The sequence below is a fragment of the Aulonocara sp. 'chitande type north' Nkhata Bay genome, linkage group LG6 (genome assembly GCF_057382095.1).
Source record: "Aulonocara sp. 'chitande type north' Nkhata Bay isolate Kocher_YH1m ecotype deep benthic linkage group LG6, A_spYH_male_GT1.1, whole genome shotgun sequence".
In the NCBI taxonomy this organism is placed as follows: domain Eukaryota; kingdom Metazoa; phylum Chordata; class Actinopteri; order Cichliformes; family Cichlidae; genus Aulonocara; species Aulonocara sp. 'chitande type north' Nkhata Bay.
Window position 1 is genome coordinate 27,019,113 of NC_141349.1, and position 141,379 is coordinate 27,160,491.

General features: G+C 39.7%; 13 protein-coding genes and 1 long non-coding RNA gene across 23 annotated transcripts in view; 7 read left to right on the forward strand and 7 right to left on the reverse strand.

Annotated features, from left to right (window-relative positions):
- The window catches only part of LOC147327941 (uncharacterized), a 2,250-nt gene extending 2,116 nt beyond the window's left edge, over positions 1–134 (reverse strand). The window contains exon 1 of the long non-coding RNA XR_015130051.1: positions 1–134. This exon is cut by the window's left edge and continues 200 nt beyond it. This is a non-coding gene — a long non-coding RNA (uncharacterized LOC147327941).
- Positions 135–630: 496 nt separating this feature from the next.
- LOC147327942 (uncharacterized) lies at positions 631–9,444 on the forward strand. Its single transcript, XM_086295968.1, has 6 exons — positions 631–790; positions 5,970–6,115; positions 6,204–6,265; positions 6,661–6,774; positions 7,566–7,664; positions 9,189–9,444. Exons 1-6 carry the CDS (start codon positions 674–676, stop codon positions 9,356–9,358), a joined length of 708 nt encoding a protein of 235 aa, XP_086152094.1. The 5' UTR covers positions 631–673; the 3' UTR covers positions 9,359–9,444.
- A 24,825-nt stretch (positions 9,445–34,269) lies between these two features.
- On the forward strand, positions 34,270–36,486 carry LOC147327943 (uncharacterized). Its single transcript, XM_086295970.1, has 6 exons — positions 34,270–34,433; positions 34,534–34,679; positions 34,765–34,826; positions 34,991–35,104; positions 35,892–35,990; positions 36,250–36,486. Exons 1-6 carry the CDS (start codon positions 34,317–34,319, stop codon positions 36,420–36,422), a joined length of 711 nt encoding a protein of 236 aa, XP_086152096.1. The 5' UTR covers positions 34,270–34,316; the 3' UTR covers positions 36,423–36,486.
- Positions 36,487–49,058: 12,572 nt separating this feature from the next.
- LOC147327944 (uncharacterized) lies at positions 49,059–53,431 on the forward strand. The gene is made up of 6 exons (XM_086295971.1): positions 49,059–49,223; positions 51,546–51,691; positions 51,780–51,835; positions 52,014–52,124; positions 52,907–53,005; positions 53,178–53,431. The coding sequence occupies exons 1-6, from the start codon at positions 49,107–49,109 to the stop codon at positions 53,345–53,347; spliced, it is 699 nt and encodes a 232-aa protein (XP_086152097.1). The 5' UTR covers positions 49,059–49,106; the 3' UTR covers positions 53,348–53,431.
- A 1,613-nt stretch (positions 53,432–55,044) lies between these two features.
- Positions 55,045–57,526, forward strand: LOC147327945 (uncharacterized). Its single transcript, XM_086295972.1, has 4 exons — positions 55,045–55,115; positions 55,215–55,370; positions 55,825–55,914; positions 56,355–57,526. Exons 2-4 carry the CDS (start codon positions 55,266–55,268, stop codon positions 56,568–56,570), a joined length of 411 nt encoding a protein of 136 aa, XP_086152098.1. The 5' UTR covers positions 55,045–55,115; positions 55,215–55,265; the 3' UTR covers positions 56,571–57,526.
- Positions 57,527–57,924: 398 nt separating this feature from the next.
- On the reverse strand, positions 57,925–65,590 carry chic2 (cysteine-rich hydrophobic domain 2). 2 transcript variants are annotated; one of them, XM_086295974.1, is made up of 6 exons: positions 65,297–65,590; positions 64,022–64,076; positions 63,655–63,810; positions 63,453–63,509; positions 63,314–63,373; positions 57,925–60,928 (listed from the first exon to the last, which is right to left on the reverse strand). In XM_086295974.1, exons 1-6 carry the CDS (start codon positions 65,380–65,382, stop codon positions 60,878–60,880), a joined length of 465 nt encoding a protein of 154 aa, XP_086152100.1. In that variant the 5' UTR covers positions 65,383–65,590; the 3' UTR covers positions 57,925–60,877. The 2 variants fall into 2 exon arrangements, with proteins under 2 accessions (XP_086152100.1, XP_086152099.1); XM_086295973.1 differs by having other exon boundaries at positions 65,249–65,585.
- A 1,101-nt stretch (positions 65,591–66,691) lies between these two features.
- On the forward strand, positions 66,692–68,223 carry rhbdd2 (rhomboid domain containing 2). Its single transcript, XM_086295975.1, has one exon. The coding sequence runs from the start codon at positions 67,011–67,013 to the stop codon at positions 68,025–68,027; it is 1,017 nt and encodes a 338-aa protein (XP_086152101.1). The 5' UTR covers positions 66,692–67,010; the 3' UTR covers positions 68,028–68,223.
- Positions 68,224–69,262: 1,039 nt separating this feature from the next.
- unm_sa25545 (un-named sa25545) lies at positions 69,263–73,685 on the reverse strand. The gene is made up of 8 exons (XM_086295976.1): positions 73,493–73,685; positions 73,183–73,267; positions 73,027–73,080; positions 71,998–72,045; positions 71,718–71,847; positions 71,461–71,627; positions 70,052–70,213; positions 69,263–69,446 (listed from the first exon to the last, which is right to left on the reverse strand). The coding sequence occupies exons 1-8, from the start codon at positions 73,544–73,546 to the stop codon at positions 69,409–69,411; spliced, it is 738 nt and encodes a 245-aa protein (XP_086152102.1). The 5' UTR covers positions 73,547–73,685; the 3' UTR covers positions 69,263–69,408.
- A 2,760-nt stretch (positions 73,686–76,445) lies between these two features.
- On the forward strand, positions 76,446–91,101 carry slc34a2a (solute carrier family 34 member 2a). Of its 2 annotated transcripts, XM_086295978.1 has the most exons (14): positions 76,446–76,784; positions 76,889–76,958; positions 77,842–77,905; positions 77,996–78,106; positions 79,224–79,352; positions 79,613–79,756; positions 79,865–79,976; positions 84,063–84,255; positions 84,630–84,725; positions 84,814–84,934; positions 85,722–85,889; positions 85,979–86,095; positions 86,431–86,555; positions 88,055–91,101. In XM_086295978.1, the coding sequence occupies exons 2-14, from the start codon at positions 76,935–76,937 to the stop codon at positions 88,616–88,618; spliced, it is 1,968 nt and encodes a 655-aa protein (XP_086152104.1). In that variant the 5' UTR covers positions 76,446–76,784; positions 76,889–76,934; the 3' UTR covers positions 88,619–91,101. The 2 variants fall into 2 exon arrangements, with proteins under 2 accessions (XP_086152104.1, XP_086152103.1); XM_086295977.1 differs by lacking the exons at positions 76,446–76,784; positions 76,889–76,958 and having other exon boundaries at positions 77,821–77,905; positions 79,613–79,976.
- A 4,503-nt stretch (positions 91,102–95,604) lies between these two features.
- On the reverse strand, positions 95,605–97,169 carry bglapl (bone gamma-carboxyglutamate (gla) protein, like). Its single transcript, XM_086297609.1, has 4 exons — positions 97,030–97,169; positions 96,587–96,916; positions 96,394–96,490; positions 95,605–96,280 (listed from the first exon to the last, which is right to left on the reverse strand). Exons 1-4 carry the CDS (start codon positions 97,088–97,090, stop codon positions 96,178–96,180), a joined length of 591 nt encoding a protein of 196 aa, XP_086153735.1. The 5' UTR covers positions 97,091–97,169; the 3' UTR covers positions 95,605–96,177.
- A 9,168-nt stretch (positions 97,170–106,337) lies between these two features.
- erp27 (endoplasmic reticulum protein 27) lies at positions 106,338–113,468 on the reverse strand. The gene is made up of 7 exons (XM_086297610.1): positions 113,317–113,468; positions 110,434–110,519; positions 109,411–109,548; positions 109,208–109,324; positions 108,852–108,977; positions 107,466–107,663; positions 106,338–106,447 (listed from the first exon to the last, which is right to left on the reverse strand). The coding sequence occupies exons 1-7, from the start codon at positions 113,372–113,374 to the stop codon at positions 106,406–106,408; spliced, it is 765 nt and encodes a 254-aa protein (XP_086153736.1). The 5' UTR covers positions 113,375–113,468; the 3' UTR covers positions 106,338–106,405.
- Positions 113,469–122,688: 9,220 nt separating this feature from the next.
- LOC147327952 (retinal cone rhodopsin-sensitive cGMP 3',5'-cyclic phosphodiesterase subunit gamma-like) lies at positions 122,689–124,358 on the reverse strand. The gene is made up of 3 exons (XM_086295979.1): positions 124,208–124,358; positions 123,414–123,529; positions 122,689–123,299 (listed from the first exon to the last, which is right to left on the reverse strand). Exons 2-3 carry the CDS (start codon positions 123,515–123,517, stop codon positions 123,182–123,184), a joined length of 222 nt encoding a protein of 73 aa, XP_086152105.1. The 5' UTR covers positions 123,518–123,529; positions 124,208–124,358; the 3' UTR covers positions 122,689–123,181.
- A 1,999-nt stretch (positions 124,359–126,357) lies between these two features.
- On the forward strand, positions 126,358–129,362 carry LOC147327953 (retinal cone rhodopsin-sensitive cGMP 3',5'-cyclic phosphodiesterase subunit gamma-like). Its single transcript, XM_086295987.1, has 3 exons — positions 126,358–126,509; positions 127,776–127,889; positions 128,666–129,362. The coding sequence occupies exons 2-3, from the start codon at positions 127,786–127,788 to the stop codon at positions 128,781–128,783; spliced, it is 222 nt and encodes a 73-aa protein (XP_086152113.1). The 5' UTR covers positions 126,358–126,509; positions 127,776–127,785; the 3' UTR covers positions 128,784–129,362.
- A 3,429-nt stretch (positions 129,363–132,791) lies between these two features.
- rbfox2 (RNA binding fox-1 homolog 2) overlaps positions 132,792–141,379 on the reverse strand; it is a 43,342-nt gene continuing 34,754 nt past the window's right edge. For 5 of the 8 annotated variants that reach the window (XM_086295982.1, XM_086295980.1, XM_086295984.1 and 2 more), the window contains 5 exons: positions 140,903–141,053; positions 140,283–140,328; positions 137,298–137,386; positions 136,025–136,097; positions 132,792–135,642 (listed from right to left, as the gene is read on the reverse strand). In XM_086295982.1, coding sequence (XP_086152108.1) covers positions 135,598–135,642; positions 136,025–136,097; positions 137,298–137,386; positions 140,283–140,328; positions 140,903–141,053 — 404 coding nt within the window. In that variant the 3' untranslated portion in view covers positions 132,792–135,597. Of the gene's footprint in view, positions 135,643–136,024; positions 136,098–137,297; positions 137,387–139,831; positions 139,869–140,282; positions 140,329–140,902; positions 141,054–141,379 lie in introns of those variants that run through there. The other 3 variants (XM_086295983.1, XR_015129902.1, XR_015129903.1) reach the window with 3 other exon arrangements.

Genomic DNA, 141,379 nt, shown 5'->3' on the forward strand with positions numbered 1-141,379 from the left:
TTTTGTTGTATTGAAATATTATGTTGTTAATTAAATTCAAAACAACATACTTGTGTTTAAAGTTAAAAATCAATTGGTGGCATTAGTTTTAACATGAAGCATTTACATAATGCTACCAACATCAGTGTGTCATTTCTTAGAGTGCCACTGAATGAGCAATGGGCTGTGAGGTCAGTTCCTTTATTTATAAAAACATAAAAACATGTCCAGATGAACAGAATCAACGTTTTGGGATTTACTTACCTGGATGATTGAGCATTCATCAAGACATTTCTTGGCACTGATTTGAGGACACTATTAGGCTGAAAGACAGTCTTTCCATTCCATTTAACTTTTTATTGTATTACTTTCAATAAAGTGTTCTTTTTAATCATTGAATCCATCTCTCTTGCCAGGATGTGTTTTCAAATCCAGGTAGCTTTTAATTTAATTTGTTACATTTTCAATCTTTTTATTTCCTAGGGGTGAAAATCCCTTAGGTGGCATTGCCGCAACACATTTAAATAACCCCCCTGACTGTACTGCCACAGAGTAAATATGTCTGTTATGTTCTTTTAAGTACGATTACAACACATAAGTAAACAATTGAGCAATACGTCACCTAAACTGGGCTGAGTCTCGTATGTCTAAAACACACTTCAAAGTCTGAACCCACACTATCAGCAGATGAGCCATGATGGAGTTTGTTCACGTTGCTGTAGCTGTGCTCGGTCTTCTGTCTCTTGGACACTCAGCTCCTGTGACAAGCTGTGAGAATCTAATCCAGCCTCGTGAAATCCATGGAAATCAGGTCAGACTCTCTCTTATCTCACCTTTCACTTATCACTTTCCGCTGAGTAAAATAAGTTTTGAACATGTCACCAAATTTACATGAAATTTACACCAGATGTGGGTAACCACCCATCCAGTCCACACATACAAAGAAGTAAAATCATCAATGTCCATAAATTAAGCTATGTGTTATAATAAGATGACACAAGGAAAACTATTGAACACATGAAGAAAGGAAGTTGCAAAAAGGCATGGAACGTCATGACACCAGCTGAAATCTATCAGCAATTAGAAAGCAATCCTGCCCCCTAGTGCAAATTAATATCAGTTGGTTCTATTCTAACTGATGGCCTATAAAAAGATGTCTCATTACCAAGGTGTCACACAAACTCCTACTGTAACTTTGATTGATTGATTGATTGATTGAATCTTTATTTTGAACATGTTGAAAAAGTATATAAAAAAAATAGAATTAAAAGAGACAAATGAACAAAGCAAACAAAAGGAAAACGAGCAACCACAACTCCAAATAACGTCCATGTTCAAAAAGGAGCAGGAAGAAGCATAAGCTTATTTAATCCCACCCCTTTTCCACTATCTAGTATCAATAGACTACAGAAATACCTCCTTGTAATTACATTATATGTTATGTGTAATTTTTTTTTTTTTTTTTTTAATATATACACATATATGTTTCTATCTATCCATACCTACGTATATACACACATACGCACATATACACATTTTCAATAACCCCATTAACACCTGAAGGATACACAACCTACAATTTTATATATATTTAATATATATATATATATATATATATATATATATATATATATATATACATATACACATACACATATATATATATATACATACATACATATACACATACATATATACCCATACCAACAAACCCGTGCATGCGCACACACATGAAAATATTAGACAAGAACACCCTATCAAATCTCTACCTTTTCCCTGTACCCTGTAAAAACCATATCCTTAAACCGCTTTTTAAACTGCGCCATGCTTGGACATTGCTTCATATCTTTACTTAGTCTGTTCCACAGCTTCACTCCACACACAGAGATGCAAAAACTTTTTAATGTTGTACGGATACGAGGATGTTTTAAATTTAATTCCCCCCTCAAATTGTATCCCTGTTCCCTTTTAGAAAACATTTTTAGAATATTGTCAGGAAGCAGGTTATTTATTGCTTTATATATAATTTGTGCTGTGAGAAAATGAACCAGATCTGTGAATTTTAGAATTTTTGATTTTAAGAATAGTGGATTTGTATGATCTCTGCAACCAGTTTTATGGATTATCCTTATGGCCCTTTTTTGTAATATAAAGATTGATGATAGCGAACATTTGTAAGTATTGCCCCAAACCTCTGCACAGTAATTCAAATACGGTGCAATCAGGGAACAATAGAGAATGTGGAGTGATTTGTGGTCCAGAATGTGTTTTACTTTACTCAAGATTGAGACACTTCTTGAAATTTTGTTATGTATATGATTTATATGAGACTTCCAGTTTAATTTATCATCTATAATCACACCAAGAAACTTATGTTCAAGTACTCTTTCAATTTCCACACCATCTACATGAATCTGCACTTGTGCATTTCTAAGGGAATTCCCAAATAAGATAATTTTAGTTTTACTTAGATTTAGCGATAGTTTGTTCCTGTTAAACCATTTTTTAATTTTGCACATTTCTGAAGTAATTGTATCCAGCAGCTCCTTTAGATTCCCCCCAGAACAAAAAATATTTGTGTCATCTGCAAATAATACTAATTTTAATATATCAGATGCCTTACAAATATCATTTATATAAATAATAAATAACTTTGCAGGTGGAGATGGAGAAAATGAAACTAGGGCTGAGGAGGGAACAGCTTAGATTGATTTATTGGGCAAACTTACAGGGTCAGCGGAAGGATCACCCTACACTAGAAGTACTTAAACCTTGCTGGGAGAAAGGCAGGAGGAAGTTAAAGAGCTTTGGATGGGTGGTGGGGGAAGAGCTAGAGAACTTAAATTAGATCAGTTAGACATATGCCAGCGAGTGCCGTGGCCTGCAATCACTCCACGGATACTTCCTGAAGCAACTGTAGATTTTGCTTTATTGCACCAGAAGAGTCAGGATAGGGCAGGCGGTCTACACTCAAATTCAGTTCACGGTTACACTGAACAGTATTGTGGGTATGTGCAAGTATATACAGATGCTTCAAAGAATCCAGCTAAGTCATGTGGGGGTAGCAGTAGTAATTAGGAAGAGGATTAATGATGGATTGTCTGTGTTTACAGGAGAAATGATAGCAATTCTATTAGCGGTTCAATGGGTGGAAGAGTTGAGGCCGTTGAAAGCAATTATTTGTTCAGATTCAAGAGCAGCCTTGGTCAGTCTACAGAAAGGTCATTCGGAAGGTAGATCAGATATTTTAATAGAGATTCAGCAAACTCTTTTCAGAATACATATCTGTCTGTCAGTAGTGTTTGTATGGGTCCCAGCTCACTATGGGGTAAGGGGGAATGAAGCAGAGGATAGGTTAGCAAAAGAAGCCACTAATCATAGGATAGTTGATCTGGCAGTGAGTTTTGGTCAGGTGGAAGTTAAGAGTATTATTAAGCTAGAAATGAGGGGTAGATGGCAGAAACAGTGGTAAGAAGAAAGGTGGGGAAGGTGGTTATATAAAATTCAAAGGGGGGTGGGAGTAAGGAGAGCCACAGGAAGGAGTAGGCGAGAGGAGGTGGTGGTGTCAAGACTGAGATTTGGACATACAGGATTGAATTCTATACTATTCTTGATAGGGAAACATAATTCAGGGAAATGTGATTGTTGTGGAGAGGAGGAAACTTTGGAGCATGTTATTTTGCAGTGTCGGAAGGTAGAGAGGACACAACTGGTTCGAAGTCTCAGTAACATTAACATGAAATTGGATCTTATTAAGTTATTACAAAAGGAGTCGGGGAATAAAAGTTATCAGGCTTTGTTTCAGTTTTTGAGAGAAGGAATATTCTTTGGAAGGATATGAAGTAGGTTGCTTTTAAAATTTTTTTTTAAAATTTTATTTATTTATTTTTAATCCTGTCCACACTCCATACCAGTGGTGGTGGAAATGCACCATGCAGTTGTTTGCCAACTGCCAATAATACTTACAAGAAAAAGAAGGTGTCACACAAAAAACATATCATGACCTTCATAATCTTATTGTTGCAAAACAAATTGATGGCATTGGTTACAGCAGAATTTCTAAATTACTGAAGGTTCCAGTGAGCACTGTTGGGGCAGGACAGAACATAATTTCACCATAAAGCATCCAGAACCAGCTGCTCCCCACCAGTTTTCAGACAGGGGAGTGAAAAGAATTATCTGAAGAGTTGTCCAAGAGCCAAGGAGCACTTGCGAAGAGCTACAAAAAGACTTGAAATCCTCTCAACTGCCATGGCCTGTATGCACGCTCACCATGCAAGACTCAATTGCTGAAGAAAAAAAACATACTAAAGCACGTTTAAGGTTTGCTGAACAACATTTAGACAAGCCTGTGAAATACTGGGAAAAATATACTCTGGTCAGTTGAGACCAAAACTGAACTGATGCCTTAATACACGCCATGTCTGGAGGTCAAAAGGCCTCACCCCAAAAACATTATACCAAAAGTGAAGTTTGGAGTTGTATGGGGCTGTTTTTCATCATGTGGCACTGGAATGTTTCATATAAATGGAGGAAGATGAATGGAAAAATGTTCTGCTGCCATCTACCAGGATGTTGAAGATGAAAAGCTGACGGACCTTTCAGCAAGACGATGATCCAAAAACAAAATTTGAAGACTGTTTGTGTAGAAGAATGAACCAAAATCACACCTGATCGATGCCTGCGGCTAGGAGGCGTCTTGAGGTTGTCATTACCAACAAAAGCTTTTACATGAAGTATCAAATACAATTTCAGTAAACGTGTTCAATACTTTTTCCTTCTTTCATTTCTCATTCTTACACATAACATCTATGGTTTGATTTCTTTGTGTAACACTGGTGGTGCAATACTAGTAGTGGGCATGTAAGACCTGTTAGTGCTACTTCTTGCCTTCTTTGCATGTAGTACGGGCAGTATAGTTACCTTTAACCTTAGTACGAGGACAGAAGGGGAATATGGGCCAGATCAGACAGGTTCTAGATTTGTAGGAGCCAAGGGTGTATGACAACAGAGGACTTGTACGCAATAGGTGTAGAAAACACAATTGCATTTATTAGCAATTATTAAAGTTCAGCAGGTTGTGCACATTTAACAAAAGTAGAGCGCGCTTCTTGAGAACAAAATAAAATAAAATAAACCCCACAAATGGTCGACCCAAGGATATATTTTCTTTTGTGTCTTTTTTTAAAAAGTCAATTTCAGTCTTTCAGTGTTCACTAGTCACTCAGTGTGTTTGTAACCAGTCGGGTTACAATCTACCAGTTCATCTGGCTCTTTGGGCTGGGCTCGCCATCCAGTACTGGAAAAGGGATCCTCGATTCTTCTCAGGTCCTCAAAACCAATCCAATCCAAATAAGCAAAGGGAAAAAACTTGACCATGTGAAGCAACAAATGCTACACGGGGCTTCACAGTGCTCACGCTGGCTCACGGCCTCTGGAATACAGTATCACTCTTATTATTCTCGCCGAAAAAGGACTTTCACTATCCAGCTAGCTTCTTTGCTGCACGAGTAAGCGGATCTTTTACCGTCTGTGTCTCTGGTGTATCTGACTGGCACACGAAGGCACACACAGGTGTCTGAGCAGCACACACAGACTGGGGGAGGGTCAGACCGGCCAATGATTGGTCGCTCAGTGGATCTAACAAACACACTCTAAAGGACTAAGTCCTGCCCCCACACCATTTATATATTACATATACATATGTACATATTAATTAAACTTATGTTTACATGCTTTTTATCAGTATTTATTATAATTAACTTTGTTTTTATCAATATTTATTCCCATTGTGAGAGTATGAATATTTATACTTTTAATCCCATTTTTAACACCGGGTTACATTTGCATGTGTGGACTGGCTGGATTGTTACTGACATCTGGATAGAATTTTACGTCAATAGCACCTTTAGAAATGTATGTACTGAGAAATCTGGTGATGTTTTCAATACTTATTTTACCCCCTGTATATTATACACCATCTGTTTCAGCTGGTGGGAAAATGGACACAAATAGCAGAGAGCACAGGCATACCTGGATCCAAAATGCTGACGAAGATGCTTGTGGAGACCGCCTGGATGAACATCACTGCTGCCAATGAGGCTAATACGTTCAATAATCTTCAAATTCAAAAAATGTAATAAAAATGATAAAACCTTGCCTGAACTGATACTGTTTTCAAATAATCCGAATTTAGAAATCTCTTTAATTTTATCTTCTAAAAGGATGGGCATGTGCTTCACATTGAAAACCAACATGACTTTGGTTAACAACACTTTCAATATGGGTGAGTATTACTGAGGGAACAAACATTTGGATGACCACCCATATGGAAAAGATATATATAAATCTTATAAAGTTTTTATCTGTCTTGTATGAAACTTGTATGAAAAGAATATAAGAGTGAAAACACATATAAGATCCCTTGAAAAATTATACAATGAAACTTGTATGTTTTGTATACTTACTAAAAAAAAATATGAAAGTAATGAGAAAGTGGCCACTTTCATGAGTAAATCATATATGTTTTTACTATTTCTTTTCCATATGGGCAGATTTAGACTTTGTGCCTAGCATTGCCACAACACTTTCATTATATCGATTGGTGTGTATTTGCACACTGCACCCTTACCAATGCTAAAAGGATATGAAGCGTGGCCATCATCTGTCATCTGTCCACAGTGCACAATTACCAATATTCTGCTTTCCTGCTGAATACTGGCTGCCCTGACTGCCTTGTTATCTACTCAAATAACACCATTGGAAGAACCACAGTTAAAGCTCTCCAGCTCCTGAGTAAGAACAATGACACACCTAAATAATGTAATGTCAAAGTACTTAAGTATTTTTTATGGTCCAGCTTCATGCATTTAATTTATTATAGCTGAAAGAAATGCTGGTGACTAATTTCCAAGTTAAAACAGTGATTAATCATTGAACAGTGGTTTCCCCTGCATTAATGAATCAAATCCAAACACTGCCCTTTGAAATACCAGTTACAAATAATAGTTGCCCACTAAAGGCATTTTTTCAGAAAACAAATTTAAAAAGAATAAAGCATCAAGAATAAAGTGCAGTGATGTGAATGTATTTGCCCTCTTCCTGGTTTCTCTCTATTTTGTGTACTAGTCACACTTACATGTTTCAGATCATCAAATAAATTTGTATATTTGACAAAGATAACCCAAGAAAATACAAAACACAGTTCTTAAAGAAATATTTCATTTACTGTGTGAAATTGTAATTGTCTCTAAATCTAACAACTGGTTAGCAAGAACTGAAATCAAGCATTTGCAGTGATTGGCAATGAGTCTTTTTTTTCAAAACTCTACTATGTAGAATCCCTTCAATTCAGCCGTACTGGATTGGATTTTCAAGCATGAACGGATTTTAAAAGCCATTTAGACGTGGCTTTGCTCATGTGCTCACGGCCACAAATTCTCCTTCAATATCATGGTTGCTTCAATTACAGCAAGTGGTCCAGGTCCTGAAGTAGCAACAGCAACAGTTGTTTCTTTGTGTTTTAATCTTTTTATTTACTTGGTGTCACTGTGTAGGCCCCGTGCTAACACTTTTCTGTCTCTCAGGTAGGAGAGTTAAAGTGTCTGCTGCTGAGTTGGAAGAGTTTACAAAGCAGGCAGAGTGTCTGAACCTAGAATCCCCTGCTATCTTGGATTCAGAAAAGGGTATGAACCTTTATATAATATGAAAGCTTAGAAACTGCAGTTGAACTGAATATTACTTCTTCAGTCTAATATTATCTTTATACAGTGGCTTGCAAAAGTATTCGGCCCCCTTGAACTTTTCCACATTTCCACAGCCACAAACATGAATCAATTTTATTGGAATTCCACGTGAAAGACCAATATAAAGTGTTGTACATGTGAGAAGTGGAAGGAAAATCATACATGATTCCAAACATTTTTTACAAATAAATAACTGCAAAGTGGGGTGTGCATAATTATTAAGCCCCCTGAGTCTATCCGGTTGTTCAGTGATGACGCGACGAATCCTACTTCTGGGTCTAAAGTAGTCTGCGTTTAATATGGCTTTTGTGTTGTTAACATGTTTAATGTTATGTATTTTCTTCTATTTGATCTCAAAAAGCTCCTAAAACAGTCAGTGATCACTGACCTCCCTCAGCTTTTATTACCGCTAATCATTTATTTAAGCTCAGTTTTTAAAACCTTAGGATGTAACTACAGCCCAGCCCATGCAGCAGTATATGAATGACTAACCTCGTATTGTGGATGGATTATCTCAGTTGTTCTCCTGGCTGAAGTTTGGTCCTTTTACAGCATCCTGCCATGCGATTACATTTGTTCCTGACCACCGAGAACACTCACGCTAACTTTTATTGAGTGGAAAAAAAGTTAGCTTGTTTATATTATGCTAACATAGCTGTGTCGCTAGCGGTCACGTAGCACATCATTATATACCAGCTAGCCCAACTTCAGTAACCCTACAAACGTCACTGCTGTTTAGTTTTCTGTCTTCATTTATGCTGGAAGTGATAACAGAGCTGTACGTTTTAATTTGTTTCCAAAACCCCGCAGTCAGGACATGCTATATTGTATTTAGATAGAAGCTAGCGAGCTAACACCCTGCTAACTTCTAACTCCGTTAAATGTCATAAATTCCGTTTTCATGGATGCCTGGATGTTAAACTCAATTGTTACACCTGGTAGAGCAGAACACTGATCATTTTATTAAAGATGAAAGACTTTAGACAGTTTTTCAACTCTCAGTAATGCCATAGTGATCGTTTGATATATGGACCTGCAGCGGAGTTTAGACCCAGACACGGCTAGTGACGTCAGACTGAACAACCGGATACTTTGTGGAACCACCTTTTGCTCCAATTACAGCTGCCAGTCTTTTAGGGTATGTCTCTACCAGCTTTGCACATTTAGAGACTGAAATCCACTTTTTAGTTATTTATTTATAAAAAATGTTTGGAATCATGTATGATTTTCGTTCCACTCCTCACATGTACACCACTTTGTCTTTCATGTGGAATTCCAGTAAAACGGATTCATGTTTGTGGCTGTAATGTGACAAAATGTGGGAAAGTTCAAGGGGGCCAAATACTTTTGGAAGCCACTGTACTCTTTATATTTTTGTAACCGCCATGTTTGATAAGTTCATAGATTAGTCAAATGTATTCTTTCTCACATGAATGAACTTTATTTACAAATGTCTTCTTGCAGGGTTTTGCCCAGATCCAGCACTCACCCCAGGAACAAAGACTATTGATCTGTCCTTGAGCAACATAATGCCTGATGATCTCAACCTATCGGAGAAGCTTTTCACTGAGAGTGGAATGAAGACCATTTTGGAAATGGTCCAAACTAGTGTGGATCTATTCAAGGAAGACTGACGTGGTCATAAATGTCACTAAGTGTTGATGAAGAAGCCATGTCTGTCAAGAGCATTACCACTAAAATTAAACATGCTAAAAACATATGAGTGGCCGTCATCTCTCTTCAAAGCAATTTAGATTTAGCTTCACTGAACTGACATAAAAATGAAAATATTCATTTGCTTTCTGAATAAATGGCACCAAAACATTTCTACTTTCTCTATTTTAAGGACATTATAGTGCATGAGTAAATGCCGATCAGGCTCCATAGTGCCAGGCAGCGAGCACGGCCTGCTAGAGGAGATTGTGCCCTCAGGCCACCCTCATGAAGTCTGTTTCTGATTGATTGGTCAGACACATTCACACCAGTGGCCTGCTGGCAGCTCTCATTTTCTTCCTCCTTGCATAAGAGAGGAGATATCGATCCTACTGATCGGTTAAGGACCTTCTACGGCCCTGTCCAGCTCACCTAGAGTAACTGTGTGTCCCCTAGTGTCTGCTCCATCCTCCTGAGTCTGTGCTAGGAGACAGAGCATACCTTCTTGCAATGGCTCGTATTGATGTGCCATCCTAGAGGAGCTATGCTAGCTGTGCAACCTCTGAAGGGTCCAGGTATTGCCTCATATAACCAGTGGAAACACTGACCTTAGCCAAATGCAAAACCAATAACAATACCAGTAATAATAATAAATTGAAATGTGAATGTTCTCGCTCTGCTAAAAATTAGACTCAGCATCAGAATCACCTGATAATCTCCTTTGTAAAAAAAGTTTAACCCGTCAGTTTTGTTAGTCTGAGCAGTTGGCAGGAACGGTGAAAAATAGGTTACAGGTTGTTCGGAATAGTCTCCAAGTTAGCTCCATCGTTCTGCTTTCTGCGGGCCAATATGCCCTTCTCCTCCCACACCTGTTTCCTTGCTTCCTGCATCCACTAAATGGATGCAGGAAGCAAGGCAGCTGCGGAGGAGTCCTTCTTTGATGTTCATTGTGGTTGAAATGTGGCCCCAGAGCGTTACCAGATGATTATTCCAAGATTTTCCATGTAATTGGCTCCATACAGTGGCACATATCGATGTGCCATCCTGGAGCAGCTGGATTATCTGTGCAAGCTCTGTAGGATCCAGGTATTGCCTCATATAACAAGTAAAAACACTGACCTTAGCTAAATGCCAAATTACTACTACTTATAATGAAAACTTAAAATGTGAAACTTCTTGGTAAAAATTGCATTGAGCATATCAATACCAGACAGAATGCAAAACTAAATAAAAATTAAAGTTATTTTCATGTATATGTTTATATTATTTTAATGTAATTGGTGGTGTAGATGTGCGATTACTTCAAGGAACAAGGTAGAACAGATATACTGTAAGTTCGCAGCATATTTGTTGAATTTTTATGGACCTTTAACAGAGACTGATGCAAAAGAGAAAAATACTCAAGAATTATTATAGGTGAGAATGATTAAAACCACAACTTGTATGAGGGGGAAATAAAGCAGCTGTATTTAAGGATGGCTTGACTCTGTTTTTCTAACAAACTGAGCTTGAGAGTTTTTTTTATTTCTCTGGTACTTTGACCTCTTGTGCTGGGCTATGAATTTCTTTGGTACTGTATGCTTCTCATTGAAGGCTGAGCTGGTGTCAACTGGGCTCACACTCAAGTGGGGCAAAGACAAACCAGCAAAACTTTTATGTACAGAAAAATATTTATAGTTTACAGAAACAATTGGGACACTGAGTAGAATATAAACAAAACCAGAATGCAATAAAAAAATTGAAATAGCATACAGACAACATACAAGTTTGTATTGTTATGTTTAAAAAAATTGCTATATGCTCAGTGTTGAAAGCCTCATTTTCAATTTAACTCAGTTTTATTTATGAGGGGCCCATGTGCTATAAACCACCACCTCAGACATACAGCACTGAAACCTTACATGGTCGACTGTCCCTGAAATTGGGTAATGTTCGACTCCTGCTCCTTCCAGCTTCTCCCTCAGCGCTGGTTTGATTGTATTGAACGCAGTGGAAAATTAGAAAAAACATGACTCTCACACTGCTTCCAGTACTCTTCAGGTGTGAAAGTGATCTGTGCAGGAGGCAGATGACTGCATCATCCACCCCAAAATCAGGATGGTAAGCAAACTGCAGGGGGCCCAGCAGCGCGCTCACCAGAGGTCGGAGGTAGGTGAGAATGATCCTCTCCCAGTCTTCATCGAGGCAGGAGTAATCAATGCATTCATGTTGTTACACCAGATTTTAACTCTACCAAGTGAATACAGCAGCAGAAGTTGTGACTCATGAGGCCAGGCAACATTTTCCAGTCTTCTATTGTCCGATTTTGGTGAGCCCATTTGAACAGTAGTCTCAGTTTCCTGTTCTTAACTGACAAGTTTGGCGCCTGGTGTGGTCTTCTGTTTCTGTAAAGATGCTGTTCTGCATACATTGATTGCAATGAGGGGTTATTTGATTTACCGTCGGCTTCCTATCAGCTTCCAGTAGTGTACCATTCTTCTCTGACCTCTGGTGTTAACAACACATTTTCTAAAACTAAAGCTCACTTGAATAAACAGAGTTGCTGTCATTTGACTGGCTGATTAGAATGAAAGAGCAGGTGGACAGGTGGACCTTACAAAGACACCTGTCAGTGCTCATCATTATCTAGCAAATAATAGCAGCGAAGGAAGCAGTTAATAAAAAATGAGAGAAGAATGTCCATACCTTTGTTTATTGGTAAGTTTATTACTGTACATACATCTGCTCATGAGCCATGTATATACATTTTCTGTCTCTCAGACGCACGCACGCACGCACGCACGCACGCACACGCACACGCACACACACACACACACAGTTCTAAGGTCCTTAGAACTGAAGAAGCTTCTTGGATGAGAGGTGAAACGTCTTCTAGCAACTTAAAGAAGTCCAGATGCTTTTCTTTGCAAGCTCCTTTGACTACGATGACCTGGATGACTGAGAACCTTCACAGACATATTGCCGTACATTTTGGGAGGAACACCCTTCAACTGGTGCTGGAGTATGAAAGGGAATCAAGGAAACTAGTGGATTATAGGAACCATCTCTGTTTCAACCTAAGATGCAGACAAAGCAGAGTTGTTCCTAAGAGCTTGCGCCTTGGATCCGCTGTCAGGGGATACAGAGCAGACTTGATTCTACAGAGAGCACAAAATCAGCTTTTAAGTGAAAGGATAAGACAGGTCCATTTCACTATAGATGCCCTCCAGATCAAGATCAGCCAGACTCTGCAGGAACTGGAAACCCTTCTACCCTCTCCAATCTTAGAAGAGGTTTACAAGTTTGTGGACAAGGCTCAGCGGGCCCAACACTCTAAGGGAAAAGAAAGACAACGCAGGAAATTTCACACCTTGCTTTCAAAAACACACACTCCTCATTCTGAACCTACATAACTCAGAGAAGAAAACACACCTGAAGACAGTCAGGAGAAATGGGTAAAGAACTTTTCAGACCAGAATCTCACTGAAAAGAGAGTATTAGCCAAAGGACTCAATTTTACCATTTCCCCGCAACAGTTGCCCATAGTGGACCTCATCACAGCCACAGAAACCGCCATACGGATTAACAAATTATCACAGACAGAAGCAGAGCAAATCAGGATGAAAGTCTCAGCCACCCTCTCCAGTGCCAAAGTCCCTCCGTCCAACCTCACAATACAAGAAAAGAAGGCTGTCGCTTCCCTGAGCAAAGACCACAACATCACTATTTTACCAGCTGATAAGGGAAGATGCACCGTGGTCCTAAACACTACAGATTACCACACAAAGATCACTACGCTCCTCAGTGACAACAATACCTACAAAGCCTTAAAGCGAGACCCCACAAGCAGCTACAAAAAGAAAGTTATAGCTTGCCTTCAAGACTTTGAAAAGGACAAAATCATTGACCATCTCACATATCACCGCCTTTATCCAGGGGATGCCATACCCTGCATCTATGGACTTCCTAAAATCCACAAGGAAGCTGTCCCACTCAGACCCATAGTCAGTAGCATAAACTCAGCCACTTATAACATTGCTAAACACCTTGCTACCATCCTTGCTCCTCTCGTGGGGAACACCCCACACCACATCAAGAACTCCACCGACTTCACCGACAAGGTCCAGAAACTTACCCTGGATCCAGATGAAACCATGGTGTCCTTTGATGTAGTCTCTCTCTTCACTTGCATACCCACCACGGAGGCCGTGGAGACAGTCAGAAAATGACTACAAGAAGACAGCTCCTTGGAAGACAGGACCAACTTCACACCCAATCAGATCTGCACACTGTTAGACCTCTGCCTTACCACAACATATTTCAAATACAACAAAGGCTTCTACAGACAAAAACATGGCTGTGCCATGGGCTCCCCCGTGTCACCTATTGTAGCCAACCTTTACATGGAGGAAGTGGAAAGGAAGGCTCTTGGCTCTTTCAAAGAAAGAGTACCCAGCCACTGGTACAGATATGTAGACGACACCTGGGTCAAAATCAAGACACAAGAAGTGGAATCTTTCACTGCGCACATTAACGCTGTGGATAAAAACATCAAGTTCACCAGGGAAGACACAAAGGATAACTGTTTGCCTTTCCTGGACTGCGCTGAGCACATTGAAGAGAATGGCAACCTCAACATTGAAGTTTACTGGAAGCCCACACACACAGACCAATACCTCCTCTTTGACTCCCATCACCCTCTGGTGATTAGCACCACCAGAGGGTGATTGGCTAACTTGGAGTGATTAGCACCCTACACCACCGGGCAGAACATGTTCCCTCTAAGCCTGAAGAAAAAAAGAAGGAACACACACATATAAAGGAAGCACTCAAAACATGCCGTTATCCTAATTGGGCATTCATAAAGTCAGCAAAGAGGCACAGAAAAGAAGATCCAACACCAGCGAGGGAGGAAAAGAAAGACAGACGCAACAACATTGTCATCCCCTATGTAGCCGGTGTATCAGAAAAACTCAGGAGAGTTTTCTCCAAGCATGACATCCCGGTGCATTTCAGACCTAGCAACACACTCAGACAAAAACTGGTTCACCCGAAAGACAAAACTCCAAAACACAGACTTAACAATGTGGTGTATGCTGTACAGTGCAGCGAGGAATGCCCAGACCTCTACATTGGAGAGACCAAACAGCCACTTCACAAGCGCATGGCACAACACAGAAGAGCCACCTCCACAGGACAAGACTCAGCGGTCCATCTGCATCTAAAGGATAAAGGACACTCTTTCGAGGATGCCAATGTTCACATTTTGGACAGAGAGGACAGATGGTTTGAAAGAGGAGTGAAAGAAGCCATCTATGTCCACTGTGAGCGACCATCTTTGAACAGAGGCGGTGGTTTACGACACCAACTGTCTGCCATCTATAATCCAGTTTTGAGTTTCCTCCCCAGACGCCTTAACGCCCACTCACATCCTGGGCCATCTGACCTCAGGAAATCGCATGACAAGGTGGGGCCAGGTTTCACAATGAGCTCACCCGAAACCCTGGCTGATTGCGACCTACACCCGTTTTCACACCTTGGCTCAGGTGATTAGAAGATCATCAGGGGGTCCTTTTGTCCCTCTTTGGGGGAATACTCCCACTGGGTTTAAATCTGGGACTCTCCGCTAGGGCTGTGCGATAGGACCAAAATCTCATATCCCGATATAAAACATGTATCGTCCGATAACGATATAAATCACGGGGGGTTGGCAAGATGGCGTCGTAGCGCGAACACCCGTCTCGCTGTGCTCCGGTGAGGTCCCCCGATTATCCGTCTAAAATACGTGTTCACCTGGTGAAACGTTACAAATGTGCGTGGGAGTAACTCTATAATGAGTCTGGACGACTATTTTTCTAAAATGCCTAACGTCAGGTCTAAGAAAAAGACAGCTCCGGTTGTGCAAGCTAGCGACATTGTGGGTCCTATGGCGGCTGAGCCTGAAGAAGCTAACGCCAGCGACACAGAAATCTCCGCTGACGCTGAGGAAACTGGGAGTGATATCGACCCGAATATCCTTGCGGCTCTGAGTAAGATAACTGACAGCATTACAACTTTATTGGATGTTAAAGTTGATACTGTGCTGGCCGCAATCCGTGAACAGACGTCTCGGATCCAGGCTCTGGCGACACGGGTGGGAGACGCCGAGATACGGATTTCAGGCGTGGAAGACACGGCAGGTGTATTGCAGGCGAAAGTGGCTCGACTCGAAAAACAAGTAACTGACATGGCAGACCACATGGACGATTTAGAGAACCGCAGCCGCAGATGTAACCTTCGCCTGGTCGGGCTTCCCGAGGGCACGGAGGGAAATGATGTTGTCGCCTTCATGGAGTCATGGCTCCCCTCCTATCTCGAGCTCACAACTAAAAATGGGAAGATCAAACTAGACCGCGCTCACCGCTCTCTAGCACCGAGGCCGGGCCCCAGCCAGCGCGCCAGACCCATCATTATGAAGCTTCACAACTTTGCTGATAAACAACGTGTGATGGCCGCAGCTCGGCGCCTGGCTACGCAGCCGAACCAACCAACAAGTCGGATCAAAGTCTCCTTCTTTAATGATTATTCAGCGGCGGTAGCCAAGAAACGCAAGGCTTTCGACGAGGTGAAAAGCTGCCTGAGGAAGAAGAATGTGGATTATGCGCTTCTCTACCCCGCCACACTGAGGCTGTTTGCCAATGGCAAGGAGAAGAGATTTAACACACCGGAGGCAGCTGCGTCCTACGCGGACTCGCTGCCCTGAATCCCCGTAACCACCGGAGTACTCCTTTTCTTCACACTATGCCTTAATTAACCGGTGTGAGTACTTGCCGAATCTAGGCGTATATGACTCTTTTTTTTCGTCCTCGCTGCTTATAAGCGACCAGGTGAAATCTTCCACCCCATCGGGCACCGGACGGACTGTGTTTTCGTCTATGGGTAGGCGTGAGTTACGCGCGTGCAATGCCCTTCGGCTTTCCCGACGGGCAGGAGGAGATTGGTTTTTCCCTACATGTTTAGTAGGGCTGTTGCCAAATCACTGTTCTTTGAATGTTCCGTCACACAGCTCTTTCATGCCTTTTTTATTTTTATTTTATTTATTTATTTTTTCAACCAGGGTGTGGTGAACCCTTTGGCTCAATATGCTTTGTGTGATACATGAATAAGTCTAATAATGAGTAGGCTGCGAATATGCACCTGGAATGTACGAGGGGTTCACAGCCCTATTAAGAGGAGGAAGATATTTACTTGTCTAAGAAAGGACGGTGTAGATGTTGCTATGTTACAAGAGACACATCTTGATAATAATGAACACTTGAAGTTGCAACAAGGATTATATGGACAAGTGTTTTTTTCATCCTTCACTACAAGAAGTAGAGGAGTGGCAGTGTTGATTAGGAAAAATGTACCTTTTGTAGTAACTGATTGCGTTAAGGATCTGAAGGGCCGCTACGTGATAGTCAAAGGGATTTTGCAAGGCCAAAATATCTTATTACTGAATGTTTATTTTCCACCTGCCCACCCAACTACCTTTCTTACCAAAATGTTTCTGGAATTAGCCCCATTTCTTCCTAACTCTACCGTTATTATTGGTGGTGATTTCAACTTAATGTTAAATCCGCTTATGGACAGATTTCCACACAGCATTGCAACTCCTTCTCCTCAGGCCAAAGCGCTTCATGCTCTATGCGACGAGTTTGGACTTGTGGATGCTTGGAGATATACTCACCCCTCCGATAAGCAATACACATTTTTTTCGGCTCCGCATAGGTCCCAAACTAGAATTGATTACTTTTTTCTCCCGAAAACTGACTTAGGTTCAGTAGTATCGTGCGACATAACAAGTATAATCATCTCAGATCACGCTAGGGTAATCATGGATCTCGATCTTAAAGCTGCGCTTCATAGGTCCCGCCACTGGAGGCTTAATACCATTATTCTTAAGGATGAGGAATTTACCTCTCACTTCTCTGCAGAATTTAAAGCGTTTTTGGATATCAACACCCCCTCAGCTACTACTGCCTCTGTTTTGTGGGAAACATGCAAAGCTTATGCGAGGGGCCTAATTATTTCGTATTCTGCGACAAAGAAGCGACAATGGATGGAGGAACAAAAATCTTTAGAGAGCGAATTGATGGATAAGGAGAAAACATATATTGCCTCCCCATCACCACCATTATGGCAAGAAATAACCGCACTCAGGTCAGCGCTGAATTGCCTTCTTACCAGAGATGCAGAGAAGAAACTTAAATACACCAGACAGAGGTTCTACGAGCATGGAGATAAGGCCGGTAAATGTCTGGCGTACTATGTTAAGAAGCGCGCAGAATCGAATACCATTGCAGCGATATCTGATGAAGGTGGCCACAAGATATATGAAAACAAATTGATAAATGACTGTGTTAAGAAGTTCTACGAAGCCTTGTACTCTTCTCAACAAGTCCCGGAGGGGGTGCAGCTGATGCATAATTTCTTCACCCAATTCGACTTACCAAATTTGTCAGAGGAACAGAAGACTGCCCTTAACAGCCCTATAACTAAGACCGAAGTGTTTAAGGCTATTAAATCACTGCGAAGTGGAAAGTCGCCAGGGCCTGATGGCTTCTGTTGTGAATTTTATAAACAGTTTCGGGATATTATTGTGGAACCGCTTCTTGATATGTTCAATCACTCCTTCATTACGGGTGAATTCCCGCAGACACTGAAGGAAGCCAACATTTCCCTAATTCTAAAGAAAGGGAAGTGTCCTGATTTGTGCGGATCCTATAGACCTATAGCCCTCTTGAATGTAGATAGGAAACTGCTTTCTAAAATTCTGGCCACCCGCTTAGAAAATTTTTTACCTGTGCTGATAAGGGAGGACCAGACAGGCTTTATAAAGGGTCGAAACTCAGCCACCAATGTTAGACGCTTACTGAACGCTATTGTAGCTTTCAAGCAAAAATCTATTGACGGCCTGGTGCTTTCTCTCGATGCGGAGAAAGCATTTGACAGAATTGAGTGGTCTTATTTGTTGTATACTCTGGGCAAATTCGGCTTAGGGGAGAATTTTATAAAATGGGTCAAAGTTATCTACAATAATCCACAGGCAGCAGTCCTGACTAATGGACTTAGGTCTGATTACTTCAACACTCATAGGGGAGTTATGCAGGGCTGCCCCTTATCGCCCCTTCTATTCGTTCTGGCCATAGAGCCTCTTGCTGAGGCCATAAGGGCGACGCCCACAATACGTAGTTTAGAGATTGGACAGCTGTGTCATAAAATAACCTTATACGCGGACGACATCTTGATTCTTTTGACTAACCCTGTAACATCCGTACCCAGTCTCATTGAGGTGATTGACAGGTTTAGCCATTTCTCTGGCTATAGAATCAATTTGGCTAAGTCAGAGGCCATGCCTCTCGGTACTCTTTTCACAATGCCGGCTACTGTTCCTTCCTTTCCTTTTAAATGGTCTCCTAATGGATTTGTGTATTTGGGGATCTTTATTACCCCATCTCTCGACCAATTGTACAAAGCCAACTTCACACCCTTATTTGGCAAACTCAAACAGGACCTAGAGCGGTGGGCGTCACTTCCTGTCTCCTGGCTAGGACGCATTGCCCTGATCAAAATGAATGTGCTGCCCAGGCTATTGTATCCTATCCAAATGATCCCCGTCTTGTTCTCTAAGAGAGTACTGAAGGACATAAATGGTTGGCTCACCTCTTTCATCTGGAACAAGCGCAGACCCAGACTCAAGATGGCAGTGTTGCATCTGCCAAGCTCCAGGGGCGGCTTGGATCTACCTAATATTAGATTGTATCAGCTTTCTGCCCATTTAAGATTTGTGAGCGACTGGGTTAGGGGTAAAACCTCAATCTGGTCGGATATTGAGACAGCTCTGTCACAATGCAAACTGAGCGATCTATTATTTTGTAATGATTTTAACGGAATTAAGGCCCTTTGTACAAATCCTGTAACAATCAACACCCTAAAAGCGTGGCGAATTGTCCGCCGTCTTGAGGGAAGATCGAGAATAACATCAACCTTTACCCCTATAATGAATAACCCTGCTTTCCCTCCGGGTTCTTTGGACCCCGGCTTTCAACGATGGTCTGATAAGAATATTAAGTCTCTTGGTGACCTTTTCTCGGGTGGTGAACTCATGTCGTTTGAACAGCTTACCAACAGTTACGGCTTGCCTAGACAGGATTTCTTTCGTTTTTTGCAAATACGACACTATATCACTCACAATACAACCCTTGCTGAGCACCCTGAAGTATCTGATGTTGAGAGGGTTTTGTTTGGGCAACAGCTGACGGTGTCTCTGAGTTCATTTTACCATGTGCTTAATGCTTTGACTACCACTGATGCGCAGGGGATTAGAGGTGTGTGGGAGAGGGAACTGTCGGTAACCATAGATGAAGATAAGTGGGATACCGTTTGGTCTCTCGCAAAAAGGATTTCAATTTGTACTCGGACAAGAGCAATCCAATTTAAGATTTTACACAGATTACACGTATCCCCTCACCGCAGACACCTCTTCAGCCGCTCTCTTTCCCCTGTGTGTCTTAAGTGCAAAACTGATGTAGGGACTTTAACTCACTGTTTTTGGTCCTGTTATAAGCTTCAAGAATACTGGGCTGACATTACAGGTGAACTGGGGAAAATCTTCCACGTTGATATAGAGATGGACCCTTTGTCCCTGATTCTAGGTCTTCCAAGTGACCGCCTAAAAGCGGCGGCCAACAAAAGATTGTATAACACTCTAACATTTGCAGCCAGGAAAAATATCCTCTTACAATGGATCAACGATAGGACTCCCACTGTCTGTGGCTGGCGCAAAATAGTTTTTGAACTGATTCCTCTGGAATACCTCACACACGTTATACACCACAGTGTGGGTCAGTTCTATGGGATGTGGCACCCCTTTTTGGACTATATTGGACCGGACCTTTCCGCTATCTTATTCAAAGGACTACTACACACGTGATCACCACCCGGGCGCTGTAAGACTGACTCACCACCTCTTGTATGTTATATTTTGTATCTTGTATTATGCCTTATTTAAGAGCTGTTGTGTACGTTTTGTGTTTGTACTGTTTTGTTGTTCTGTGTCTACTGTCGAGACACTGTTGTGTTAAAGGAAAATCTGCAATAAAAACAATGATGAAAAAAAAACAAAAAAAAAAAAAACGATATAAATCACAAAAAATTTAATATTTTCTGTAAATTCTGTAAATCTCGGGTAGGTGAAGTGTTTCCAGCTGGGTGTCGTGTACCTGGAGTCGAGTGTTTTAACTGATGCATGAAACTTCACATTTTTAGACATAAGTTGTAATGGCCGCCGTTTTCTTTGTATTTATTACACGGCGGGCTCTGGGGAAAAGCCTGTTCCAACGTTTGAGTCTAAGGTTTATTTTTTAGCACCTGACGGCTCTTTTTTCCTTCTCATCTGTAAACACTCTGCATACTTTTTCACGTGATTCTGTTTATTTTGAAAAGTCTCAACAGGATCTTGAGCTTTATTGTGAAAGGTTTATGTGGAAAATAAACAAGCGGACATGCGATGGTTTTACTGTCATTGCTGCTAACGACAACCCATAAAAACAGGCACTTGTCCCTATTGTGGTTATATTAAATATAAGAGAAAGAGAGAACTTTAAGAAATTAATATAGCCACTACAGTGACCATCAAAACGATGAAAAAATATTGCCGTAAACAGTGTATTTTGCGACACCACGAAACAAACTATAGCGTAAAATGAAACGATAGACGTTTTTATATCGTCATCAGATATACAGGGAGTGCAGAATTATTAGGCAAGTTGTATTTTTGAGGAATAATTTTATTATTGAACAACAACCATGTTCTCAATGAACCCAAAAAACTCATTAATATCAAAGCTGAATGTTTTTGGAAGTAGTTTTTAGTTTTAGCTATTTTAGGGGGATATCTGTGTGTGCAGGTGACTATTAGTGTGCATAATTATTAGGCAACTTAACAAAAAACAAATATATACCCATTTCAATTATTTATTTTTACCAGTGAAACCAATATAACATCTCCACATTCACAAATATACATTTTTGACATTCAAAAACAAAACAAAAACAAATCAGCGACCAATATAGCCACCTTTCTTTGCAAGGACACTCAAAAGCCTGCCATCCATGGATTCTGTCAGTGTTTTGATCTGTTCACCATCAACATTGCGTGCAGCAGCAACCACAGCCTCCCAGACACTGTTCAGAGAGGTGTACTGTTTTCCGTTCTTGTAAATCTCACATTTGATGATGGACCACAGGTTCTCAATGGGGTTCAGATCAGGAAGGTGGCCATGTCATTAGTTTTTCTTCTTTTATACCCTTTCTTGCCAGCCACGCTGTGGAGTACTTGGACGCATGTGATGGAGCATTGTCCTGCATGAAAATCATGTTTTTCTTGAAGGATGCAGACTTCTTCCTGTACCACTGCTTGAAGAAGGTGTCTTCCAGAAACTGGCAGTAGGACTGGGAGTTGAGCTTGACTCCATCCTCAACCCGAAAAGGCCCCACAAGCTCATCTTTGATGATACCAGCCCAAACCAGTACTCCACCCTCCACCTTGCTGGCGTCTGAGTCGGACTGGAGCTCTCTGCCCTTTACCAATCCAGCCACGGGCCCATCCATCTGGCCCATCAAGACTCACTCTCATTTCATCAGTCCATAAAACCTTAGAAAAACCAGTCTTGAGATATTTCTTGGCCCAGTCTTGACGTTTCAGCTTGTGTGTCTTGTTCAGTGGTGGTCGTCTTTCAGCCTTTCTTATCTTGGCCATGTCTCTGAGTATTGCACACCTTGTGCTTTTGGGCACTCCAGTGATGTTGCAGCTCTGAAATATGGCCAAACTGGTGGCAAGTGGCATCTTGGCAGCTGCACGCTTGACTTTTCCCAGTTCATGGGCAGTTATTTTGCGCCTTGGTTTTTCCACATGCTTCTTGCGACCCTGATGACTATTTTGAATGAAACGCTTGATTGTTCGATGATCACGCTTCAGAAGCTTTGCAATTTTGAGACTGCTGCATCCCTCTGCAAGATATCTCACTATTTTTGACTTTTCTGAGCCTGTCAAGTCCCTCTTTTCACCCATTTTGCCAAAGGAAAGGATGTTGCCTAATAATTATGCACACCTGATATAGGGTGTTGATGTCATTAGACCACACCCCTTCTCATTACAGAGATGCACATCACCTAATATGCTTAATTGGTAGTAGGCTTTCGAGCCTATACAGCTTGGAGTAAGACAACATGCATGAAGAGGATGATGTGGACAAAATACTCATTTGCCTAATAATTCTGCACTCCCTGTATATCGTTATATCGAACAGCCCTACTTTCCGCCATTTGACCTTAGAACTGAAGAAGCTTCTCGGATGAGAGGTGAAACGTCTTCTAGCAACTTAAAGAAGTCCAGACGCTTTAACATTTTCTACAATATTGACAAAGCACTTTAAGCACAAGATTGTTAGTTAATAATTTAGAAATTAATATTTCTATATTATATATTATCTATATTAATTAATATCCCCCCCCCCCCCCCCCAAAAAAAAGTGCACATGTAAAACTGCGGTGTTAAGCGATGCGGTTGAAAAAAATTTTGCGCCTAACTTTTTTGTGCCCATGGCAAAAAGTTAGTCTAGAGCCCTGAAATCTGTTTTTTCTTGGTGCATGTGCTTCCTTCACATTCTAAATAGGAAGACCACAGAAATGTTAGAAAGGTTTTTTTTTTTTTCTTTCTCAGGGATATTTCCAAATCTTCAAATGCACCATTTAGCGTGTGTCAAAGTAACGTGTGATGTGTGTACTATATGCAACACTCTGGTGTAACAGTGAGATTTTGCTACATTATTGGGTTTTTTAAAATCTAGTGCAATCCCCTGAGTGTGGCCCATGCAATCACCAGACCTCAGTGGACATAAACTAAGTGGCTTAGCTCAAATTCTTGACATACATGATCTCATAGCCTTCTTATGCTTTCACAAAGGTGTGCAGAGCAGGGAAAGACAATTATGCAATCTACTCAAAAAGGCCTTCTTTTAGATTTCCATCTGTTCCCACCTTTCTCTGAAAGCCGGCTGGATAAACAACATCTGTATATAAAAGCCCAGACACCACGATACAAAATTGCTAATGTCAGTAATAAGAATAATACTGTTGTGAAAAAACGGTCTCATATCAACTTAGTGCACAACATTTTTTGTCTTGCTCACTGTGATGCTGCAGCAAATATCGCAGATTCTCTGTGTAACATTTTCTAACTGTGGGACGAAGTGAATGGGCATCTCACCCTTTTGCTGAGGCAGATGACGGGCCACAAACTGAAGCCCAGTGTGCAACAGCAATTCAGACAACCACACAGAAGCCACCGCACATTCACCGGGAGCGTCTTTCTCAGGCAGCTGTTCACACGATTGGTACTGGCTTTGAATTCCTCTGGTGCCACCTAAGGGAAGCACACAGTATTACTTTTATTATTAACGGTGGGTCTATTCACATTTTAGCACCATTAAATGTGCATCAAGTATCTGTATTTTGTACGAAAAAAAGGAAAGAATTAATGTAAACGCACTTGTTGAATCGGATGTAAACCTCATGTATTATAGTCCCTTCAAATGGGAGAGTTTGGCCAGTTTTTTTTTTACTTTAAGATAAAAGGAGATTGTAGCTCATTTTAATATGATGGAACTGCATTATTATTTTTATATTGTTAGTGGGGAAATAGTAAAAGTTAAAATTATTGCTATAATATTGCACGTATAATATATTGCAAAGATAGTCCAAATCAGCTTTTCTTCTTGTTTATTTCACATCTCTAAAACATATTTAGACACATTTATACGTGTTAGAACACAAAATAGAAAACATGCTATGTCAAAATTATGAAATTTTGTCATAGTCTGTGTTTTAATAATTCATTATTTTCTTTGTTTTTCCTGTTCTTTCTCTGTTCACATGTTATTCTGTTTTTATTTACTTATTTTTGTTTGTTTGTTTTTATTTCTGGTCTCTTCTTTAGTAGCTGACAGTTTTATTTTAAAGGTCATTGTATCATGTGGACATTTACTTTTATCACCCTCCTTTTTGAGTGCTTCTGTGTCTTATTATCGCGTGTTTGTTTGTTTTTTCTTCCACCTCTGTGCAAAGATTGTTGTTCATCTCTAAGATGACATTAAAGATCCTTTTATTTTACTGCCTAACATTTCCTATGATGTAAACCTGTTACTAATAAAACCTTTAAAATGATTTCACTTGACACTGGGACTGAAACGGATCTGTAGTCTGTTACATGAGTGTGCCTCTTAGCAAACTCTGTACACAATCTTGCAGTCCACAGTAAGTGGTTTTAAAATCAAAGGCTTTAATTTGAAAGCAACATAATTTTTCTGTCTGACGTGTATGAATGAGCATATTTGGAGAAAGGTAAACACATATCTAGTGAAGGATCTGAAGTTTTGAACTGAATCTTTGAAAACTGTATAAAACTGAAAACTCCAAACAGGACAGAAATGTCTTATAGGATAAAAGTGATCAGTTAAAAAAAAAACCTTTGTATTAACTTCTTGTGATCATTTTTACTCCGAGCCAGCAAAATACCAAAGATCATCTCACTCTATATAAATGGTCATCAAGTCTGAAATAGCATAAACATCCAGTTGCTAAGAGAAGTTAAGGACATGATTTTTCTACATTAACAGGTTTGTATTTGTGCCAAAACAAAACTATCCATTGTAATACTGAATTAAATTAAAGACTTCTTAAAAATTATGTGTGAAACTATGGAAAAAGCATAACAAATAAAACAAACAAATAAAAATGCCTAAATGTAGCTTCTGATTTCTTCTGCTTTATTTGGATGAACAATCACTTTTATGTTGTTACTGTATGTCTTTACTGGAACAAAGGACAAGTCCAGTTCAATTACTAGATGAGTATCACTAATGCGGTGATATCTAAGCAACATTTTAAAACTCCTTTACTTGGAGGACTAATTGGCAGCTAAAATGAGCTTCCTCCAGATGGTGGCGGATGGTCTTTCTTAGTGATAGAGTGAGGAGCAGGGCCATTTGGGAGGGACTCATAGTTTACCACTATTATCACTAAATATCAAAATAAGTCAGGTGAGGTTGTTCACCCCAGTGGTTGGATGTTTGTTGGGTCACTGGTATGAATAATATGTATCTGATAAATTCTCATATGTGCAAGTAAATGGGGTATCTTCTTCACACACAAGAACTAGTCACAGTTGCAATGCTTTTTATATTATACATTAGGCGATGTTATTAGAAAACACTACACATATATTTATTGCTATGCAGATGACACCCAGCTTTACTTATTAATAATAAGACAAAACTCCAATATGAAAAAAAAATCAACTAGTTAAACTACAGCTGCGTCTTAAAGACATGCACAGATGCACTGATGTTTGAAAATAGGAAAAGTCTGTGTGGTAATTTTCATTTTTGTATTGTATTGTATCTTTATTTATTTCAGACATAATAAAAACAAAAAAAAACAATATATACTCGTCTACATGTATTTTCATTTACGAATACGAATATATGTGTAGATATACACACACACACGTATTTGTACAGACAAACAAGAAAGAAATATAATAAAATAAAACACATTCGTCTAACATGAGATAACAGTTGTTTGGTCTGAAAAGGAGTAGGAAGAAGTATGCACATACTTATTAACTCCTACCCCTGCTCAACATCTTATTAATCCCACATATTTATCTAAATCTCCTCATCACATACTCCACACAATACACAAGAAAACTTATATCAACAAGGCTGGCACGATATTTATAATTTAAATACGAGTTGACATATTTATACATACAATGGGTGATTGTCTTTTTCAATATCATATCCTTCCAAGAGTAATTTTCGAAGTGTCTTTATGAACTTGCCAATTCCTGAGCATTGCTGTAATTCTGCAGTAAAGCTATTCCACAGTTTTACTCCATAAATAGTTACGCAAAAGGTTTTAACATTTGACCGTGCTTTAAGAATCCTCAGATTCAACTTACCCCTTAGTTCATAGTCTCCTTCTCTGTCATAGAACATCCTCTGTATATTTCCTGGTAACATATTGTATCTAGCTTTATACATAATTTTTGCCGTTTTGTATTTTATAAGATCCATAAACTTCAATATTTTTAATTTCAAAAACATGGTGTTAGTATGGTCTCTATATCCAGCTTTACTAATAATCCTGATTGCTTTCTTTTTGAATTTTACATATTGGTTGAAGTGAAGTTTTATATGTGTTTCCCCAAATTTCCGCACAGTATTCCAAATATGGCAATATGAGTGAACAGTAAAGTACCTGGAGTGATTTGGAAGGCAAAAAATATTTAACTTTACTCAGTATGGAGACACTTCTTGACAGTTTAGCTTGTACATACTTTATATGAGGTTTCCAGCAGATTTTGTTATCTATTATCACACCCAGAAATTTTGTATCCGAAACTTGCTCTAATTCGACATTATTTACTAATAACTTTGCTTCGGCATCTTTTTTATAGTTTCCGAATAACATAAATGTCGTTTTTTCCAAATTTAATGATAACTTATTTCTATCAAACCATGTTTTCAGTTTAGTCATTTCTTGTGTGACAATTTCCAAAAGCTGCTGTAAGTTCTCTCCAGCACAAAAAATATTTGTATCATCTGCAAATAGAATAAACTGTAATATATCTGATGTTCTACATATATCGTTGATATAGAGGATAAACAGCTTTGGTCCCAATACTGACCCCTGCGGAACGCCACAAACAATGTCCATACACTCTGATTGATGTTCCCCAATTTTCACAAATTGTTTCCTGTCTCTCAAATAACTCTTTACCCACTCTAACACCACTCCTCTAATGCCATAATACTCCAATTTATCGAGTAATATTTCATGATTAATTGTATCAAAAGCTTTTTTTAGGTCGATGAATATACTAGCTATACATTGTCTTTTATCTATATTGTTAGTGATATTTTCAATCAATTCTATTAATGCCAATGATGTTGATCTATTTGATCTGAAACCATACTGACTATCCGTTATTATTTTGTGTTTATCTACAAATTTGTCAAGTCGATTAATAAAAACCTTTTCCAGTATTTTTGAAAATTGAGAAAGTAGAGAGACAGGCCTATAATTTGTGAATTGGTGTTTATCACCATTTTTGAACAATGGTGTTACTTTAGCTATTTTCATTTGTGTCGGGAATGTACCAGTTTGTATGGACAAATTGCAGATATGTGTTAAGGGTTTGGAAATGCCCTCTATCACTTTCTTGACTATTTCCATATCTATGTCATCAGAGTCTGTAGAGTTTTTTGTTTGTAATTTCCCAACAATATCAATGATTTCCTTTTCTTCTACTGCCGTTAAGAACATTGAATGAGGATTGCGATCAATGAGTCTGGTTTCTTTCTCTACCGAATCTGTCATATCAGGAATTGTTTCAGCCAAGTCTGGCCCAACCCTTACAAAGAAGTTGTTGAAATCATTTACCACATCGCTCATATTAGTAATGTTTCTATTATTATTTGTGAAATACGAAGGATAGTCTGACTGTCCAGAGCCCTTTTTAATGATGGTATTTAATGTTTTCCAAATCCCTTTAATATTATTTTTATTCATAATCAATAATTTCTCATAGTATTCCTTTTTACATGACCTCAAAATACTCGTTAATTTATTTTTATATTTCTTATATTTATTTTCAGCTTCTGTACTTCGGTTCATTATAAATTCTCTGTATAAGGTATTTTTCTTCTTACATGCATTTTGCAATCCTTTTGTAATCCATGGGCATTCTGCATATTTTTGTTTTTTACTGTATTTCCTTACTGGGCAACGACTATTTTGATAACTTAAATACTTCTGTACCATCGTAGTGCCCTGACATGAGCCTGCAGCAATCCCCTGCTAACACTTTTCCTGTTTCTCAGGTAGGAGAGTTAAAGTGTCTGCTGCTGAGCTGGAAGAGTTTACAAAGCAGGCAGAGTGTCTGAACCTACAACCACCTGCTATCATGGATTCAGAAAAGGGTATGAACTTCTACTTAATATAAAAGCCTTAAAGCCACATCTGTACATGCCCTGAAGAATAAACAAAACGCAATAGTCAGTAGCAGATTACGGTTTGTCAAATAAGTTCAGTTAAACAAAGAAACTGCAGCTGAACTAAATGTTACACCTTCAGTTTAATGTTGTCATAATTTGTATACCACCATGGTTTGAACAATTGTAGATTCAGTTCTTTTATTGACCAGCACTCTGGGTTTGAAGTGACTTATAGTGTCTGTGTTTCTTTTCATTCCCTTTTGTTAGAACCTCCAGCTACCAAGTCCATCCCAACATCTATTATTTTTCTTCATTGGTACTCCCAAAAGGTTGATTCTGTTCATCTGGATTTAGCGCTTTCAGTGGGAGAAACGTTTCGTCACTCATCCAAGTGACTTCTTCAGTCTCAGCTGACTGCAGGTTTGCATGAAACTAGCCCACTGAATGAACAGCGCGGCACACAGACCCGCCGTCGTCCCCCACAGGAAACAAGCATCGAAGGCGTTTGGAAAGGGAGGGGGATGAGTGCGTGCTTATCAGTGTAAGTGTATGTGTGTGCGTGTCCAGAGTTCAGCTGAGACAGTGTCCTTCGCTCTATCAGGCTAAGTAAACGGTCTGCCAGCCAACCCAGGTGGCCTTGCATGGGATGGGAAGAATAGTCATCACACAGTCGTTATCAGGGAGTCGTTGATCGGCTCCAGCCTTGGGCCTGAGCAGCTGGCGCCGTGGTGTCCATATGTTGAATATTGTTGATTTCTCCTTTATGCGAGCAGCTCTGAATTTAGCACTCTGACACTGGTCTCTCGATCTCCTGTTGGAGAGCCGCGAGCCTCCCCATGATGGTATCAAACTTCTGTTCCGTGGTGTTGTCATTCTTTTGGTTCTGAGACCCCACAACTGCAGTGATCCGTTCTGCGATGTGATCCAACTTTCGCTCAAGGGTGTCATTTTGAGCAGGCCCCTCTCTGATGTATCCCATCATACGCTCAATGCTGTTACTTTGAGTTTTCATGGCAGCCGTAAGCGTCTCCAAGGTGTTAACCATGCTGCGTTCGTTGTGAGAGATCGCGCCTCGTTCCATCACTTCAATTCCAGCGGTCAGCCTTGGGAGGGGGGGGGTTTGAACAGCTGGTTTCGCTCTCTTATTTCTCCAATAAGTCAGGGCCAAGCCAGCTCCGATCAGCAAGAACCCTGTTATCATGGTTCCGAATAGGTAGATATCTTCGACAGTCCCGCCAGGCACGTGACCCTCCAGTTCTGCCACCCGTCCATCGTGTATCCGGCAGGGAAAGTCCCTCCAGGGCACTCAGGCTCTCCCGAGCCCAGACTTCTCGTTGAGAAAAGGGTGTCAATAGCATTCAGAGACCAGTTGATCAAATCCATAATTCTCTTTAGGTTTTAGAGAACGACAGTGAGAGACTGTTCGAGGGAAAGTAATACACACGAGACAAGACAAGGACACAAGAGGCTAAGCAGGGAAGATAAGGGGAAGGAGGAGAGGAGAAAAAGTGCGACCGCCTTCGCATTGCATTAACAATATAACAGATAGCTTTGAGAGGGCCTTAAGATGTTTAAACATGCAGGCACCATATTAACCTTTATTCCAGGTGCAGTTATAACTATTTTTATACACACCTTGCAGTTTGTGCTTTTAAAGAGTTGAAGCTCAGTTAATTGAGGGTCAGAAGCTTCGTCTGGCACTATGTCCAGACGAGCTATTGTAGCGAAGCCGCTGCTCCTGCACTGACTGTAACGCAGTCAGTTCTTCTTTTACTGTTATGCTGTTTTGTGGTTTAGTAGTTTTAAACCTTGTGATCTCGTGGCTCAAGAGTTGGGAGTGCGCCTTGTAATTGGAAGGTGGTTCGAGCCCCGGCTTGGACAGTCTCGGTCGTTGTGTCCTTGGGCAAGACACTTCACCCATTGCCTACTGGTAGTGGTCAGAGGGCCCGGTGGCGCCAGTGTTCGGCACCCTCGCCTCTGTCAGTGCGCCCCATGTACACTCAACAAAAATATAAACGCAACACCTTTGTTACTGCTCCCATTCCCCATGGGATGGACGTAGAGACCTAAAATTCATTCCAGATACACAATATAACCATCCCTCCCAAACAGTGGTCACAAATCAGTCCAAATGTGTGGTAGTGGGCACATCTGCTATATTGAGATAATCCATCCCACCTCACAGGTGTGCCACATCAGGATGCTGATCTGACATCATGAGTAGTGCACAGGTGTACCTCAGACTGCCCACAACAAAAGGCCACCCTGGAATGTGCAGTTTTGTCTCACAGCAAAATGCCACAGATGCCACAAGCAATGAGGGAGCGTGCAATTGGCATGCTGACAGCAGGAATGTCAACCAGATCTGTCGCCCGTGCATTGAATGTTCATTTCTCAACCATAAGCCGTCTCCACAGGCGTTTCAGAGAATATGGCAGCACATCCAACCGGCCTCACAACCGCAGACCTCGTGTAACCACACCAGCCCAGGACCTCCACATCCAGCAGGTTCACCTCCAAGATCGTCTGAGACCAGCCACCCAGACAGCTGCTGGAACAATTGGTTTGCACAACCAAACAATTTCTGCACAAACTGTCAGAAACCGTCTCAGGGACGCTCAACTGCATGCCCGTCGTCCTCATCGGGGTCTTGACCTGACTCCAGCTCGTCGCCGTGACAGACTTGTGTGGGCAAATGCTCACATTCGATGGCGTCTGGCACGTTGGAGAGGTGTGCGCTTCACGGATGAATCATGGTTCACATTGTTCAGGGCAGATGGCAGCTGAGAATGTCCCAGTGTACACCCCACCCCTGGCATCGTTGCCCACCTCTCAATTTTAAATACACGTAGACATTGAGGGCTAGCAGGAGGGACCATGCGCTTACCTGCTGCTCTCTGGCAGGTAGCTCCATGCCCTCCTGGGTTTTAAATGCACCTTAGAACACACATGCATCAACACTACAATGAGCGGGTGGAGGGAGGTTTGGAGTCTTCTCTCACCCCCGTTCTCTGCGACCTGCTGGAGCAGGGGGGCTAGGAGGAGGAGTTGGCCGTCCGACTGCGGTCTGGAGTGTGGAGCCTTCCTGCTGCTGCGGAGTCGGGGCGGTCTGCCTCCCCCCACCGCAGGGAAAAGGGTAACACCACCTGGGTCTGGGTGCAGTTCCCCCCTCCAGGGGCGAGGGCACCTAGACCCGGTTTGTAGAGTACGCTTGGGGAGTGTGATCGTGTGTACAACGTCTCTTTATGTCTGTCTCCACGTTGGTTGAGTGTGGAGTAAGTGCATATGAGAGCATGAGGGTGGGAATGGATGTTTGTATCTGTGTGTGCCTGTATGTCTGTGTCTATATGTCAGGTTGGGTGTCAGGCGCCACCTCTCTGGGGACATCTCAGGCCCTCCAAGGTTTGGAGGCCTATCTCCCCCTACCACCACTTCCCCTGCCAGTGGCGGACCCCCTCAGACATCGGTGCGTTGGTGGTTCTTTGTGTCCGGGGATGGGCGTCCAGGTACACACCGGCTCACTCCCTGGCGGCCGCTTATCGGGGCCTGGAGCCTGGGGCTCGCTCGGGCCACTTCGGAGGTGGGGTGCCCCCGGCCTCTCGGCCTGGGGCTCGGTCACTCAGGCGCAGCTGGCTGCCGGCGGAGCTCACGGGCGCGTCACTGCAACTCCCCCTGGCTTCTGCTCCGCGGCTGCTGAGTGAGCCCTCATCTGGGACTCTCCTCAGCTCTTTCCGGGACAGTGGCGCAGCTGCCCCTCTGTTGGTCTTCCTTGGTCTCTTGTGTTCTGGGGGCCTCTGGATGTCTGGAGTTTTGATCTCCTCCACACCTGCTTCACGCCCTGGAGGACGGGGCTGTGGCCCCCCCACACCCTCTAGCAGATTATTACATGAAGGAACCTTTTAAAAAAACAAAAAACAAGCGCGTCCATGCTCACAGGTGTACACACGGGTGATCACACCCACAAACTACACCTTTTTTGGCTCCTACCTCAAAGCACACTGTGTTCTGTTGATCTTATGTGCTGCACAATAATGTTTAACATTTAGTATTTACTGTCATATTCCCATATATCATTGTGATGTTGTTTATTCTATTACTCTTGTTCTCTTCTGCTTGCTTTCTTTTTTCTTTCTCAGCAGGTGATCCAGGTGATTGATATATGCATTTTTTTTCTCTGCCCGTTCTGTTGGTTTTTGTCTTTTGCCCTTCTCCCCCGTCCCTCTTCTCAGCTGTTTCTCTTTCCCTCTTTCTTTCTCCCCTTCTTTCCCCCAGTCAAGTCTGTCCCGTATTCAGTAAGTGAAAATAAAATAAACAATAAAAGGTGAATCAAATGGACCATTACGGCAAGGCTGGGATGGTCAGTTTGGTAAAGTAAATCCGTTGGGCATCTTTCTTTGCCTTTAGACAACAATTCTGATGGCAAGAGAGCCAAACGGGACAGGCAAAAAAAAAAAAAAAAAAAAAAAAAAAAAGAGAATGTCCCAGTTCTTGCATGGCCAGCATACTCACCGGACATGTCACCCATTGAGCATGTTCGGGATGTGCTTGACCGGCGTATACAACAGCGTGTACCAGTTCCCACGAATATCCAACAACCTCGCACAGCCATTGAAGTGGAGTGGACCAACATTCCACAATTGACAATCTGATAGACTCCATGCGACGATGTGTTGCACTGCATGAGGCAAATGGTGGTCACACCAGATACTGACCGGTTCTAGGTCCCCAGACCCCCAATAGCGCAAAAAACTGCACATTCCAGGGTGGCCTTTTGTTGTGGGCAGTCTGAGGTACACCTGTGCACTACTCATGATGTCAGATCAGCATCCTGATGTGGCACACCTGTGAGGTGGGATGGATTATCTCAATATAGCAGATGTGCCCACTACCACACAATTGGACTGATTTGTGACCACTGTTTGGGAGGGATGGTTATATTGTGTATCTGGAATGAATTTTAGGTCTCTACGTCCATCCCATGGGGAATGGGAGCAGTAACAAAGGTGTTGCGTTTATATTTTTGTTGAGTGTAGCTTGCCACCACCAGTGTGTGAATGTGTGTGGGAATGGGTGGATGACTGGATGTGTAAAGCGCTTTAGGGTCCTTAGGGACTAGTAAAGCGCTATACAAATATAGGCCATTACTAATAAACACACACACAAAGTACCTCCACCAGAGTGCCTATTTCAGGTCACTTTTGCCGGTGCAAGCCTTGGTAAAGGAGCAGGGTTGGAATTGTGACATTAAAAAACAATAATTGCTAAAAGAAATTTAATTTATAGTTCTAAATAAATTCTAAATGCATTTAAGATGTTTTTTTTTTTTTTTTACTCACTTTATGTGTCTTCCACGATGTTATTTCTCTCTCCAACAACTTAGGTTACAATTACATTAGCATGACCAATTATGCAAATTAGGCGATGACATCATTTAGCGACTTCTAGCGATTTTTAGGACAGCCAATAGCGATTTTCCTAACTGAGGAGCTGGCAACACTGGAGCACTCAAAGTGCTTTACACAACTTGTGCATTCACACCCAGTCGCACAAGCACATTCAACACACCCGTTCATTCTCCGATGGATGCATCGGAGAGTAATTTGGGGTTAGTATCTTGCCCAAGGATATTTGGCATGCAGACTAGGGGAAGCCAGGAATCGAACCTCTAACCTTCCGATCAGTAGATGACCTGCTCTAACATTGTTGCAACACATTTAAATAACCCCCCTGACTGTACTGCCACAGAGTCAATATTTCTGTCAAGTACAATTACAACACATAAGTAAACAATTGAGCAATACTTCACCTAAACTGGGCTGAGTCTCGAATGTCCAGAACACACTTCAGAGTCTGAAGCCACACTATCAGCAGATGAGCCATGATGGAGTTTGTTCACGTTGCTGTAGCTGTGCTCGGTCTTCTGTCTCTTGGACACTCAGCTCCTGTGACAAGCTGTGAGAATCTAATCCAGCCTCTTGAAATCTACAGAAGTCAGGTCAGACTCTCTCTTACATCATTTCTCACTTGTTTATTTGTTTTTTTATTTTCGATATGAAATGTTTGTTGTCTTATACAGCTAATACCATCTGTTTCAGCTGCTGGGCAAATGGGTACTACAAGGAGAGAGCACAAGCATACCTGGATCCAAAATTCTGGTACAGATGGTTATGGAAAATACCTGGGTGAAGGTCACCGCTGCCAGTGAAGCCGATACATTTAACAACCTCCAAATTAAAAAAACGTAATAAAAAGGATGTTTTTCCTGAACTGACCCTGTTTTCAAATAATATTAATGTAAAAATCTCAATAATTGTATCTTCTAAAAGGATGGGCAAGTGCTTCACACGGAAAACCAACATGACTTTGGTTAACAACACTCTCACTGTGGGTGAGTATTACTGAGGGAACAAACATTTGATTTAGACTTTGTGCCTAGCATTGCCATAACACTTTCAGTATATATCGATTGGTGTGTATTTGCACACTGCAGCTTTACCCTTACCAATGCTAAAAGAATATGAAGTATGGCCATCATCTGTCATCTGTCCACAGAGCTCCCTTTCCAAAATTCTTCTGTCCTGCTGAATACTGGCTGCCCTGACTGCCTTGTTATCTTCGCAAATAACACCGTTGGAAGAACCACAGTTAAAGATCTCCAGCTCCTGAGTAAGAACAATGACACACCTAAATAATGTAATGTCAAAGTACTTATTTTAAGTATTTTTTATGAGACGCCGGCCACTAATTTCCAAAATAAAACAATGACTAATAATTGAACAGTGGTTTCCACTGTTCTACGGCTTAATAAATCGGAACACTGCCCTTTGAAATACCAGTTACAAATAACACTTGCCAGTTAAAGGCATATTTAGAAATATTTCTTTAAAAAAAAAAAAAAAAAAAAAAAGAATAAAACATCTAAAAACATGCAGTGCTGTGAGAATGTATTTGCACCCTTCCTGGTTTCTCTCTATTTTACATATTAGTCACACTTAGATATTTCAGATCATCAAATACAATTTTAGATTAGACAAAAATAACCCAAGCAAATAGAAAACACAGTTCTTAAAGGAATATTTCCTTTACATGGCACTGTGTGAAAAGGAAATTGTCCCTAAACCTAATAATTGGTTATCAAGAACTGAAATCATGCATTTGCAATCATTAGCAATGAGTCTTTCACATCGCTGTGGAAGAATTTTTCAAAACTCTACTATGTAGAGTCCGTTCAATTCAGCCGCACTGGATTGGATTTTCAAGCATGAACAGATTTTGAAAGCCATTCAGAGGTGGCCTTGCTCATGTGCTCATGGCCACAAATTCTCCTTCAATATCATGGTTCCTTCAATTGCAGCAAGTGGTCCAGGTCCTGAAATAGCAGCAGCAGTTGTTTCTTTGTGTTTTAATCTCTTTACTTACTTGGTGCCGTGCTAACACTTTTTCTGTCTCTCAGGTAGGAGAGCTAAAGTGTCTGCTGCTGAGCTGGAAGAGTTTACAAAGCAGGCAGAGTGTCTGAACCTACAACCACCTGCTATCATGGACTTAGAAAAGGGTATGAACTTCTACTTAATATGAAAGTCTTAAAGCCACGTCTGTATGTGCCCTGAAAAATAAACAAAACGCAATAGACAGTAGCAGATTACAATTTTTCAAATGAGTTCAGTTACACAAAGAAACTGCAGCTGAACTAAATGTTACACCTTCAGTTTAATGTTGTCATTATTTGTATACCACCATGGTTTGAACAACTGTAGATTCAATTAATTTCTCCTCTCATAAATTAAAGGCATTCACAAATGTCATCTTCACAGGTTTGTGCCCAGATCCATCTCTTACCCCAGAAACAAATTTCACTGATGTAACCACACACACCATAAGCTCTGATGAGCTCAGCCTTCTAGAAGAACTTCTCAGTAGTGAAGATGGAGTGAAGACCCTTTTCGATATGATCCAAAGAAGTATGGCTTCAGTCAAGCAAGACTGACGGCTATGCCTGTGAAGAATATTGCCACTTAAAATAAAGATGCGTGACTGTTTTTTCCTCTGTGGCAATTTGTTCTGTGTCATCAGTGTAATTTAGATTTAGTTTCATTGAACTGACATAAAAATGACAATGTGAACCTGCTTTAAGAAGAAAAGATTACTTAGTTTTGTCACTTTAATGCACCATGTACTAAAAACAATCAACAAACCATGATAAAGTTTGTTCATGTTGCTCCGGTTGGGCTCAGTCTGCTGATGGTTGGACAAAGCATTATGGACACTGTAAAACTATAAAGTCCAGCTCTTGTGACTACTAATCATCTTGTTTGATCCTTTTTACACTCAACAAAAATATAAACGCAACACCTTTGTTACTGCTCCCATTCCCCATGGGATGGACGTAGAGACCTAAAATTCATTCCAGATACACAATATAACCATCCCTCCCAAACAGTGGTCACAAATCAGTCCAAATGTGTGGTAGTGGGCACATCTGCTATATTGAGATAATCCATCCCACCTCACAGGTGTGCCACATCAGGATGCTGATCTGACATCATGAGTAGTGCACAGGTGTACCTCAGACTGCCCACAACAAAAGGCCACCCTGGAATGTGCAGTTTTTTGCACTATTGGGGGTCTGGGGACCCAGAACCGGTCAGTATCTGGTGTGACCACCATTTGCCTCATGCAGTGCAACACATCGTCGCATGGAGTCTATCAGATTGTCAATTGTGGCCTGTGGAATGTTGGTCCACTCCACTTCAATGGCTGTGCGAGGTTGTTGGATATTCGTGGGAACTGGTACACGCTGTTGTATACGCCGGTCAAGCACATCCCGAACATGCTCAATGGGTGACATGTCCGGTGAGTATGCTGGCCATGCAAGAACTGGGACATTCTCAGCTGCCATCTGCCCTGAACAATGTGAACCATGATTCATCCGTGAAGCGCACACCTCTCCAACGTGCCAGACGCCATCGAATGTGAGCATTTGCCCACACAAGTCTGTCACGGCGACGAGCTGGAGTCAGGTCAAGACCCCGATGAGGACGACGGGCATGCAGTTGAGCGTCCCTGAGACGGTTTCTGACAGTTTGTGCAGAAATTGTTTGGTTGTGCAAACCAATTGTTCCAGCAGCTGTCTGGGTGGCTGGTCTCAGACGATCTTGGAGGTGAACCTGCTGGATGTGGAGGTCCTGGGCTGGTGTGGTTACACGAGGTCTGCGGTTGTGAGGCCGGTTGGATGTGCTGCCATATTCTCTGAAACGCCTGTGGAGACGGCTTATGGTTGAGAAATGAACATTCAATGCACGGGCGACAGATCTGGTTGACATTCCTGCTGTCAGCATGCCAATTGCACGCTCCCTCATTGCTTGTGGCATCTGTGGCATTTTGCTGTGAGACAAAACTGCACATTCCAGGGTGGCCTTTTGTTGTGGGCAGTCTGAGGTACACCTGTGCACTACTCATGATGTCAGATCAGCATCCTGATGTGGCACACCTGTGAGGTGGGATGGATTATCTCAATATAGCAGATGTGCCCACTACCACACATTTGGACTGATTTGTGACCACTGTTTGGGAGGGATGGTTATATTGTGTATCTGGAATGAATTTTAGGTCTCTACGTCCATCCCATGGGGAATGGGAGCAGTAACAAAGGTGTTGCGTTTATATTTTTGTTGAGTGTAGTTGCTGGATTTGACTACAGAAGATCGAGCCAGTGGCAGTGTGGCCTTTCTGGTTGTGGCCCTGCTTTTTCACACTTCTTTTATTGACCAGCACTCTGGGTTTGAAGTGACTTATAGTGTCTGTATTTCTTTTCATTCCCTTTTGTTTGAGCCTCTAGCTACCAAGTCCATCCCAACATCTATTATTTTTCTTCATTGGTACTCCCAAAAGGTAGAGTCTGTTCATCTGGATTTAGCGCTTTCAGTGGGAGAAACGTTTCGTCACTCATCCAAGTGACTTCTTCAGTCTCAGCTGACTGCAGGTTTGCATGAAACTAGCCCACTGAATGAACAGTAGGCTGTGAGGTCAGTTCCTTGATCATTAAAAATGCTACGTCCAGATGAACAGGATCAACCTTGGTGGCACTTGGTGTTCGCTCGCTCTGTGGTAGAGTATCACTTCCTGTTCCTGCTCAAACACAGTGGTGTTTCTGAGTAGCTTATTTGCTTAGCAATTTAATTAACAACTTTTAAATACATTCTTTTTCATAGTATAATCTTCACGTGCTTCATCCGAAGCACACTTTCTGTGTACTCACTACCTAATTTATAGCCAAAGTATTCACTCACTGTCTCTGTACTGTCTCGCTAGCTTAGCTTAGCTCGTAGCCGACTCGTTAGCACCATGGCTACTTCACCTGTTCCTCCTGCACTTTCTTGCTCATTGTGTCAGATGTTTAGTTACTCCTCGGCCACCTTTAGCAGTAATGATATCTGTAACAAATGTAGCATATTTGCAGCGCTGGAGGCCAGGATTACTGAATTGGAGACTCTGCTTCGCACCCTTCATTCACCCGTAGCTAGCCAGGCCCCTGTAGCTGGTGCAGCCGAAGATAGCGTAGGCCCCGCTAGCTGTTCCCCGGCAGACCCCAAGCAGCTGGGGAAAGAGGGCGGCTGGGTCACGGTGAGGAGGAAGCATAGTCCTAAACAGAAGCCCCAGGTACACCATCAACCCGTTCATGTGTCTAACCGTTTTTCCCCACTCGGCGACACACCCGCCGGGGGTCAAACTCTGGTAATTGGCGATTCTGTTCTCAGACATGTGAAGCTAGAGACACCGGCAACCATAGTCAATTGTCTCCCAGGGGCCAGAGCAAGCGACATTGAAGGAAATTTAAAACTGCTGGCTAAGGGTAAACGTAAATTCAGTAAAATCATAATTCACGTTGGCAGTAATGACACCCGGTTACGCCAATCGGAGGTCACTAAAATCAATATTGAATCGGTGTGCAACTTTGCTAAAACAATGTCGGACTCTGTAGTTTTCTCTGGTCCCCTCCCCAATCAGACCAGGAGTGACATGTTTAGCCGCATGTTCTCCTTAAATTGCTGGCTGTCTGAGTGGCGTCCCAGAAACGATGTGGGCTTCATAGATAATTGGCAAACCTTCTGGAGGAAACCTGGTCTTGTTAGGAGAGACGGCATCCATCCCACTTTGGATGGAGCAGCTCTCATTTCTAGAAATATGGACAAATTTATTAAACCCCCCAAAATATGACTATCCAGAGTTGGGACCAGGAAGCAGAGTTGCAGTCTTACACGCCTCTCTGCAGCTTCTCTCCTCCTGCTACCCCCCCCAAAAACCCATCTCCATAGAGACTGTGTCAGCTTCCAAAAAGACAAAACAAACTAAAAACCAGCAACAAACAACTTAAACATAAACAATCACAAAGAAAGAACAATACAGTATCCACATCTGAACCAAAGAGTAAAACAGTGAAATGTGGATTATTAAATATTAGGTCTCTCTCCTCCAAGTCTCTGTTAGTACATGACTTAATAATTGATCAACAAATTGATTTACTCTGCCTTACAGAAACCTGGTTGCAGCAGGATGATTACGTTAGTTTAAATGAATCAACACCCCCGAGTCATTCTAACTACCAGAAATCTCGAAGCACAGGCCGAGGGGGCGGTGTGGCAGCAATTTTTCACACCAGCCTATTAATTAATGAAAGACTAAGACAGACTTTTAATTCATTTGAAAGCCTGATGCTTAACATTGTCCACCCCAGCTGTGAAACTCAGAAACCAGTCTTACTTGTTATCATCTATCGTCCACCTGGGCCTTACACAGAGTTTCTGTCTGATTTCTCAGACTTTATATCTAATTTAGTTCTGAGATCCATGTAGATGCTAAAAATGACAGCCTCAACATGGCATTTAATCTGTTAGACTCAATTGGTTTCTCTCAAAATGTAAAAGAACCCACCCACCACTTTAATCACACTCTAGATCTTGTTTTAACATATGGCATAGAAACTGAACATTTAACAGTGTTTCCTGAAAACTCTCTCCTGTCTGATCATTTCCTGATAACATTTACATTTACAATAATTGATTACACAGCGGTGGAGAGTAGACTTTATCAAAGTAGATGTCTTTCTGAAAGTGCTGTAACTAAGTTTAAGAATATAATCCACCCACTGTTATCATCTCCAATGCCCTGTACCAACACAGAGCAGAGCAGCTATCTGAACGCTACCCCAACAGAGGTCGATTATCTTGTTAATAATTTCACCTCCTCACTACGTACGACTCTGGATACTGTAGCTCCAGTGAAAACTAAGGTCTCTAATCAGAAGTACCTGACTCCGTGGTATAATTCTCAAACATGTACCCTAAAGCAGATGACTCGTAATCTGGAGAGGAAATGGCGTGTCACAAATCTAGAGGATCATCATTTAGCCTGGAGAAATAGTTTGCTGCTTTATAAGAAAGCCCTCCGCAAAGCCAGAACATCTTACTATTCATCACTGATTGAAGAAAATAAGAACAACCCCAGGTTTCTCTTCAGCACTGTAGCCAGGCTGACAAAAAGTCAGAGCTCTTTTGAGCCAACCATCCCTTTAACGTTAACTAGTAATGACTTCATGAACTTCTTCACAAATAAAATTTTTATCATTAGAGAAAAAATTACCAATAATCATCCCACAGATGTAATATTATCTACAGCTACTCTTAGTACCATTGATGTTAAGTTAGACTCTTTTTCTCCAATTGATCTTTCTGAGTTAACTTCAATAATTACTTCCTCCAAACCATTAACGTGTCTTTTAGACCCCATTCCTACAAAACTGCTCAAAGAAGTCCTGCCATTAATTAATTCTTCGATCTTAAATATGATCAACCTATCTCTAATAATCGGCTATGTACCACAGGCCTTCAAGCTGGCTGTAGTTAAACCTTTACTCAAAAAGCCATCTCTAGACCCAGCAGTCTTAGCTAATTATAGGCCAATCTCCAACCTTCCTTTCATATCAAAAATCCTTGAAAGAGTAGTTGTCAAACAGCTAACAGATCATCTGCAGAGGAATGGTTTATTTGAAGAGTTTCAGTCAGGTTTCAGAGCTCATCACAGCACAGAAACAGCTTTAGTGAAGGTTACAAATGATCTTCTTATGGCCTCTGACAGTGGACTCATCTCTGTGCTTGTCCTGCTAGACCTTAGCGCAGCATTCGATACTGTTGACCATAATATCCTATTAGAGCGATTAGAACATGCTGTAGGTATTACAGGTACTGCACTGCAGTGGTTTGTATCATATCTATCTAATAGACTCCAATTTGTGCATGTAAATGGAGAGTCCTCTTCACACACTGAGGTTAATTATGGAGTTCCACAGGGTTCAGTGCTAGGACCAATTCTGTTTACATTATACATGCTTCCCTTAGGCAGTATCATTAGAAGACATAGCATACATTTTCACTGCTATGCTGATGACACCCAGCTCTATCTGTCCATGAAGCCAGATAACACACACCAATTAGTTAAACTGCAGGAATGTCTTAAAGGCATAAAGACCTGGATGGCCGCTAACTTTCTGCTTCTTAATTCAGATAAAACTGAGGTTATTGTACTCTGCCCTGAAAATCTTAGAAATATGGTATCTAACCAGATTCTTACCCTGGATGGCATTACCTTGGCCTCCAGTAACGCTGTGAGGAACCTTGGAGTCATTTTTGACCAGGACATGTCCTTCAACGCACATATTAAACAAATATGTAAGACTGCTTTCTTCCATTTGCGCAACATCTCTAAAATTAGAAATATCCTGTCTCAGAGTGACGCTGAAAAACTAGTTCATGCATTTATTACTTCCAGGCTGGACTACTGTAATTCATTATTATCAGGATGTCCAAAAAACTCGCTGAAAAGCCTTCAGCTAATCCAAAATGCTGCAGCCAGAGTCCTGACAGGGACTAGAAAGAGAGAGCATATTTCTCCTGTTTTGGCTTCCCTTCATTGGCTTCCTGTTAAGTCCAGAATTGAATTCAAAATCCTGCTCCTCACATACAAGGTCTTAAATAATCAGGCCCCATCTTATCTTAATGACCTTGTAGTACCATATCACCCTATTAGAGCACTTCGCTCTCGCTCTGCAGGCCTACTTGTTGTTCCTAGAGTATTTAAAAGTAGAATGGGAGGGAGAGCCTTCAGTTTTCAGGCCCCTCTTCTGTGGAACCAGCTTCCAGTTTGGATTCGGGAGACAGACACTATCTCTACTTTTAAGATTAGGCTTAAAACTTTCCTTTTTGCTAAAGCATATAGTTAGGGCTGGACCAGGTGACCCTGAATCCTCCCTTAGTTATGCTGCAATAGATGTAGGCTGCCGGGGGATTCCCATGATGCATTGATGCATTTTTCCTTTCCAGTCACCTTTCTCACTCACTATGTATTAATAGACCTCTCTGCATTGAATCATATCTGTTATTAACCTCTGTCTCTCTTCCACAGCATGTCTTTTATCCTGTCTTCCTTCTCTCACCCCAACCGGTCGCAGCAGATGGCCGCCCCTCCCTGAGCCTGGTTCTGCCGGAGGTTTCTTCCTGTTAAAAGGGAGTTTTTCCTTCCCACTGTCGCCAAAGTGCTTGCTCATAGGGGGGTCATATGATTGTTGGGTTTTTCTCTGTATCTATGAAGCGCCTTGAGGCGACTTTTGTTGTGATGTGACGCTATATAAATAAAATTGAATTGAATTGAACCTTTTGGGATTTACTTACCTGGATGACTGAGCATGCATCAAGACATTTATTGGTACTGATATGAGGACACTATTAGGCTTATTCTATTATTTTTATTCCATTTATGTTTTTATTGTATAACTTTCAATAAAGTGTTGTTTTTTGTCATTGAAACCATCTCTTGCTTGCTCCTCCCCTTTGTGAGTGTGGACGCTTCATCTCTTTGCTCTTGAATGCTTTGCTTCTTATATTGATTTTTATTGATTTTTATGCTGATTTTTTCCCTTTTTTCCGTGTGAGCTTACCTGCGATAACTTCTGGACACTTGTAGATCATTAGGACTAGAGTGTTCTTAACAGAAACAGCAACATTTTATGGTTACCTTATCCTCAGCGCTCCGTGTGTCTGTGGCCTAGACACAGCTGAAGCCTGATTACAGCGTCTGGGCACCGAGCAGCCTCAATAACCTGGAAAGGTGCTAACCGCTAGGCTAACTAGCAACAAGATGCCTTCCCTCTCCACAGATGACTACCACAGCCTCCTGCAGAAGATTGCAGTACTGGAGACAAAAATTCATCGCTTAGAATTAAACGTGGAGGTAAATGGACTGTGTGGAAATGAAACAACCTTGCCTTTGATTCAAAACAATGGCGATGAGCAAGCTAGTACACAGCTAAGGAGCACAGATAACATGACCAAGAAAGTAGACTCTGTGCATTATTATAAATCCTCAAGTGATAATCCCCCCTTAGACTGTCTTGGTGCAAAACCAAGACATAAATCATGTCTCCTGGAAGGGGGAGGACGTATCACAGGCAGGGCACAGCGAGCTGAAATCTCTGAAACCGACTGGCCTTCACTTCCTACGAGACAGAGAAGCTCTTCTACCCCTGTATACGGGAGGAAACAGGACTGGACAACCGTGAATAGGAAGGTTAACAACAAACCTCCAAAACAACTGAATGTGAAACTGCAGAACAGATTTGCTCCACTATCAAAGGACCCTGGATCTATATCGGACAACCATCCATCTAAAAGCAGCGAAATAAGGTCTGAAAATCTGTTGAAAAGTGAAAGGCCACAGGGAAAGCTAAAGGCTAGGCCTGAAACTCTGATTGTGGGTGACTCTGCCATAAAGGATGTACAAAGGATGTGCGGTAAGAACACTAAAGTCCTCTGCTTTCCTAACGATATGGTCAACAACCTGAAGGAGAGAATTCTTCAAATTGCAGATGAATATCCAACTGTGACAAACATTGTTCTGCATACAGGGTCAAACGATGTGTCCAAACAACAGTCGGAGGTTCTGAAACGGGACTTTACTGGATTATTAAATACTGTAAACTCTCTGAATGCAGCTGTATTCATCAGTGGACCTGTACCGCCGGTCAGAGGAGGAGACGAGAGATTCAGCAGGTTGTTTACACTGAATAAATGGCTTATATCAGCATGTGCTGACCACTCAGTGCACTTTATCGACAACTTTAATATTTTTTGGGAACGCAGGCATCTGTTCAAAGCAAATGGATTTAATTTTAACAAGTCAGGGGTGAAACTGTTCACCTCCAACTTGTTTTATTCCATACGTCATCCATCCGTGCTTGGTGCCAAGGCTGAGATAAACGAGGAGTTATCTCATAAAGAGGAACAAACAGTACTCCAAGAACAGACAAAGCCCAGCAGAAACCTTGAGGAGGAGCTCCATTTGCCCCCACCCGGGAAGAGCCTCAGAAAGGAGAGACATCCATGGCATCTGAGGAAGAGCCTCAGAAAGGAGAGACATCTAAGGCAAGAAGAGGGGTCCCAACTCTCTCAACAACACCAACGACCAGGACAAGGGACCACGACCTTCCCCAGTCCCCCAAACCCCTGACAGGCCATCACCCTCCTCCCCCTCCCTTTCTCCCTCCTCCCCACACCTGAAATTCACTGAGGAGATGATGGAGCGGGTCAATGCTGGGCTCAGATCTACCCCCCGTCCCAATCCCTTTTTGTCCCCCATAAACCCCCCACCAGAGCGGCCAAAGGTTCGCCATCGAGCCCCACCCTCAACAGAGCAATCGAAGTCACATTGCCCAGCCTCGCCCCCCTTAGTTCCTCTTCATGCCCTGTCTCCGCAGTCTGATGCGTGATGTGTGAAGGGTCCGGGCTGTGAGGATTATGGCAGTGATGACTTTTCCCAGGAGAAGCTGGGACCCTGTTTACTAGAAGGTTTTAAAATTTCTGTACTTTTAGGTGACAGGAGACATGTGGCCTGGTCAAAACACAGAGAGCTGCACTCTAAAAGATCTTTAAACATAGTAAACATACCTTGTGTGCCACAGACTGCTCCCAAACACGAGGGGACAAGTAATACCTCTAAAACACTTAAGTTGGCTTTATTAAACATTAGATCTCTAGCTGGGAAAACATTTTTAATTAATGATTTAATCACTGAGCACAGCCTTGATTTTATGTTTTTAACTGAAACTTGGTTGGACCAAAGTAACAGTGGAGCTGTTCTCATCGAGACGACCCCTCCTAACTACAGTTTTATCAGTGAGGTCAGGGCGAGCAGGAGAGGAGGAGGGGTTGCTGTCTTATTTAATGAATCATTTCAATGTAAGCAGCTATCTCCTGGAAGTTTTCAGTCTTTTGAATATGTGGCTTTACAGCTGAAGGCCCCATCCAAAGTTGTGTTTCTTAATGTTTACAGGCCTCCCAAATACTGCACAGACTTTTTTAATGACCTCAGTGAACTGCTGTCTGTGATCTGTGTTGATTTTGACTGTGTAATTATTGCTGGGGATTTTAACATTCATGTGGACGACCCTCAGGACAAAGGGACTAAAGACCTGAGTAACACTCTGGGCAACTTTGGGCTGACTCAGCATGTAACAGAGGCCACACATAATAGAGGACACACTCTTGACCTACTGATCTCCAAGGGCCTGAGCATTTCAAAGGTTACTGTGTCTGATGTGGGCCTGTCTGATCATTACTGTGTTTTCTTTGAAAGTAAAATCTCAGCCCACACAAATATATCAACAACAGTGATCACAAAACGGTGTATAACTGAACACAGTAGTGCAATTTTTAACCAGGTCTTCCCATTAACACCTGACCTGCCCAGAGGGTCAGTCAATGAGCTCGTCAATAGCTTCAATGCTAACATGTTAAATGTAATGGACACTATTGCTCCCATTAAGGTGAAGGTTATCTCTGGAAGGAAAAAGTCTCCATGGAGAAACTCCACACTGGTGAAAAATGAAAAAAGAGAGTGTAGGAAAGCTGAGCGCAGATGGAGAAAAACAAACCTCCAGGTTCATTATGACATTTATAAAGAGAAACTTCACAATTATAATTTACAACTGAGGAATGCAAGGAGGTCCTACTTCTCTGACATCATCACTAAAAACAGCCATAATGCTCGGGTCTTATTTTCTACAGTTGACAGGCTAACAAACCCTCCTGTGTCAGTGGCAGCTGAACTTCATTCGACCATGGCCTGCAATGACTTTGCCAAATTCTTCACTGAAAAAATCCAAAAAATTAGACAAGCAATTGGTACATCAACAGCAGATCCAGGATATGTACTGTGTCCACCAAAAAACTGTTTAAACACCATGAAACAGTTTCACCCTATTAACAGCAAAGACCTGGAGGACATCTTAGGTCAACTGAACTCCTCCTCCTGCTGTTTAGATGTCCTGCCAACAAGTTTTTTCAAAAAGGTCTCAAAGACTTAGAGTCAGACCTGTTACAGATCGTCAACTTTTCTTTATTATCAGGTGTGTTTCCAGAATCACTAAAAACTGCTGTAATCAAACCTATACTGAAAAAGGACAATCTTGACAAGACACAAATGAACAACTACAGGCCGATCTCAAATCTCCCGTTTTTAAGTAAGATCATTGAAAAAGCAGTTTCTCAACAGCTCAGTTACTTCTTAAAACAGAATAATTGCTACGATGCCTTCCAGTCAGGTTTTAGACAGAACCACAGCACTGAAACCGCTCTGACCAAAGTGTTTAATGACATATGTCTGAATACAGACAGTGGAAAAATGTCAGTCCTAGTTTTACTGGATCTCAGTGCAGCATTTGATACAGTTGACCACAACATATTACTCAAACGACTGGAGAACTGGACAGGTCTTTCAGGAACTGTACTAAACTGGTTCAAAACATACGTAGAAAACAGGAAATACTTTGTATCAATAGGTAACTTCACATCTGAGCAGACAAGTATCACATGTGGAGTTCCCCAAGGTTCCATCTTGGGACCCCTTCTGTTTAACATCTACATGCTCCCACTGGCACAGATTATAAACAACAACAAAATAAACTATCACAGCTATGCAGATGACACACAAATATATATCACAATGTCACCAGGAGACCGAGGCCCTGTACAGGCTCTTGGTAAATGCATTGAGGAAATCAATGACTGGTTGTGCCACAATTTTCTCCAGCTAAACAAAAACAAAACTGAGGTAATAGTCTTTGGCGCCAAAGAAAAACGATTACAGGTCACCAGAGAACTTCAATCTATACATCTAAAAACCACAAACCAGGCGAGAAATTTGGGTGTAGTGATGGATGCAGACCTAAACTTAGAAAAACACATTAAGACAATAACAAAGTCAGCTTACTATCACCTCAAGAATATATCAAGGATAAAAGATCTGATGTCTCAACAGGACCTGGAAAAACTAGTCCATGCATTCATCTTTAGTAGGCTTGATTACTGTAACAGCATCTTTACAGGTCTACCTAAAAAATCAGTCAGACAACTACAGCTCATTCAGAACTCTGCTGCTCGAGTCCTCACTAAGACCAAAAAAGTGGACCACATCAGTCCAGCTCTGAGGTCCTTACACTGGCTGCCTGTCCGTCAGAGGATAGACTTTAAAGTTCTGATGCTGGCCTATAAAGCTCTGAATGGTTTAGGACCAAAATACATCAATGACCTCCTGACCCAGTATGAACCATCCAGATCCCTCAGGTGATCTGGATCCGGTCTTTTATCAGTTCCCAGAGTCAGAACCAGACACGGAGAAGCTGCATTCAGCTTTTATGCTCCTTATATCTGGAACAAACTCCCAGAAAGCCTCAGATCAGCTGAAACACTCAGTTTATTTAAATCCAGGTTGAAGACTCACCTGTTCTCAGCTGCATTTGAATAAAGCACCAAATCCACACTTTAAGCTTAAATTTCAAAACTTACATTTAACTACTGATTTTATCTACTGTTCTGATTTTATCTGTTTTGATTTTATATACTGTTGTTTGTTTGTTTGTTTGTTTGTTAATTAGTTAGTTAGTTAGTTTATTTGCTTGTTTTATTCAATTTTAAATCATGCTTTTTATTTGTTCTTGTTTCTAATGTCTCTGTAAAGCACTTTGAATCACCTTGTTGTTGAATTGTGCTATACAAATAGCCTTGCCTTGCCTCTCTTGCCGGGATGTGTTTTCAAACCCAGGTAGCTTTTAATTTAATTTGTTACATTTACATGTCAATCTTTTTATTTCCCAGAGGGTGAAATTCCCTTAGGTGGGATTGGTAAATGGACTGGTTCTTATATAGCGCTTTTCTAATCTTCTGAGCACTCAAAGCGCTTTACACAACTTGTGCATTCATACCCATTCGCACAAGCACATTTTCTTGGTGCTTTCTAACTAACATTCACACACCCGTTCATTCTCAGATGGATGCATCGGAGAGTAATTTGGGGTTAGTATCTTGCCCAAGGATATTTGGCATGCAGACTGGGGGAAGCCAGGAATCGAACCTCCAACCTTCCGATCAGTAGATGACCTGCTCTACCATTGTCGCAACACATTTAAATAACCCCCTGACTGTACTGCCACAGAGTCAATATTTCTGTTAAGTACAATTACAACACATAAGTAAACAATTGAGCAATACTTCACCTAAACTGGGCTGAGTCTCGAATGTCCAGAACACACTTCAGAGTCTGAAGCCACACTATCAGCAGATGAGCCATGATGGAGTTTGTTCACGTTGCTGTAGCTGTGCTCGGTCTTCTGTCTCTTGGACACTCAGCTCCTGTGACAAGCTGTGAGAATCTAATCCAGCCTCTTGAAATCCACGGCAATCAGGTCAGACTCTCTCTTATCTCACCTTTCACTTATGACTTTCTGCACATATACGCTGAGTAAAATAAGTTTTGAACATGCCACCAAATTTACATGAAATTCACACCCGATGTGGATAACCACCCATCCAGTCCACACATACAAAGAAATCAAACCATTGATATCCATAAATTAAGCTGTGTTATAATAAGAGGAAAAGTATTGAATATATAGAAAGGAAGGTGCAAAAAGGCATGGAAAGTCATGACACCAGCTGAAATCTATCAGCAATTACAAAGCAACCCTGCCCCCTAGTGCAAATTAATGTTAGCTGGTTCTGTTCTAACTGATGGCCTATAAAAAGTTGTCTCATTACCAATGTGTCACACAAGAAACATCTCATGATGGATAAAACCAATCCATCAGAATTACTAAACTAGTAAGTAGCAAGTAAATAAATTTTAATTTATATAGTGAAACAGTGAAAAATTTAATTAAGAGCTCGTTTGTATAAAAATGTCTTCAGCTGCTTTTTAAAGGAGTCAGTGGAGTCTAGAGAGCGTAAAGACAACAGCAGGGACTTCCACAGCCTCTGTGCCAGTGCCTGAAAAGCCTGATCCCCATGTGTTTTAAACCTAGTACTTTTCAGATCCAACATAACCAGAACGGTTGTGTTGGATCTGAAGGTTCCAGTGAGCACTGTTGGGGCAGGAGAGAACATCATTTCACCATAAACTGGCCAGGACCAGCTGCTCCCCACCAGTTTTCAGACAGGGGAGTGAAAAGAATTATCAGAAGAGTTGTCAAAAGCAAAGGAGCACTTGCGAAGAGCTACAAAAAGACTTGGAATCAGCTCAACTGCTGTGGCCTGTATGCACGCTCACCATACAAGACTCCATTGCTGAAGAAAAAGCATGCTAAAGCACGTTTAAAGTTTGCTGAACAAAATTTAGACAAGAGATACTAGCAGAATATACTCTGGTCAGTAGAGATGTGATGGCTGCACTTACAGCCACACAGTGGTAATACCCACCATGTTAGTGTAGAGGCTTATAAGTAACATTGCAGTCACATTTCTTTCTTTAAATATAGGAATTTGTTTACAGGACAATAAATAACTGGTTTTGGTTTAGAGTTAATTTACATATCCACATAACACTGCATTCTAAAATAAGTGCACACATTTTAGTTTACACTGTTATGTATGATTAATTTTTTGTTTTCTGAGTTACCTTAGTTGCAGCTGTTCCAGTCCCTTGATTAAGGAGCCAAGAGGTGGAAAAGGGGCAGAGCGAGCTTTAAAGGAAGACTACAAATTGGTTCATGCCATAACTCAGGACCATGGGGGGGAATTGAAGTTCATTATGTTTGGTTTAGTTAGGTTTTGTGTGTTTTACCCCTTCTCCTGTTTTTGTGGGCTGATCAGCCACTATTTAAGTTTCCCCTTTGTCTCATTAAGTTAGGTCAGTTTGTTTGAGTTATTGGTTGTGTTGTCGACTTTGAGTAGAGTTTTGTTATTTTGACCTCTTTTATGGGCCCAAGATTTTGATTCTTTTTGCATGAGTTAACCAAATATGTTTTTTGGGTTAAATAAAAAATCATTTTTTTGGACTTTAACCTGTGCCTAAGTTTCCTTCACTGCTCGGTCCGTCACAAGAGACCAAAACTGAACTGATGCTATAATACATGCCATGTCTGGAGGTCAAAAGGCACTGCATATCACCCCAAAAACACTATACCAGCAGTGAAGTTTGGAGTTGGGAACATCAAAGTATGGGGCTGTTTTTCGTCATGTGGCACTGGAATGTTTCATATAAATGGAGGAAGATGAATAGAAAAATGTTCTGCTAGCATCTACCAGGATGTTGAAGATGAAATGAGGACGGACCTTTCAGCAAGACGATGATCCCAAACACAAAGCCAAAGAAGCTGCTAGAATGACCTGTCAAGCTATAGATATAATAGAGTTTAGAGTTCATAGCAGGGCTCACAGAACGTTCAGAATCTGAAGACTGTTTGTGTAGAAGAATGAACCAAAATCACACCTGAGCGATGCCTGCGGCTAGGAGGCGTCTTGAAGTTGTCATTACCAACAAAAGCTTTTGCATGAAGTATTAAATACAATTTCAGTAAGCGTGTTCAATACTTTTTCCTTCTTTCATTTCTCATTCTTACACATAACATCTATGGTTTGATTTCTTTGCATGTGTGGACTGGCTGGATTGTTACTGACATTTGGTGAGAATTTTATGTCAATAGCACCTTTAGAAATGTATGTACTGAGAAATCTGGTGATGTTTTCAATATTTATTTTACCCCCTGTATATTATACACCATCTGTTTCAGCTGGTGGGAAAATGGACACAAATAGCAGCGAGCACAGGCATACCTGGATTCAAAATGCTGATGAAGATGCTTGTGGTGTCCGCCTGGATGAACACCACTGCTGCCACTGAGGCTAATACGTTCAATAATCTCTACATTAATAAAATGTAATAAAAATGATAAAGCCTTGCCTGAACTGATACTGTTTTCAAGTAATGTGAATTTAGAAATCTCTTTAATTTTATCTTCTAAAAGGATGGGCAAGTGTTTCACACTGAAAACCACCATGACTTTGGTTAACAACAGTTTGGGTGAGTATTAGTGAGGGAACAAACATTCGATGACCAGATTTAGACTTTGATTTAGACTTTGGACCTAGCATTGCCACAACACTTTTAGTATATATCGATTGGTGTGTATTTGCACACTGCACCCTTACCAATGCTAAAAGAATATGAAGCGTGGCCATCATCTGTCATCTGTCCACAGTGCACAATAACCAATCTTCTGCTGTCCTGCTGAATACTGGCTGCCCTGACTGCCTTGTTATCTTCGCAAATGACAACGTTGGAAGAACCACAAGCAAACTCAATCTCCTGAGTAAGAACAATGACACACTAAATAATGTAATGTCAAAGTACTTAAGTATTTTTTTATGAGATGCCGGCCACTAATTTCCAAAATAAAACAATGACTAATAATTGAACAGTGGTTTCCACTGTTCTACGGCTTAATAAACTGGAACACTGCCTTTAGAAATACCAGTTACAAATAACACTTGCCAGTTAAAGGCATATTTAGAAATGTTTCTTCTTTTTTTTTTTAAAAAAAGAAAAGAATAAAACATCTAAAAACATGCAGTGCTGTGAGAATGTATTTGCACCCTTCCTGGTTTCTCTCTATTTTACATATTAGTCACACTTAGATATTTCAGATCATCAAATACAATTTTAGATTAGACAAAAATAACCCAAGCAAATAGAAAACACAGTTCTTAAAGGAATATTTCCTTTACATGGCACTGTGTGAAAAGGAAATTGTCCCTAAACCTAATAACTGGTTATCAAGAACTGAAATCAAGCATTTGCAATCATTAGCAATGAGTCTTTCACATCGCTGTGGAAGAATTTTTCAAAACTCTACTGTGTAGAGTCCATTCAATACACCAGCACTGGATTGGATTTTCAAGCATGAACAGATTTTGAAAGCCATTCAGAGGTGGCCTTGCTCATGTGCTCATGGCCACAAATTCTCCTTCAATATCATGGTTCCTTCAATTGCAGCAAGTGGTCCAGGTCCTGAAATAGCAGCAGCAGTTGTTTCTTTGTGTTTTAATCTCTTTACTAACTTGGTGCCGTGCTAACACTTTTTCTGTCTCTCAGGTAGGAGAACTAAAGTGTCTGCTGCTGAGCTGGAAGAATTTACAAAGCAGGCAGAGTGTCTGAACCTACAACCACCTGCTATCATGGATTCAGAAAAAGGTATAAACCTTTATATAATATGAAAACCTAGAAACTGCAGTTGAACTGAATGTTACTTCTTCAATCTAATATTATCTTTATACTCTTTATATTTTTGTAACCACCATGTTTGATAAGGTCATAGATTAATCAAATTTATGAATGAACTTTATTTACAAATGTCTTCTTGCAGGGTTTTGCCCAGATCCAGCGCTCAGCCCAGGAACAAAGACTATTGATCTGACCTTCAGCAGCACAACGCCCGATGATCTCAACCTATTTGAGAAGCTTTTCACTGAGAGTGGAATGAAGACCATTTTGGACATGGTCCAAACTAGTGTGGATCTATTCAAGGAAGACTGACATGGTCATAAATGTCACTAAGTGTTGATGAAGAAGCCATGTCTGTCAAGAGCATTACCACGAAAATTAAACATGCTAAAAACATATGAGTGGCTGTCATCTCTCTTCAAAGCAATTTAGATTTAGCTTCACTGAACTGACATAAAAATGAAAATATTCATTTGCTTTCTGAATAAATGGCACCAAGACCATTTTAGACATGGTCCAAAGTAGTCTGGATCTATTCAAGGAAGACTGAAGTAGTCATAAATGTCACTAAGCCATTCTTCTCTGACCTCTGGTGTTAACACATTTTCTAAATCTAAAGCCTACTTGATCTCTTTGTCCGACCACTCTCTGTAAACCCTAGATCCATGCTATGTTAAATGTTACTCAAATCAACTGTCTTACCCATTCTGATGTTCCGATTTGAGCTTCAGCAGGTTATCTTGCGTCTTCATGCTTAAATAAACGGAGTTGCTGTCATTTGATTGGCTGATTAGAATGAAAGAGCAGGTGGACAGGTGTACCTTACAAAGATGCCTGTCAGCGCTTATTATCTAGCAAATAATGCAGCCAAGGAAGCACACTCTAAAAAATGATTCATGGGGTTAGTAAGTAAAGCTTAAAATTAATAGCTTTTTCTGCATAAAAAATTAAGTTTGTTGCATGTACACATTGTAATCAGTTGATAACTTAATTTAATGAGTTGGTCGAAATGAAAATAAAGAAAACAGTCTTAGCTCAGTAATATATCGATTTTGAACAGACATTTCTGTGTTAACTTAACATGAAAGTGTATTTAGTTAATACAACTTAAAAATCTCGTAAGCGTCCTTTAAAAGCTGAGTACAAGGCTGACTTGCCCAGACATGTTGTGCTCTCAGACCACTGATCGAAAGAAACGGAGGCAAAGAGAGAAAGCAGAGAAGCGGCATTTTGTACGGAACATTATCAAACGTTAAAGCTTTGTGGTGAGTACAATTTTTTGCCTTGTTTTATTCACAGCAGCTAATAACTCTAACTTTAACTCTATCAACACGCACTGCAAGAAATCCTTTTTACAAAACACTAAACTCTTCCTCGGCGAGTGGTGGTGATAAGCTAGTAACGTTACACTTCTGGCTAACTTGTGAAGTAATTCAACCGTAACATTAGTCTTTGTTAAGTTTTGTTTTACGGTGGCAGCCAAATGGTGTTAATTGACACTGAGCTTCTGTAGCAGTAGTTTTAACTCTGCAAAGACAGGGTAATACATGTTTTTCTTCTTTCTACTTTGAAATCGTTGCAGCGTTGATGAAGGTTTGACCAGCAAAAGGCTGGGCCATTTTACATTCATGACTAAACAAATGTAGGTTACTGAGTATACATTCGGTTTAACATCGATGCATTTTGATGTTTAAGTCCTAGAGTTATTTTTATGTGAGATTGAAGTTTGTTAATTGAGCCCTAGCTGAAGAACAGCCTGTGTCAAAGTTCAGTCAAAAAACGCGGGCGAGGAAGCGAACGCCATGTTGTAGAAACGCCACAGGAAAGATCTTAAGTAACATTCATAAACTAGTTGTTTTAATGACATTACATTGAGTGTGCATTAGCACATAAAATATAATTTTGCTCTTTTGGGTGTTAACTGCAGATACATAAGCGCAGTTGTATCACTTAAGAAAAAATATCTTTGATTTGGAAACATAACATAACATTCTCCATTTGCAGGCAGGAAGTTGTCAATCAAGCACCAAAAATCAATGACCTGAAAGAAAGATGGCCTGCTCTTTTTGATGCAGTTCAGGTAAATATTTTTCCATAAGATAATTTGCAGTATGTATTCTTTTAAAGTAAATTGTATACATTAACATGTTGTGCCTATTTGTGCCTTTTTTTTATACAGATAAACCAAGAATTCAGAAGGATCACCACTGTTAACCTGGAAACAACATTCATGGCAAAGCTGGACCAGTACTCTCAGAAAATAATGTCCTTGCTGTCCTCAAGAGGAGGGGCTGCAAAAATGCGCATTCGGCGCATCCAGAACATGCTGCTAGAGGTATGAATGAATGAAATGTAGTTTATTTCAAATAGGATAATCCACTTTTTTTTCCAATAGGTGATATTGAGTCTTAAAAGGTAGCTGTTTACAACTCAACTATGTCAAATTATTGTTTAGAGCTTGAGGCACAAATATCAATTAAAACTATAACTACTTAATAATAAAACAAATTATAGGTGATGTGGATCATGATTGGCAGAGTAATTTGCAAGATTTTGCAGTTTTTCTATTTGTTACCTGGATTTTTCAAGTTCATGAATTGATCATTTCAGAGAAATGGCTCTTTGAAATGATCAATTCATTATTTTGATTATCACTGGAAATCTATAATTGGTACAGTTCAGGCCATATAAAGTCAATCCTTTTTTTTTTTTTTTTTTTTTTTTGGATGTAATTATCAAAAACCCATCCTCCTCGAAGAGCAGTTCGACATTCTTTTTCTTATTCACAGGACGATTCTGTGGAGAGAAGGCGAGAGGTCGCTATCCGTGGCTTAGTGGTGTATCTCAGGGAAAAGGAGGAGGATCTCTTCAAAGAGCAGGTAAATCAGACATGACTATACTTTGTATTAGAGCTACGATCTAATCTATTATTAATTGATTTCTAAATTAATCGGCAACTATTTTGATAATTGATTGATCGGTTTAAGTAATTATTTTAGAAAAAGAAGTCCAAATTCTCTGGTTTCAGCTTCATAAATGTGAATCGTTTCTGGTTTCTTTACTCCTCTATGACAGCAAACTGAATATGTTTGACATTTGAGGTCATCATATTGGGCTCTGAGAAACATTGACATTTTTCACCATTTTCTGACATTTTCTGGACCAAACAACTAATCAGATAATCGTCAAAGGAGCTTGCAAAGAGAACCTTCACAGACATAATCAGATAACTAAAATTGTTAGTTGCAGCCCTATTTTGTGTTACTCTCATGTATAAGTATGATTACTTAAAACATTTATATTGATTCTGATCTACCAGGATGGTGGCGGCGATATTACCAATGAAGTGATGAAGATTGTAACCAGAGGTGCCACAACGTCTGATCCAGCCAGCGCAAGGATCATACTTGAAGGAACAGAAGTCCTAGCAGACCTGGATGTACCCAGAGCCTGTGCCTTGCTAATGGGGCTGATATATGCACTCAACCTCAGCTACCCAAAAGAACTGAAAAACACTTTTGAAAAACACTTTTGAAGTGTTTCAAAAGATATTCCTCGAGCTGGATGATCTGAAAGCCAGTCCTAAGGTAATGTCACTAAAAAGTAAACTGTTGTACTAAAAAATGTGAAGAGTGAGGCTATCCTCAAATTAAACGGGAAATGTTCCACTGTTGTTTGCAATGTGTTGTGTTACATACTGTACAGTAGGCAGTAGGTGTAAAGTTGAGCGTTGAGCATTAAGTACACCTAGTTAAAAATAATGCACTTTAAAAGGATAGCTCGGGTCTTTTGAAGTGAGGCTGTATATGAGGTACATATGTATTGTGAGTGTATTACACACAGTAGATGGCAGTCAGTAAGCTCCACCTACGGAGAAGCAGACGGGGCCACCGGCACGCAAGATGAGCCTCCATCCTAATAAAACTGATGTCACTTTAAATGTACATTATATCAAGAATATGTTTACTGCTTTATTTTGCTATCAGACAGCCTTTTCTGTGAGGAAAGAGAAGTTCTACTGCTTGTTGTTTCAATCGCTCTGGCCCACCAGCGTCCATGGACAAAAACAGCAATTTTACCTGACAGCACACAGGAGTTGCTGGTCTCCTGCTGCCTTGATCAGTAAGTGTAATTGTGTTATTTGGTGACTTTGGTGTTAGTTCGGGTTAGTTCAGATTTACCAAAGTCACACAAACAAACTGAGCCTATCGTGCGTGTTGGTGGCAGGAATGTGCTGACTGCTGTCTACTGTGTGTAATACACTCACAATGTACTTCATACTTAAAAAAACCTAAACTATCACTTTAACACAAACAAACTTGAATCAGAGCATGACTGTCAAAATGTTCAGTCTTTTTGAGACAGATTTACAGGGGTGTTTTATGTCATTTATTTTATGGAGGCAACAATTTTGTCTGCTATTGAAATGTCAATGAGTCTGGAATGGTGGACTGGTGTTCTAATAAACAGTTTGATCATAAAACTGGAATTTCAATGTGTAATTTATTGTATAATTGTAAGTTATAAGTTATTGTAAGTTATTAGTACTCAAAAAAATTAAGGTAACAATTTGCATGGATATTTCTGAGTAGAATAAAAGTAAAAAAATAAGTTTTAATAACTAAATGGAGTAATTTTTTAAACAATTAAAATTAAGTTGGTTCAACTTAATTAAGCTTGTAGAGGACAAAGCAAATCATGTTGTTTGTACGTAAGGAATAGAGTTTGCCTAACTAGAGAACTCTTGTGGCATTTACGCTATAGTGGCTAAGCTGAAGTAACTTAAAAAGATCCATGCAAATTGTTACCTTAATTTTTTTACGTTAAGCCAGCAGATCTTTTTTTAGAGTGCAGTTAATAAAAAAATGAGTTGAAGAGAAGAATGTCCATACCTTTGTTTAATTAAGTTTATTCCTTTACATACATCTGCTCATGAGTCATGTATATACATTTTCTGTCTCTCAGACACACACGCACACATACGACCACTCAAGATTATATAAAAAGGACTCATTTTTTGTGCAGGATTTCATCACAGTCAGATCTACATCGGAACATTTGCTTCTGCAAACATCATGCACACACACCACAAATATGCATACGGCCCTATGCCTCGCTTTACACAGAACAGTTCAAAGTATAGAAAAGTGACAGATGATCCGACAGGCAAACCAGCAGTAATCAAGTGAATTTGGGTCTTTTAACATAAAACGGCTAAATCTGTTTTTTGTTGGTGCATGTGCTTCCTTCACTTTCTAAATAGAAAGACCACAGAAATGTTATAAAGGTTATTCTTTTTTTTCTCAGGGATATTTCCAAATCTTCAACTGCATCGTTTAGCAATTACTCAAAGTAACGTGTGACGCGTGTACTATATGCGACACCCTGGTGTAACAGTGAGATTTTGCTACATTTTGGGGCTTTTCAAAATCTAGTGCAATCCCCTGAGTGTGATCCATGCAATCACCAGACCTCAGTGAACAAAAACTAAGTGGCTTAGCTCAAATTCTTGACATACATAACCTCATAGTCTTCTTATGCTTTCACAAAGGTGTGTGGAGCAGGGAAAGACAATTATACAATCTACTCAAAAAGGCCTTCTTTCAGATTTCCATCTGTTCCTCTCTTTGTCAATGTCAAACATATGCAAGATATGTGATGTGCTTCACGTTGTGATCTGTGACATGGAACCATTTGTTGAAGTAACCATCATGAAGTAGGATTACAGGCTAAATAACTCACTCAGAAACAAGGCTTCATAATCAACATTTTATAACAAAGTGGACTTCTCTGGAGCTGAAAAATCCTGCTAACATCGAACTGCCACCGGCTGCAGCTCCTCATATGACCACCTGAGGCAGGCTCCTTTTAACCATGTTTGCGGCACTCAAACCTTTTTAGGTTGCTTTTAATGGATTTACGCGAAAAATAATAACTGCCTATTATTTAGCAGTTATTTCTGCTAAATATGGCCTATAAATGCCCCTTGCTTGTCAGGCTAGCTGATAACTATAGATGATATAAAAAATGGACATGGCTCCAAGACCTGAAAAAAAAAATGAAGCCAATGTGGAAGAGCCAATACTTGCACTCAGTTGTGATTAAAAACAAAAACAAAAAAAGAGTTCAGGTTCTATAGAAGTCTTTGGAAAAACTGCAATCAAATTAGACACACTTTACTACTGTACGGAGTGCATTTTGTTACTTCCCTTTGAGGTCTGTTACTGGTGTTCACTAACTTCTGCTGGAAAGAGCGGCATGTTTACATATTAGCAGACTGTGGAGAGTCTGAGCTTTTTTTCTGAAAACAACTGGTTCAAACTGGAAGACAAAAACGCCTCATAGAACAGAGTAGGGCTGAAAACTTCTTTACACATATTAGACCTGCTTCATTTCCTTGTTGATTGTTTGAGTTTCCCCATACTATATTGAACGCCCAAATCCTGCTTCATGACACAGATCACTTGTACCACATAACACCTCACAAGGTGGAACTCTTATTCTTTATGCTCATCGCGAGTAAGTTTACATCTAAAACAGAATATCTGCCTTGTACACATCCACATCCTTTAGACACGAGTAAGCCAAGGTCAGCAGATAATCAACACCTTTACTTGGCCTCTCTTATGTACAAAGCGATTGTGTGCTTTAGTCACGACACAAGACCCCAGAGAGAAATAAAACAACCAAGGCATTCCTTTGCAGTTACACAAACGATGCTTATTTCATCAATGCACGCTCACATTTATAAATTACTTAAACTAAAAGATTGAAGTATTTTTTTTTCATTACCAAAGAAGAGTATCCTCTGTTTGATTTGTCCAATTTCGGTTATTTTTTTGCTTATGTTTGACACACATAAAAGTTTTGCAAGCATTGTCCGTCTTTTCTTTCAACAAAACAGAAAACAAACCTTCAAATAATAAAAACAAAGAAGAAGAAGAAGAAGAAGAAAAAAAAAAAAAAAAAAAGCTTTTCTTTAACACCGGTGGCCGTCTCTTCAAGAGTCAGCCCACCACCTGGACACATGTTTAAAACAAACTGCTCCACGTAGCCTGTGTAGCATAAAGACCCATTCATACAGTACAGTCAAAGTGTGTGATTGTCACTGGGTTAGGTTGATGCACAGTGAAGTGACGTGAAAAGAGGCCAGAGGATGCCTGGTATTTGAATAGTGACATTGAGTTCAGCTGTTTTTGCCACTGGCCCAACATGTTCCCGCAGGACCCCCACGTTCCGCTACAGCGTCGATTTGGATGAAGGCTCTTTTGAAGTTCAGTGTTGCGTTGCTTCCTCTGCCTTTAACAAATCGAAAGCACCAAACCAACTACTACAAATGCACTGGCGTGTACTTTTTGCAGGTGAAGTTGGTGGTGTAACATATGAAAGTGTTTTATTGATTGATATATTTTTTAATCATGGTCTGTCTGTGCCATGTGCTTCGGTTAGGAAACATAAAAATGACAAATTTCCAGTCGTGGCTCCCAGAACTCAATTTGAGAGTCTAGTCTCCAGGTATAGTTCCAAAGATCAAGAAAATTGTCCACGGCTGGTTCTCCCCTCACATCCCATAGGCTGATATAGGTTTGCCCAGCTGGCCAAGGTTCAATGGTGATGTCACCCCCCCCCCAAAAAAAAAAAAAAAAGTATGGGGCTGCTGGATTTGTAAACAAGGCTGTAGATATGTTATAGGGAATGGATCCAAGAGAAAACAGGGAGAATAAATGTCAACATAAATGCTGGAGTATTTAAGGAACTGTAATAATTTGGGAACTTTACAGCCATCATGATTCTGTGACAGCGGCAGGCAGCAGAAGAAGTTTCAGATCAGCTGTAGTCAGGCTAGTCCGGTCTGAAGATCGGGACCTTAGGTAGGAATTCTATTAGGATTACCTGCAGGGAATAGAACAAAAGGCTCTCAGTAGTGAGTCAGGGATGTTTCAACAAGATTTAAGTCTTAAGATTTAGGCTGTGCTGAGCCGACCCGAGTAGGTATTGATGGAAAAAAAACTCACTTCACTTGGAGAGGTTTGGCCACAGCGTTTATATCAAAACAGCCACCATCTCACATCTAACTGGGTCACAGATGCAAACCTGTGCAAGCCTATTTGTTTACTTCTGAGTGCCAACTTAACTAAGCAGATCGTGCTAAAGTTACTTTTTCTGAAATACAAAAAAACCCCCAAAAAACAAGCAGGCTGCCCGTGGCTATACGCAAAACTAGGGCTGCTCAATTAATCGAATTTTAATCACGATTACGATCTGGGCTTTCAACGATCATTAAAAATGATGGAGCCGATTATTAGCCCCTCCCTCATTTATCCGCGACACCTTAAAGGCCGGTCCGTGAAAATATTGTCGGGCATAAACCGGTCCGTGGCGCAAAAAAGGTTGGAGACCGCTGATTAAGAGGACCCGAGGGAAGCTCGGAAAGCTAAGCAGAAGTTATTTGGAGAGGAGAGTGACTGCCGTTGGTTGAAAAGAGAGGTTAAAAACAACTTCAGTGGTGTTGCACACTATTTTATATTATTTTTTAAAGTCATTGTTAACCCTTTAAAGCCGGTCAGAGCAGCACGCTCCGTTTTGTGTAACTATTTTTAAATCCCTGTAGAACCGGAACCGTGTAAGCTAGCGCAATAACCCGGAGGAGTTGTACTTACATCTGATGCCATCAGCTTGTCCTCGGTCACGGTTTCCTTCCACATAAAGCTTTGCAAAAACTGCATAAAAAGCGGTTGCAGGAACAAAAACATAATATTCCAGAAACAGCTTTGCCAATCCGATCAGCTGTTCGTAACACTTCCCACAGTGAAACAGACGTCAGCGCGAACTATCACATGTCCGCCATTTCCTGCCCGAAACCGGAAGTGATGTCATTTTCGCGGAAATTGTAGTTTTTTACTTGTAGGCCTTAAAAGCCTATACTGGTCATGTTTGACTTTTCTGAATAGTTTCTGAGATGCTTAGAACTCGAATTGCACTGCTGGAAATAGTTTATTTTGATGCACATGCTGTTTTCTTTGCAAATTTGCTTCATAGGATTGTTTTTTCGTTTTTCCTGCAGTATATAAAAATTGGTGTATCTCCAAAATAAAACTATGAAGACACTCAAAATAAATTTCCTGTTGTTGTAAAGTATTTTTTGCAACTTTTTTGTATTTAAAGTTTTGAGGGATAAGCCTCTTAAATTTCTCCAAGCAGAAATATATGTAAAAAAAAACAAAAACGATTTTCAATTTTTTTTGTAGTTTATTGCACTTTTTTGCAATTAATGTAGTTACTATGGACTTAATGCATACATATTATTAAAATATGGGCTATAATAGTTGTATAGCAACTTGAAATGCTCCCACAAATGGCACTACAACATGTAAAAAAATAATATAAGCTCTGGCGGACTTGGTTCTATAGTAGGTCTTAAAGGGTTAAATAAATATCGTCAAATAATCGTGATCTCAATTTCAGTGAAAATAATCGTGATTATCATTTTTGCCATAATCGAGCAGCCCTACGCAAAACTATGAAAAAGAGGAACTGGCTGATGGATAAATGGCTATTGTGTTACCATTATGAGGAAGCCAGATATATTAACAGATAACAACCACAGAATATTACATTTTGTGTATCTTTACAAGAATCAATATGCTGCGTTTATATTTAGAGGAGCATGTCAGCCTCTTCTAAACACAATTAAACTGGCACAGAATCAGATGAAGTAGCTGAAAGCTGGCTGGATAAACAACATCTGTATATAAAAGCCCAGACACCATGACACAAAATTGCTAATGTTAGTAATAAGAAACGCTAATACTAGTAGGTTAAACTAATTTGTAATATTTTGTTAATGCACAACAAAAGACAAGGTGGTACACAACCACTAGCCAGGGCTGTGGATTGCAGGAGCCCCATTTACTCGACAACTAAATATACTCAATTAAAAAGTTGTTGTTTTTTTTCTACCCCTTTCTTTTGGACTGAGCAACAATGCGCTACACTAATCGATCAAAGACACGCAAGCATACACTGCAGATACAATAACTGCCTAACATCTGCGCTCAAAAAGGTTGGAGATATGATACTTTTCCATGGTGCAGCGATAAACCTGTAACTACATGAACAACCACAAACCAACCCTCGGCACAATTTATCATCTGAAATAGTACCTCTTGAGTTAAAATCAGCAGCTTTTTAACGCAATCTGGTAGTGGGTGTAACACCTAGTATACTTTCTTTAACTGTACTGGGATAATTGCACCACTGAAAAGAGCTAATACTTACATATTCCATCATGTTGTTGGTTTCACACTTCCTTTTGCTTAGTCTCCAATGCAAACACAACTACACAGAAACAGTGATTATAGAAGATTAGATAAGTTTCATCAACCCACACATTTCAAATGATGCCTTCATTGCTTACCTTGTGGTAAAGTCTGCTGTTTTCCCACTCCAAAAGTTTCTCTATAGATCTTCTTGTCTGGAAAAAGATATTAGATGATACTGTTGTGAAAAAACGGCCTCATATCAACTTAGGGCACAACATTTTTTGTTGTGTTCACTGTGATGCTGCAACAAATGCGTAACATTTTCAAACTGTGGGACGAAGTGAATGGGCATCTCACCCTTTTGCTGAGGCAGATGACGGGCCACAAACTGAAGCCCAGTGTGCAACAGCAGCAAAGACAACCACACAGAAGCCACCGCACATTCACCGGGAGCGTCTTTCTTAGGCAGCTGTTCACACGATTGATACTGGCTTTGAATTCCTCTGGTGCCACCTAAGGGAAGCACACAGTATTACTTTTATTATTAAAAGTATGTATATTCACACTTTTAGCACCATTAAATGTGGATCAAATATCTGTATTTCGTACAAAAAAAAAAAAAAAAAAAAAGAGGAAAGAAATTAATTTAAATGACGCACTACATGTTGATTCTGATCTAAATCCCACGGTCATGGTTTGCTTTCAATAAAAACAACACACTCACCTTTCCTGTAAGTGCTGAAGGAAATTCTGACTCGAATTTGTTACTGAGTCCAAACCTGAAAGTAGGTAAAAAATTACATTTTTACTTACAACATTAAAGATGAAACTGTATCAGACATGAACCACTATTAGAGATTTAATATACTTTTAGTGCAGAAATTAAAAATCACATCACAACATCTTTCTGAGACCCACAGCAAAGAGAAGCTATTTACTTTATCAGAACAAAAATAATTATTTTATAATTCATCTAAAACATTCAAAGATAATGTATAATACACAGTTCAAACATCCCATACATCTGTGTACTATCACACAGACCTGCTTATTTAGCTTCTGTCACTGTTAATTTTGAATTACACAAACAAATCTAATGTTCAACGCAAAGAGCAGCGTAGTGTAAAACACTGTGAGAATGACTGTGAGGCACTGTTAAATTAAAGAAACAGTACCAGTAGGTTAAACTCCCCAAAACAGTAAGGACACAGATTTATGTTTGGAGGTAACTCAACTGTAAGCTCATTTCCACCCAACTAAACTGGACATTTAAAAAAAAAAAACCCAACTTTTAAATCCACAAATGTAAATTGGCTGAAATACGGAGGTATATTTATCCATTCAAGGCACAAAACTTTAACAAACTGCAACCTTTATCCCTTTCCCGTCTTTATTCTTAGTATTTGTACGCTTGATACTCTTCCTTTTTTTTTTTTTTTTTTTGAAGAGACAAGGTAAGATAAGCGGAAAAAACAAGTTAAGCGTATACTTGTTTGGAAAAAAGCTCTACTCTCAGTACAGTCAACTACTTAAGAATACAATTTCTTTACTCAAGATATGGTAGGTTATTACTAGCTTTAATTGTGAGAATACCTATTTACGGACACAGTACTGTCTTGTGTTGTAATGATCGGTATAAACAGCTCTGAAAGTCTGTACTTAACTTCAGAAAAATGAAACCAGTGATGGGAACACGTTGTCACAACTTGACAATAGCTACAATAAAAAAAATCTCAAGAAAGGTCAAATTTATCTGAAGCTAGACCCGATCATTCACTTCTCGGTTAGTTAGCTTGATGCTAAGTTAGAAGCTAACTAGCTAGGCTAAGCCAGACAGCGGCAGCTAACGCAGCTAGCCACCGGTTACCCACGGAAAGCTGTGTTAGCCGCCGCATTTTACAGTAACGTTAAACTGTTTTGTAGACCCCCGTGAGCTCTGTCAGTTCCTTACACAGTTACGTGACCGGACCCTCGCACCACTACCGGGTCCGGAGCGTACTTAAGGAGCTGTTCTTCCGCGGCCCTGTCCTCGTCCTCCTCTTCCTCCTCCTCCTCTTCGTAGATCTCATCAAAGTCCTCCATCATCGCACGACTCGGCCTCGCGCTTCCCGGGACAGACACCGGGAGAGACACGATGCCGACAAACAGCGAAACCTTAAAGAGAAATAGGACAAAAAGTATCGGGGAAGACGGCCACAAAAATATCGAGCAGTCCCGGAGACGATACAGTTTCACATCGTTCTGAGATCTCTGAAACAAAACATCAACATCCGCCGCAGTAACCGTACGACACCGGAAGAGGGACAGACTTCTTTTCAGACTTTTTTTTTTAACAAGCCGATTCACAAAACAAGGCTTTGGTGTCGCGTGTAATTCTTATATGTACTGTTTGTTAAATAAAATAAAATAAAATATGATAGCAATCCATTTTGTTTGGATGCACTTTTCATAGAGGTGTAATTGAGGAATGGACAGATGTACAGAAAAACACCAAGAACAGCACAATTCACAGTTAAACAACGAAGGCCACTATATGAAATAACAATATATAAAATATGTAAAACTAATTCGAGAAATATTTGTAAACAAGTATTCAATTACAGCTCTCTGCAATGTACTAACCCAGGAAGATGGATATGTGTGTGAATGTGTGTGTGAATGGGTGGATGACTGGATGTGTAAAGCGCTTTGGGGTCCTTAGGGACTAGAAAAGCGCTATACAAATACAGGCCATTTACCATTTACCATCTGTAAAAATCCCAGGTCATTCCATAGATAGATGTTTTTGAAGGCATCTATCTGTGGAATGACATTTACTGCTGTCTAGTGATACTGATATTCCACAGCACATTTTATTTAAAAAATCAGAGTTATCACAATTTGACGCACTGATGCGTGTGAGAGGTTCAAATGGCAAAAAATATTTGTCTCACTTGCTCAGTAAAACAAAGGGAGAACTGAAGTATTGCATTAAGTTTCCTTCATGCTCTTTGAGCTGAGTTATTATTATTTATAGTTTTCATAATTATTGACTGTAGCATTTAATCACTGGCAGTTTTATGTCATTTTAAAAACCTTTATAAACTATTGAGCTTTTCAGTCGGTGTTTCACAGTCTAATATGGTGTCTTGATGCATACTCAATCTCCCAACTATTTAGGAGTCTTGCATGTTGTTATATGAAGATTATTCAAGTATCTTAAACTTGTACAAATACTTGTGGGAAAGAAAAAAGTGCATCTCTTCACTTTGAGCAGAAGGCGCAGAGGTGTGAATGATAGCTAGAGGATGGGCAGTTAAAACCGGAAGCTGAGCAAAGTCTTTTTCAAAATATGACTTGAATGTCGTTGGTTAAATCTTAGAACATACATGTTTTTACTAAAATAAATTAGAGGGAAACTTATTTTGAAAGTTTTACCGAGAAGTTTTCTTATTACCCATGCTAGCCGCCCTGATTCATACCTAGCTAGATGTTTGTACAGTAAGTTAATTTGGTGTGCTTTTTATCGATATATTGCATCACAGACTGCACGCCATTTCTATCCATCAAAAAGGAAACATCCTGAGAAAGTCACAGAAGCCTTCGGCTCGAAACATCCCGAAATGGCACTTCTTCCTCTTTAGGAAGTGAAGACATCGATGAAGCAGTTCGGCAAGTCTTGCTCAACTTCTATTTAGCTCATTAATCGTGGATATCCTGAGTTGGATGATAAAATGGCTCTCACTGAGCATATTAAGATGATCTGCAAAATTATCAAAGATATTGTTCCAGCTTTCACCAGCGGGATTGTCACAGTGAGCATCATATCGTGTGTTTTATTTGCAATCCAAACATGTTTGAGCTTAAAACAAGGCATCTTCAGCATCGGCGCAAGTGTTTTTCAAAACGGACACCTATACTGCATCCTGATGTTTCCCTTTTACCACCGAACCTTTGCTCAGCTTCTTCTGAACATCACAACTTTGGTGTTTCTCAGCGGGAGCTTGGAGAAAGGTGTGGGGACGGTCCGTTTCCTCTTTCTGTTCCTCCTGCTGTCCTCGATCATAGGCTTGTTTTACAGCTTCATGGATCTGCTGCAGGAGGACGGCTTCCAGGGTCACACTGAGGGGTTGGTTCCCGTCACTCTTGCCTCTGTGGCTATAACTACCATGCACACAAAGATGACTAAAGCCTTTCTATGTGGAGTGAGTTTTCCCACTATGGCCCTTCCTTGGGTGTTCCTTGTCATCACCACTGCTCTGGTCCCTCACTGTGTGCTGCCCTGTAATGTGATTGCCATCCTGGTTGGGGTGATGTACGGTAAAGGATGGGTCTCTTTTCTGGACATGTCTGAGGCAAAGGCTGGAGTTCTGGAGAAGTTGTTGCCTTTCAGGCTGTTCAGGACCGTCAGCGGTGATATGTTCATCCCAGCTTCCTCCGAGGACAGGAAGAAGACCTTGCTTCCACAGATCAATCCCACACCTGGGTCTTACCCAGTGCAAGCTTATGCTCCATTACCCACTGCCAACACTGCTGCCATGACTTATGAAGGCTGGCCACACCAGGCGAGTCCCACACCACCTCTTAGTCTTCATGGACATGTTGCAGGACACAGCTCTGGACACTTTTCACCACAGAGTTTCGACCACAGCTGCAACCACAGTCACAGCCATGGCCACGGTCACAGTCATGGTCATAGCCATGGTCATAGCCATGGCCATAAGAGCGGAGGATCACTGTTACAAGAGTAGATATTTTCAGATGAGTTTGCCTTGGCAAGGATCCACTTATGAAGGCTTATCCTATATAAAAGCTACTCAGTTTTTATCATCTATAAGATCCTGCAGCATCTCAGCACTGATTGTTTCTGCCTGCTTGTATAATTAATTGTAGTTTTTTTTTTTTTTGAAAGTTCAAATATTTCTGGTGACTTGTCATTTTTAAAAATTCCAATTTTCTATATTTTTATTCCTACTAATTAAAAATTAAATAAAAACCTTCTAATCTCTTTCTTACAAATTGGAAACCAGAATTGATGCACAGAAGTAACAATACAGACCATGCAGTTAATACAGACCCTAATAGGGCTGTATTAACTGCATGGTCAACCCATAAGAAAAATGACAATCAAGTATAACTAATAACCAGTGTGCAGTGTTGTTGGAGCAGTCATGTTTTCCCAGTATTTCTTAAAATATTCCAATCTTTTTATGGTAGTATTAAAAAACTTATTTTATTAGACCACCAAATTCAACTATTTATGTTCCTGGTAAGAAATGCATGTAAATAATTGCAACTTGGCATCAAGAAAGCAATAATGTGCTTTACCAGTTTTTGTAAAAGTACATCTGAAAATTCATGGATAACTATATTTTAGCATTAAATATATTTTGATTAAAAGTGTTTGCACATACTGGTGGAATAACCAAATAACACCAAATATGATTTTTATGCCAGTGCTATTAATTTATGGGAGCTGCTGCGTAATCCTTACGCTAGTTGGTGATCTAGTAAAATTGCTAAGCACTGTATCTTTCTATTTTTCTTTTTTTGTCTGATTATCTGAATTTGGTGTCAGCAGGATGTACTCCACTTTCTGTGTTGCATCTAGACAAACAGTCCAAACAAATTTCACTGATTAGGTTTAGAGAGTGATTTCCTTGGTGGTTTTGGTCCATTTCTCTGCAAGTTAAATTGTCATATTTACGCCTAAATTAAAGGCCTCTGTGATGAGTAAAACAGAAGTTTCTCTTTCACTATTAAACTCCCTGTTGTACTTGCACCATGGTATTAAACATGATGCAATTACAACAGTGCTTAAATCATTGTAACAACTGCAGGTTAGGAAAGCGTCTTAAACTCTGGATGCAAGTTCAAACAAGTCAAATGCACCTCCAGGGTTTTTTGTTTTGAACCTTTGCCTTTATCCTAGTTAATAGAAAAATTTTTGATAAAGTCACATTAGTGTGAAAACACAGAGCACCAAGACCTGAAACTGTTTGGTTTTATTAATACTTAAAAGACAAAATTATCATAATCTTGTACATCATGAAAAGTGACCACTGAAAAGCCCGTGTCCTGTACAATAAGTGACACTCGAATACTGATCACATCTTATTTTCACCAAAGGACTCATTCCTCCCAAGCGTCTCCATAGATGTTCTTCTTCACTGTACAGAGACAGAAGGAGAAATGCAAATTATTTTACAAATTACTTAAAAGACAGGCTGTACTTGCAAATCAACCTCTATCTATCCACCACCATTTTTTAAGGAAATTATCCTAGTCCTCCTGTAAGGTGCAATCCACACTGCATCTTGAATTATAATAAAAGGCAGTAATGAGGTCAAATTTCTCCCTCCCTACTATTTGTTTCCATGCCAGTTGCTCCTCTGCTTGTTCACGATATAGATGCAGGCGCATCACAGGAATAGGATTCTGCTGCCACGACTAAATAAGGTTTTCTTCTTTGATGGACTTCCAGACATTTGGTTTTGTACATTTTACTTCCTTGAATTCTATAAGATTTTTTTTTCTCTCAGCTGTTGCTATAATTTAATTATTGTGTCATTTAATGCTAACTTACAGACATTGTCAGAATTATAGACTATGAAGCAACTCCTTTAACAGCTAACTTTGAACCTCTGTAAGACACCACTTTAGAGACACAAATATACAGTTCTATAATGTTGGTTATCTTCCATCTAGTTTGGCCAAGGAAGGAAAAAAAAAGTATATATCAAGTTCTATATATGCCTTAGCAGTAACCACCTACCATCTTTCTTGGGTCTTTCTAGCTCTTTTGCAGGTGGTGTTTTGAGCAATGCGTCAGCTTTCTGAGTGAGTGTGACCTCATAGTTCTCTCTGTTTTTGAGCCTCAGGTCCTCATAGAGGATAGACTTCCTCTTGGGCTCCTCCTCTTCCACATATGACTGGACTGAAATTTACAGGGCAAAAGATGGGATTTAAAAAAAAAAGTTCATTTCTACTGGAAAGTTTTGTTGAAATGTTTGGATGATTAAATTAACTCAGTCTGTGAATTCAGTGGACACCTTTTGCAACTTACATGTTTAATCTCAGTAAGAATACAAGTTACAATATAACATTTGCAAAAAAGTAGTTTGATGCTTTATACACTGATTACTTTTTAGAATGAGAGGATTAAAAATTAAAAATAGTATTTTGCAAAGAGGTATGTTTGGAGGTGTGAAGGGGAGACTTTTAAACCCAAGAACACTGTATCATCAAGCATGGGGGTGGTAGTTTATGATCTGCAGCTGTTTTGGTGCCAGTGGTACATTATACAAAGTGGAAAGAATAATGAAGAAGGGCCACGTCTTAATGCATGCTCAATAATCCACGTAAGGAAATCTGAAATCTCAAAAAAGTTGATTTTGTTCATCTGGACGCAGCTACTTCCTAATTCTTCAAATTCACCTAAAATCAGCAGACGAACGATTGAAACTTGGACACAACTGAGTGTTCCAACAGGACAATGATCTCAGTACTTTAAAACTGACTTTGCAATAGATAAAGCAGGTTGCCATTAAGCTGGAGTTGCCTTCAGAAAGCTTAGACCTTAAAGTCTATTAAAAAATTTTGGAGTATGCTCAAAAAGTCAGACCTGTACCACAAAATCAACAGATTTAAATTAACCAAGAAATCCAGCCAGCACTATGCCAGAAGCTTGTTGATGACTACCAGAAGCATATGGCTAAGGTGCAACTTGCTAAGGGACATATAACAAAATATCAAGGGAGATATGTGTATCTATTTTTGAGCCTGTGTGGATTAGAGAACATCCAAAGTAAATTCAAATTTGTGCAACCAACTCTTGTTTTGTTTTGTTTTTTAAAAAAAAGTAATTTCAGATGTATGCCGAACAAGAAAAACTAGTAAATGCTGGACTTTGATGACCACCTAACTGTAACAAGTGAAAAGGATAGAAAAGGTCTTTCCTTTTCACTGGTAGCACTTTTCTATTCTTGCTGCAAGCAAAATTCAAAGAGCACTTTATCAATACAATATTAACACTCGTGGAAAATTAACTGAAGACGGCTAGTGGGAGCCGCAAACTCCTTGCAAAAAAAGAGAACAGGAAGCTTTGGCCCCAGGACTTTCTTTTGGTGAGCTACTGTGGAGAACTCAATTGTGAATAACCCACATATTGCCCGTTTGGAATACCTGGAGCAGTAAAGTCATCTCCTCTGTCCATCTGTGCTGGTGGGTCTGGACTGTAGCCATATCCATAATCTTTGCTGTAGGTGTGGCTCGAGGCTTCTGCAGGCTGGAATATGGGTTCAAAAGACTGAGAGTCTGGGTCACCCAACTCTGACTGAGGACCCTGGGATCTGTAAAGAAGGGGACAAAATGCTAAAGGCAATGCTGCTGACAGTTAATCTCAACAGGCCAGCATTTAATTAAGTGTATGTGATACTCACTTCAGTGGAGGCAGGCCTGACTTCTGTCTGATAATCTCGCCAAGAGGAGAGTTCTCCAGCCTCTTGAATTTTTCCTGACATGTTTTCATATATGACAGTTTTCCAGCCAGGTAGCCACAGAAACCAGCAACTGTAGGGTCAAACACAGTCAAAAAAAAAAAAGAAACGAGAAAACAACACAAACTGAGTTTAACAGAGAGGTTTTTCTTATTCTACTCAGTAAATACAGGGCAAGTGTGTGTATGTGTGTATCCCACATATTTAACACTTATAAACTTACAGGCAACTTTGGGTAAAGATCCAAATCTTGGAGATGCAGACAGAGCCCCTGCAAATTTAACACATTCATGTCAACTTGAGTATCAACATGTGACAATGTTCATTTAACTGATATTGTGCCGATTCCAGTACAGCAGGGATGTTAAACACATGGCCCTGGGGCCAGAATGATCTCGTCCCTCTGGATGCTTTAGAAAATGTGAAAATTACAAAGGAGAGCATAAATTTCAACATTTCACTGTGCTTTCTGTCAGTTTTAGAGCCATCTTACAAACAGAAATATCAGCAACCCATCAACAGCTCTGTCCTTGCCAGTCCCCAAGACTCCATAGAGGAAGTGGGTGAGAGCAGGATGTTAACCATGCTAATGTTCATTATGGACATTAGCATGGTCCACATCCACAGTCTCTTACCCCCTGCATGAGACTGTGGATGCCCTGAGCAGGTCCTTCAGCAGTAGACTGTTACAGACACTGTGTAGGAACGAGCACTATCGCAAGTCCTTCATCCCAACAGCAGTCAGAGTGTACAATGTAGACACAGAAAAAACACCATCTAAAAATACTTGTGTATAAATATAATGTCTAATTTACTTTTTCTTTCTGACCCTTGTAACAAGGGAATTTCCACAGTGTGGAATTAGTAAAGTATCTATAATTATAGATTTTTTTTTTTTAAATTATTGTTAATACTCCATTAATTAGCAGAAGTTCAAGTTTTTCACTATGTTCTTTAGAAATCAATGTTTTGTGGTAAAATTCGATCAAATTTATCTGTAAAATAAAAAACAAAGCTACATTTCTTTCTAAACATTTAAGACCAAAGTGACACGCCAATTCACTCCCACATATTTTCTTTATAAATTGTTTTCATAAGACTTCTCTTACGTCTTCAGAGTGAAAGAAAGAGGAACACTTTATAATACGTATGACTGATCTGTCCTATTGAAAACCAGATTGGACTGCTCTGAATGTGGCCCACTGTGTAAAATGAGTTTGACACCCCTGCTCCACAGTATGAACAACATTACCTCTGGCCACTAGGGCTTGGGTAATAGCCATGCTGATCACAGAGAAGGGCACCGCTGTGGAGAAATCATAATGATGTCAGTGTAAACACGACGGAGTCACAACAAACAACATTTTCACATCCTAAACCATCAAGCTGGCGTGCACGGGAAACTTACACCTGTAAAAAAAGCTCTCCTGGTTGCACTCTCTCAACACTCTCTTCTCTTCTTCTGTGGGGATGTAGTCAATGTTCAGCGGCGTCTGCAGGTTAACGCAAACACCTTACTGTTAGTTAACAGCCGCTAGAAGTCATAGAAATCCATGCAAACGTATCCATCTTCAAATTACTGAAATTAAAACGGAGGGCAACAAAGCACACACCCCTCTCCATAAAACTGCGCGTGCAGTTCATCCAAAGTCACTGCCAGCTACCGTAAGCTAACGTGTTAGCATCTAAATTAGTGCGTGTTTATCTCCATGTTTTACCTGCGCCGGTTGGTGCTGCCGCTCGCCCGGGAAACCTGTAGTGGAGGACGACATACTGACGATAATGTCCAAGCTTCCTGACACCTCAAAGCATGTGAACTAACATAGTATAAGCCACTCGGCGTACTGACTTGTCTAGAGTTTGGTACAATGTCATTGCTACAGATTGGTTGACATTAACCCGGAAGTTAAAGGAAAGTTGCATTTGTTTAGCTAACAAAAAAGGAGAAAAGAAAGCCTGTTAATCTCAGTTTTACTGCTGGAATGTAATCTCCCATGAACATGATTCCAAATAATAAAAAATAAACATCGTTGCAATTGTATTACTTTAAAACATCAGAAAGCGCTCTCAACTGGGTCTTTTATTTTGGAAAAAAAAGGCTGTTAGAGCGGTACTAATGTTGTCAACCCGCTCCCTCTAGTGGAGGTGAACTATTTTCTGCCACTTTCCGGTTCACATCTTCATATTATGCAAACTATTTAATTGTTTTCATAATCATAACTGCCTTATTGTGTGGCTATTGGTTTGCTGGTAAGAAGAATACATTTTTTTAGAGCCACACGCCCAAAGAGATCCGATACTAATGAGAATTATTAGAACAATAGTTTCTTGCCTGTCAAATAGTGTAATCTTGGACATTTGTCATAGAGTCGGTTAAAGACGGCTAAAGACTCTATGACTCTACTTTATTACTAGTAGTCTGATTACTAGTAATAAAGTAGTAATCAGACTACTAGTAATAAAGTAGCTGAAGATACAATTTAAAAAGGGTTCTTTGCTAAGTTGTCTGTTATGTGTAGACACAACACTGTTCCATCTCTTAAATTGCACAGCCTTTTCATGAACAAATCATTCATAGGTCAGTATTAAGTGACTTAAGAAACAAAAAGCATTCCTGTGAAAATAGCCAGGTGCAAGTACTTTGATTTAATATAAACAAAAAAGCAGCCATTGTCTTTTAAAAGACCTTGATAAAACTGAAGAAGCATTTCTCAAGAACATTTTAAAAACATGACAGGAAAGTCTGGCTGCTAGAAAGCAAAATGAGGGGTGACTCAAGATGTTTGCACAGTTTGTCACATAATCATATATGTCTCATCATATTACATTTTACAATACTGCAACTTTTATAATATACATTATGCATGCTACGTAATATTTCAATTGAATAACACATTACATTTTACTATAATTTTGTCCATGTTGTGCTGATTATTTAGACTTTACAGACAGCAAAATACTTTCCAGAGTTGCACAACTAATTTTTCTGTACTTCGTTAGTGATGTATCAGTTTAGGAACCATTAATGGCAACTTGATTTTCATTAAAAATAATATACAGGGCCACAAATGGGTGATAAGAGCCAAATTGTGCAGTGCTGTAATATCATGGTATAGTGCCTAGATGATGCTGTTGTACTTGTAAACTGAAAAAGACTTTGCCTCACATCCTCCTGAGAACTAGCCTATTAATTTATGTCCTCTTTAATGGACAATTGTTTTTGTTCTATGTCTTTGGACATATTTGAGCTACCATAATAAGCCCCGTTGTGTTCAAAAGAGAACATCCTGGCTTTTCCAATGATATCTCATGTGTTTGGGTGGCCTCTTTCATCTCCAAATAGGCGGGACATCACAAAAGAAGTTCAACTAAAACATAATTGTTTACTTGGTTTTCAGAAGGACATGCCATGTAGAGGCACATATATGCATCAAAGGTCTTTTAATGCTTCTATTAAGGAGAAGATCAAGCCTGTGAATCTTTTTATCCTAAGCATGTTCAAAATAAGTACAGCAGAAGAGAGACCACAATCAATAAAAGTAAAAGAAAACTAAAAGACAATGTCAGTTGTATCCTTTGTCACCTTAGTTATCTTCCATTTGGTTTTACTGCATGGCAGGAGATGCAAGGCTAAAGGGTATATGTGCCTTAACTGTGTTGGTGTGCGATGGAGGTGCTCCTGTTTAGGGGTAAGGCCAAACTGGAATGCTAAGGCATAATCAGCCAATTAGAACTGTAGCTGGGGAGTTGTAATTTGTGGGCTTTTGGGACAACCAGACGGGCACCTCAGTGCACTGGGTTGCAGAGGGGCACAGCGTGGCTTCTGGGACAATCAATACTGGCAACGGTTTCATTAGGTCACTGCAGAGTTACCTGAGCTAACCACACTGTTACATAACTGGGCCACCCAAGTAGCTCTAAGCTGTGGTATAGGTACAAATTACTTGCTGAGTTAACTGTGGCACTTTGGTTTGTTTTTTGGATTCATATTAACTACCCCCATTTCACGCCCCCCCCCCCCCCCCCCCAAAAAAAAAGCAAAAAACAAAACAAAAAAAAAACAGTTACACATTTGCTTGGTTAATCTATCTAAAATCAATTATGTCTACTAAAGCAGTCCTCTTACACAGAATTCCTTTATGAAAGTTAAGGTGTTCAGTATTTGTTGAAAGTGCTTCAAAAAAATCAAATTAGCATTTCTTTAAAATGGAAAATTATGAGTTCATATTTATTTCATGTACATCCACATTGACAAGCTGAACCTAATAAATTAGCAACAGAGCATTTGGTCAGATGGGAAGGATACATGGAAATGTCCCACAGGGGCTTGTTGTGCACTAGAGCAGTGGATTCTGGGTTCCCATGCTGGCGCAGCTACCATGGAGATTCAGTGCATCACTCTGGCGCAGATTGACTTTTTTTGTTTGTTATGAAGAGTTTTATGGAGCTAAACTTAATTCACTGGCAGTTTGAAATATTGACCAATGGGTAGCTGGATTAGGAAAATCAATAATTTCTATCCAAAAATGCTCCAAAAATACACTCAAGTTGGACTTGTATGACATTATAGACCCACCCCATCCCCAATACAGTCAATGATCACACCCCACTGCCCTGTGTGGTATAAATAAATCTTTGTCAGGGCATCCATTGTGTCTGTCACCTCTTTCCCATGTTAATCTCAGGGTCCACCAGCTGGAGATATCCTCACTCTGAGAGCTGTGCATGAGACATGCAACGAAGAATTATTTTTTTTAACAGCTAAATTAAGCACAGAGTTTTTGCTTTAAGAGTTCATGTTTTAAATGGATGATCATATTTCCAAACGGGACACGCAAACAGAACTGATTATGAGTTTTGCGTGCAAAATGTACAAAGTACATCGGTAGGGTAAGTTTAGCAGCAGGTGTGGAGGTGCAGTTGAAAGCTGACGCCACCAGCCTGAGACTTATCAGGTACAATGTGAGTTGGATTGCAACACCACTGACAAAAAGATTAAAGCCGAGTCAGGTAAGAATAATCAAAGTTTGGAAGGTGTGTTTATCTTATCATCGTGACAGAAGTGTTCCCAGTGATGTGAACACTGCACATCACATTTTTTTATCTGCACAAAGGCAGCATTTTTAAACCGGAGGCTGAAGTAAAAAGTGCACGGGAAGGATGGACACACTACACCCGCCACAGGTGAGGACAGACATGTCTCAGTCAATCTTCTAATTATTTTTGCTGCTGTTAACTGAAAACTGAATGCAAAACTGGAGTATTTAAGTTAATAAAATTATATGATGGATTGGGAGAATCCGTATGGGTCAAGAGTTCATGAACTGCAACATTTGTATGGTAACACGAGGATGTGTGGAGATTTTTAAATTATATTTATTTATAAATTCTTAAAATATGTTTTAACATACATACTGCTGTGTATGCATGTGGCTCTTAATTCATGTGGGAAAAAACACGTTTATTGTTACTGAGCTGGAATTCAGAACAGAAAACACTGAAATTAAGTCTGAAAATGATTGGATGTGGTCCACTGAAGCCCAGCATGTGAAAACTAAAACTGACGTTCAATATTAGCTGTGCAGTAATCCTCTTATGAACAAGTAATGATAGAAAACAGGGCACAGCTTAGACAAATGTGACACAAAGATCAATACATGTATCAATACATGGCATGAGACAAGATGTGTGTGTGTGTGTGTTATTCCTGAAGCCAATACCTGCTAGAGAAAATTAGTTTAAAAGCGAGGAGCCGATACAGCTGAATGAGGTTTTCTGTATCTATGCTTAGTTTGCTGCATTGTTAGTTAACGGCAATCATCACTCTAACAAATTGCAGCAAAAATAGAGGAAATTTTACATAGCAATGCATCATTCTGTGTAAAAGCTTGCTGCATTTAGGGATAACAGCAAGCTACTTTACAGTTTATGTATAATATGGAGTTTTTTCTTTGTGTTATCTAAATATTACAATAGCGTTGATATAATTTAAGTATTATTTATGCTAAAGAATAGTTTGAGAATGACTAAAGCTAAATGAGTGAAAATGAATCTGATTTTTTTTCAGCAAATGGCTACAAAAAACAAATGTAAGGAAGACAACGATGAGAAAAATGGATATAAAAGTAAAGGTGTGTAAGGAAAAGCTACTGATTGATTTAATCAGAATTACATGTGTGTGTGCAGCAGGACAAAAATGGTCTTTTTTCTCATGTTTATAGAAATCAAAGCGAGCCCTGCACATTCCACTGCGGCTCTGATCGTGGATGAGCCGGAGGAGACAGATCCATGGGACCTGCCAGAACTGAAGGACGCGGGTGTCCCGTGGTCAGGTGTAGACTCGTTGTTTCTAATAGTACAAGCAATGTCTCATCAAGGACTGTGATAAGACAGTCCTGATAAGATGAGCACATTGTTAATAACTATTGCATTTACAAATCAGGCCTAGTGATTAAGAACATTACCTGTACATCACACCATAAAGAGCTGCAGTAAAACACAAAGTCCTGCAGCTAAAGAGTTACTGTTTGTTACAGTGATAATTAAAATAGTCACTGAGAAGCTTTTATATTTGATTTTTAAACAAAGTGAACCCCCCCCCCCCCCCCAATAAGTTTATGTGTTTAGGAGCTTTTCCTCATGTACACCATATTAATTTTCAGTGTGTTAATATTCAGTGTGTCCTATTAAAGGTGTAAATGCTTTTGCAAACACTTGTTTCATATTTCGAGTTTGTCTGTAAGTTTGATGATTTTGTAAATATTTATTTAAAAACAGCTTTAAGTGTTGATCTGTATAAAACTAAAAGAATAAGACATAAAAGGTTTTCATGTTTTAAAACATTAATACAAACTCTAGTTTGCTTCTGGATCATCATTACCTCATTTTAAGAAGTTCAAACATTGATCTGATTACTTGAACAGTGTACCAGTAATAAATGGTAGTGTTAGTGATAGCAGTGAACAAACGTCCTGTTCAGATAAGATAAATTAGGTAAATTTGCTTTGACTGCAATAGAGGTTAAGATGAACTCTAAAATTATAGAACATAATACTACTAGTATATAAAATTATTAGTGCTGTCAGCGCTAGTCTTGTTAAAATGATGTTAACGCCATAACCGCATTAACGTGGCAAATCTCCGTTAGCGAGTTACTGCGTGGGGCTGCACGGCGTCAATGTGTTAGCGTGGTTAGGTCGTTAACGCATTAACGCCGTGCAGCCCCACGAGATTAACGCTGACAGCACTAAAAAATATACATGAATTACTATATTCACTTAGTTGTTACCCTCCTCTTTGAATCCAGCGCCACTGGACTATAGAGTTTACAATAAAGAAGAAGGGGGGGGGAGTAAGGTGTATTTTTGTGTAATAGTGCTTTTTTTCAGTCAGTTATTTCAGACATGTTGATCTTGTATATTTTGCTTTGTCTCTTTCTCTTTGTTTCAGCTCTGGATACCAAAGGGAAGGTCCTCAGAGTGCTGATATCAGTGGGGAAGCTGATTCTGCTTTTAGGTTTCCTCTATATGTTCGTCTGTTCTCTTGACATCCTGAGCTCAGCTTTCCAGCTTGTGGGAGGTACTCACTCTTAAACTTATCAGAAGCTGTGAGTTAATGTAATATTGAGCAATAAACTTGCAAGCTATAGTCCTTTTACCACAGCAGACATCTTGTTTTTAAGACACTGTGCAAGTCACCTTTAGCAGTACTCAGTTCTACTACTGTTTAAAATGTACCCGATCACCAATCCCAAGCATAATATATAATATTTTTATATTCAAAAATAAAATATGGTATGAATGTGAAAATGTTCACTCTCTACTTTTCACCTGGTCCAGGTAAAACGGCAGGTGACATCTTTCAGGACAACGAAATTTTGTCCAACCCTCTGGCTGGTTTAGTCATTGGTGTTCTGGTCACCCTGCTGGTCCAGAGCTCATCCACTTCCTCCTCCATAGTTGTCAGCATGGTCTCGTCTGGTTGTGAGTATGAACTTCTCCCCTCTACCAGCACATACAGAGACACATCCATGCATAGAAAACTCATCATGAGTGAGGATGATATTGAAGGAGGTCTTTGTGTCTCCACAGTGTTAACAGTTCAGGTAGCCGTTCCTATCATCATGGGCACCAACATCGGCACCTCGGTCACAAACACTCTAGTCGCCATGACGCAGGCTGGTGAACGCAACACTTTTCGGAGGTAATGAATTTGTGCATCATGGAAGCTTCCTTTCCTTCTGCTAAACAGAAAAAAGTAACCCAGGAGAAAATATGTGTGTGTTCTTCATTATATTGTAGTAATATACAGAAATATATACCTTGCGAATCTTGTGGGCATTCTCCCACGGTATCTAGAGGAACACCCTGATGAATTATAGCTCTGTTCAGACGTTTACATGCACTCATCATGGGCATCGATGTATGGTTATTCGGGGATTTCCATGTTTTCTTTTAACTGCTCTTTTTCCAGAGTGAACTTATTGTACAGAATACATCTTTACTGACTTAAAAAAAGGATTGAGTGCATAAATTTGAATTTTCTGTAATCTACACATGGTCAAAACTATATACGCAGGATCAAATATACTTTATCCACTCCAAAACTAGTTTTGATGTGTGAACGTCCAAACTGTTTCCAAGTTTCAACCATCTAGCTGTTGCTTTGAGATGAAGTTAGAGAATGTGTAGGACCTTTAGCTTCTCCTTTGCTTCACCATATGGGGGTGGTGTTGAAGGTCTCAGTCCATGGCGACATAATACTCACTTCACTGACCGTTATGTGGTATTTCAGAAGTTTCTAGTTCATGGCAGGCTTTTTCCAGAATATCTTAAGCAATGTCTTCTCATCCCGGGTAACAGTTTGGGACTTCCTCCAGAACTCTACAGTTCTTCTTCTTTGCTGGCAAAGAGAAATTATCAGCCGTAGTCTCTCATGATCAAAAAATTCTTGCTTTTATTTATTTTTTAACATTTAAAGTCAGTAAAATGTATTCTGTACAATCATTCCACCCTGAAAGAAGAACAGTTCAATGAAGTCATTAAAGCCAAAAATTACCATGGCATTCATGCCAATGATAAATACATGTAATAATAATAATAATAATAATAATAAATTTTATATATAGGCACCTTTCAGACCCTCAAGGTCACCTTACAGTAACACGTAAACAATACCATAAAAAAAGATAAGAAAAATGTATATATAGCAAACATGGTAGATAAAATTTAGACATAAACAGTCATAAAAGTATAAAGGCAAATATAAAAACTGGGCAAGGTAAAAATGGACTCAGACAGATCAGGTGTATGCAATTCTAAATAGATGAGTCTTGAGACGTGATTGAAAAGTGGTGAGACAGTGTGTGGTCTGGAGAGCAAGTGGAAGTGCATTCCAAAGTCTCGGGGCAGAACAACTAAAGGCTCTGAGTCTAATGGTAGTCAGGCGAGCAGGTGGAACTGACAGAAGGGAAGCTGAAGAAGAGCGGAGTGTACGGAGGGGTGAGTATGTATGGAGAAGATCGGATAGATATGGAGGAGCAAAGTTATGAAGCGCTTTGAAAGTGAGAAGCAGGATCTTGAAATTGACACGGAGGTGAATTGGAAGCCAATAGAGCTGTTTAAGAACAGGTGTTATATGTTCAGTGGATCTAGTTCTGGAAATAATACGAGCAGCTGTATTTTGAACCAACTGCAGTTTATGGAGGGATTTATGAGGTAAACCATAGAGAAGAGAATTACAGTAATCCAGACGAGATGTGACAAGAGCATTGACAAGTATGGCGGTACTGATATTATTTATATGTGCTGTGAAGGACAGAGTGCTATCGAGGATGACACCAAGACTCTTAACCCGAGGGGAGGGTGTGACAACAGAGTTATCAATGGATAACGAAAGACTGGTTGGAACTGTTTTGATCTGGTGCCTATTAAAATTAATTCTGTTTTATTGCCATTAAGTTTAAGAAAGTTGTGAGTAAACCAGACCTTGATTTCACTTAAACCGTCAGAAATGGATGTGGGTGGGAGAGTAGCTGTGGGTTTGGAGGATAGGTAGAGCTGGGTGTCATCTGCGTAGCAGTGAAACTGGATGTTATGCTTCCTAAAAATATTACCTAGGGGTAGGAGATAGATGATAAAAAAGTAAAGGACCCAGGACAGAGCCTTGGGGTACACCGGAATTAACTGGAGTAGATACTGAACTGTAATTGAACAAACTGTGAGCGGCCAGAGAGATAAGAAGTAAACCAGGTGAGTACTGTACCATTGATGCCAATAGATGCTAATCTGTGAAGGAGGATGCGGTGGGACAAAAGCTGCTGTAAGGTCAAGGAGAATGAGAATGGATATAAGTCCAGAATCAGCTACAAGCAAAAGATCATTGGTGATTTTTACTAGGGCTGTTTCTGTACTGTGACATGAACGGAAGCCGGACTGAAACTGTTCATACAAGTTATTTCCAATGAGATGATGATGAACCTGTGCAGCCACTATCTTTTCAAGAATTTTTGCTAGGAAAGGGAGATTTGAACTTGGCCTGAAATTTTTTAGATTGGAGAGATCTGAACCATTCTTTTTCAGTATTGGAGTTATTATTGCAGTTTTAAGAGAAGAAGGAACAGAACCAGATATAAGAGAGGAGTGTGCGATATTAGCAATCAGTGGGGCAAGAGACGGGAATGAGAGTTTAACAAGATTTGTTGGCAGTGGATCAAGTTTACATGATGATGACTTTAAGTTAGTAATTATGGAAGATAGCTGAGTTATTGTGGGAAGTTCAAAATTGGATAGAGAGGATGACAGCTGAGAAGGACAAAAAATGCAGATAGAACAATTGACCATTTCACAGGACGAGGGCAATTGCTGATGAATAGTCTCAATCTTGGTGTAAAAAAAGTCCATAAATTTGTTGCAAACTGTGGCAGAGTGTGTATGTATGGCAAAGGTATCTGGGGTTTATATTATGCAATGTAGAAAACAAAGTGCGAGTGTTTCCTTCAGCGGATTCAATAACAGAGGTGTAGTAAGCAGATTTAGCATGATGAATAGCTTCTTTATAGTGTTGTATATGACTGAGATACATGTCTTTGTGAATAGTAAGTCCTGTTTTCCTGGATAGACGTTCCAGGCAGCGTCCAGTAGCTTTAAGTTGGCGAAGTTCAGATGAGTATCAGAAAGAAACAGTCCGAGTTTTTTGGGGAGCCAAGGTATCTAAGAGGTTGATAAGTTCATTGTTATAGTGTTATAGTCTATGGAAGCTGAGGCATCAATGGTAGGTAAGTTGTTAATGCCATGGGAAAGAGCTGATAGATCAATGCTCCTAACATTTCTAAAAGTAATTGAGCGGTTTTGTTTATTTTTTACGGAGCCCTGCAGGGGACATGGGAGAAAAAAAAATTAAGACAGACTTTTGCGAGATCTCGCAAAACTATCTCGGGATCTCGCAAAAGTTTTGCGAGATCTCGCAAATCAAACTCGGGATCTCGCAAAACAAACTCGGGATCTCGCAAAACTTTTGCGAGATCTCGCAAAAGTTTTAGCCGCATTCTTCCCGTTAGCTTCGAGCTAACGGGAGGTCGAGACCCACTACAGCCGGGAGGAACACCGCTTTCCCGGCACATCGTGCCTCGACCTCCCCGTCGGCTTCGAGCCGGCGTCCGAAGAATGCGGCTAAAAGTTTTGCGAGATCTCGCAAAACTTTTGCGAGATCCCGAGTTTGTTTTGCGAGATCTCGCAAAACTTTTGCAAGATGTGATGATCTGTCCTAAAAAGATGAACATAGATAAATTAAAAGTGTGATGAACTTACTGTGAAGTTATACATATTTCCGCCAGAATTACTTTATTGTATTTTTATGGATACTGTTATCTGCATTCAATTTTAGATAACTAATCCTGTGAATTTTATTTCATTTTATGATGATTTGTTCTTTTCTTGACTTGTTTACTTAGCTGTAAATGAATATTAATCGGTCTGTTTTATTACTCTCTTATTATCTGTATTATTATCTTACCTCTGAAGCTCTTTGAACTCCAATAACCTGCTACTATGTAACTGACAAACAGCCTTCTTTTCAACCTGAGATTCTTAGGCCTCCGGGAAATAAAATAAATACAAAATTAACCATGTAATATTTAATAAAAAATAAATAAATCAACAAACAAAATAGTTAATTAATTTTTATTTTATGACTCTAGAATTCTTTACCTGGAAAGCAGTGATATCACGCTTTCATCAAAAAGATCAAAGGTCATTGTTGTCTTGCTTTTGTGTTTCATTATACACTTAGAGCTTTCGCAGGGGCCACAGTGCACGACTTCTTTAACTGGCTCTCAGTGTTGGTGCTGCTGCCTCTGGAGGTAGCCAGTGGTTACTTGTTTGTGGTCACCAAGCTCATCACTGATTCATTCGAAATCCAGAGTGGAGAGGCCCCAGATCTGTTAAATGTGATCACTGACCCCCTCACTGAATCAATCATAGAGGTAAGATGTCATTATTATCTTAATTTTCCAAATAACAAACAAACATGCAGCTGCCTTATTCAGTTTTTGGTCATCAATAAGGTGAAAAAACATGCTTGACAGGCCTGGATGATACAGTAAGAGTGGCCATGCATAACATCTATATATAACAGCAGAATTTCACCTCTATCTAAAATGACATTGAGAACACAAAGTATTAAGTAGCACGATTCATTTCCTGAAAGATGAATGCTGACATGAATGTCTGTAGTCTATTGCTTTTTTTCACACTCTTAACATTATCAGACAGATAAGATGCTCATATATAAGACTGTTATCTCTCATGGTTTATAGTTCACAGTTTATTTCCTCCTCCCTTTTTCCTTCTGACTCAGCTGGATGAATCTGTGATTAGTGGGATTGCCACCGACGATCCAGAAGCTAAAAACAAGAGCCTCATAAAGAGATGGTGCCAAACCTTCACCAACACAGTAAGACCAAAGCATGTCAAATATATCCAAATATACTCCAAAGAACTAAGAATTAAATGCTGAATATATGTTTTCCACCCTGTTTCAGACCTTAATGAATGTCACAGTTCCTGGTCCAGAGAACTGTACCTCTCCTTCTCTGTGCTGGGTTGATGGCAATTATACCTTCACGCTAAAGAACATTTCTCAGACATACAATATAAAGAAATGTAAGACCACTATTTACTTTAATTTAATTATGTAAATAAAGGAATAATGTTTCCATCACAATATGATAGACAGTCTCCTTGTAGAGACATTTGGATTGAACTGTGTACTTTTCATTGTCCTTGTGGGACAGTAGTCTGCCCAGATTAAGCATCTCATATACATATATATACATTAGATATACATCAGATGTCATCATAATAATAGTGCAATTTACTAATAGCACTGTGAGTCTATCAGTAAATTGCATACAAAAGTTACTACAACATTATATGAACAAAAGTAGTGGGACACCTACACATTATACCTACAGGAGCTGCTTCAGCTTGGAGACTCATGCCATGAAGCTTCCAGCACACAGTTTTTGTGCTGATGTTAATGCCAGAGGTAATGAGCTGTTCAGTTATTGCATCAGTAGAGCACCGGTGACTTTTATGCACCACGCTCCTCAGCACTCAGTTTATCAGGTCTACCTCTTTAAGGCTGAGTTGCTGTGTTTCCCGAATGCTTCCACTTTGCAACAAAACTACTTCGACTTGATCGTGGGAAAAAAAAATGTTACAAACTGACTTGTTGCATTGCATTGCAGTACCTTACTCAAATTCAGTGGGCCCATTCTTTTACAAATGTTTATAATGGTAGACCTATAAACATTTTTACACTCCTGTGGCAATGAGGCTGAATGAAACACTTGAATTCAAAGACATGTTAAGACATGTAGGCCAGTAGTTTTGTCCACATTGTGTATTTCTTTCTTGTAATTATGTGCGTGTTTCTGTGTGTTGCCAGGTACACACCTCTTTGTGGATGTGAATCTGTCTGATATGGCGGTGGGTCTGATTCTGCTGGCTCTCTCTCTGCTCGTGCTCTGCTCCTGCCTGATCCTCATAGTCAAGCTGCTCAACTCTATGCTGAAGGGACAGGTGGCTGTTGTCATCAAGAAAGTCCTCAACACCAGTGAGCATCACTGCACTCTATAAATTCTGTAAAAAAAAAACTGGATGTGATGTGTAGAATAATACATGAATGTTCTTGTATCTGCACAGATTTCCCATTTCCCTTCGGTTGGGTCACGGGCTACATCGCCATTTTAGTCGGTGCTGGAATGACCTTCATCGTGCAGAGCAGCTCAGTGTTCACTTCTGCCATTACGCCACTAGTTGGTGAGGTTAATTATGCATTCATCCATTACTTCTATCACCTCCATGTATTTATTATTAAAAACAGCATTGATGCACGATTGAAAATATTTGTTTCCTTCTGAATATTTTTTTCTAAAGATTTCTATATCTTGTTTGTCTTCTTTATGTGACTTTTTAGGCAGTAAAGGACAGAATCTGTCTGAAAGGAGTATTGTTCTTTTCTTGATATTTTTGTTTATCCATAATGACCAGGACCTAAATCTAATGACTGTAATATCATGGTGAAGCAGATAGTGATGGTTGTCAGACACATGGTGAAAATATGTATTCCAACCATGTCGTTTTTAATTCAATAGGCATTGGTGTCATCAGTATAGAGAGAGCGTACCCACTGTGTCTTGGTTCAAATATCGGCACAACCACCACAGCCATTCTGGCAGCCATGGCTAGTCCCGGAGAAACTCTGGCTGACGCTCTACAGGTCAGTCATTCCCACAAAAACACTCTCCTGTCCTGGTTAACATTAAATGTGTCAGTAATTGTATTTAGAACCACTACAAGCCTTTCTAAGGTTTTATACTGTACTAAAAAATCATTTTCTTAATTTATAATAATTTAAATATCATTGCAGGTACATCTTCTCATGAGAAATTATGTCATATTTGCTATTTAACATATTTCCTATGGTTACCTACATATTAAGGTCTGCAAAAATCCAAATGACTAATTTTACCCTAATAATAATAATATTTTATCCAACTAATTTAATTTTTATTCAACTGTGACATTTAGCTGAACTTTAAATTTGTGGTTTGAGGGAGAAATTGGGTGCCTCCATGAAAATTTGGGACAAATCGTTGTGGAAACAGCTGTTATATAAACTTACTGGACACTTCATTAGGTACACCTTATCAACTACTTGTTAATACTATCCAGAAAAGGCCGTTCTTTAAATTTGAACAAAATGAAAACTAAAAGACTTTCAAATCACATGAGCCAGTATTTTATTCACAACTCCAAGCATAGATAAGATAACAAATGTTAAAACTGAGAAATCTTATAATTGATTAACAAAATGAGCTCATTTCAATTATGGGTGATTTCAGTAATATCGACTTGTTGGTGCCAGATGAGCTGGTCTGCATATTTGAGAAACTACTGGGATTTTCCCAACAACTACATAAAAAATAGGTCAGAGGAGAATAGCCATACTGCTTCAAGCTGATAGGTACAATTTAAATAACCACCAATTAACGACTCTCAATGCACACCACATCGAACCTTGAAGCAGATTGGCTACAGCAGCAGAGGACCACACCAGATGCCCCTCCTGTCCGCTAAGAACAGGAAACTGAGATTACAGTTCACACAGGTTCTGCGACATTCAGATGGTTGGGACAGAATTAGCTGTAAACAACATACATGGCTCCATTGTGCTTTACATCAAAGAGTAAGGCTGGTCGTAGTGTTGAAATGGGGTGGGAGATATTTGGCACATTTTGACCCCCTAGTACCAACTGAGCATCTTCTGCTGGCTGCATCCAGCAGGATAACACACCATGTCATAAAGCTCAAACTATGTCAAACTGGTTTCTTGAACGTGACAATGAGTTCACTGTACTCATCCCAGCCTCCTCAGTTACCCGATATCAATCAAATAGAGCACCTTTAGGATGTGGCAGAATGAGAAATTCATATCATGGATGTGGAGCTGACCTATCTGCAGAGGTTGTACGATGCTTTCGTCAATATAGACCAAAATCTCTGAATCTTGTTGAATCCATGTCAGGAAGAATTGAAGTCCAAGCAAGGTGTACCTAATAAAGTGACCAGTATCTTTGTGGCTCTGACATCTCGTGCCAAATCATTTATTTTCAATAAAAAAGAAACTTATCAGGAAATTATCAACCTGTAAAAGATTACATTTTTTACTCTGAATTTGTAGCAAGCACTGATGCTTGTTGTTTGTTAACAATTCAGATTGCCCTCGTGCACTTCCTGTTCAACATCTCTGGCATCATTCTGTGGTATCCCATTCCATTTACCCGCGTCCCTATCCGGTTGGCTAAAGGTCTGGGCAACATCACGGGCAAGTACCGCTGGTTTGCTGTAGTCTACATCATCTGCTGCTTCTTCGTTTTACCGCTTCTCATTTTCGCCCTGTCGCTGGCTGGCTGGAAGGTACTGGTGGGCGTGGGTGTTCCTCTACTCATCATGTTGATCATAATCATTGTGATCAACATACTACAAAAGCGGAAACCTGGGTGGCTGCCTGCAGTCCTGCGATCCTGGGACTTCCTCCCACTATGGGCACACTCCCTGGCTCCCTACGACAAAGCAGTTGGGGTTTTAATCGCAAAATGCTGTTGCTGCTGCAAATGCTGCCAAGCTGCATCCGACGACCAAGAAGACAGAGCAGAACAATTGGAAAATAACAAGACAACACACACAGCAGTATATGACAATCATGCAATGAGTGTAGAGAATGAAGCGGAAGATGGGATGAAAATAGAGTTAAATATCCTGAAAATGACCACGCTTTGAGATTTGATATTTTAAGTGCAGTTGTGGTCAGAAGTTTACATGCACTCGTCATGGCCATGAACGTAACTGTGATGTTGGAGTTCTAATGATTTCTTTAACTGTTGTTTTTCCAGGGGGGAATTAAGCCAACTTACAGGACTTTAAAAAGCAAGAACTGGGTGCAAGTTTGAATGTATTTTGAATTTTCTCTAATCCACACAGGATCGAAATTATACATAAACTCATTTAGGTTGTGCTGATAGTTGTACAATGTTATTAAAACGCCTTTTTTCAATTCTTCATTTCAAACAATTCTCTGTAAGTACAAGTTATTTGTCACCACTTTGCCAACTTCTCGAAGAAGACCCCAACTCTCACCCCTTAGATGACAGGGAATTGTTCAGGAACATGTTGAGAAACCACAAAGGCTCAAGCCTGCCATGAACTGGAAACTGCTGGAAAACCAGCAGTAGGAACTGAACAATTGAAGCATGTTTTACATTGCCATGGACTGAGACGGCGCTGACCAAGACAGAAGTCCTTGCTCCAAAATCGACACCTTAAACAACTGATCTACAATTTTCAGCTGCCCACGTGGACAAGCCAAATGCCAAATTTTATGGTCAGGTGACACAAAGATTGAGCTGTTTGATCACAATGACAAGAGGTATGTTTGGATGGTTAAAGGTGAGGCTTTCAAACCTAAGAACACAAATTTATGGATTATGCTTAAAAGCCAGGTTTTTGCCAGGAGACCAGCCAATTTAAACCAAACTCTGCCAAGACTGATGGATGCCAAAAGTATCTGGTCGGACTGCAACTTGATAAGGGACATTTAATCAAATATGTCATTTTGACGCTTTGTGGATGAAGAAATTCCAAAATAAATTCAAACATGTGCACCCTATTGATATTTTTTACTGTCATTAAAGATGTATGCTGTCATTCCACCATGGAAAAAGCAGTTCCAAGAAATCATTAAAAATCCAAAAATCTCCACGATGTATTTAAAGTTCCTACCACAACTGTATGTGTGTGACTGTGTGTGATGCAAAGAAACATACTAATGGACATATTGTAGTGTAACATAGGAAATGACTGCGTAGACGAATGCACTAAAACGTTACATCGTTAACTGAAGTGACCTTGAAATACTAGTGGAAATCTATAATTATATTAATGTCAGCAAATCCTATGAAAGGATGAAAACCAACCACTTTAGTTTCTCAGAGTCATCATATCGCGGCCCCAAACCTAACCCTAACACTAAGGCTAGCCAATCAGAATGTGTGTATGTGTGTTTTTTTCACAGAATATGTAATATTTGTTTTGGGTCTTTTTTTATTTTTTTCTCCTGAAAGATCCTCCTTTACTTTTTCCACAGCATACTATTAGAGTGGGGTTAGGGTTATTAACTATGATGACTTAGATCTCGGAGTACTAATACTTCATAATTTAGCAAGTTTATGATTTTAACATCAAATCCGTTTGGCCTTGCTGAAGACATAAATGCAGCAAACATCAGTGCAATTCTATTAACCTTATAAAGGACATCATCATTTCTTAAAGCAGCTTGCTACTTTAATTGTTTTTACCTTCATTATTTAAATGAAGGGAAATTTTTATTTGACTATTTTTCTGCTGTAAATCAGGGCACAAGACAGGGAACTGTGACAGTGCCAGTCAAATACTTTCACCCAGACATGTTGATTTTCGCTGTTTGAAATTTTGCTATAAAAATGCTTATTTTATTTATGAGTCCTGCTGAGTTGGTGAATTTAAATTTTAATAGTTCCCTGGTTCATGATTAAACACTTGAAAAACCCAAAGGCTTCAACTAAACTTTGTGTTGTGTCATTGTGTCAGTATGCCATCATGATTTTCTGCCTGCTCATTGTTTGCTGATGAACATTTAGCTCATGTGTATAGCCTCAGAACTGGTAGCATCGCTATAAAGTGGTGCATGATGTGACAATTTTTAGCTACACAGACAAAGCTAGACTCAATCATGTTGACTTTGGTCTTTTAAATCAATTTGTGTGTGGATATAAAAATGCAGAATATCACCAGTCTTATCCTTTTGACATTTGAGTAACTGTATTGTCATGAACTAACATAACATAACATTTAACGTGCTAACTGTGGAGTCTGAGATGTAGTGCTTGTTTTTTTGTTTTTTGTTGTTGTTGTTGTTTGTTTGTTTTTTTGCAGTTTCATTGACACACCAACCTGTCATGTTTACCTAGTTTCATCATTTTCCCATTTTTGTATTTTTATACAGAGACAAAAAAAATCACTGTGTATAAAAGACACATTCAGATCTTTAAAACATCGTTTTAAGGTGTAGTATAACTTTGTAATTGAAGAGGTAATTGTATTCAAGGAATATATAGTCCGGAATTAGATGAATGCACATCTAACAATTTGTTTTTGTTTGTTTAATTGTGAGTTGTCCCTCCCAAAAAAACTGTGTTAAAAAGGAAAAAGAATAAAATAATGCTAGATTCATCAATTGGTATGGTTTCCTGACCCGTTTATATGCTGATCATTTCTATATAGCCCTGTTATCTGTGTTATTTGTTTCTGAGCTAACCAAAGTATAAGGAGGGTGTTCAAAGTGTTAAGAGAGATAAAGACAGAGCCCTGCAGTGGTAAGAGTCACTTCAGCAGGGGTCCAGAATACAAGGTCATCACGTGGTTCATGTAGGCTTTAGCTAGTTCCAGGAAGTGCATAATAAGTGAATACAGAGAGACAGAGCACTGTTTCTCCAGAACTAGCAGTCAATAAATGCATCTATCTACACACACACACACACACACACACACACACACACACACACACACACACACACACACACACACACACATACATATGTATAGAGTCTAAAAATATCATAAACTTTGTTAGTATTATTGAATTATTCTTTCATACTTTTTAAAATGACTGTCCAACGGTCCTCTCATTGTACGTTCACTGTATTGTTAGATCTGTGAAGTTTTAATTATTGATGTTTTGTTATTTATTTTTTTTCTAGACATCATCTACATCTACAAGATTGTATGTGTTTAGTTATTTCTTACCTATTTCCTTGATTATTTTCTTTACATTCTACGTTTTGCACAGAATTTAGGTCAACAGTAATTTTTCTCCTAAATGTGCTTTTTAAAAAAATTAGAGTAGAGTTGTACCATCACACCCGGTATCTGGGAAACCTTCACTGTCACGTGTCAGTGAGCCATGTGCAGGGAACATGAGATGCACCATCAATATATCAATAAAGAGGGTGTGCAACTGTGTCAAAGCACAACACGGGAATCACGACAGTTTCCACATGGTCAACTGACATTACAGTTTTTTACAGCTGCTAGGACACATTTCACAATACTTAGGTCACTTTTGCAAAACTCTTCACACAATCCTCCTAACTGACCGTCAGCTTGGCAAAGCAGTTCATTTCACATTCAAAATGCACTACAACTACCAAAACACTTTATTCAGGTCTCAAATAAACTCATTCTTCCAGAACACTAGCAAAGGTTGACAGCCGACAAACACACTTTGTCACCCACAAAACAATGACCTAAAAAACACTAACAACATGTAGCATTACAGTGTTTTCTTGTGTAAAACAAGGACACATCTGTTTATAATTTCAATGTATGTTACTGGAATGAATCAGACATCATGCAGAATTCGTTAATATTTGTTTATGTATTATTTTTTTGCACCAAGTAATCCCAAAATACAAGAATTTGTATACACACCATCCACTGATGCACATACAATAGTAATGCTAATCTACTCTGTCTTCTCCATTTGGCCACAGGTTCTCATCCACATCACATCTAATGTCATCTAGAGCAATACACCTAGGCATCCCTGGCAATCTTCTGCTGATATGTCCAGGCATCCAGCATTCATTGCATCCAGGAGGGACATTTGATCATGTGGATGATGGTCGTAAACCTTCCACCGCCATGAGGAAAAGAATTCCTCTATGGGGTTGAGGAATGGAGAGTAAGGTGGGAGGAAAAGAGACTCCATTCTGGGATGGGCTGCAAACCACTCTGACTGCATGGGAGTGATGAAATGCCACATTGTCCCATACAATCATAAATGTTGGCTGATTCCTTCTCTCCGCATCCCTTTCCTCACCTAGCACAACCCTTCCATAGAGATCATGCAGGAACGCAAGGAGCCGTTCAGTGTTGTATGGCCCAATCAGTGGTCTGTGTAGCAGCAGTCCATCAGTGGATATTGCTCCGCACATTGTGATGTTGGCACCCCTCTGGCCCGGGACATTCACTGTGGCTCTCTTCCCAATCACATTCCTCCCTCGTCGCCGTGCTTTGGCCAAGTTGAAACCTGCCTCATCCACAAAGATGAAAATGTGGTGTGTTTGCCTGCCTTCAATCTCCATGACTCTCTAACATAAATCCACATGGCAACATAAGCTGTTACAGTAGTAAATTTGTATAATTGTCTTTGTGTGTTTGGTTTTGTTCAAAAACAGATCTGTATTTTATTCTGATCTTACTTGGACATACTGGTTCCTGAGTTGCTTGACATGTTCAGAGTTCCTCTCAAAAGGCACAGTGTACAACTGTTTCATCCTGACCTGATGTTTTTTCAGGACTCTAGAAATTGTTGTTACGCTTACACTGTGAATATTTGCAAAAGTAACGTTGTCTGCCAAGACTCTGTCTAATTTCAGTGAGTTTTATCCCATTGTTTCTGATGACCATATCAACAATGGCAGTTTCCTGCACATCAGTGAACATCCGTCCTCTCCCTCCTGTGTGAGGTGACCGTTGAGTCCTAAGCAGAAATGCAACAACAATTACACAAAAGCTTATTTACTTCTGAAATGTGCAAATGCCCCTGCAGAATACAAGTTACCTGTTGGTTTGCTCTAGCAATAGATGCCACTGTAGAGCGTTGCAGATTTGGCTGCACTCTCTGACCAGCCTCTCTCATTGAGTGACCATGATTTACTACATGATCAATTACAGTAGCTCTGATCTCATCTGAGACTACAGCTCTTGATCTTCCTCTTATTCTTCTTCCACCACGCATACGTATTCCTCGCCCCCTCCCAGCCACTCTTCTTCCTCTTTCAGCCACTTCTCCATTTCTGGCTGGGTCCATGTTTACGTCACAAAACAAACCTATTCAGCAGTTGTCTCCTTTTGTAATGAAATTGAAGGAGTAACACCTGTGTAGAGGTTCATCTACAATGGGAATCAGCTGTGGCTGGTTAAACTGCATTGTTAGATTTAAAATATGTTTCAATAAAATATTGCTGTTGAATTTTGCTGTCTTTTCAAGTTTTGCATTGTGTTATTGTTTTGGCCATAAGTTTAACAGTTTTGAAAACAGTATGTAAGCACATGCAAAATGTCCTGTACAAAGATTTTTGGCAGTTGTTGTATCTGAGTGAGAAAATAATTCATGAAATTTGAGAGATGTAGTCATTGAATGCATTTTGTGCCAAAACAATGATAACTGATCCTCAGTTTAGCCCACATAGACTTCTGTTGTGCTCACTGTGTGAGGAGTTTTGCAAAAGTGATCTAAGTATTGAGAAATGTGTCCTAGCGTCTGTAAAAAACTGTAATGCCATGGAAATGTCTCTCTCTCTCTCTCTCTCTCTCTCTCTCTCTCTCACACACACACACACACACACACACACACACACACACACACACTGCTGGCACCCATTTCATTGGGTGACAGCAGATCAGATTAATTTTGATAGACATACTAATATTATGACATCTGTGTGACGGCGTGTGTTTGTTGTATTTTTAGTCCATCAGAAGAAAAATAGTTTAGATGTCTTGAACATAATTAATCCCAAATTCAGAATAACATATCTTGTATCTTTGGAAACTCTTAAATCACCTATAAAACTAGTACAGAATTACACTCAGCAGCCACTTTATTAGGTACACTGTGCTAGTACTGTTTTGACCCCCATTTTGCCTTCATACCTGCCTTTATTCTTTGTTGTACATATTGAACACGCTATTATAGAAAATCCACATTGACATGATAGTATCACACAGTCGCTGCAGATGTGTCAGCTGCACATCTATGATGTGAGCCTTTACAATAAATCCCAGAGGTGTTCCACTGTTATCTGGTGACTCTAAGCAGTGAACTCACTGTCATGTTGAAGAAACAAGTTTGAGATGATTTGAGCTTTGTGACATGATGCACTATCCTTTCCAAAAACCATCTCAACATCAAAGGAAGGACATAATCAGCAGCCGTATTCAGATAGACTACCCTGCACACCTTGGTTGTAGCAAGCCTTTACAGGTGTTACTGTCAAGTCTTGACCAACTCTACCTGCTTAAATGCCCTGGCTGGTTAAATATTTGCACTAATGAGGTTTTGAACAGGTCGACCTAAACAAGTGGCCGGTGAGTATAAAAGTCCTGACTTCTACAGGCTAAGGTGACTGATTGACCAACACTGCCATCTAATGGTAATCAAAGGAAGCACAAGGCATTTGAGGAAAAGCAGAAGAGGAAGAGGATACTGAAGACACAACGCATGTCTATGTGTAATAGTTCAGCGCAAATCCATCTGAATCACCTCAATTGTTCAGTTCCAATTATTTGTCTACTGTATGTACTATTTGTGTATTTGTATGTATGTTGTAATGCGGTCTGTTTTAAGGTGAGAACTAGCATACAGAATTACATTATGTGACTGCATAATGACAATAGAGAATCTGTCTCATAAGGTTTCCTAACTACCTCTGACAACTGACGGCTCTGGCTGCTCATCTTCAAGCTGCAGCTGGGATCTCACAGTGCTTTATCTGACTAGAACCACTGCTGTTAGCTCACAAGTTAGCATATTAAACAATCTGACATATATCAGTGTGGAGCATGTGTTCAGTGCCCTTTAGTGCCAAACCTTGAGTATCCCCCCAAACATTCTGTTTTCTTAGATCAGGAACTAAAATTAAAAATTCATGAGGACAATGCAACAATTTGACAAAAACCAAAATAATTTATTATTTTCAAACCCAGAGGCAATTTGTGGTTACAGTCATAACAGATAACTGATGTGCATTTTACACATAGTGTACACTACCACTATCAACACAATGCTAACACTACACTACCTCTACGACTACATCCATTACTCACTTGAACTACCACTTAAAGTAAGACTATCCATAATATCAAAACATCAGTACATCAAAAGAAAAAAAAAGAAAAACGAAACAATACATTTGCACTTGTAGCACCATTCACTGCATTACACTACAGATGAAAAGAATAATTTAAAACTTGTGTGGGCTACTATAACATACTTCACAGGCTTGTGTCTCCATGTGCCTCTCTCTGAAAGCCTGGAAGAGGCAGTTTCTTTCAGGACCACTATAGCTGGCCACTTGTGCAATAATTTGTGCCTAAAGAAATTCTCTGTGTAGCATCATAGCATGGTTCTGAACCATGGTTTTTGTGTTCTGCTTCTGATTTAGGGGAGTTGTTGCACTGTTGCATAAGAAAATGACAGAAAAACAGTACACATATGAATGACAGAGATCTTTTTTAACTTAGAAAGGGACGGGACCATAGTAGGCGGTGTACGCGGCCACAATGCCGGAAGTGTCGGCCATCTCGTCGCAGGCAACGTTCAGCTCACACACCTCTCTGAGGCTGAAGGGTGGTGGAGAGAAATGGTTTTAGATGGTGCATGTATGTACCGCATTTTACTTATGAATATTGACTTTTGTAGCAAGAAACTGCAAAGTGAAAGAAAACGGCTGTACCTTTCCAGCTGCAGAGGGGAGAGGTTACCAGCTGGAGCGGCTCTTCGGCTTCTCAGAAGAACAGCGGCCAGATCTCTCTTCATCACCACTGGATTGGCTGAAGAGTCAAACATTGCAACTTTAGACTTTTACTTTTTTCACGTTTAAATTCTAAAACTATGCAAAGCTTCTATCAAACAAATCTGCTACCCACCCTCAGAACTGGCTGACTCTGAGGAAGATGAGGATGACGATGATGATGAAGAAGAGTCAGAGCCAGAGTCTGATGCAGAGGAGTCGGACTCAGAGGACTCGGAAGATTCAGAGGACTCTGAAGACTGTGAGGACTCAGAGGATTCAGAGGACTCTGAGGATGATGAATCGGATGCTGAAGAGTCTGAGGAAGAGTCAGATGAGGCGGAATCGGACTCAGAGGAGGAAGAGGAGTCGGAAGCGGAGGAGGAATCAGAAGCGGCAGGGTCAGCAGGTGCAACATCAGCAGCTGTGTCGGCATCGGGGTCCACGACAACCTCGGGTTCCACCGCTGATGAAAACAAACAATGGCATACGTTAATCGTACTGTAGGTGCTCACATCGCCCCTAAAAAGGTCGAGAACGATTCTCAGCTTCACAGCATTAACAAGAGTTTGTCCTTACCTCCCATGGACCAGCACACTGAGAGAAGAGCGCAGATGGAGAGGAGAGTTAGAGCCTTCATGATGTCTTGTAGTTAGTGTCTCCTTGTAGACAACTCGATTCTTTTACAGCTTCTTCTTCTTCTTCTTTGCTTTCCTCTGACGGCTTGTTCTGTTTCTTTCTCCCAAGTCGAGGTCAATATATACTGTAGTCCACCTCTCTTGTCAGACCAGACCCACACAATGAGATAATCCTCTGATTGGCTGGGGAATCAAATGTCACCGTTTCCGCTTCCACTTATCATGAAAACTCACATAAACATCCAAACAGCTCCTGGCACAGAGTCCAAAAACTCATCCAACAGCCACAGCCACAAACATTTCTGGCATTTGACATTACGTACAGTACATGGCAACACATGTAAACCTGTGAGTACGAGCATATGTTGACAGAATGATGGATGAATTATTCCCTACACTCTTTGTGGAAGTGCTGTTTTCTCCACAACGTGCGCGTGTGCAAATATGCATTTTTCACATACAAAGAAAAAAACTCATCAGAAATAGTTAAAGATAACTTTTGAAGAACTTGAACGACCTGTAGATCAATTTTGAGTTAAATGTCTGAATAGAGATCTCAAAATACTTCCTTTCTCTTGCTTTTGGATAAACTCCACAATATATATATATATATATATTTAGTAATATTTTCTCCAACAAAAAATGCAATTTTTTTTTAAGGCAAAACTAATCATTTTTTATATACTTGTCTTGTTTACCAGTCTTATATATCCCCTTCAAATTCCTTTAAGTCCTGATCCGTCATCGCTGAAGTATAAATAATACAACAAACCCTGAAAGTCCAAACTGGTGCTATTACAAGATTTCTATAAAATATCCTTAACATTTAATTGGATTTTAATCCAGACGACCCACTGCAGGGCTGCCTCTTTAACATCAAGGTTGCCAGGTCTGCCATTGCTGTTATGTTTCTATATTCCTTGCCCCAGATGTGATCTCCCACCCACACAAACCCCAAACTATAGTCTGAGCCTACCACAACCTACTAATCGAGTGACACGGAACAGCAGTGAGCCTCATTATGCGACAGAGCTTAATTAGAGTGTTGCAGAGTCCCACTCGAAACCGCAGTCAAACGCTATTTACAGATCCATCTCGGCCCAGGTCCTGGAGAGATCCAGTGCACGGCTATGGCTTACCAACACCAACCAGCGGCCCAATGCACAGTGTCAGTCAGCGTATTTCAGCATATAGAGAGATAAATTTAGACAACCCCCATGTGTTGGACGCACAGCGTTATGCACGCGGGTTTGGATGCAGTTTTCTGTTTGTGCGATATATTCGAGTGCGGCTTTGGTGGCTTGTATATTTTTAAAAAAGGTATTGGAGTTTGCAGCTTTGACCTAAACCATATTGCATCTTAAATACTGTGTAGATAACCAAACTTTCACACACACATATCACTTGACTCGTGTATATACATATTTATCTCAAAGAGCCCCGAATGGCTTCATTTGTCATGTAGTGAGCCAGATCCAGTGGTGCAGAGTGACCTTGTTGTCCTTTGTGCTTCGTAGTCTAGCGTTATTCCTGGTGTCTAGGATTTGTTTTGGACTTCATGCCATGTAATTTCAGTGTCTCGTCCAGTGTCCATTTTTGTGGATTTTTGTGGATTTAGTACTCGGGGGACACAGTTGGAGAAAACAATTGTGATAACATCCCCGAGGAGGCAGGAAATGCAGCAGACACAGTTCCTCGTTGCTGCCACATCCTGGCTTTTAATTAATATCATGTAGACATCAGGTAACGCTCTCAGTTTTTCACAATTGTCCCAGCTCTTGTGCATCTAGCAGATTTAAATACAACTAAAACATGTGATAGCGACTGTACTGTGTATGATCACAGCAGTCAAGTCATATCAGTGATGAGCATCTTTTTCTAAAGCAGATGATGTAATATCCTCACAAGTCAAATGTCATCATTTTTCCCTTTTTTCATATTTTTCTTTAATTTAAGAACTTCCTACAAATGTATTTTTAAATCACATCCCCTGAGATACATAATGTTTCAGGGAATGATTTTGGCATTCCAAAGATTTTTTCATTCAGTTTTCATGCTCCGAGCTACTGGAACAATCTATCAAATGATCTGAGGCCGAACTATGAAGCACTTCCTTACCCTGGCTTTTGATTACATCGTCTTATCACTAAAATTTTATTTAGTAAATGATCCGTTACGTTGTTGTTATTGGAACTTTTTTGATAAATCCAATGATTTTTCTCTGTTTCATTGTACTTTTCCATTGTCTATTTGCACATGTATGATTATCAGTATATTTAGTCATATCATAACCAGTAAAAATACAAAAAAAAAAACTTACAAAGAAACTCTTTTGAGAAAACGACATAGAGCATATGCTGTTGCATATTGACTTTATCGCAAACACATTTTACTGCTAATAGTTAGCAGTGAATTACAATATCAACAAACAACTAAAAGAAAAGTCAAAGAAACAATAGTTGAATTACAAAGTGATTCATTAAGTATGTAAATAGTAATAAGCAATAAGTATTAAGTAAAAAAAAAAAGGTAAATTAATTTTCAGCCTGTGGGGCTAAATTTAAAAACAAAACAAATTTAAAAAAGCACAAAGATCTCAATCAGAAAATGACCTCTTCACATTTGGTCTGAAGATATGCTCTCACGTAGAGAAATAAATTCCTGAGAAGTTATCATTTCCCTTTTTTAAGCAGGGACAATTTCTCGTTATTGTCAGTTTGCTGAAATTTTGTTTCACCTTTCAAAGGAAAATATCTCTAACTACAAGACGGTCAGTTTTTGTTCTTGTAAATACTTCCACGACACTTCAGTGGGGTTGAAATCTGGAATTTCTTTTCTTGGCTAACCATCATTTGCTTCTCTTTGAGCTTTGTGTAGTTTACACAGAATCAGTATCTAGTAAAGACGTCTATATCCATCAGACAGATGGCCTCATGGGTGATGGGTAAGCAGAGCCATTCTTACTGGAACTCTTATCCATACCAGCTTTATTCCTGTTGCATGATGCACATGCCTCATATCTTTGCAACAAACAACTTTCAAATGACCAGTTAGAGGACTGTATTCAGCATTTTTTAAAACCATTACCTCAGGCTGCGTGTGGAAGCTCGGAGAAAAGCATGACATTTCCTTTTGTTCGTGTTGTGTCTGCAGTAAGGTACCTAAAATACCCATAATATATTTCAGCAACATTTAAATATTACAGTGTAACATCTGAAAAGAGTAAGGAACTGTCGGACACGGTGCTGTTATACAACAGTGTTACCGCAAGAGCCAGTTCTAGCTGTTCCTTTAGTATATTAAACAAACAAAAAACAACAAACAATTAGCAGTAAAAATTATCCAGCTTAAATAAAAGCAAAACAAGTTTTTTGATTTTTAGCAGTTAAATTTTAGTTGTGCTTAGACACAAAATTTAAAATTACATTATAATACTGGACATGGATTTATAATGAAGCAGCTATGTTATTACATCCATCCATCCATCATTTTCTGCCACTTATGGGAGTTTGGCTTGGGGGGGTGGGGGGGGTGGGGGGGCAGCAGTCTAAACAGAGGCCTTCTTTCTCCCCTGTCACCTCCTCAAACTGTCATGGGAGAACAGTGAAGCATTCCCAAGCTAGCTGTAAAGATATAGAGATATATCTCGCCTGCATTTATTGGGTTTCTCTTCCTATTTGGACATGGCTGAAAAACCTTAAGAGCAATGCTGCGGGAAGTACAGTACAGTAACCCCTGCAAATGCAAAAAAACAGATAAATGTATTTTAAATTTCAAAAATGATTCATGTCATTATTTAGGGTTAGGTTTAGGTTTTGGTTAGCTGCACACACATAGGTTATTGTGTGTGTATGCACATCTTGACTGCTGTGTCTAAAGAAAACTCGTAGTTGAAAGACTGGTATACTTTTTAAGTGTTTCATAATCAATTTGCTCACCTGTGTTTCTGCCTCACATGTGTTGCACTAAGCGTGCGCGCACAAACACTCATATATTCAGCACCCCCAGTTTCAAGCCCCTTCAAACAGTTCTGCCCAGGAGATAATCCTGCAGGCATCTTAGATGCTAAAATGCCTCAGCTTCCTTCGTTTGATGTGGAGAAGAAGTGTCTCTATTCTGAGGCGCTACTGACTGAGCACCTCACCCTATGTCTAACAGATGGCCTGAAACCTTTTGAGGGAAGCTTGTTTCTGCTACCTGTATCTGTGATCTCATTCTTTCTGGCATACAGTGCTTGTTTCCATAACTAAGGGTACAAACATAGATCAACTGCTAAGTCATCAGCTTTCCTTTCATGCTCAGCTCGCTTTCACCATAACAGATGGCAGTACTTGCATCACTGCTGACGCTGCAACTATCTGAATGTCAATCTCCAGATCCCTTGTTTCCTCCCTCATGAACAACCACCTGAGACACTTGCACTCTTTCACTTTAGGCAGCAATTTATTCCCCACCCAAAGTGGATTCTTCACCGTGTTTGGGGGAGAACTATGGCCTTAGATTGCTTCACACTTGGCTGTAAAGTGCCCCAGTGCAAAATGAGATCCTGAGACCACATCCATCTCAGTTACACCTAGAAATTCTTTTCTAGGTAGTAGTCCAGCTGCCATCATGAATGAGTTTAATTTATTGTTAGCAATAAAAACTAAATTTACACCTCCTCTCTCATGTCTACAAGGGGAGGCTGAGGCTTCCAAGGGAGGGTGAGAAGTGTGATCTCCCTGAACTTTGTACACACCTTCTTAAAAATAGGGGCCACCACCAATCCAAGGGCAAAGGGACTCTAGGTCTTAGGGCCCCTGTCACCAGAGTTTATATAAAACTCAGTGACCCCAGCCACAGGCATACCCCTTGTCTCCATACCCTGCTTCCTCTATGGAAGGTGTGCCAGTGGGATTGAGGAGATCCTCAAAGTATTTTTTCCACCACCTGACTGTATCCTCAGTTAAGGTTGACAGCAGTCTGCCCCCTCTGCATACAGAGTGGGTGGGAAGATGCTTTCCCCTTCACTGACTAAAAATTTTTAAGAGTTGTGCAGAGGATGGAGCTTTTATTTCATGGCATCACGAAACTTCAGCAACTGCCAGAGTAGGGCTCTGTTTGATCTCAAGGTGCCTGTCAGCTAAATCAGCCTCACCCAACACAGCAGTGGTGTTGGACATCTCATGGACTTCTAGCACATCCTCACTGCACATTTTGGCACACGAGGTCTGTATGGTGCTGAAGCCGGTCCTCTTTCTCGTCACCTGATCCATCAAACCACCACAAGACACTTGTGTGACGTCATGTTTCGACAAACAGAAGGTTTTTTGTGGCATTCAGGAGGAAGAACAAAAAAAAATGTATTAGGTTGAGCTCTCCTGCAGGAAGCTCTAATAATACATTATAGCTATCTACATTTTTTTCTGCATGTTTAGATGCCATCTGCATCTTTCAAAATAAAGGCTATTTTTGTAAATTGGATGGATGGGACTTCACACTTACCACAAAACCTTTCATCAAGCCAGCAAAACACATTTCCTAAAAAAAACCCATCGATATTAAACTGCTGCCCCCCACCACCCCACTACACACACACACACTACTACTACTACACAACCTCACACACATACCATCTATTTAATAAGCATATGAAGCTACAACTTCATACTGATAATAAAAATGAAAAACACTTGTGCTTTTTTGCTTTTTGTGTGCCGCACAAAGTAAGGGAGTAATAAAAGTTTTGTTATACAAGCAGTAAACACACATACACACAGTAATCTAAATCTGTAAAGTACATCGATGTGGTTTCAGAGCATTGCACACTATAAATATATGGAGGGAAAGTCTTTTTCTTTCTGCCCTGTGTACAGGAGCTGCATGCAAAAAGATCTTTTGTTAAAAGGGTTGGCGTAATAAGCAAATGCTTCAGCCAGTACCTTTTGATTAGCCTTGTCTCATGCTTTCTTGCTTTGTGGTAGATCTTTGTTCTGTATTCATTGAGATATTTGAATCCTAATCAATAAAATCAAAATCAAATCAAAAAATGTGCAGTAAAGAATTTTTGTTTTCTGTTAAATACATTACCACTTCTTTTCAGAAGAATAAACAAACAGCATCATGTGACATTTTATGCCTTTTTTCTGAAAAACTGGGGAACACCAGTTACACACTTGGCTAAAGACGGTTACCTACAGTATACTTATTGCTTACTTATTAGAGACTTGTCTTACTGAGAGGCCAGTTTTAGATGCAGATTTATGAGGTTTACTTTGGGCTGTAAGAGCCAAGTTACTGCTTAGTTTAGCCCAACAGGACCGTGAGAGCCAGAGAACAGAGAGGATCATGTTTGGGTTCAGCAGCAGGAGGAAGAGATTGTTGCTTCACATGTCAGATGTCATGAAAGATGGCCCTGAGGCTTATACCATCAATCCCACAAGCTCATGAGCTCACTCATGAATCTAATACCTACAATAGTGGAAACTACAGAATCAAGCAGCTGAAGCTGTGGCCTTATCTTGTCCATGATCACCAGCTACAGTAATATAGGTGGTGTCATATTCTTTTTTTTAAGAGTTTCTACATCCAGTGGATTCAACTCAGGTCAGTGATATTTATGAAGCACCAATTCAGTAATATTAGAGAGAAAACCACAATAATCATATAATCAGTTGTAAGAAAAATTTGCCAACAGTGGGAAGGAAAAACTCCCTTTGGGAATGGGAGGCAGAGCCTTCAGGCCCCTCTTCTGTGAAACCATCTCCCAGGTTGGATGTGGGAGACAGCCACCCTCTTTACTTTTAAAATTACGTTTAAAACTTTACTTTTTGATAAAGCTCATAGTTTGGGCTGGATCAGGGTATCCTGATCCTCCCTTAGTTATGCTGTAATAGGTTTAGGTTTCTGGGGTAATCCCATGACTATTTCTTTTTCAGTCAATTTATACACCACACTGTATTTAATCATTAGTAATTATTAATACCTGCCCCCCTCCCACAGTGTGTCCTTTGTCCTGTCTTCTTCCTGTCGGAGTTTGCTTCCAGCAAAAAGGGACATTTTCCTTCCCACAGTCACTTAGGCTACGTCCACACTAGCCCGGATAGATTTGAAAACGGTGTTTTCGTCTGAAAACGCTCCGCGTCCACACTAGCGTTTTCAGTCGTTTTTACAGAGCTGTGCGTCCACATTGAAAAGGCCCAAAACGCTTACGTTCCAGTACTGCGCATGCATGAAACGCAAGAAGATTCGGCCTGTCTCATTTCTGTCTGCCGTTTATTTACTTTCCGGTTCGTTGAAACGTTGCGGCAAAATGTTCAGGAAAAGCACAGAGATTTTTAAATGGACTAACAATGAGTGTGGACGTAGCCTTAGTGCTTGCTCATTGGGGGTTGAATAATTGTTGGGGTTCTCTCTGTATTATTGTAAGGCTGTTGTTATTATTTGGTGTTATTTAAATAAAATTGAATTGAACTGAATTTTCAGGAAGCTTTAAGAACATAAAAATGAATAACAATAGTCCAGCCATAAAGTAATACATTAGACTGTTTCTAATTTTACAAATAAACACAGCACAAATGAAAGAAAACACTTCTACATGTTTAATGTGCACACTGAAGGACACATTCAATTAAAATTAATTCAGTTTTATCACAACAACAGTAGCCTCAACGTGCTTCATATTGTAAAGATGTTACAATAATTCGAGAAAAAAGAGCTCCTCATATAGGAGCTCCTAGGAGCAAGCACTTTGGCAACATTGGAAAGGAAAAACTCCTTTTAACAGGAAGAAACCTAAAGCAGAACCAGGCTCATGGACAGGCGGCCATCTGCCACGACTGGTTGGGAGTGAGTTTTGTTGAGCAGAACATCTGCAGTTGGCATGGCTGCAGTCTGTCTGCTGCACTGAAGACATATAAGGTAAAGAGCAACAGAAACTACATGTACTTAAACTCTATGCTCTGAGGAAAACAAAGCAAATAACAGTTTTTGCTTGTTTTTAAGAGGAAATGATGGAATTATTTATGTGTTTTTTTTCTTCCCATACCCATACTCTCCAAATGTTCGTCAGCTTGTCCCACCTGCATCCAGAACTAAATTACCAAATTATTAAAATTAACAGCCGCCAAAGTTTCAATTTAAAAACAGCCTTAGCAGAATTTCTAAGAAAATCATCTGTAAACCACAGGAGGCCATGCGATTCTGTATTAAATCATGTGTTCTTTGTATTTTGATGTGATGACAGAAGGAACCTTGATTAAAAATGACAGTAATATAAACACAATAAATGCAAATAAAATCATACTTTAATTTCTGGTGATACAACATCTTGTTTATTTAAGAAGAGCACGAGAGGGGCAGCAATATTTAATATCAGACGTAAGGAAACGTGAACCCTACAGAGGCTTTAACTTACAATTTGCCCTTTTGATGAAAACGCTGTCATGTCTGTCCGCCCCCAGCACTTTATGTAACACTGCCTCATCTGTCAGCCGTCTCACTTGTAGCCGTAAACAAACTCAGATGGCGGGGGACACATACTGTATATTCCATCTGGTCTTGGAGAAATGTTCACCTGCCAGGCTTTCCCGATTCCGCCGGATGTATCCGCTTGGCAGCACAGCACCACTAATTATACTGATCCCAGTCTGGGCCTTGAAATTCCCTTCTTGCTTGAGAGAATATTTTTGGGAACAGCCCAAACCTTTTTCACTCTTGATGTCTACAGCCCATCTGTTGTTCTTTTATAGAACTTTTACAGCCTCTGTAGCTAAATATGCTCCGTTTTTTTAGATCCTGATATGTCTTGTAGTGAAACTTTACGTTAATCTTGAATTAGATGCCCCGCTTTAGGGCTGTGTGTGATTTTCATGTTAGTTTATATTGTACAGATGGTGTTTTTCACTTTATTTGAACACTGTTCCCCAGAATGAATCATTCGAGAAACTACCACTTACTACAGTGCTTCCATCCACATCTTCCCAGCATGCTTTCTGTCAGTCTCTCTGAGGTTGGTGTGTTGTGGCTCTGACAATAACATTAGTGGACAAGACTAACAAACTCCGCCAGATCACTGCGACTTGCGGCCAGTGACTTGTGGTCAACTAACCAGACTGCAGACGGACTCACACTCGTGTAAACAGGCAAAACATAACAAATACTGGAAAATAAATAAGGACACATAATATACTTATGGACACTCATAAATATAAACAATTCCCTGTCTGCTCAAAGGGTATAAGTCCTATGAGAAAAGAGACATCAATCTAGTTTTTTCATTCAAATTTACTCATTTTATTTTGTAAATAAGAAGCTCATTTTCATTTTCTTCTTGAGTCCTACAGCTCTGTTTTAGGCTTTTCTTCAGCCTCTTTCATCCCCTGAAAATAAATAAATAAATAAATAAATAAAGGTGCAATAAGTGAAATACAGAAGACAGCTTATCAATTCAGCATTATTCAGAGGAAAGTTCAAAGTCTTGCAATTCATGAATAAACTACAATCATGGCAGCTACACGGATGCATTATGAGCACTTTCATTTACGCTGGCCACATCTGTTTGTTTTTTTTAAGTAATTTAATCCTGAACATTATAAATGTATTCATCTTTTAGCATTTTAGAAGACAGCGTCTGGGGGAAGCAACATATTTATAAGCTAAATGGATTCCTTTATTCAAGTAAATATGTGATTGAACCATTTATAAAAGGAAGATGAGAGTCAAAGCTTTTCCTTTTAAAGTATATCTGCAGCTGAGAGCTTAAAAAAAGCCCACCAGAAACTGAACGCAAAATAAAAAGCAAGCAAATAGCAGTGGCAGGTTTTCTTTCTGTCTTAATACATCTTTTGATGACACATTTTGGATTAGACTATAACAACTATAATCTGAAGTAGAGAAAGAAGCATTAACTCATCGATAGGTTCATCAGCAATTGTGCTCTCTAAAAGATTATTATGATTAAACCTTTAAGCAGATTATGCTTTCTTGTGTTTTGCTGTTATTTTTGCTTCTCTCTCTTTTTTTTTTTTTTTAGGGCTGATTCATTTAATGAATATGATGTCAGTTGAATTCAGATTTCTAATGCCACAGTTTAGTGATGTGGAAACTCACAGCCAGCTGGAGCTCTGTGGGGTGTAACAGAGCAAACTGGTATACACAGAGGGGGGGGGGGGTTTCCTGTCTTTTGTGTGGCTCATATATGGAAGATGGCTCATGGTACATTACTAGTGTGGGCTAATGCAATTGCAATTTTTCCTGGAGGATACTGACCTCTGTTTGTTCAAGAGAATGATCATTTTGCCATAATAAATTAAAATCTTCAAACTGGATTTGTATACACCGCAACCATAGATGTGTTCGGTCAAGAGCAGTGACTAAGCTTTAGTAACAGCTGCTCACCTTCAGTTCTCCTCGTAAGAAAGACTCACAGAACTCCCGCACTCGCTCTGTAGAAATTTCTCCTTCCGGTAGAAGCCACTTCGTGTCAGAGTTACCATCGTAGATGCCAACTCGTGGGAGGTCCTTCGGCTTGAGGCCAAAGTACTCGAGTGGCTTTAAGTTGGACTTCAGCGCTCCATTAAGCAGCACGAACAAGAACTGGAACACAGGCGGTTCATTTTACATAATTAGATTAGATCAAGTTATTTGATTTTTGGCAGAATGTAATTAAAGAATTTTGTATCCCCGTCTATACTTTCGTTGGCCAGATTGAATAAGTTCTACTTGGTCCAAAGTCTTGCGTGTTAGCTTAATTGCTTATTCAAAAAGGGTCTGTAAGTGTAGATGTGAGATAGATAAAAGGATGTAGAATAAAGTGCTGTATGAAGGATGCACGTGGTTTGCAGTCTAATGATCAACTAGTATAGAAACAGGCCACACAGTTTTGTGTGTGTTCCACCACAGCGCATTTTAAATCAAACAATCAAGATGTGACTGAAGTGCAGACTCTGAGCTTTAGCTTAAGAGGTTTAACAAAAGTATTTCATTTACTGTTTAGGATTTAGTAATTGGACAAATTAACACGATTTTATATTAAAGCTGTTTGTTAGCACTGAGGCCTCACAACAAGCAGTTTCCAAGTTCCCACCTGTGTGGTGTTTGCATGTTCTCCCTGTGTTTGGTTTCCTCTCACTGTATGGGATTAGGCTAATAGGGGATTCTGAATTGACCACATGTGTGAATGGTTGTCTGTCTATATGTTAGCCCTGCGATAGATTGGTGACCTGTCCAAGATGTAACCTGCCTCTCACCTAAAGGCAGGAAATTGATATTTAAACCTCATAAATTCATATTTATTCCTGCCATGAGCTGCAGACACCTCACTGTCTTCAGTAACTGAACAGGAATGCCTATTGGATTCAGATCAGGTGACTGACTTGGCATGAGCAATGCACACCTAAGCCGGTTCCATTAGTAGCCATAATGCCATAACATTGCCATGTTTGACTTGATAACGTGTTATGCTCTTATGCTTACCCAGTTACCTTGAAATTAAAGCGAGAATTAAAGACTGTCTAAAAATGAAAGTAATTCCTAAACAGTCAATACTTTTTTTTGTTAAACCTCTTTAATTAAAGCTGAAAGTCTGCACTTCAGTCACTTATGGATTGTTTGATTTTCAATCCACTATGATGATGTACTGAAGCAAAAAAGCCAAACCTTATTGTATTCTCATGAGCCCTTTCTATTTCCACACTCCAGAGTGAAGCTGATCGATGCATATAGCACTCAGATTTATTCAAAGCTGCTCTTTTACACCTGAATTACACTAAGGAATATTCTCACTTTGCCTGTGTACTCGGGTGCCAGGGCTCCCAGTCGCTCCTTGAGCTCAACAAAATCTTTGCTCCCCCTGTTGGCAAGGAGCAGGAGATGTGTCTTCACCTCTGAATTGAACAGACCCACTGCTGTCTGAGAGGAACAGAAGAGAAAAGAGAGTGATGAGGACATAGAAAAGAGTGGGGTTCAAAATGTGAGAAATAAAATTCTAACAATCCACCTTTTTCCGGGGATTTTGTGTGATGGATCTTTGCTTTTTATTCATTAATTTTTCAATTAATTAAAAGTATTTGAAATGTTAACTTAACAGATAATATTAGATAGAAGGAGAGGACCGTGAAGAAGACATGAGTGGGACCTACCACTTGGCTGTACTCTGTGATGTATCGGATCTCGTTCACAGAAATAAAGTTTACAAGACCGTCAGCTTTTAAGTCCTTGGCCTCAGAAAGATCAATGTTCTCCTGGTGGTTATCTGCCTGCAAGCATCACACACACAGCATCACCATCGCATTCATGAAAACAGACATCGTACATCGTTTATTACTGAAAATATGTGCAGTACTTTTCTGAAGAGAGTGATGGCATCCGAGGAGAGGTTGTACTCAGCCCACACCTCCTTCACGGAGCAAATGGCTGCGGGGACAGAGCTGACTTGCTTCACAGCCTCCACCAGTTCTTTATAGCCATAACTCTCCTCTCCCTGGAACAAAGAGGGAGACCGTTTCAACCTCCTCTCATAACTTACCATGTAAATTCTTTTTTTTCCCCTTCTTTTTCTCCCCCTCACTATTTGTTTGTTACTGTTTGTCCTATCTTATGTAAAATTTGAGCGAGAACACCAGTGTCTCCAGGGGGACACTAGAAACCCTCAACAATTTGGAAGGTGCAGCTGCCAGGGAGAAAAGACAGATGAGGCTGACTCAAAGGAAGGTGAATCATGTCTATTTCTGAGAGTCTGTTGCATGAGCTCTGGCAGTCCGTTTTCTCATTTCGCAGCCTGTAATATGTGTTCATTCTCAGTGAGTCACAGCACCAATATTTTTGTCTCTTATTGCCTTCAGCATCATGGTCCGGCTATGAACTATCCTTGTGTGCTCTCTGTCTTTCTCCTCCACTATCCTCTCTTGAACCTTCCCCTCGTCTCTGCACTTGTTTATGAGAGGAGCAATGGAGCCAATCCCACAGATCTTCAGATGCCTATGTATTTCCTGTCAAGTCTGCCATCTTCCCCCGCACAAAGTCTGGCCAAAGAGCTCGCCACCGTGGGACAGCCAGCCACCCTGTGTCCTTACAGCACCAGCACTGCCAAAGGTGTGGCCACGGGAAGCAGATCCTTTTTCAAAACGTATTCGTGACAGCAGCATCACCGAGGCCGGGGTGCAAACAAAGGCTGTATTTCTGGAGACCTCACGGTCTCACTCTCAGCTAATTTGTCTCATCGTGTCTGGGTTTCCACATGCATGTTAACATAATAAACTAAGCCGCAAAACAGCTACTGTGGGCTTTGCTTTAAAAAAAATCCCCAAACTTATCTGAGCCTATGATTGAGACCTTTTTTTATTCACATGCAATTTTCTTGTCTGACCTCCAGGAATCCGATGACCACCACTTCAGCAGAGTCGATGAAGGCTTCAACATCTTTGGTGTTATTCAGTCCAGGAAGGGCGCTGTCTGAGGCAGGAAGACAGGAGACACACTAAACACTCAACTGTGCAGAGAGATTTTACTTCCTTTTTTCAGTGTCTCAATAAGACCAGGAAACAAAGTCTGCACTCGCTTAGTGACACACACACATATGCAGTATATAGGACAGGGGTCTCCAATTCCAGGCCTCAAGGGCCGGTGTCCTGCAGGTTGTAGATGTGTCCTTGGTCCAACACAGCTGATTCAAATAGCTAAATGACCTCCTCAACATGTCCTGAAGTTCTCCAGAGGCCTGGTAACGAACTAAAAATGTGACTCAGGTGTGTTGACCCACGGTTAGATCTAAAACCTGCAGGACACCGGCCCTCGAGGCCTGGAGTTGGAGACCCCCGATATAGGATGTCAGTGCTTATACTATAAAGAAAAATGTCCTTACAGGCTTGTGTCATCTCTAGTAGGACTGTCGAAGGCCATAGTGGTTGACCTTTAACCTGCTGACTGCACTACCACGACTGCTAGTCTTGAAGGCATGCTGCTAGCACTGCTAATACATAACAATATAAATGGCTGATATCAAAATGTATAGAATGAAAGTCCTGGACTTTCCTTCTTATTGGTAGTCCACCAATATTCCAAATTGGAAACAATAAATCTGCGTCTGCATGAGAATTATAAGAAAAAAACGAGGCACCAAAAAGGAGTCTTGTCGATGGAAACTGATTTTGCTTTGTGCTAGATTTTAGGAGGCATAAAGAATTTTAGTAATTGAGTCTCAGAGAAAAAAACCCAAAACATAATAAATTGAGTCTTCATCATAATGCTTTTACCTACTAAAGACTTTGTAAAGTATTTTTGTATTTGAAGTTTAACCTATTCAATAAATCTTTGTGGATTTATTAACTGCTATAGAATGTGACCTATTTGTTTACAATGAAATGCAATTTTATGTGTTACTAAAATGCAAAGAAACAACACTTTGTACAGTTTGATCTGATCTTTTCAGTGATGGGCTATTTTTAGGGTTTGTTTAACCCAGAAGATGGCATCTGACACAAAAGAATTAGAGAAGTGGCATAGCATATTTTTTAACCCTTTAAACCCCAAATCATCAAATAATTCAAGAAAAGTCAAGTTTTTTTTTTTAAATGTAGAGGTTATTGAATCTTCTGATGAAATAAAATAAATGAAATAGTACTTTGTATATAAGAGTTTTACTTTTTCTCATATTTGCGACTAGGGATGGGTATCGTTTAGGTTTTATCCGATACCGGTGCCAAATCGGTACTTTTGAAACGGTGCCGGTGCTTAAACGGTGCTCAAACCGGTGCTTAAAGAATGGAGAACACAAACTTTGTCCAAAAACCTCTCATGTTCAGCTGTTTTTATTTTTTTTTTGTAAAAAGATAACAATGTTAGCCTTTTCTGCAGCTATGTGGCATATATGGTATCACTCTTGGCTGGAAGCAGTGCTTAAACAATGGAAAAAACACAAACTTTGTCCAAAAACCTCTCATGTTTAGCCGTTTCCCTCTTTTTCTTTGGTCATTTTAGCCTTTTTGGCCAGGGTGAAGGGAGTATCTGCCATCAAACAAGAAGACAGCTGCATGTAGCTATGATGATGTTTGCTAGTTCACCTTACCTGCATTAATGTAATAACGTGGTTAGCCTACTCAACGTAAATTACACACGAACAACATTAAGCTACTCATGCAGAGAAGAACGGCTGCTGCTGCATCATCATCCTCATCATTTCTGCTACACTGGCAGGGCTAGGGGCCAGGACTCTATTCTTCGGGTTTTTGGGGGATGTTGCTCCGGTCCGATAACTGGCACCACACCCGACGTGCACGGTGTGAGGTCTGGCAGCAAGCTATCAAATACAGCGCATTTCTCGGCTTTTAAAAAAAACGCTATGCGTCGCCAGCTGTTTAATCGGATTCTTGGTGTTACCTCCTTTGACAGTATCACAGTATCAGCTTAAAGCACTTGTTGCAGGCTGCTGAGTTTGCATATTTTGCTGTGAAGTACAGCCAGACTTTTGACCGCTTTGCCTTGGGCATTTTTAATCTGTAGCTCTGCTCTAACAGAACGTACATACCTGGACCCGCCTACTATCCTCGGAAATGTAAAATGATTGGCTAGAAGTGTATCACAGCTCAGGAAAAAAAAGCACCGAAATAAAGCACCGAAATGTGCGCTGCTTTTCGGTCTGGTTACTACCGTTTATGTCAGAACCGGTGCCATCATGGCACCGGACACCGGTACCCATCCCTATTTGCGACATCTGAGTTTTTTTTTCAATGTAATGCTTAAAAATGTATCGTGCCAGTTTTACTTTTTTTTCCAGGGGAAATCACAGTGATGATGCTAAAGTCTCAAAAAACTAACCCAAACTGTTAAAATATGATACACTTACAAGGATACAAGGATAAATACATGAGTATCTGTAATTGTTATGATTCTTTCTTAACATTTTGTGAAAAAGTGTCCCAGTTTTAACTACTTTCACCCTGTAGACGCCTTTCTCTCTCACAAGCGAGATCCCCATCACTGGGAAGTCAGGAAATCACCAAAATGAGCTGGAAAGTTTTTTAGGAAACGGGAATTTATTTATTTTTTTCTTTAAATGGGTAAACCATCCATAAAACATACAGGTCTTCTAGTCTGGAGCACAGTTGTGAAAGAGTAGCTCAAACGTGTACAGGACATCAGTAAATCTGCAACACTGTTATGAACTTAGAGGAAGACATTCCCATTGCAATATTTGACATTTAGAGCAGTGACGAGAACTAAAGAGAGTCAAGAGAATTCTTAAAGAGTTTACCTTTTTCTGCAGCGATTACAGAAGACACTAGGAGGCAGAGAAACAGGGCGCCCGGCATGTTTTTGGGTGATTCAACTCACACGGGTGAGGTGGGTGATCAAGGAGCGAACCAAGGAAAGTGTAGGAGAACCTACTGTCACCTCTGCTCTGTCTCTGATGGTCGCCACATGGCAGCCCAGTGTGGCCACTGTGACTTCTCTGGGTTGTGATTGGAAGCTTTATGGGAATCAGCCAGGTGCTCCTGATAAGTTTGGCGGGTGGCTTTTGAGTTACGTGTCATTCAGTGAAAGGTGTGTGTGTGTGTGTGTGTGTGTGTGTGTGTGTGTGTGTGTGTGTGTGTGAGAGAGAGAGAGAGAGAGACGTTTGTGCTACATCACCCACATCACCCTTTCTTGTGTCTTGACCTGTGTTTAGCAGCAGCCTTTAACCACTCCACCCTTCACATGTAAGTATCATCTACACCTGCTGTGTGTATGAAAATATAACAGTTTGGTTAGTGCTTATAATTTAACCAGGGAGGCTGCAAATAGTGTGTATGCAGGCCTGTGTGAGCAGGAGAGGTTCAGAGAACCGGCGGCAGTTTGGATGAATCGCCACAGGAGGGACACAACTCCTACTTGTTAATGGATCATGAAGACGGCAGTTTTGTCCTCATACTTTTGGGGGTATTTGAAAAACACTGAAATCAGGCATTTTGTTAACCAGTAATATAAAGAAGAACAAATTTTCTTTTCTAATTGTAACTCTTTTTTTTAAGTTACTTTAAAAGCACACTTTAAAGACAGCAAGGATTTGTCATAATCTCTAAAACTCACAGAGCATTAGAAAGTTAAGGAAATCCTACAAGGGTACTTCTGCTGCATGAAGAAACCAGTCACCACTAATCCATGAGAAGCAAAGTAGGTGCACTAAATAAGGAAGTGCTTTGATGATTGTCATTAAAATTCAAAATTTGAAAACTCAAATTCAAATTCAAAATACATAAAAACACATGAAGCGTTTTGTCACCTTAAAAAAACAAAAAGGCCCACATTGCCAGAGCAGCTCAACCAACCTCAGAAATGCTGCTTCACATTTGATGTTAAACCAAAATCAAAATACTTCTGATGGACAGATTTATTCATAACAGCACCAAAGCTATTATCTAACAAAACAAAGAAAGCACGATTTATATGACGCTTGACATTTCAACAAGTGGCTTTGTTCCTCTAAAGAGAAATCTGCCAAAAATTGCATGAATGCTACAGTTTGGTTGACCGCGAGGGGGGAAAAAACTCAAAACCCCAAAATACAATGAACTCTTGAGGAACAGAGTTTGGCGGGTTTAGGCTGAACCCTATAAACTTCCTCTTTTTGCTTCAATATTACGTGAACACATTTAAGTCTAAAAATATTAAATCTAAAAGGTTTCTTCTAACTGGGAACCCAACACATTCCTGCTGAAACTTTGAGTTCTCCTAAAAGCGTTTTCTAAAAGTTCAAATTTAGTCAGACAGTTGCTGTTTAAGGCGCCAAAAATTAATCTTAAAAAAGCAACAAAGAATCAAACATGTAAGCTGAAAGCTAAATGCCCAAAAAGTCAGATCAGACAATCAGAAAATATTAACAAAGTAGCATAAAGCTTTGTTAGGCCCCATCCCCACAGGTCTAATGTAATTCTCTTTGGAGTATTTTAGTGAGATGTTTCACAAGACACATGACATTTTGATCTGCTGCTGCATCAGAGGTAAAGTTAGAGGCTCGCAGGTCCTGTAGGCATGAACTGTGTGACGTCTGTAAAATATTTAATCTGACAATGTTGAGATGTTTCAGTCTGAACCAGAGTGGTGGACAGGCTTCCACCAGTAATCGTAAAAAGTCTTGAATAATATGGAAACTTATTAGACTCAGATGTGGATAAATTTCTGAAATTGTCTGAAACTAAGGTGCGCTGTGGAAAGTCTCTGCTTGTTTTCGAGCTGGTGTATGTGATGTGTGTTTACACAGGAGCTCGAGATCAGCAGGGAAAGACTAATACTGCAAATCAGGGCAGCAGTTACCGGTAAAGACCGATGACTTCAGAGAATAGCGCGAATCCATACGTCACGAGCGACATGACACTCGCAGCATGAGCAGGCGACTGTAAGAAGAAGTAAGAATAAAGCCTCTTACAAATACTTATTCTGTCACTTCAGAGCTAAAGGCAACACCTCAGATTACAGCCCACAAATCACTGTGCGATTATTTAGTGTGCCAACAGTGTGACGAAAGGTGTCCTGACAGCACAAGGCGAAACTGTGGTTACCTCTTTAAATATAATGGGGTACAATGCTCATCTTTTGCACATCCTTATTTTCTGTTTATTTTTTACAGTTACATAAAGTTAGTTGCTTTGTATGACGTGCATGTGCAGGTACCCTGTTTGTAACCTCAATTTTAACTTGCAGTAAGAATTGTGAGACTCAGAATTGAACCTCTTGTTTTTTGTACTTCCTCGCTTTCTGTTATTAGCAGGTTCTCTGTATCCTGCATGCAAAAAGACTAACGCTCCAACTTGTGTGCTATAGCCTAAAGTGTAAGAGTCATATTGTTGTGCAGCTCTGGGAGATTTAATGTAAGAACTGATATAAAAACCTTCTGAAATCAGTTCACTTGCCACGATCTATTGTGCTTTAATCACATCTTTATATCTGCATGAATTCAGAAACGTATTTCATCGTTATCCTCAAAGACTTCATGTTTCCAGCAGGATTTTCACGATGTTCTTTAAGTCATTGCGACAGAGACCCATATGCTTGTCAGTAAAGTCAGTGTTTACAGCATTCCTGACACAAAAGCATGCCAGAGAATATGAAAAGGAAAGAAGGATGGTAAAAAGAAAAAAAAAAAACAACTAATGAAAGTCAGAAAAAGAACAGACCGGAATAAAGAGAACATTTTTTATTCCTTTTGGACTGGTGTAAAATGTTCAACAGACTCTAAGAGGATGCAGTTTAGGTTAAAATTACAGACCCCGGCGCTCATATAGCCGGTGCTGCAAATAAACAAAGCAGAAGTAATGATTACATTATAAACAGAGGCAGAAATTAAAACTTGAGACTTCCTTCACAGACACTGTGTGTTTTCCTATTTCGAGATGACTTTGTCAGTAAAAACATGATGAAAAATGCTCGGAGATCTGCAAATGCATGACTATAACCGCTACACCAGATAATTTTTGAATTTCCATCACTGAATATACGACAACCTCTCTTGTACAGTTATTAAATCAAAGAAGTTAATCGCATTTTAGACTATAAGGATCAGGATACTCCTGTAGCGATTAAAGGCTATCATGGCACTTGGCAAGAGCCCTGTGTCCTCAATCTGTCATCACTTCTTTATAGACGTGTAATGGAATAACAGGTCACATGATCACCAGAGGACAGAAGTAGACATACTGAATATTGTAGTTTTCACAGCATCATTTGTTACATGTGTGACTATCACACTGGCTTTTAGGGTTTGGATCAAATCTGATGCATAAAGTGAAGAAAACCAGAGTTCATAAAGATTTTACGTGATGTTCTCATGGTACAAAATGAATCTAAAGTACATTTAGCTCATAATTTACATGTATACACTCCATGAAGATTTTATAATAGTGTGATTTTGTTTCTTTGTACATATTCTTAATACAGAGCTGAAACGCTCAAGTTACTTTTATTTAAATAGCACGTTTAAAGGTTGACTCCAAGTAAACCTAAAAACTAAATTTAAAAAAAGCAAAAATAATCATGAAAATATGCAAAATACATGAAACACCATAAAAAGGCCCTTTTTTATGGTGTTTATAAACCTAGAATTTTAAAATGAGTCAAAATTAAATACACTTTATTTCTTTCACTCAGTAATTTGCTTTGTAAAGTTTCCTTGTATGAGTTTACTTGCAGACAGAGATGAAATTTTAGTGGCGTGGCGGTGATATAATGCACACACACCTGAGGCAGATGGCTTTCAGGTATTTAGACTGTGGTTAGATAAAAGCTGCCACTTTATCTCAATCATCAGTTACACAACTTGTAAACCTGTTAGGCTTTGTTATATCCTCGGTGTATGCGAACTGACTAATCCCCAGACCCTGCTGTTGAGCTTCTTCTTGCATCTGCTGGTGGCTCACTTATGCAATTTGCACATGTTTGTCATGAGGAAGAAGAAACATCAAGCGGAGAAAAGAAGAAGCACTTAAAATTATAAAAAAGAGGAGCTGAAATTATGACTTAAAAGCCCGGAGTCCCTTTTTGCATTTTTCTCCTACACATAATTATGAGAATAAAGAATGAATGAGGTTGCATGAAAAAGCTGTAAAAGGGGCAAATTTCATAAATAAATCACAATATGCAACATACAGTTCCCTGAAAATGTCTGCATGAAAAATAACCACTTATTATTGGAGGTCTTGAAAAATTCTTATAAGCTTTTTCCCCTTTTTTGATGTTGATGAAGGCCAGAAATTACCTGTAACAGCAAGATGAAGACAAAACCTACCTCGCAAACATCAAAAAGAATGTGATTAAAAAGAACTATATTAACTGTATGTATGAAACAGTAGTATACTGGCAACATTGTTATTATTTAAAATGATGCAGAGCTAAATTATTTGAATTATTATTCCAACTGCTGCTGATTTCTTTCTTAGTGTTTGGTCTGGTCATGGTTGCTGTGTGAGCGCTGACAGAGTCTTTGTTGTGTAGATTTCTTGGGTGGGTTGTGAACAACTTACAGACTGCCTGATCTGCTCAGCTGATCCTTGATCTCCACTCACCCTCTCAGTACTTATACTGCTCACTTCCACCTGCTCTCTGCCAGACTGTTGCCTTTCCATCGTAAATCAGAACCTGAAAGTGAACCTGAACCTGTTTGCCTGACTCATAATCTTATTACTAATTTAAAATTCCTCCCATCAAATATAGATCAATATAGAACATGGCTACCAAGGAAGAGCAACATCTTGACATTTACATGCAGGCTGCCAATTTGATCCCAAACTCCTTTTGCTCTTTCTCTGCTTCCTGTCCTGTTCTGTTCTTACTCATATTAATCGTATGTGTTGTATTAGGTGCAAATCCTTTCAAATGTGCTCTTCAGATTTGGAACTTTAATCAAATTGAGGGTTGAGAAAAATGTGTGTTGGCATGTGTCCAGAATATTAATACATAAAAACCTTAATTTAAGTGAAAAAGTCCCAGTTTTTACATGAATGTGTTGCTTGTAAAAAGCTTTGGCCACAAACCTCTGACCCACATGGACGAGCTCCAATCTCGTTACAGCCACGAAAGCTGCCAGCTCGTCTGGTCACAGAGTGAAGAGTCACGCCTTCATGCCAGACCAAAGAACAAAGTGACAAACGGGGAACTGCTGATTAGTACATAGCATGAATCACCTGAGAGGTTCCAGGTTTTTCACTGCACTTGTTCTTACCTTCTGCATTCCAGCCCTGCAGATCAAATTTGGGAAGAAACAAAGTGTTTAAGATAACTGCCTCCACAATAGTCCCTGCTTTTCATGTGGTTCATCCACCCACCCATCCATTTTCTTCTGCTTACCCAACTCAGGTTCGTGGGGGAGCTGGAGCCCATCTTAGCTATCATAGCGCATCCGGGAGGCAACTGGAGAGAAACAACATGGAAACAGGAGAACATGCAAACAGCATGTCTAAGGGGTCACCACAGTGGATGGATCTGCACATGTGATTTGGCACAGATTTTTATGCTGGATGCCCTTCCTGTACTCCCGGCACTGGGAGACTGTGTCATTTCAATAACTTAACAGTATACATATAGAGTTGGGGGAGTGGGGGTGATTCTTGGATGTACAGGTTGCAGTTTGTGACAGATTTGCTTCTTAATACACTTGCAAACTATTGCTTCCAACAGTTGCCTGTAGCACTCAAAAACTAGAAATTTGGGGACATTTCTGGATACAATGCTCCTCCTTTCAGTTTTGTGGAAGAAGTAGGAAGCAGTTTGACTGACAGGGTTGTGGCTCAGGTATATGATCTTGCAGCAGTGAGAATCGTTCATATTTTTGTTGCATATATCAAATAAATTGATGCAGCAGACACTTTCAGGTTTGCCCATTAGTGCCAAATGCATCATATTGCATATGGTGGTCTTTGTCCATGCTTCAGGGCATTTAGAGGCTAAATTTTGTTGCATTGTCAGGTTCACTGCACACTAGCAGTTTGCAGTTTACATCTGTAGATTCAGCAATAATATATTCTTAATGAGAACACAAAACAAGGTGTACTCTGTACACTGCACAGACTGTCTGTGAGTGTAATCCTGTAAAAAAGACAGTAGAGGATATTTTTGCTCCACGTAACTATAAATACACTCTGAGCTTAGCTGAGCTTAACAAATGCAAAACCAAAAAATGTTGTAAGACGTAATTCAGAAACTTGCTTTTATTTCATTAACAACACCTGAAACAGTCGCCCGATGCTGATGCTGATGATGCAGCTGCGCCTGCATCGAGCCCCCCTATAAAAAGCAACTTAAGGTGCACTCAGCTGCACTTGAAAAAGCAGTTTAAGGCGAACTGGAAGCCACACTGACAAAGCTTAAGACAATTAACACCATTAAGACTTAATTATCTTACATGGCTGTCTTTAAACAGCTCACATTTGCCTTTTACGAGTAACACAGTTTTGTTTGTTAGTGCTTTCTTTTTCTAATTCTCTTTGAATGCTTGAATGTTAAAAAATACTTGACTGTCAAAAAGACCTTGAATATTTTGCCCAGTGGCACTTTAAAGAAGTTCTAGCTCACAAAGTTTGCAGACTTTCCCCTAATGTTCATGTAAATTCATGGATTTTTTTTAAACGCATCAAGGCTTTGAAAATTATTCGAATTTTAGAAATGTATCATTTATTGCTGCAGGTAAAGTTAGTAGTTTTTTTAACTTGCTGAGGTTTTGTCCATTTTATTTTTACTACTTTCATTCATTCATATTCACAGTGACTAACCCATACTCCGCTTCTGATGAGATCAGTTTTGTTGCAGACTAAAGCTCTGGTGGTCAAATAGCCGTGTCTCTGCTGCAGGCCCTCTTTTTAATGAACTGGCCAAAGGCTTTGGACTGATGTTTGTTATGTTTATGCCTCATTACACGAGGCAGTGTCCCTTTTGTCTGCTCACAGTTCAGAGGCTCGAACAGTTAATTGATGCAGTGACACAAAAGCACATTAGTATCCGGAGGCCTCACACATACTGTCACTGGCACCAACAAAAAGCACCAGACACACGCAAGCAGCAAAATGTTGCACTGCAAAGTCGCACTGAGAAGCTTAAATGCTGCTCAGAATACAGTGTAATTAAGTAACAAGTAGACACGCTTAAGTCATTTTAAAAACTATTTCTGTCTTCCATGAGCACAGACAAAACCCTGACACAACATCCTATTAACAGAATTTCTAATGTGTGAAATATACCAGTCACTTAGGAATACCCATTTAACTGCCCATTAACACAAATATCTAATCAGCCAATCACATGGCAGGATTTCCTTGCATTCAGGCATATAGATATAGTCAAGTTGCTGCTAAAGTTCAAACCGAGCATCAGAATAGAGAAAAAAGGTTAAAGTTAAAATTACAAGTAAAGGAGGTGGGGAGAGAGTGTGTGTAACCATAACTGTATTTAAACAACAACAACAAATTAACCATTTTACTGTTGTTGTTCGTGTGTTATTAATAAAAGTTTCACTAACCAATTTGTCATGCAGTATGTCATGGTAATGGATGTACGGTGAAAAGAAAGAAAGAAAGAAAGAAAGAAAGAAAGAAAGAAAGAAAGAAAGAAAGAAAGAAAGAAAGAAAGAAAGAAAGAAAGAAAGAGGAACTGAGGCAGGCTCTCTTAAATACCTGACGCAGCCTACCTGTGCAGTGCTCAGTGTGCTCTTGTTTTACAGGTGAAGCATTCTCATATAAATAATAGATTTCATTTACATATCTTTGTTAATTTGTGCCACAATGTGTATGAAGTTACCTGAGAAATAGCAGGTGTCAGACTGCAGCTCTCAGACTGTACAATCAAAACTGCTCCCAACAAACACAGATGTTTACATCAGTGCTGTTACAACTTCTACTGTTATAACTGCACATTACTTTTCTCAGCTTATATATACACTAACTTATTGGAAGTTACATGTCTACTTTTTAATGCACAGGTACAATACACAGTCTGCACTTTTCTAATTATTCTAAATATTCTTAACTATTTAAACATCTTTCAGTATCCTGCTCTGTTTGCACACTATCTGTACACTAATTTTAACAACTGTACTGTACTCTGCTCTGGTAACTATTGTCCATGATGTAAATATGTAAAAATTGTGTTTTCTGTTCTGTGTCCTGTTCTTTTTTGTATGTGTGTGGGGGTTTTTTTGCTGCTGATACAACCAAATTTCCCCTTGTGGGACAATTAAAGGATTATTCAATTCTCTATTCTAAAAGCTATTTGTGGTATTTGTTAACCTAAACTGTTGCACCACACTCTATTTCCTCTTGTTTGACCAATAAAAGGATACCATCCCATTCTGGATGAAAGACCCAATAACGCATAAGTGTTAATTCCACCCATCCATCCTTTCCCTTCTGCTTATCCAGTTCAGATTTGTGTGTTAATATTTATAAATAAAATTAATATTAATCTGTAAAAAATTAAAAAAGCAAACTAATTTGTTTGCACACGTGCGTTTTAGTTTTTATCTGCCGTTAGTAAGCACGGCCTAATTGATGCTGATCGGCTAACCTAACACGACCTTTGCTGCAGTGTTCATTTATCAAACCTTTCTCTGCACTGGTGAAGAAAAAACAAAAGACTGCTTCTGTGAATAAGTAGGTCTGGTTGCCATGGAAACAGTATATTCAGTTACGCTCCTCGTCTTCAATTTTTTGCTCACAATTTATCCCTGAAGCCGGTTTTGTTTTATTTTATTATTATTTTTTTATTTTTAAAACAATTTGAGTTAATAACTGTGGATTTTACCGTTTTATACCCTGCAAATGAATCAGACCAGAGTCTGTGGTTATTGTACTGCTGTGTGCAAAATCCTAAATTAAACCTTCGGTGTTAATATGAGCTAAGACACAAAGACACGTAGTTAGTGGAAAATATTCTCATTTATTGAGTTCATTAAAAATATTTCCATTTACTGAGAAAATATAGGATTTATCTAATTCACTCAGGCGGGTTGTGAATTATAGACTTTCTCATTATAATAATGAAAAAAAAGCACAAACACACAAACACAAGGGAAATTTGCTAATACACAAAATAGACTGTGCAATGTTAATCAGCAGCTTTGGCGAGCAGAGGTGGTAGATGAGTTAAGAAGAACAGTCCAAAGATATCACAGATATCAAACTGTCTTTTATTCATTTTTATATTATTTTTTCTCTGCATGGGTTATTAGAGATGAAAGTGAGGGGTTCGGGAGATGAAGAGAAGCTGGGGATTAGGAAAAGTAGGAAAGGACGATGGAGCATTGGTGGAAAAGTGGGGGGAGGGTTGGGTGACAAAGTGCATGAGACAAAAGAGAGTGTGAGGGGGTTTGTTTTCAGGTCAAACCTCTAAAACATCAAAATCTGCCTCCTCTGTGCAGGTCGTAGAGTTCTAGCTGCTTAATTGACAGTAGGACCACATGAGGGGTAAACAGGGGGGAAAAAAGAAGAAAAACAGCTAAATGCTGCAATGTTTTTGCTAGCTGATCAATTTGTGTGCAATGTATCTCAAATTACATGAGGGACAATGAATATGAGGATGGGTATTTTGGGAAGGAGAAGGAAAGCTGGGCTGTGAGGTGAGAGACAGGAGGACTCGGTCCAAGAAAACAGTTGAGGTTTCTAGACGATTCCATATTTCGCCAGGTCGCTAAGCTCCATGTCCCCAAAGGCTTCCCATGGGCAGACCACGGTGAAGTCTGTGCCAAGACCCTCCATGCCGGGGATGTCGTCTCCAAATCTAATTGGAAGAAACAACAAGCTTTGATGAGCAAAACCAGCAGAAAGAAAGACAAAGTTATGGAAGAAAAGCTGCACGTGTGATGTTAAAAACAAAACAAAGAAAGCATCTCACCCCTTCTGGCCCGGTTTGGGCGCCTTGCTCTTGAAGGTGCGTGCGGCCCTCTGCTTAAATTTGGGAGGTGCTTTCTTGTCAGCGGGAGTTGCGACGTCTGCCATTGTGTTTGGTTCCTGAAAGAGAAAACAGGTTAAAAAATAACAGTAATATGTTGATTTCCTGCAAAGATACCACTAACAATTCAGATTTATTGGAGGAGAACTTGTAATTTCTTTTTCTCAGCATGTGTTTTGCTTATTCTTCTATCTTTGTGAATCACTTTCTGTGGGTTTCTTTTTTTATGCTGTTTCTTCATGCCTTTTATTGTCTTACATAAACCAGTTCCAGTGCCTTGGTGCTAAAGGTTGTTATAGAAATAAAACTGAATTTGCCTCTTTTCTTTGTTCGGCTACAGCAATCAATAATCTCCTCTTTACAGAGGAGTCATTGCACATCCCTTCTGGAAACACTCAGGCTTGCAAACAACCAAGCAAATCACTAAATTATGAGTGCATTAACCATTGGAAATAAAATCCTCAACCAGCAAGTTCACCCAAATCCAATCCAACAGTGCCTTGAGCAGTATTTACAAAAAGGCCATCACAAAGCATTGCTTCTTATGAAATGTCTCATTTCAACTCCATTTCAGGCGTGATACTCAGGAAGGAAAAGAAAAGCTGTAAAGCCAGTGCTCTGTTTTTCTCTGCTGTGAGGATGTAGTTACAAAAGCAGAAAAGAATCTGAGGTAATACAAAGCAATAATAGCCTAAACTCCTCGCACAAGAGCTGACAAAATTGCAGTTTCATCTCACCTTTTGTTCAAAGTCTCAAAGAGTTTTTCTGATGCTGTCTGGCGAGTCTGTCGTTTTCTCACTTGTGGTGTCTCTCTCAGACTGACGACCCGTTTTTAAAGTCCTCCGAGCTGCTAATCCACTCAGATGTTCGCTCTGTGATGTGCCAGCTCTGCCCTATTCTGAACCAGCTCAGCCACAAATAGAGGAGATAAAGGATAGTGAGATATAAATACAAGGTGTATTTCAAGATAGACATGCCTGTAAATGTGCAAACTGAAGCAAACTACAGAGGAGCCATTCACGGGCAGCAGCGGGCGACAGTGATTAACACACAAATCTAAATATGGAGAAAGATACCTGTCTATCTAACTGCCATAGCTACATTATCAATCAATCACCCATCGATCACCACACGCATCAGTTTCTACCTGAATCATGCAATCATTTACTGAATATTCACTGCCACTTCATTAGGCACACCTATTTAACTGCTTGCTAACATGGATATCTAATTAGTAAATCATGTGGCAGCAACTCTGTGATTTTATTCACGTCGACGCGATCAGAATGATCTGATGAAGTTCAAATCGAGCATAAGAATGAGGAAGAAAAGTGATTTAAGTAACTCTGGATTTTGGCTTGGCTTTTGGTGCCAGATGAGCTGGTCTGAGTATTAGTATCACAAACTGGTGGGACTTTCCCACACAGTCGTCTCTAGGGTTTACCGTGAATGGCCTGAAAAAGAGGAACTATTCAGTGGGCAGTTCTTCGGGTAAACCAAAACATTCCTTGCTGATGCCAGAGGTTGGAGGAAAAATTGCCAGACTGCTTCAAGTTGACATGAAAGCAAGTGTGACTTAAATAAGCACTTGTTACAACCAGGGTGCGCAGAAGAGCATCTCTGAACAGACAGCAGGTCAAACCTTGAGGCAGATGGGCTACAGCAGCAGAACACCTCACCACTGTACACATCTTGCGATGGCTGCTTCACATGCAGGATGACGCCTCATGTCACAAAGTTCAAAACATCTCAATGTGGCTCTGTGATCGTCAACAGGCTGCGATGCTGAACAAAAAAGAAAATATGGAAATTAGATTGTGACAGTTAAGAAAATTATTTATACATTTTGATTGTGTTTCATTCTTTCAGTCCTGTTATCACCTGTACTTCAAGTACAGGTAAATTATTTTGTGCACAATCTCATCACCCTCCTGTGTGTTTCATGAGGTTATATTTATGAGGGTAAAATTTTGCATCCCTTCACTGACTTCACTGTACTGAAGGGGTAACCATCATTTCTTCTACCATTGTTTACCCAAATTTAATATTTTACACCTCTTCATGGATTGGAGATAATATTTGTAAACAAATGTGTCCTGATATAGCTTCAAGAGGATCTGGAGCACCACGTGATGTAAGAGCAGAGGTGCCCTGAACTCTCTTCAGGTGATGAATCAGATGCTGACAAATAAAGAACACTTAGCTATTCAGCTTTTAATCCTTCAACACATGGCATGAACTGTGCCTAGGTACAGTATGTAGACCTTTAAATGAATGATTACCAATGTGACAGGTGTGGTCTGCAGGTAGTAACACACTAATGCTGTCTTTACAGTTAATGTACGGCAATAAAAAGAAAGAAAGAAAGAAAGAAAGAAAGAAAGAAAGAAAGAAAGAAAGAAAGAAAGAAAGAAAGAAAGAAAGAAAGAAAGAAAGAAAGAAAATCTGAGCTTTAAGGCTACTGTACAGCTTTTCTGGGGCTTCCCTAAATGTAATTATCTGATTAATACTGGAAGAAGTGCCTAAAAGCTCTGGGCAGGACTGGATTATTATTATTATTATTATTTTTGGTCAAATTTATTGTTTGTTTGTTTGTTTGTTTTTTCAAATTAAGAATGATCACGATCAGCTGATTATGATTTCAAGCTCAACTGTTATGTAGATTAACAAAAAGGTATTTGGTAAAATGCATCTACCAGAAAATATTCCTCTATTGACAGTCAGAATCAAGCCCCAAACAGGTTAATATCATTGAATGAACCTCTTAGTTTCTCTTCTCCGCTGTGCTTCATTATATAAGGAACATATGTCTTTATATGGCAAGACGCATTAGGGTGAACATATGAAGCCACTCCCTAAGCTAATCAAGGGAAAAATCTAGACCGTGCTGTAAAAAAATAGGACAGAAAAGCTATGGATAAGCATGTTAGAGGGATTAGAGGGGAGAGTATATAAGCAGGGAGCAAGCCATAGACTACAACAACACGAACAGACCAGAGAGGCATAATCCAGAAGCCACCCGTGCTACTGCAACAACAGGTAAGATCTAACTCTGACTTTCACTCAGCTGTGAGCTTTGGTTGACTTTCCATTCTGCAGTGAAGATTACTAAGAGAAGAATTAAAGAGTAAGAGTCACTTAAGAACTTTATTTTGGAGATATATTTTACACATTTCTAAAAAAATAAAACCAAAAGATCATTTCAAGCTTTATAGTTTAAAGTTTGTGCACTGTATGTCTTCTTTACATCATTTTTTTCTTCTTTATACTTTCAATTTTGTAAATGCTGTTTAGAAAAGCATTTAAAAAGTCATTATAAGTTTTTTTTTAATTGTGTAAGACAGCCAAGGGAGGCTTATTTGTGGGGGGGTTTGCAAATAATGTCGAAATTAACAGAAACCTATGAAATATATCGCTCCCCTTGATACAAAAAACAAAAACCTTCAAGTAAACCTTCAAAAGGAAAAATTAATTTACACTGGCATCCTTTTAACTCTTTTATTTGTCTTATTATTTCAGCATGTTATAACACCTGTCACTATAGCCTTATTTAATTTGTACTAAAATTTTACGGAAAACCAAATAAAAAATATTCATTAATTAGTTTCTTTAAAATGATTAATTTATTTATGTAGTTGTGTTTTTGTACACAATTGCAATGTTATATATGTATATATGTATGTATATATGTATGTATATATATATATATATATATATATATATATATATATATATATATATATATATATATATATATATATATATATATATATATATATATATATATATATATATATATATAAAAAGCAGCAAGGTGTTGTAACTACATTATAAAAAGTTGAATAAAGGTGGGATACTTAGGAGTTAATCTGCTTGCTGTTACAAAAGTCCATCAGTGAGGTCAAAGCACATTTGTAATCAGGAGCACTGATGAGCTTAACTATGACACAGTCAACTGAGCCAAGAAAAGACCAGATTAAAGTAGACTGAAATTGTTGTTCAGGTCAAATCCCCTTATACCCGAGCTTATTATTTACACCACGCAGGTTAACCTTCAGTCTAACAGCAGAATTAGCAGAAATCCTGGTCTCTAAATATATGCCGTGTTAACTTGACCACACATGAACTCAAAAGTCAAGGTGTAAAAATAGCCACTGATGGTGTAACAAAGCTTAAGGTGCTATGGTAGCTTTGGTTTATAATTTGATCTAAGCTGCAAGTGTTATATCATCAAAGAGGAGGAGGACGACGAATGGTCTTAAACACCAAGATTAAGTGATTAACTGTTTATTCTTTTTCTCTCAGATCATAAACAATGGCAGACGCACCTGCACCTGCTGACAAGAAGGCACCTCCCAAGTTCAAACAGAGGACAGCCCGTACCTTCAAGAGCAAGGCCCCCAAACCAGGCCAGAAGGGGTGAGAGGAAGACACGGCACAACATTTCTAATACTTCACGCTCCAACCGCACTAAATATTAAAGCTAGCGCATGACAGTTAGGAGATAGTAGTCCATTTTAGCTTGAGGGATGACATTTAAAAATCATATTGCCACATCCTATAATAGAACAGTGTTGAAGACTAAAGCAGTGGCTCGTGAATATTTAATTTCACGGGTATTCGGATCAAACTTGTGATCGATTGGATTATTTTTGCTAAACTAGTTTCAAAACAGTTACATCGACTGTTGGACTAACATTTGCAACACAATACTTAAACAATCACAGGGGATAGTATTTCAATCACAGAACTCTTCTGCTTTCTTTGACACATGAAATCCTTGCTCGAGTATAGTCTTTGCATAGTACAGAGCATGGACGCCAAGCTCAATTTACATCGTGGGCCATGTACACCCCACTTTGATCTTAAGTGTCTAAGGAAGTTTAACTACCCATTCTAAAACTCAGAAATCTCTATTGTAGATAATAAAATATACTAATAGTTTCTATATTACTTCATTATTTTGGTATATTATGGGAGAGGTGTGTATCAGTGGGAAAAGGTGTAAAACTTATGAAAATACAGTTAAAAGTCCAAATCTAACCCCTCCTTCATATTCTTCGATGGCATCCAGTGGGCTGGACTGGAGTCTTACCCAGGCCTTGTGTTTGACACACCTGATATTGAGTACTCATTAAACGATACACAGTGAAAGCAGGTCAAGAGTTAAGACATACTTTTGTTGCTTTTTTTAGATTCGGAGACGACATCCCCGGCATGGAGGGTCTCGGTACAGACTTCACAGTGGTCTGCCCATGGGAAGCCTTTGGGGACATGGAGCTCAGCGACCTGGCGAAATATGGAATCGTCTAGAAACCCTCCCGTGCCCTTTCCTCAATTATAAACCTCCCTGCACTAATTTTCCTCCACTCAGTCCTCTTATCTTTCACTTCACAGCCCAGGAGGCTTTCCCCCTCCCCAAATCCCGACTTGAAGTTTATTGTGGTTGTTACACCCATATGTAGTTTGGGAAAAATTACACAAAACCTTCTATCCTCAAGGTTGATCCAACTATGTGTCAAAGCTATCATATATTACATTAAATAGCTCTATGTACATTTATTTATTTATATATGCTTCACTGAGGTGTGTCAACCTGCTCCTCCAAACTCCCTCCATTGTACTTTGTGCTGGTTTGTTTGTTCTGAGAGACCATTCAGATATGTTGAAAGCAAGTTTCCTCACAGCTGCATCATCACTAAACCTTCTCTCTTCTGCCTTTTCCGCTCCGCCCGTCCTCCACCTCTTTGGAGTTATTTTTTCTTAATGTACAGATGATGATGAATATATAAATAAAAATATTTTTATTTTTATGAAATATGAATGTAATGTTGCACATGCTATTAATGTAGGAATGGAAGTTATGTCAATAAATACTTTCCCCTATAAAAACCTTTGTGTCTTTTTGAACAGATACTATACTTTTAAGGTAATCAAAGAAAACAAACATTTATGCGAGCCAGACAACGTCAGAGATTTAAACATCTCAACATTAGTTACATGTATTATCACAAACTCGTGCAAGGGAACCTCATGATTTCATGACATATGATGAAAAAATTTAGTTTTGTTAACGTAAATTATATAAAATTATATAGCTCCCATAGGTCATTTATAGCTATTTGATAGGTGGTTGCTGGGCAACGTGGCTATGTCATGAAATCTGATATAGATAAGAACCTTATGAAGCCTAAGATGGGCCTGCAAGTCGGGTTTGGGTGCTCGACTCCTGATCATGTAGGAGTAGTATGCGGACAAAGAAACAGACAAACAGACAGAAATGTATTATTTTATGTATAGATATCGATCACACAGACTGCTTTCCATGGATATTTGTGATCCTCGTTTTTTTTTTTCTTTTCTTCCTGTGTTCAACACAAGATTAAAGCTTTCACTTATCCAGTAATCCACTGAATCAATGATATGGCACAACATTGTTTATGGACCTTTGTTATGATTCCCAGGTAATATCAATGACTGTCAGGTTGCTATTTGAGGTTATGAACAAAGTATTTCACAAATACTGCCAACCAAACACTTGGGCACAATCACAGGTTGTTCTGATTGTGATTTAAAAAATTAAATCAACAACAACAAATAAAAAACCCTCCACTTTCCTCACTTGTATTTACTAAATCAGCCTCAGTGGTCTGCAAATTAGCTGTGGAAGATTCTCAAAACCATCTGTTTTGTCTGAAGATTATCTCTGTAAGCTGTGAAAATTCATTGCAAATTTTTAGCCTGTGAGAATCTAGACCCAGTTTAAGGCCTGCACTTTTTCAAAATGGAGTCAAAATGTTTATTAGGTGAAAGAGTCTCAGTGCATGCTCAATAACAGGAAATCCCAGAAAGTAAATTGTGTTCATTTGAACAAAGCATTTTTTCCCACTAAAAACACTACAAATAGGATGAACGATCAACTTTCTGGGAATAGATGAGAGGATTGATGAGGTATGACCTTAACCTTGTGGACAGTTACACTGTTTTTGTAAAATGAAAATAAGACATTTGTGGGGCTTTATCTGAAGATGGTCTCTGCCACTTCATCTTGTGACTGGGGGGAAATAAATTCAGCCCATTGAAACTAGAATTTTGCTCATGCTTGATCAGCTTTATCCAAAGAACGGAAGAATACACTTGCTTTTAAAGCCACCTTCAGCTTCACTCAAGGGCTTGAGAGTGCTTGAAGGTCAGACAGTGACCCGAATTTTATATCTTTAGTCTACATAGAGTTTAATAGCAGAAAGAAAAAAGTAAGAAGATGTGCAAAAAAACATAAAAACAAAATAGATGGTTACCCGGCTTTGCTCCTTGGCCCTCAACTAGATTGGATGAACTGAAATAATTCTTCGTTGGTCATTAAAATCTGTGATAGTGTCATTTTACTTCTAGCACACTCATCCAGTGTAAAATCCTTATCAGCATGCTAACAAGTCACTTGACTTTGTCAGCAAACGATGGGAGGTCTGATTTGTGTGTGTCTCTCCAAGTGCTTTGATGTTTCAGTCAAACTACTGGGTTTACAGATGAGAAGAGCCGGATTCACTGACCAGACTTTAATAGGTATACCTTGCTAGTGTTGGGTTGGACTACATTTTGCCCCCTTTGGCTGCATATTTGTTGCTGCACATCCTTGATAGGAATCTTCAGCACATCCCCAAGGTCCTCTAGTCGATTAAAATCTGTGGACTCCTCAGGCCATCTGAGAAGAGTGAACTCACACCAACACCAGTCTGAACCATCAAGACAGAATGGATCAGTGTTTTTATGCTGTTTCAAGCCTAATTCCATCTTGACCATCTGTCACCAAAACTATGTCTTCAGCAGGTCTTCTTGGTCGTATGTGCATGCCTAAATGCACTGATCTGCTGCAGTGTGGTTGGCTGATTAGATATTTGCATTAACTAGTAGTTGAACAGCTGTACCTAATGAAATGGCAGTGGCAAATGCAATTCACAAGAGTTATTTGTGACCAAAACTGAGCTAAAAGTTGAATGTGGATTTTCTGGTGGAAACAGATACACCTACAGTACAGTGCATCCAGAAAGTATTCACAGTACTTCACTTTTTCCACTTTTTGTCATGTTACAGCCTTATTCCAAAATGGATACATTTATTTTTCCCCTCCAAATTCTGCACACAATACTCCATAATCCCAAAGTGAAAAGGTTTGTCCGAAATTATTGAAAATGTATTAAAAATAAAAAACAAAAAATATAATATGTACATAAGTATTCACAGCCTTTACTCAATACTTTGTTGAAGGACCTTGGCAGCAATTACAAGCTTAAGTATTTTTGAGAATGACGCTACAAGCTTGGTACATGCATTCATCTCTACCCTGACTGGTCCTCTGTCAAAAAGCATAATGCTGCCACTAACATGCTTCACTATAGGTGGTAGTGGCCAGGTTGCCTGGTTTCTTCACATCAAAAAAAAGTCAATTTTTATTTCATCAGACCAGAATTTTGTTTCTCATGGTCTGAGACACCTTCAGTTGCCTTTTAGCAAACTCCCGTTGGGCTTTTATGTGAGGAGTGGCTTCCGTCTGGCCACTCTACCATACAAGCCGGATTGATGAAGTGCTGCAGAAATGGGTACCCTTATAGAAGGTTCAGAATGACCATTTGGTTATTAGTCACCTCCCTGACTAAGGACCTTCTACCTTAGTAAAAGGGCCTTCCTATCTAGGAAAAAATGCTGTTGGTTCCGAACTCCAAACGACTGAGGCCACTGTCACTGTTGAAGAAATGTTCCTGTTGCGTTTGCCAGATCTCTCCCTCGATACATTGTGTCTCTGAGGTCTACACATAATCCCTTGGACTTCATGGCTTGGTCAGACATGCATTATCAACTGCGAGGCCTTACATAGACAGGCGTCCTATCAGCTGAATTTACCACAGGTGGACTCCAATCAAGTTGCAGAAACATCTGAGAGACGATCAGTGGAAAGAGGATGCACTTGAGCTCAATTTTGAGTTTCACTGAGATGGCTGTGAATACTTTTTTCACGTTGTCATTATGGGATGAAAAATGAATGAATTCCATTTTGAAATAAGGCGATGGTAATGTGACAAACTGTGGAATAAATTGATTGGACAGTAGAAATAAATAATGATGCTTATTTATAGTAGATACCATCATGTTCATCCTATTATCATGAACACAGTATCATGGTTACAGTTTGCTTGCAGTGGCCAGTGTGGACAATAAAAGTCAATCTGCATCCGGGTTTGCCAGCTGCACTATAATATAAGACTCAACCACTTTAATAATGCATAGAAAGAAAAAAACAATCTGAGAAGTTCAATCACAACAAAACATTTTTATATAAAACATTTTATATGGACATTCAATAACAAAAAAACATAATGGCAGTCAAGGGGGAATACAGACATGACAGAGGAAAGGGGACTGTCCATTGAGAAACCATAGCAACTATGAAGGATGACCACATAGTTTACTATAATACACTGGCAAGAAAACCACGACAGGAAAAAAAATGAAGCTGCCACGTGTCATTTGTGCGGCAGCCATTTTGTTTGTCACCGGGCCTTTTTGCCAAACAGCACTGTGCTCTTTGATGCGTTAACTAGCTTAGATTCGCTAGCTGCCTGTCATGGAGTTTAGTGGTAAAGAAGAACGCAGCTGGGCTCTGCTGCTCAGGAATCAAATATGAAAAGACACAAGATTCATGCAAAACTATTTTTTTATATATAACTCGACAAGTATCGCTCATGCTGGTTTGTCCATGCCTTCAGTGGCTCCAAAAGTCCATCTTAGAGTATTTTGTGTAGCACATGTCAAGCCAGAACATGCTGGGTACTGTTAGCATCTTTGGCTAGTGCCTTTTTTTTTTCTTTTTTTAAAAAAAAGAAAAATTAAAAGTGTCTGAAGCACATTCTACATTAATATGGAGATTTTTTTTTTAAAGTAACACTAAATGACTTGAGAAAATCCAACAGCAGCACATTTAAAAGAAAGGGAGAAAAAAAAGCATGTTAATGAAAAGCATGTTTTCCTGATTGTGAGAAGCAGAAAACACAAAAGGTAGCTTTGAAGATGGATAAAAACAACTTCATATCCCAATGCTGACAAATTGTTTTTCGCCAGGAACCTTAACCTGTGCATGTATGAGCGATAACACTTTTTTCAAACAAATCCAGAGTAGCCAAGCTGACAGATTTAGCCAGTGAAATGTAAGGAATCATTAAGATTTCAAACCAAAACAATACAGACTGCTTTAACTCAAGTGCTACAGGCCTATGTTCACTCATTCCAAATAGCTCAGTCGCTTGCAAAACATGGACACACGTACACAAAAAAAAGTGTTACTGTATATTTTGAAATATGATAAATGTCAAGCTAGCAGATCCTATGATCAATCAAAAACAAACAAACAAAAAATGACTGAATAGTCAACCAAAAGGACAAAAGTTTGGTGGTGTGACACGCATACCTTTGTTTGTCCCCAACCAGCTATGCTTTCCAGCTGAAGAACTTTACTCCCAAGAGAAAAAACAAAGTCACTTGAAAATGTCCTTGCACCTTACAGGACAAGGAACAACACAGAAGATGAAAGTAAATAATAAAAACAGCTGTAGGATTATGATAATAACAATAACAAAGATAATATATTTATACATACGGCAGAAAAATGTGCTTTCTACAAATCTTTGGAACAAAAACAAAAGCCCAAAAATAAAAAAAAGCCACATTTTGGAAATATAGAATACAATGGAATAGAAATATGCACAATTGTGTTTTGCATTTAAATATTTACTACAAACTCACTAACTGAATCTCTCTCTCTTGCTCAGCAGTTGCTGCTGCAGCATCTTAAACACAATACCAACAGAAGTATGTTTCAGGAAGACTCATCCATTGCTGGACACTCTACAAAAGATGGAATATGAGGGGAGGGGGATCCAAATAATATATTCCTACACTAAAAGGACCAACCACTATTTGAACCCCAGGGTTTAGTTTGGGTGTAAACTCCACTAAACGGGAACCTTTTCCCCCCCCTTCTTCTTCTGTGTAGTGTTGCCATGTTTGTAGTGTCGGGTGAAGTCCCGTGCACGGATATAAGCTGTTTTCATATACCTGACAGCATATTTGTACTTTGTTAATGATTTTTAACCCCAGGGTTCACTGTTGAATCCATGACAGCAGCGGCTGCTGACTCAAACATAAGAATGGTTTTATAAGAGTAATAATGAGAATAATTACAATTACAAATATCATTAATAATAATAATTTGGTAACTTTTTTTTCTCTCTAAACTAATTTCTTTGCATATAACAATTTTAAGTTTAAAGGTTTACCATTTCCACATACTAAGAAAACTTGAGGTAAGGAACAGCTCTAATAAACCCTCCCTCCTTCAGCTTTCGGACGTGATTTCTATAGCGTTATAAACCGTCACATCATCTCTCCAAGCTGCCACATTCAGTCTCCCTCTGCCAGAAAGAACACCGCGGGATTGGAAATCCTCTCCTTACTATCCGCCCACGTCGAGGAGGAATTATAAAATCCATCCGTGGGTGGTTTTATCATTTGACTCGTCATTCTGGTTCAGAATGTTTTCTCGGTGCTCTTTCTGCGCACCGTCTTTCTTCCTACTGCCCTGATGTTTTCCTTCAGCGGAGAGCGTGTGCAGGCCACACAACGCTCGGCTCTTTCATGCACTCACACACACACAAACACGCACACGGGTGACGGCTGTTTTAAGTGTCAGTTATCCACATGCAGCCTTTGGAAGAACATCTGGGCTCTGTCCCAAATCTTGTGCTGCTGAGTGCAGAGGGAATAAGAAGGGGAGACTATAATACAGCCGTGCAATAGGGAAGGAGGCCATCTTAAGTCTTATTTTTTTCTCTTCTTCTTCTTCTTCTTTTTTTTTTTAACATTAAGGCCATCCTTCAGTCTTTAATACAGCATTCCTCTATTTCTGTATTAGCGTATATAAGAAAACGTGGGACTGCTCTGGGGTGGGATCTGAAATATCTTCTTTGTGGTCAAGTCCACGTTTTAAAACTGGGTGCAGTCCACCTCCGTGACAACAGGGGGAGCTCTTTCAAAGTAATTCAATGGAAGAGAGGAGCTCCTGGGAAATGTAGTGTCTTTAGTAGGGAGCAAATCTACTGTAGCCTCCCCTGTACAGCGTAGCCTACAAAGCAATAAAAGGAACACTTAGTGAATAAAATCGTTCACTAGAGTCAGAATTGCAGTTGTTTCAAGCTGTGATTCGTCATTTTCGTCAATACATCACAGAAAAAGACCAAAACGAATTGATTTGTCAAACACGAGTTGCTGGTGTACGCATAGCCTAATAAAAGTACACAGAACCCTTATGCCAGATACACATTGGTAAAATAAAACTGCTCATTTTTCCTTAATTCAGGCTCTTTCTTAGTTGCATAAACACTATTATACATATTAATCAGTGACTACAACATAACATATTCAAACAATACTGATTAATACTAAAAATATTGACATTTTCTTGCGAACAGACCACAAAACAGTATTCACGCCCTACGTGGACTTACCATGGCTCCAACGCCGTAGGCAGCTGGGGCAAGTGCAGCGTGGTAGGGATCTGCCGTGTAAACTCGTCCATAACTATGAGGGGGGAAAGGGTTACACAGGCTGATTTAGATTAGCTGCAAAATGATTCTGACATAGTGCAGGAGAGAAACAAGTGTTGTGTCTTTTTAAGAAGGCCCAAGATACCTCAAAATGTGAAGAAAGTTAGGCACACAAAATTAATTTTATCTTATTAGTATTTTTTCTGCTAGCTGTTAGAAACTACAACAGTGTCATACATACAGCCCACCCAAAGTGTTCAAATTACAGAGGAGGACGTCAACAAAATGTTAAACTTTTCCCTGTATTTTAGATCAGGAAACACGACACTGCAAAAGTTTAAGAACAGATCACATCGTTTCGTGTAAGCTAAAGGTTCATTTTTGTATTTAACCTTTACCTAACCGGGATTAAATGACTCCTCAGATTTAAAGTCTCTTTTGTAAGGGCGTCCCAGTCGACACAAGCATGACAACAATCACCTCTACATGCATCTGACATGGGAACCACCAGACGCTCAGTACTGCAATTATAAATATTGCAATTTATCACTTTTTTCCAACTGTACAATAGATCCTCAAATTTAAACTTTGCAAATATCTGTTTTATCCAGTAAAATAAAATTATCTGACTTCAGTTATTTTTTGTATTTTGTTGTGTTTTTGTATTTTATATTTTATATTGTTGTGTTTTTATATTTTCCTATTGTATATAGTATTTGTATTTCTATTTTATTCTATTGTATATATTATTCTATTTTATTCTATTGTATTTTATTGCATTCAAGTGTTTTCTAATATCTGCTGCATAACTTTGCACTTTTGCTGTAACAAAACAAATTTCCCACCTGTGGGACTAATAAAGGTCATCTTATCGTATCTTATCTTTTTTCTGCAAAAATGAGATCGTCGAGGAAACAAAACCTCCCAGAAACGTTGCCATAAGACAGACTCAGCCGCAGATTTTCTCCTAGATGTAAAAAGGTTGCTGTCTTATTTTTACTCGTGTGACTGAGGCTCTGAATCAGGAGGTAGCTTTGTCAACCTAAGCCTGGTTTTTCTGTAAAAGTTTGCTCACGTTGCTAATGTAACCTCAGGATGCTGGTGCATGAGATAGGCCTTGCTGTTCACAGTATTTCCAGAGTATTTTAATGTTTTTAATATATCGATATTGACACGATGTAGTTACGCAAAAGTAGCAATTGTGATAAAAAAGTGTCCAGGACACTACGCTCACCTGTCACTGTAAGCTGCCGCTGCAGCTGCTGCCGCCGCAGGCGTTGCTACTGCAGCCGGCTGGGCGTATCGATACGCTGCATAGCCACCCTGTGAGGAGTCGATGGAGACGAGAGAGGTGGAGGACAGAGAAGAGGGGAAGAGTGGAGCAGAGGAAAAGAGGAGAGAGAGAGAAAAAGAGATGCAATGAAAGGGCAGGAAGGACGGGACGGAAAGAAGAGAAAGGTCTTGTTTAAAGTTTGCCATATTTTCTCTGCAGACTATTAAAAAACACTAGCAGTGAATCTAACGTGTTACATTGTGAGAAAAAAAACTGCTGAGAAGAGAGCGAGAGATTAACAAGCAGTCAGTCAGCAAAACTGGCTAATCTGGTGCAGTACAGCATTCACAAGGATGTAGCTCAGGCTCTGTGTGGCTCTCTCACTTCATGGCTAATGTGGGGAAAAAAATACCCTTAATTGCACACAATGCTGTTGTTGTTTTTAGCGTTTGTAGCTCTGAATCGCCTTCATCTATCCCACAGTGAGTTAGACATGAAGGGAGAGAGAGTTCACAGCCATAACTGTGCCCCACCCCGGTTCCCCTACCAAAAACACACAGTTAAAGAAAGGGGAAGGAGTGGCAGGATGATCGTGTCATTATCTACGTTTGGATGAACAGCTGATGAACAGACACAAAAATAAAACTACAGGTGTAAGAAGACAAGTCAGCCAGTCGGATTTTAAAAAATGAAAAAAAAGAGGGCAAACACACACACTCTCACATGGCCAGCAACCAATCACTGACAGACACAGCATGCTTTCCCGAATTCAGAACAAACAGTGTATTAGGCCAAACATCCCTATGGAAACAAAAATAAATAAATAAGGAAAGAAACACACACCACTGCATTCTACCCTAAGGAATCAGTTCCTGCATTCAGGACCACACAGTTGCTGCTATGGGAGGAAGGCTGGACCGGGGGAGGAGGGGAAGATGAGGGAAGGAGAGACAGAGAAAGTAGAGGTGATGGAAAAGGATAGGAGGGAAGGTGGGAAACCACAGTGAACATAAGAGTAGAAAAGAAGGGTCTGATAATAATAAAAATGAAGAGGAAGAGAAAGTACTGAACTAGATAAGAACCTTTAGTAAAGGTCTACTTTAACAGTCAAAGGAGGAAAGGATGAATAAAAAGGGAGGTTGGCAGAAATAAAAGGAGAAGATTTGGGAGGAAAATACACGGGATGGGGGGCGGGGAGTCAGCCTTGTAAGTATGTCTGCATGCTGACATTGATTCAGTTAGCATGCCACAGGTGAAACAGATAGGGAGATTCCTGGAAGGGGTCTGAATGATCTGCTAATTGGATGAAGGAAAATCTCTCTCTACATCCCTTTAAAACTGCGAGTACTCTCTGTACTCAAATCACAGGTTTGGGTATTACTTATTTAGCTTATTTCATCTTCGTTAATACAGGAAATGCGACGTCTCGGAAAGCTACGGTGCACGATCGCTCAAGTGAAATTTAAAAAGCAGGTTTCACAAAATGAACAAGCGTTCGGACTCAAAAATGACAACGGCGATTCAACCCCAATTTTCAGGGAGTTTCTCACAAAATAAATAAAGAAAACAAAACGCAGTGATTAAAACATGAAGCCTAACATTTGTTTGTTCCATCAACAAGAAGCAAAAAGATCATGTTCGGGTCTACAGGGCTTAACAAATTTATTAGACCACCTGTCATAAATACAAGAAAACACAAATGAGTCTTGTTCAAAGACTAAGGATTATGTTTATTAGACAAATAGACCGATTTCATATTTTTACACCCAAAGTGGAGCCGAGCATCCTAAGAGGTCAGAAATTAATCAAGCTTAACATTAAAACCACTAAAACTATGTTTTTCTGCTCAGGGATGCAAGTAAATACCTGTAATTTAGCCGCTTAATTAAAAAAAAAAAAAGCTTTACTATTTTATTCTGCCTTTACTGTCAAACAGTACATTTTTAATTCATTAGTTACAACAATAATTAGCATTAAAAGTATCATTTTAATTAAAGAGCTTGTGCATACTGGCAGATTAACCATTACAGAAACATAAAAAATGATTTTGCTAATTACAAATCCTGTTAATTCAGGGCACTTGTGGTATAAACCAAACATTTGGTGGTGGTCTAATGAATGTGTTTAACACTGCGTGTGTGTGCACACTAATGGAAAGCTGAAGTGTCAGCATAGATCAGATTCAATCGAGTTTTTCAAGCTCTGACCAAACGTATATCCCTCGATCCCTTTTCCACTACTTCCGTTGGATACTGCACTTAATTTACAGAAAAACATATCAGACCAGCCGCCGTTTGGTTTTGTTTTTTCCTAATGTGTTTTGCATTCTTTCCTCCCCCTTCCGCAACTCCGCCCATGTCAGAATCCAGTGAGTTAGTAGAAGAAGACAGAGAAGGCATTTCAATCTCAGATGGTCAATAATGTCTAGCAGCACGCAGTCATTGGAGACGAGGAGGATGCACACTGGCTCTCACACAGAGTGTGTAAAACCCTACCTGGGGCAATCTGCCACTAATGTCCTGAAACACTAGTCTACAGAGAGAACAGAAACATCTATTGTCAACCTGGTCACACACGCGCGCACACACACCATTACACACAGGCACACACTCGTAATCACATTGGTACAAACTAACTCACAAATGCACAGAGACAAACCCTAGAGGAGTCTACTCACGAATGAGTGCACGGTTTTGCCGTGTTGTGCTGGACAGCTAAGCGAACGCTGGCGCGTTGAATGTGAGACTGTGCAAATTTTGATTTCAATCAAAGGCCTCGTTTAAGTTTCAGTAAAATGTCAAGCGGTGATGAGTCAAAACACTCAAAAGTACACGTCTCTACGGGTTTGATCCGTGCCATTTCACACTTGAAAACCCACAAGGCAACAAGGGGGAGGGGAAAGGTAGGTGACGAGGGAGGCAGTGGAGGAGAGGCAGGCGTACTTACATAGAGATCAGCTGCACCGTAAAAACCATCCTGATAGGCCATCACACTGAGAGAGAAACAGATAATACAGGAGAAAGGGGGGAGGACAGATAGAGAGTAGAAAAAGGAGCGGTGGTGGGAAGTCAAAATAAACAAAACGAAACAAAAGGGGAAAAAAATGGTGTGATGCGCCACCATGTGGGCAGTGCAGAAAACAACAAAGAAGAGTGACGATTGAGGGGGGAAAGATGGGAAAACGGTGCCAAACAGATTGTGAGAGAGAGAAGAGAGAAAGAAGGGTGAGATTATTACACACCGTGCAACATGCAGGACAAAAATACCACCTCTTTGTATGCAAATGCCTCAAAGTGATACTACTGTTTCTTCGGCTGCTTATTAAACATTGAAAAAACTACTCAATGTAGCTATCATTACCATTTTGGACTTACAAGGAAATGGTATTTCAGCTCAGCCAACCATCAATGTCAACTCTCAATAAAAAATTATATTCAAACACACAGCATGCATTATTTTTTATTTTTTTACATAAAAAGTGCAGCCATGCTTCTAAGAAGACGATTGATCCGATCTGTGACATCATCGTCACTATTAGCGGTGTTGTTATTTTTGAGTGTGTTTACCCAGGATAGGTGGGGATGGCAGGCTGTGGGACAGCGGCCCTGACTGCGCTGTACACTGGCCGAGCACGACCTCGGAGGTGAGCGCCTCGAAAGGTTGCAGCGGTCGAGGCAGCTGCTGCTGCTGCTGCTGCTGGGTACGGAAACCCTGGTACTGAGAGCAAGAGAGACAGAATTAAAACACGGTTTATTTTTACTGATGTCGATTAAACATTTAGATTGACTGAAATCACAATCATTTGTCCTACAAATCAATAAAAAGCAGCAAATGCTTGCTATAACTCCCCAGAGTTCAACTGATGTATTCAAATTCAACTAAAAACTATAGATGACCTATCAACATCTATTATAAATCTATCTAACACACAGAAAGTATTGCACCTTCATTTTTAAGCATAAATGTCAAACAGCTGTAAAATACTGGAACAGCACGCTGAGTAATCCTTGCATTTCTTTTTTCTCCAATACACAGCAAACCTT

Excerpts from the sequence above, each read along its gene's own strand:
- LOC147327942 (XM_086295968.1), top strand. The coding sequence starts at position 674 with ATGATGGAGTTTGTTCACGTTGCTGTAGCTGTGCTCGGTCTTCTGTCT. Across the intron at positions 6,266-6,660 it reads TAACAACACTTTCAATATGG|TGCACAATTACCAATATTCT; the intron begins GTGAGTATTACT and ends ATCTGTCCACAG. Across the intron at positions 7,665-9,188 it reads TATCTTGGATTCAGAAAAGG|GGTTTTGCCCAGATCCAGCA; the intron begins GTATGAACCTTT and ends GTCTTCTTGCAG.
- LOC147327943 (XM_086295970.1), top strand. The coding sequence starts at position 34,317 with ATGATGGAGTTTGTTCACGTTGCTGTAGCTGTGCTCGGTCTTCTGTCT. Across the intron at positions 34,680-34,764 it reads AACCTCCAAATTAAAAAAAC|GATGGGCAAGTGCTTCACAC; the intron begins GTAATAAAAAGG and ends ATCTTCTAAAAG. Across the intron at positions 35,991-36,249 it reads TATCATGGACTTAGAAAAGG|GTTTGTGCCCAGATCCATCT; the intron begins GTATGAACTTCT and ends TCATCTTCACAG.
- LOC147327944 (XM_086295971.1), top strand. The coding sequence starts at position 49,107 with ATGATGGAGTTTGTTCACGTTGCTGTAGCTGTGCTCGGTCTTCTGTCT. Across the intron at positions 52,125-52,906 it reads AAGCAAACTCAATCTCCTGA|GTAGGAGAACTAAAGTGTCT; the intron begins GTAAGAACAATG and ends TCTGTCTCTCAG. Across the intron at positions 53,006-53,177 it reads TATCATGGATTCAGAAAAAG|GGTTTTGCCCAGATCCAGCG; the intron begins GTATAAACCTTT and ends GTCTTCTTGCAG.
- LOC147327945 (XM_086295972.1), top strand. The coding sequence starts at position 55,266 with ATGGCAAAGCTGGACCAGTACTCTCAGAAAATAATGTCCTTGCTGTCC. Across the intron at positions 55,371-55,824 it reads TCCAGAACATGCTGCTAGAG|GACGATTCTGTGGAGAGAAG; the intron begins GTATGAATGAAT and ends TCTTATTCACAG. Across the intron at positions 55,915-56,354 it reads AGGATCTCTTCAAAGAGCAG|GATGGTGGCGGCGATATTAC; the intron begins GTAAATCAGACA and ends CTGATCTACCAG.
- chic2 (XM_086295973.1), bottom strand. The coding sequence starts at position 65,382 with ATGATGGAGGACTTTGATGAGATCTACGAAGAGGAGGAGGAGGAAGAG. Across the intron at positions 63,510-63,654 it reads TCATCTGCCTCAGCAAAAGG|ACAAGAAGATCTATAGAGAA; the intron begins GTGAGATGCCCA and ends ATCTTTTTCCAG. Across the intron at positions 63,374-63,452 it reads ACAGCAGACTTTACCACAAG|TTGTGTTTGCATTGGAGACT; the intron begins GTAAGCAATGAA and ends GTTTCTGTGTAG.
- rhbdd2 (XM_086295975.1), top strand. The coding sequence starts at position 67,011 with ATGGCTCTCACTGAGCATATTAAGATGATCTGCAAAATTATCAAAGAT.
- unm_sa25545 (XM_086295976.1), bottom strand. The coding sequence starts at position 73,546 with ATGTCGTCCTCCACTACAGGTTTCCCGGGCGAGCGGCAGCACCAACCG. Across the intron at positions 70,214-71,460 it reads AGATGACTTTACTGCTCCAG|TCCAGTCATATGTGGAAGAG; the intron begins GTATTCCAAACG and ends TGTAAATTTCAG. Across the intron at positions 69,447-70,051 it reads AGAAAGACCCAAGAAAGATG|TGAAGAAGAACATCTATGGA; the intron begins GTAGGTGGTTAC and ends GTCTCTGTACAG.
- slc34a2a (XM_086295977.1), top strand. The coding sequence starts at position 77,821 with ATGAATCTGATTTTTTTTCAGCAAATGGCTACAAAAAACAAATGTAAG. Across the intron at positions 77,906-77,995 it reads AAATGGATATAAAAGTAAAG|AAATCAAAGCGAGCCCTGCA; the intron begins GTGTGTAAGGAA and ends TCATGTTTATAG. Across the intron at positions 86,096-86,430 it reads TGCCATTACGCCACTAGTTG|GCATTGGTGTCATCAGTATA; the intron begins GTGAGGTTAATT and ends TTAATTCAATAG.
- bglapl (XM_086297609.1), bottom strand. The coding sequence starts at position 97,090 with ATGAAGGCTCTAACTCTCCTCTCCATCTGCGCTCTTCTCTCAGTGTGC. Across the intron at positions 96,917-97,029 it reads AGTGTGCTGGTCCATGGGAG|CGGTGGAACCCGAGGTTGTC; the intron begins GTAAGGACAAAC and ends TGTTTTCATCAG. Across the intron at positions 96,281-96,393 it reads TCCCCTCTGCAGCTGGAAAG|CCTCAGAGAGGTGTGTGAGC; the intron begins GTACAGCCGTTT and ends ACCACCCTTCAG.
- erp27 (XM_086297610.1), bottom strand. The coding sequence starts at position 113,374 with ATGCCGGGCGCCCTGTTTCTCTGCCTCCTAGTGTCTTCTGTAATCGCT. Across the intron at positions 109,549-110,433 it reads TGGTCATCGGATTCCTGGAG|GGAGAGGAGAGTTATGGCTA; the intron begins GTCAGACAAGAA and ends TCTTTGTTCCAG. Across the intron at positions 109,325-109,410 it reads CCATCACTCTCTTCAGAAAA|GCAGATAACCACCAGGAGAA; the intron begins GTACTGCACATA and ends TGATGCTTGCAG.
- LOC147327952 (XM_086295979.1), bottom strand. The coding sequence starts at position 123,517 with ATGGCAGACGTCGCAACTCCCGCTGACAAGAAAGCACCTCCCAAATTT. Across the intron at positions 123,300-123,413 it reads CCCAAACCGGGCCAGAAGGG|ATTTGGAGACGACATCCCCG; the intron begins GTGAGATGCTTT and ends TCTTCCAATTAG.
- LOC147327953 (XM_086295987.1), top strand. The coding sequence starts at position 127,786 with ATGGCAGACGCACCTGCACCTGCTGACAAGAAGGCACCTCCCAAGTTC. Across the intron at positions 127,890-128,665 it reads CCCAAACCAGGCCAGAAGGG|ATTCGGAGACGACATCCCCG; the intron begins GTGAGAGGAAGA and ends TGCTTTTTTTAG.